The 144179-nt window shown below is 36.4% G+C and overlaps 3 protein-coding genes, 1 long non-coding RNA gene and 1 pseudogene across 5 annotated transcripts; 3 read left to right on the forward strand and 2 right to left on the reverse strand.

The window, feature by feature from the left end:
* Nucleotides 1-22820: 22820 nt before the first annotated feature.
* LOC121381825 lies at nt 22821-79859 on the forward strand. Its single transcript, XM_041511187.1, has 43 exons — nt 22821-23652; nt 29163-29630; nt 30915-31634; nt 32585-33052; nt 33283-33741; nt 35293-36012; nt 36963-37430; nt 38341-39030; nt 40034-40501; nt 40720-41190; nt 41354-41494; nt 41930-42388; nt 43484-43603; nt 44254-44373; nt 45757-45876; nt 46516-46641; nt 48370-48492; nt 49754-49882; nt 50424-50624; nt 51470-51625; nt 53078-53210; nt 54114-54216; nt 55084-55216; nt 57098-57172; nt 57734-57853; nt 58930-59136; nt 59700-59861; nt 61400-61645; nt 62769-62961; nt 63337-63482; nt 64325-64441; nt 64650-64777; nt 65400-65588; nt 66165-66285; nt 67442-67543; nt 68177-68331; nt 69767-69940; nt 70379-70511; nt 71428-71986; nt 73537-73673; nt 74556-74774; nt 75840-75975; nt 76555-79859. The coding sequence occupies exons 1-43, from the start codon at nt 22947-22949 to the stop codon at nt 76589-76591; spliced, it is 11058 nt and encodes a 3685-aa protein (XP_041367121.1). The 5' UTR covers nt 22821-22946; the 3' UTR covers nt 76592-79859.
* LOC121381826 lies at nt 63359-81167 on the reverse strand. Of its 2 annotated transcripts, XR_005959084.1 has the most exons (4): nt 80976-81167; nt 75849-75931; nt 72973-73213; nt 63359-63475 (listed from the first exon to the last, which is right to left on the reverse strand). It is a non-coding gene; the product is annotated as an uncharacterized LOC121381826 (long non-coding RNA). The 2 variants fall into 2 exon arrangements; XR_005959083.1 differs by lacking the exon at nt 63359-63475 and having other exon boundaries at nt 71995-73213; nt 80976-81165.
* On the forward strand, nt 72963-73194 carry LOC121382395 (annotated as a pseudogene).
* Nucleotides 81168-87978: 6811 nt separating the features above from the next.
* LOC121381058 (nurim homolog) lies at nt 87979-93727 on the reverse strand. The gene is made up of 4 exons (XM_041510143.1): nt 93393-93727; nt 91759-91925; nt 91220-91390; nt 87979-89557 (listed from the first exon to the last, which is right to left on the reverse strand). The coding sequence occupies exons 1-4, from the start codon at nt 93511-93513 to the stop codon at nt 89285-89287; spliced, it is 732 nt and encodes a 243-aa protein (XP_041366077.1). The 5' UTR covers nt 93514-93727; the 3' UTR covers nt 87979-89284.
* Nucleotides 93728-93782: 55 nt separating this feature from the next.
* On the forward strand, nt 93783-113605 carry LOC121381434 (prostaglandin reductase-3-like). Its single transcript, XM_041510748.1, has 13 exons — nt 93783-93828; nt 98601-98769; nt 99436-99523; nt 99997-100092; nt 101479-101577; nt 102102-102141; nt 104943-104971; nt 105251-105325; nt 107738-107809; nt 108692-108753; nt 110402-110501; nt 111847-112032; nt 112815-113605. Exons 2-13 carry the CDS (start codon nt 98633-98635, stop codon nt 112881-112883), a joined length of 1053 nt encoding a protein of 350 aa, XP_041366682.1. The 5' UTR covers nt 93783-93828; nt 98601-98632; the 3' UTR covers nt 112884-113605.
* The last annotated feature ends 30574 nt before the right edge of the window (nt 113606-144179 follow it).

The following is a 144179-nucleotide window of genomic DNA, read 5'->3' on the forward strand; positions in this document are numbered from 1 at the left end:
TAACGTTATTTGGGAGCATACAAATTCTAAAAATATCGGGCGAGTCTATTTTAGTGGCCGCAGTACAGCGAACCATACCAATACGTACGGGGTGGGTTATCAGTCTTCAATTTTACATTAAAAATTATTTATTTATTTATAAAATTTAAAAAAACTAAATCAGTCTTCAGTTTTACATTACAAATTATTTATTTTATACAATAAAACATGTTTTAAGGCATTCGTAATTCACACGAAACATGTCGTATACCCTCAGGATAATTCGGAATGTTTTCAAATTATTTTAAATCACTGGCAGGATTCTGCAAGTAAGGTTTTGATTGGTGGACATGAGCTCCAACTGGCTGTCTTTAGATCCACATGTAATAGTGGAGCTAATTTTAATTAGATTGTAACGAGGGCTGGCTATATTCACAGCAAACATTTATATAGGCGGTAAATAAGTACATGTACTGATTGATCCACATTACCGAACCATCTGGAACAGGAGGAATACATACTAAGTACAGTACGAACAGTGCATTTTCTGAACAGGGGAGGGGGTGGGGGAGTATATGAATTTAGCGGACCCTTTTGTGTACGTTTTCCATAGATATATGAATAGCGTCATATTGTCCCTACAGTACTAACAAAAAATTAATTATAATAAATAAATACTACTACTAGTTATGTAATGTTTTTGTAACAACCGCCCCCACCCACCCCACCTCGACGTGATTTTACCATTATAATACATTATTATTCCTACTACTATTACTACTACTACTACTACTACTACCACTACCACCACTACTACTACTACTACTACTACTACTACTACTACTACTACTACTACTACTACTACTACTACTACTACTACTACTATTATTATTATTATTAGCCTACTGCTACCTTTTTGGGGTGGAGGGGCGGTGTTTTATCTGAAGGAGTTTTGGCTATAAAAATGCAAGATAAACGTGCGTGTACACACACACAAACGGCAGGCTGAACTTGTCCCTGCACGTAGAACTGGATTCAACTGGGTTAAGTAATAATTAGCCAACCTTTGGACGACAAAACATGCAACAGTACACTGGGTTTTTTACGCTATACATTAAAACCGAAATACCACTTTGCGAACCAGTCAAACTAATTTGCACACGCGCCTAATAATAATAATAATAATAATAATAATAATAAATGGTGAGTTCATGTTCCGACTGTTTATTATTTTATATCAGCGTATTCGCGGTTATTTTCGTCATGAAATAATATATTTTTTATTATTTGCCATGTATATAACCGGCCCTCATTTGCCAAGTCTCTATACACGGCAATCGTTTATATAAAATCCAAAAATACATTATACGGTTGTCGTATATATAGTCTCATCACTACGAGTCTGTTTTTCCGTATTTTTCATGTCTCATCACAAGAAGAGTTCCACATTTTTAAAAATAAGCGTATCATGGAATTCCCTCGATCGTAGTTCAATTAAAATATTTTGGATCATACAATAACTAGGTTTGGTATTCCAAATGAATGTAACTTTCATTTATAATGCATATTTAGAGAAACAAGGCCCACTAAATCCGTGATTGAGCTCCTTTAATTAATTGGCATATAAATATAAAATGCATATAAAAACATATTAATTTATTAAATTGTAAACCCAAAAATATAAATATAAAACTGCATAGGTTAAATGTTGTAAGACAATTGATGAAACATCCAAGGTAATCTGAACGACAAAACCGTAATACGAAATCAGGGCCGTATATCTGCACAATGCAGAGACGAACGGGTATTTGAAAAAAATAGTGGATGATTCTATCAATCTTTATCTAGTGCCTTGTCTTATAGGAGGACAGCCACTCCAGAGAAAATCCTTTACTGAAAAGTTCATCCCTCTTGCATCGCCATAAAGAGGGCTGCTACTCCCAGACTAATTTACCAAAACACGGGCATATCAACCTTTTATGGCTTTAGTCTCTTTGTACTGCATTCTAGATTACTTCAGAGACAATGCAACGCTCGTCAGATACCAAAACACGCGCATATCTATCTTTTAAGGCTTTAGTCTCTTTGTACTGCATTCTAGATTACTTCAGAGACAATGCAACGCTCGTCAGATACCAAAACACGCGCATATCTATCTTTTAAGGCTTTAGTCTCTTTGTACTGCATTCTAGATTACTTCAGAGACAATGCAACGCTCGTCAGATACCAAAACACGCGCATATCTATCTTTTAAGGCTTTAGTCTCTTTGTACTGCATTCTAGATTACTTCAGAGACAATGCAACGCTCGTCAGATACCAAAACACGGGCATTTCAACCTTTTACGGCTTTAGTCTCTTTGTACTGCATTCTAGATTACTTCAGAGACAATGCAACGCTCGTCAGATACCAAAACACGCGCATATCTATCTTTTAAGGCTTTAGTCTCTTTGTACTGCATTCTAGATTACTTCAGAGGCAATGCAACGCTCGTCAGATACCAAAACACGCGCATATCTATCTTTTAAGGCTTTAGTCTCTTTGTACTGCATTCTAGATTACTTCAGAGACAATGCAACGCTCGTCAGATACCAAAACACGCGCATATCTATCTTTTAAGGCTTTAGTCTCTTTGTACTGCATTCTAGATTACTTCAGAGGCAATGCAACGCTCGTCAGATACCAAAACACGCGCATATCTATCTTTTAAGGCTTTAGTCTCTTTGTACTGCATTCTAGATTACTTCAGAGACAATGCAACGCTCGTCAGATACCAAAACACGCGCATATCTATCTTTTAAGGCTTTAGTCTCTTTGTACTGCATTCTAGATTACTTCAGAGACAATGCAACGCTCGTCAGATACCAAAACACGCGCATATCTATCTTTTAAGGCTTTAGTCTCTTTGTACTGCATTCTAGATTACTTCAGAGACAATGCAACACTCATAAGATACCAAAACTGTAAACTCATTTCATAAAAATGGTATGACAGGCAAGCTCGTTCAGTATTCTATATATAATGGATTTCTTTTTCAAAAAATGTTATTTGGGTTGGTATGGGTTTAAAACTCAATATGTTTTTTTTAAATATGAATTTGAACTTGATTCATTATGAAGATGCATGCCAAATCATCGTTTTCCTTTTGACGCAAACTGCCTCTATACATGGCAATTATAATACATGGTTATTATTCAACAAAGAAAATTCTAGTTTTGATTTTCGTTGTGCCATTAAATTGGAGGGCTAGTTGAATTTGAGAAGGGCCAGTAAGATTTTTCTTCAACTGGCCCTGCTGGCGACCATGGTATTCGTGTTAATTTTCAACCCTGGGATTCGGTATTTATATTATACTAAATTTTTAAGTACAGGGTTACACAATATAAATATGTGTAATAAATTTTAATGCAACAGTAAAACAACATACTGATAGCTGAAAAAGTAAAGATAACTTTGTAAATTGTAAAAACAGACACAGAGGCAAGTATGCGTGCCATGTTACTAGTGTGCCCCACTACCATACACATGATTCTGTATTCTTCACATTGAAAACAAGTCAAGTAGGCAAACCACTCATTAATAACCCTCTTGTAATAAACATATAAAAAGAAAGCTGTTCACAGCGGGGTGCGGAGACAATTGCATACCAGTAAATACCACACAAAAAAAATCCTTTTAGGTAAAAAGGTACAGGCGCGTGTGCAGAGGGGGCTTTCGGAGGTCGAACCCCGCTGCTCATAGCGAATGTTCTTTTTCAATATATTTTCCTCCGGAGCATGACCTAACCCTCCGTTAGAAACTTCGCTTACCACAGTCTAACCCTCTCCCTTCGCAAAATGTCCTGCACTCGTGCCTGAAGTACCTTTCTTATACGTGAAGATCCTCTATTAGTGTGTTCTGATTATTTTTGTACTGCCGCCGCACTTATTTTATGTTAAATACGGCCCTATAAATAGGCTGCGACAAACAAATAAACAAACAAAAATAAAAGACTGTAACAAACCCACACAAACCATTAGTTAAATCAACAACACATAAAATCCAATAACACGCGACTACATTCATTAGAAAAATGTAAATGAAAATTAAAAATTAATTTGAAAGTATTTGGTGCCCGCGCTACCATTATGAGATACATCCCGTGAGACCACTTCTGGGATACTATATTCTATAAGCATGACTTCGCTGTATCACTGAGATGTAACGCACGCGCTGTCATTGTGAGATCAATCCCATGAGATTAGTTTTGGAATTCTATATTACATAAGCATGACTTCGCTGAATCTTAAATAGAATAAGGAATAGTTGTAGGGTGAATGATCACTTTAACATTGTCAATTTTCTTTTGTTTTGTTTGGTATTACATGATACGCTGATTCCCCCCCTCCCCCGAAACAACAACACCCCCCCCCCAAAAAAAAAAAACACACAAAAAAACAACAAAAAAACTCCCCAAACAACAACAAACAAACAAAAAAACACACACAAAAAACCCACCCCAAAAACAAAACAAACATCCAAAACCCACCACAAAAAAACACAAGAAAAGTTGCCCCAATATAGGTTTTCTGTACCGAATAGTGTTTACAAGCTTATTATCCAAATATATATAAATGATGTCAGGGTTGATCACCTTAATGTTTTTCATCGTTTATCTTTCCAGTATGGGAAATTACACATATAAAAAGATTTTCCGTACAGACATTTTACAAGACAAACATGTAGTTATTCTATATAATTAGCTATTCTCACTCACGCCTGGCGTGCGCTACAACAGCTTGCTTTGAATGTGCACGTAAAGCCCTATGACCTGACCTGACCTCACGCCTAAAATACTTTGTAAAGTTCTTGTACTGTACACACATAAAGATAATATTGAAACATTTGCAAATGTTTAAAAATGCTATTAACCTGTTTTGAAAAAATTGTTGCATATTTTTACAATTTTCTTAATCAAGTCCATTTTTCTAAATTTATTAAAATAAGAACACCTTTCATTTTAGTATTTTATAGACAATTCTAGATATTCAATATTACCTTTTACATTACATTTATAAAGAAAGACTTTGGAATATAAGACTTAAAATCCAATTGTACGTCTATTTTAATGATTTGTTTGTAAACGTTCCTGAGATGAAATTAAGGTGCGTTTGGGCGCGTAGGCGCGATCGGGCACCTCAGATGTGAAGGACTGACACAAAATAATATTAATTCTGCATTTAAGGTGACATTGTCAGCATAAAGACAGTTCATTTTTATCTATTCATAATTTTTTTTACAAACAATTATATTCTATGTTTATATATATTCTATGCGTTTGTATTGAATGTATGCAGGTGGAAGTTTTCAAAATTATTATTATTTGTGCAACATGTTAAACAAATTATTTCATTATGCAAATGGTATTTTTAAACATTTGTTTGTGCATCGTGCGCGATACGAAGCGACAGGTTCAGTTTCAGTCGTTGTGTTCTTGGGCATGTTCTGTTAGTCGCTAACGCTTGCTACACCAGTTTTTACGCCACACATTAAACCGAATGACCATTTTGGGAACCAGTCAAAATCGTTAGCAAACGTTGAACGAAAACAAACTGGCTACTGAACGTAGACTTGGTCATCTTTAAATGGACTACGTGATCGAGATACCATTACCAACATTGATTTTTGTTTTGTTTATAGAATACGGTTAGAGGACATAGTATTCGAGCTACGTTTTGACAATCTAAATCCTACCGGACGTAACTAGACACAGTCGCGCCAATAACAATCACAATAAATCAAGAGGATGTCTGACTCGACTCCTTGTCCCTAGGCTAGTCAGATATTATCCGAGATAATTATAAAAGTTTGTTTTGTTTAACGACACCACTAAAACATATTGATTTATTAATCATCGGCTATTGGATGTCAAACATTTGGTAATTTTGACATATAGTTTATTCCTGATATATTCAGAATGTCCTAAAGTTAAAGTTTGTGTTGTTTAACGACACCACTAAAGCACATTGATTTATTAATAATCGGCTATTGGATGTTAAACATTTGGTAATTCTAGCATATAGTCTTTGAGAGGAAACCTACTACATTTTCCCATTAGTAACAAGGGATCTTTTATATGCACTTTGCCACATATCACGCAGGACAGCGCATACCACGGCCTTTGATATACTGATATATGTGCACTGTTTGGGAGGGTAAAAAACCCATTCAGAGAATGACTCAACTGAGGTGCTTCGATCAAACAACACAAGCCCGTAATTTCAGAATGTTCTAGAACGAATAGTTCAAATGGGATTTCGTATCTAGGTTAAGGTTGGTGGTTATTATCTAAACCAAACCTCGCCATTTAAGCGGAGACCGGCCTCGGCTGTGTCGTGGTTAAGTCATTGGGCATAAGGTTGGTAGGTACAGGGTTCGCAGCCCGGTACCGGCTCCCACGCAGAGCGAGGTTTAACGACTCAATGGGTAGGTGTAAGACCACTACATCCTCTTCTCTCTCACTAGCCACTGACAGCTAACCCACTGTCCTGGAGCCCAGCGTATTTGAACCTTAATTAGATATAAAGCACGAACATTAGTTTAAATGAATTAAATGAATTTAAGCGGAGCTACCACTCCCGTTCCCCGTGTCTCCTGTGAGATTAGTTCAAGGAGAGTAAGTTTTAGCGCCTCTTAGCGTGTGAATTTATATGATACAATATGGTAATATTTTAAATGACTCCCCGTGATCTAAGTTAGGGGAGAAATTAATCACTCATCTCAATTTTTTTTTTTTTTCACGAGAAGGTCTAATATACTCAACTTCAGCAAACTCATTTGAAGCACGTCTGAAGTACACACACTATTGCAGTTCTGGAAGTGGTCATAAATATAGACAGGGACGCGGGTAAAGTGCTCACTTGATACGCGGTCGGTCTTACCCCGTCGGTGGGCCCATTGGGTTATTTTTCTTTCCAACCTGTGTACCACGACTGGTATATCAAAGGTCCTGTGTTATGTGTTATTCTGTTTGTTGAATGGTGCATATAAAAGCTCCTCTGTTACTAATGAAAACAATTCGGCAGTTTTCCTCTCTAAGACTGTATGTCGAAATAGCCAAATGTTTGACTGCTCTAGTGGTGTCGTTAACCAAAACAAACTTTAACTTTTTGGTCATAAATAAGATGAGCTACACACGTGACCTGGTGAAAACAACATATATGACCTGAAACCGACAACGTGCGGAATATCGAGATTATCACGTGATGTTTGTGTTTCGAGAGAAATCTTTATCAATTATTAATCCAAGTCAGTCAGGTGAAGAAAGCTATTATAATAAGATAACAGTCGACTAACGCTGATGGGTTAACCAACTCTTTACAAGTATGATATATTGTTCTTCATGGAATATATATATATTATTGCACTAGTGTGAGTGTTATACGGGATTTATAAAACGAGTTTGTGAATTATTTTATTCCCCGAGCGAAAGCGACGGGTGTAAAATAATTCTCAAATGAGTTTCATAAATTTCGTACAGCACTCAATAATAATAATACATGGGTGGCCGTTAGATGTCATTTATCTCACAATGAATTGTTTTAAAATGTATCTAACGAGCGAATGCGAGTTTGATACGTTTTTAAACAACGAGTTGTGAGATAAATGATATTTAACGGACACGAATGTTTTATTCTATTTCTTAAATATCCTAAACAAAATCCAGGTTTTAATCAAATATTAACATATTTTTGGACTAAAAGTTATTTACAGCCGTTGCACTTGTAGCTGACTTACGCGTCACATGCACATGGTTGCCAGGCTAACTATACGTCACAGTGTACTCGATTTTTACCGTGCTGTTTTTTTATTGGACGTATGGCATTGGTGACCTGGTCATCACCTACAAGCAGCCAGTCTTATGTCTTAAAACAAGTATGTGTTACCAAAAATAACGCATGATCAACTTAAGTGCATAGGGTAGCTATGCGCCTAAAGTAATCTTAGGGCTAAGATCGCTTTGTGGAACGGGGCCCTGGAAAAATACGACATTTATATAACCGTTTATTAGAGAACATATGTTTACACACACACACACACACACAAACACACACACACACACGACACATATCCGACCATAAGGCCAGTATTTTTTAATTTTTAGGTTTACGAACAAGAACTTTTGTGCACAAAGGTAGGAGGAAGGAACCCCCCCCCCCCCAAAAAAAAAAAAAAAAAAAAAAATGTCACGGGGATTCTATAATACCCGTAACTGAATAAAACACGATTATCAAAATATCTCTCCTAACTGTATATCTATTAGATCTCTCTGTAACAGGCGGTTAAACCCTAGTATGGCTCGTCTAGGTATGATCAGAAATACGATCTTATATAAAGTATACATTATTATAGCACGTTTAGCTCACTAGAAACACAACAAAACACAATGCACTTTGGAATCTGTATTAATCTACGCTGACAAATGTACAGCCGTAGTAGTTAATTAATAACAGCAATAATAACAACCCAGAACTGATCACTTAATTAGTTAATCTCTAGGTGTCTAGTTACACAATATGCGAATCACTTCACCGTTACACCACACCCACACGTGTGATAATTGAGAAACGCTTCCAGGAGAAGTTAATTAATAAAGGAATTACAACACCACATGGGCGGATCCAAGGGGGGGGGGGGACCAGGGGGACGCGTCCCCCCAAAAAAATTGTTCAAGTGCCCTCAAAATGTCCAAGTGCCCTTTTTGTTTGTAGAATTTTTTTTTTTTTAAGTAAACAATAATTATATTGTAGATAAATGAAATCAAGATTTTCGTGTACATGCGCAAGCTTCCAGATATGTGTCTGTGTTATTGAGTCTCAATGGGGCCCCATTGAGGTTCTAACGCGAGTGACGCCAATTTACTTCATTATTGCTAGTATATTATGACGTAGAACTGTAGGAATTCATATTAATTGTAAATATCAAAACTTGTAGTAAGGTGCCCTTTTGACGAGTCAATGTGCCCTTCTTTTTTGGTCCCCCCCTAAAAATATTTCCTGGATCCGCCCATGCACCATTCCTAACTGGTTAATTTTTAATTAACCCTTACTACTCGTTCAGTAACGTGTGATAATTTAGGAACGCTTCCAGGGGAACTTAATTAATAAAGGAATTACAGCTCTATTCCTAACGGGTTAATTTTTAATTAACCCTAACTACTCATTCAGTAACCTTGTAACACAGATTTAATACTGGTACCTATCACAATAAAGACAATAACCTACAGTTTACCTAGGTCGTCTAGGATGACTGGCTAAGCTTTATATTACCAAATACTCGTATAATGTTAGAACAAAAAGTCTACGATTTACTTCGTCAGATGACCGAAGACACTGTCTAAAGAATATTGGTATAATACAGTATTAAAATATTTAAAGTCACATCAATCACATCAAGGTTATACACAGAGCAGAAATGATATTTACCAAAGTCCAAATGGACTAACGTTCCCGGGAAGCTTCCTTTTCCGTTCTCTCGATATCTCTAAAAACTAGCTATTTATTATAAAATCAGAATATGCCTGGGGGTACAAGGCGGTACCTCCCCCATCATCTGATATTTCACCTCTACTAGAGTCGGTATATTTCTCTCTGATCGTCAGACTTACTGACGCCTTGGTCGCCAAAATCACGGTCGTCGAAACCGCACTCGCAGAGGTATTACGTAACTACTCGCCACATGGCCTACACAGCTGGACTAAGTGCATATTGGAATACCCGATCGCGCGAAGTATTACGTAACAAGTTGCCCAGCTAGCTAAGTGCAATTAAACTGCACACGGCCCTCTAACACAATTAAAATCGCCACAGGCGAAAACAAATTAAGAGCATGTACCGTCACACACCCCCACCTCAAAAAGGATATTTCCTCTACTCTAGGAATAGGGAAATATACTACATTAAAACAAAAATGGTGCGTTAACCGACGCATACGGGTATTTATAACACATGTAATAATAAGGTGACTACCAGTAATCACACTGAGTCTCTGAGTCCCTGGTATACAAATAAAATATATATAAACAAAACAGAAATCAAGAATGTCAACACATTATCATATCATTCAACTTCGGGACAGGGCATCAGCGATTACATTGGATGTGCCCTTGATATGTTCAATGGTAATTGGGTATTCTTGCAGAAGAAGACTCCATCTCAAACTCTCTGGTTGGAGGCTTTCATTAGGATGGTCCAGTCCGTCTTCGTCTTCTTGGAACAGCACAGCTCCAGCACCCACGTCACTGGCACCCACAGCTAGCTTGAAAGGCACTCGGTAGTCTGGTGCTGCCATCACGGGAGACGAGTAGCGCCTCTGCTTGAGACGGTTGAATGACTTCTCGCATTCACCTGACCAATGGAACTTCGTTTCCTTCTTTTTCAGCGTCGCCCGTTTTCCAGGTTTTCTCCGATAGGCATGCTGTCGAATCTGTGTAGCGTTGGGTTCCAAGCGCACATCTTGGATTAAAGTATTGGTGACCGTTGGAAAGTCCTGACAAATGGAAACATTGTCTTGTATCAAAGTAGTCAGCTTTGCTCGCTGGGGGTTCAAGTCTGCTAGAATCTGGCTGTTGGCCAACTTGATCTCCGCAGTCTTGACGTCATTACAGGAAATTGAGTGTCTCTCAATTTGGACCGGTCTCTCTGGAACTATCGGCAGTCTGTCAAAATAACCTTTTAGCAAATTGATGTGACAATACCTACTTTTCCTAACCCTATCAGGAGTGTTTATCACATACCCTGTCTCATTAACTCGTTTGAGCACAACATAGGGCCCGAAATACCTGTTCTGCACAGAACCCCGTTTAATGGGAAGGTACAGCAGCACCTTATCCCCTGGTTTAAATTCCCGACTCTTAGCCTTCCTATCAAACACTGATTTTATTTTGCTCTGAGCATGGCTCAGTTGCTTCCTAGCTAGTTCGGTCGACGGCAACCTCCCATCTCTAACTCTCTTATTTATTAATACTCCCTTGTCCACAGTTAACAAGGTAGTGCGAGCTGCCAACAAATTTGGATCAGCCCCCTGCTCTAGAATTAACTCTTGTCTATTACAAGGTAAATCCCCTCTGTCAAAGACAACTGGTTCAATTCCCCTCTGCGGGAGATCAACAGGTTCCACCACATTTAATTTGTCAGTTGACTTATCTACCATTTTACTGATAACCTCATCCACTCCAATTTCATGGCTCACACACGTATCAGACAAATCACAAATATCTTCTAGATCCCGTGCTAACCTACTGGCCATAGCCCTAGTCTTTACACACGCAGGATATCTAATCTCATCAACCTCACTCTCTTCTACTGGTAAAGGGCTGTCTTTAATTAACAATTGGTCACATGTCGGCTGACAACACTGACTAGTCAAATCATTACCCAACAAAACTCCTATGTTTTCAACAGGCAAGTCCTTCACAACACCCATAACGACTGGTCCCGTCACTAACTTCGAACACAAGAAAACCTTATGTAACCGGACAACCATTTTTTCTCCAGTAACCGAGGTTAAAGCCAAACTACGTCCTATTTCTGAATTTTCAATACCAGCTAAACACTTTTGCGTTATCAGACTCTGACTACACCCGGTATCTCTATAGATTGATATTGCCTTAGGACACAACTCTTGTTTCACATCACAAACCATACCAGTGGACACATATGGGTTTACTTTCTCTGCCATGGGACTAACCATTAACTCTCTCGCTAACGGAGCTGACCTCACTAAACCGACCACTTGCGCATTATCGCGTTTCCTTTTAAAACAGTCCCCGATAAGATGGTTATCCTTTTTACAGTAACTGCAATGTGGACGAAAAGTTCGTGCATTGGCTGATAATGCAGGTCTATCCTTACTTTGCCCACCAGGTGCATTCCTTGCCTGACTAGCTGACCAGCTAGATGACTCTCCCCGATAGTTACTTTCCCGGGAAAAACCTGGCTGAAATTTCTTCTTATCACCCTGTTGTAAAGAGCTACCTGGTACTGCCTGAGCTTTGTGTATTAACACGTAATCATCTGCCACTATGCCTGCCTCCTCTATCTTTTTGACATCACGATCCTCTAAATGAATACGTAAGCTAACTGGTAATCCATTTTTAATGTTCTGTAAGATCAACAACTCCCGTAACTCGGTATATGACTCTACCTGATGCGAAACAACTCATTTATCAAACATTCCTGCCTTCTTAGCCACAAACTCACTATAAGACTGACCCTGCGTTTTTCTCAACTCGCTATACCGTAAACGATAATCCTCAGGACGTAATTCATACGCCCTCAACACTGCCGTCTTAACTAGGTCGTACTGACTTGCTCGCTCATCACTCATTGAATTATAAGCTACACTAGCCTTCCCCTTAAACTTAGACACGGCTAACAATGTCCACTTAGACTGCGGCCAATTTAGCTGCTTAGCGGCCCGTTCAAAAAGTTGGAAAAACATATCTACCTCCTGGTCATCAAATACCGGCACTGATCTATAAGCCTCCGACATGTTAAACCCATTACCGGCTTCTCGTCTAACTTCTTCAGTATTCAACTTTAACTCATGTTCCACTTTTAATTTTTCTAACTGGAATTCTCTATCCCTATGTCTATCTTCTCTATCCCTCTCTTCTCTTTTCTCTCTCTCTCTCTCTCTCTCTCTCTCTCTCTCTCTCTCTCTCTCTCTCTCTCTCTATCCCTCTCTCTATCTTCTCTATCTAATGCACGTTCTTCTCTTTCTCTCGCTTTCTCTTCTCTATCTAATGCACGTTCTTCTCTTTCTCTCTCTTTCTCTTCTCTTTCGTACTCAAGCTTTTTAAAAGCTAATTGTTGTTCCACACTTAACTCATTTATCTCTATCTCTGGAACAATCTCACTGTCTTCCATAACAGGCCTATCACCAAAAACGTCCTGGATAATAATTGTCTTTATATCACCTAAGGTTTTAGCTGATGTTAAATCAATTTCCCGCTCACTTGCGATTTCAACTAACTCGGCCTTACGTGCTCGCTTAATCTCCACTACACTGAGCGTAGGCCTATCCAGCAAATTCTTATCCATGTTTAGATATGACGCACTTATTATTAATTAATTTTCTAGTGAACAACGTGCTACTTCTGGTTAATTTGTAAAATTAATTTATAAAGCCCCCATTTACAAACAATACTTTTTTAAATATGCATGTCCCGTTTCAGATCCGGGACGAGCGCCCCAATTTTCTACTCCTGTCACGGGGATTCTATAATACCCGTAACTGAATAAAACACGATTATCAAAATATCTCTCCTAACTGTATATCTATTAGATCTCTCTGTAACAGGCGGTTAAACCCTAGTATGGCTCGTCTAGGTATGATCAGAAATACGAACTTATATAAAGTATACATTATTATAGCACGTTTAGCTCACTAGAAACACAACAAAACACAATGCACTTTGGAATCTGTATTAATCTACGCTGACAAATGTACAGCCGTAGTAGTTAATTAATAACAGCAATAATAACAACCCAGAACTGATCACTTAATTAGTTAATCTCTAGGTGTCTAGTTACACAATATGCGAATCACTTCACCGTTACACCACACCCACACGTGTGATAATTGAGAAACGCTTCCAGGAGAAGTTAATTAATAAAGGAATTACAACACCATTCCTAACTGGTTAATTTTTAATTAACCCTTACTACTCGTTCAGTAACGTGTGATAATTTAGGAACGCTTCCAGGGGAACTTAATTAATAAAGGAATTACAGCTCTATTCCTAACGGGTTAATTTTTAATTAACCCTAACTACTCATTCAGTAACCTTGTAACACAGATTTAATACTGGTTTATCACAATAAAGACAATAACCTACAGTTTACCTAGGTCGTCTAGGATGACTGGCTAAGCTTTATATTACCAAATACTCGTATAATGTTAGAACAAAAAGTCTACGATTTACTTCGTCAGATGACCGAAGACACTGTCTAAAGAATATTGGTATAATACAGTATTAAAATATTTAAAGTCACATCAATCACATCAAGGTTATACACAGAGCAGAAATGATATTTACCAAAGTCCAAATGGACTAACGTTCCCGGGAAGCTTCCTTTTCCGTTCTCTCGATATCTCTAAAAACTAGCTATTTATTAAAAAATCAGAATATGCCTGGGGGTACAAGGCGGTACCTCCCCCTATCATCTGATATTTCACCTCTACTAGAGTCGGTATATTTCTCTCTGATCGTCAGACTTACTGACGCCTTGGTCGCCAAAATCACGGCCGTCGAAACCGCACTCGCAGAGGTATTACGTAACTACTCGCCACATGGCCTCCACAGCTGGACTAAGTGCATATTGGAATGCCCGATCGCGCGAAGTATTACGTAACAAGTTGCCCAGCTAGCTAAGTGCAATTAAACTGCACACGGCCCTCTAACACAATTAAAATCGCCACAGGCGAAAACAAATTAAGAGCATGTACCGTCACAACAAACAACAAAAACAACTAAAAAACCCAACAACAACCCTGTCTTACGAAATGCGCAACAATAGACTAGAATGGTAACTTTTTTTCCTTTAGAGCTATTTGTGGAAGTCGGCGGCAAAAAAATAAAAAATAAAAGTGAAAAATACGATTTTTTTTTGATTTTTTTTAGCAAAATTTACGTCGGCGGGTTCGTAAACCGAATAATAAAAAAAATACTGGCCTAATTACTCGGGACCAAGCATACATCAATCTTATTCTGTTCGTTACACGGGTATTCACGCCTTCAACACAGACAGAGTATATTAGGAACAGACGTGAAAACACTTCTTTACAACGAGGCGTCTCTGTGTGTGCGTATGTGTGTGTGTGTGTGTGTGTGTGCGTGTGCGCGCGCGCGCGTGCGTGTGTGCGTGTGTGCGTGTTTACATCAACGCCAGTAACAATGCCTGTAGTTGGATGCAGCACTGGTCAAACAGTGTAGACAATAGAACTGATCTCCCATGGTCTTCTAATCTAATAGTAGAACTATCACTTGCCTTAGAAACAGAGGATCACCATGACTTGATTATGACATGAAGGAAACCCAGGGGGATGAAGCCACACATTCACATAATGGCATCTATCTTGTATACTTTTACTATTAAACTATCTGAATGAATACAGTGGTCTAGCTAGTAATAATTAGAAGGACGCTGTACCATGCCCCAGGTTGGTGCAGCCTTGCTGTTTGTTGCCTCCATGCCCCTGAGTTTCGCCGCTCTGTCCTACCTCTTTGCCGTACCAAAAAAAACAAAAACAAAAACAAACCCAATAACAAAATAAAATAATAATAATAGTAAAACTGGCTTTCCTCTCAAAGTGTATATTGCGTTATCACGGGTCTGAATTCTCAACTATGAAACGCTTGACAAGACATCGTATGCTTACAGGTGTGAAAGTCCACTAACGGTACTTTGACAAGACTACAGTTACAGTCATAATAAAAAAAGACAAGAACGAATTTACTTATAAAGTAATTTAAACAAAGTTGAAGACGAATATTTTTTTATTTATTAGAATGTCCTGCTTATGATCACATTAGAAGAAAATATATTAAAATGTATTATTGGAAGACCTTTGAATTAATAACATTATTAAGTGTAAAGAAGATTAAAGAACTAAATAAAGTAACGAAATACCTCTCTGAATGTTATAAACTAAGATCCACTTTTTTGATACGATAAAATAATTTGTTTGACAAATGTTTTGTATTTGCATATTTATGTATGCTATTTTAAATATGTCCATGTTCTCCTGCACTATAATGTACCGTTAAAATTGTGCATCCTTCTTACGTATCATATCCTATGTATATATGCTGCGCCGATTAGCTGTAAGGTTGAAGGCAAATAAAGAATTAAATTGAATTGGAGACTTCTTTTCTGTTGGCAGTCGTTACGACTGCAGACGGGCAGGCAGTCGATCGTATCAAACTTGATTTCATGGGCAGTCGTCCTAACACCATCATCGATACAACTACAAATCACTTAAAGGGACATTCCTAAGTTTGCTGCATTGTAAGTAGTTTTCGACTAATAAAATATTTCTACGATTAAACTTACATATTAAATATATTTTCTTGCTTAGAATATTAGTGTCTGTATATTCAATGTGTTTCTGATCGTCTTAATATTTGTAAGAAGCCCAAACTGGATTTTGTCTTCAAATAATTTTAGGAAATAAGATGAAATTTAACCTAGTACAAATATTAGAACAATCAGACACACGTTTAATATACAGCCACTAATATTTTATGCAGAAAGATATATTTGATATGTAATTACAATCGTTAAAACGTCTTTGTTAGTCGATAACATCTTAAAAAGTGCAGCAAACTCAGGAATGTCCCTTTAACTAATTAAGCAGTAGTCCATCAAGACAAACCTTTATTTATTTTGTTCTTAAAGTTGCTCAAAATATAAACTCTTTTTATAAGCGAAGTTTTATCAATTTTGGATATGTTCTACGAAACACGGCGCTTCTATAACGGTACCAACATTACTATAGCATTTGGTTTTTGGATGCGACCACTTATTCGCCTTCAACAATTAGACTAGCTCGACAATCTGTCATATCGAGGCTTATCTGGATGAAATAAATTGAAAGTGAAAGTGAAATACTAGATCCCGAATTTTAGTTCAGTTCGAACGTTAAGGTTAGTGTTAGTGTTAATGTATGTAGGTATAAAAGGTTAGTGTTAGATTTAGACTTGAATAAACATCTAGACGTACCGTATATTCTTGCATATATTGCGCACCTGCCAAGAACATCCGGGATATATTTTGGCACGCTCATTGTATGCCTATTTCAATCTGTGTGAGGAAGGAAATGTTTTATTTAACGACGCACTCAACACATTTTATTTACGGTTATATGGCGTCAGACATATGATTAAGGACCACACAGATATAGAGAGAGGAAACCCTCTTGTCGCCACGTCATGAGCTGCGCTTTTCGATTAGCAACAAAGGATATTTAATAAGCACCATCCCACAGACAGGATAGTACATACCACGGCCTTTGTTACACCAGTTGTAGAGCACTGGCTGGAACGAGAAATAGCCCAATGAGGCCACCGACGAGGATCGACCCTAAACCGACCGCGCATCATGCGAGCGCTTTACCACTGGGCTACGTCCCGCCCCAGTCTGTGTAATGCTCGAACAATCGTTTCATCAGTTCTGTGGCATTCAAGGACTCTGCGAGGCTTTCAAAACCTTTTATAGTAGATATTTAGAGGCTATTCCCGATATGACTTATCAGTGGCTGAAATGATGTCCGCTACTATATACTATTATATTCTATTTTTATAATATGTATAGTATTTCCTCTTGTAAGAAAACAAATCTAGTACGGACTTGAGAACTATAAGCTTTGATCATGGCTGGTGGCAACGATAGGGCAGATTATGCTCATCCCTTCGCGAACACTTCATGCCATGTCTTCACAACTGTCAAACTACCCACTGAACTCTGTCTTGTACCTGTTGAATTATATTAAAATAAAACAGACCGAGAGAGAGAGAGAGAGAGAGAGAGAAAGAGAGAGAGAGAGAGAGAGAGAGAGAGAGAGAGAGAGAGAGAGAGAGAGAGAGAGAGAGAGAGAGAGAGAGAGAGAGAGAGAGAGAACGAAGTAAGAAGAACGTGCCATCGTAGGAAGTCGCTCTCCTACTGAAGAAGCACCCAATAGTAATTCATGGTAGCAGACTATCAATACTGTCAAAGCTGCCATATGCAGTGATAGGAGTCTGAATATGTTAATGGTATTTTCTTTTGTTCAGATTCAATTTTGTTGTTATAATTCCTTTTTCATTGTGATACGTGATTCAAGGACATAGAATTAAAAAACCCGCCATCGACCTGTGACCTACTGTTTTAAACATGACTGTCTTGCTGCGCTTCGATTGGGGAAACGTTCGCTATATTGGTTTATGTGCTTCAATTGAACCAATTGATCATATCGGAAACCAGTCAAATAGTTCGTGAATGTTAGCGTCGCTCGCTGTCGCTAAACGCAGAACCTATGTGAACGACATGCTCGAATCGTATTCAAACATTAAAGCAGAAGTAATCTTAAAAACCTAAAAACTCTACACCATAAAATCTTCAGTCAACTGTTGTACAAATATTTTATTGAAAAAGGTGAATTCAGATTAAAAGCTCGTGATTGTATACATGGTCTATAATTTAATATATCAGTGGACGAAGGAACTATATGTATTAATTGTGGCGATAAACCATCACCACAACCACCACCAACAACATGGGTAGCAACACCATTACCAACAACAACAACAACACTACTACCACCACCACCACCACCAACAACAACAACAACAACAGGGGCAGCAACACCACTACCACCACCACCACCACCACTACCACCACCACCACCAACAACACAAACAACACCATCACCACCACCACTACTACCACTAGCACCACCACCACCAACAACAACAGCAGGGGCAGCAACACCACTACCAACACCACCACCACCACTACTACCACCACCAACACCAACAACAACAACACAAACGACACCATCACCACCACCACTACTACCACTAGCACCACAACCACCACCAACAACAACAGGGGCAGCAACACCATCACCACCACCACCACTACTACCACCACCACCACCACCAACAACAGCAGGGGCAGCAACACCACTACCACCACCACCACCACCATTACCACCACCACCACCACCAACAACAACAACAACACAAACAACACCATCACCACCACCACTACTACCACTAGCACCACCACCACCAACAACAACAGCAGGGGCATCAACACCACTGCCAACACCACCACCACCACCACCACCACTACCACCACCACCACCAACAACAACAACAACACAAACAACACCATCACCACCACCACTACTACCACTAGCACCACCACCACCACCAACAACAGCAGGGGCAGCAACACCACTACCAACACCACCACCACCACTACTACCACCACCAACACAAACAACAACAACACAAACAACACCATCACCACCACCACTACTACCACTAGCACCACAACCACCACCAACAACAACAGGGGCAGCAACACCATCACCACCACAACCACTACTACCACCACCACCACCACCACCAACAACAACAACAACAACACAAACAACACCACCACCACCGGCACCACTAACACCACCACCAACAACACCAGAACCACCACTATTATTACTACCACCACCAACAACACCACCACCACAGCCACCACCACCACCACCACAACAACCACCACCACTACTACCAGCACTACCACAACCACTACCACCACCGCCACCACCACCAACAACAGCCTCACCACCACCATCACCACGACCAACAACAAGAACACCACCACCACCACCATCACCACCAACACCACGACCAACAATAACAAGAACACCACCACCACCACCAACAACAACAACAACAGTAGCAGCAGCAGCAACAAAAACATTTAAAACTCATCCCGGCGCTCGCACCAAGTCCCAGAGGTTATCCCGTACACGTGCCTGAAACTAAATACGGTTTCACGGTCAGTGAATATGAAAGACACACTGCTATACACTCCCGAGTTCAAGAACAAAGATGCCATATTGAACAAATACTCACAAAACAATATTGATTTCGTGTTGTTTTTCATTCTCACAATCCAATCCTAACTGAATAAAAACAACTGTAACAGACAAATAAATAATAAAAAAGTAGGCGTGTTTACTTAAATGTTTATAATTTGTCACTTTGACAACATGTTGATTAAAGAGATCGATCAGTCAGTGGCCCGATAAGTTCAAAAGTGTCACTGACTAAACAAACGAAATCGATTTGACTTGATCTAATTATTACTTGAACCGTCTTAAACAAACAGCGTTCTAACACCGACTGATATACCAAAGGCAGTTGAAAGTACTGCCCTGTCTGTGGGAAAGTGCGTATAAAAGATATCTTTCTGTTTTTATCTAAAAACGTTCGTTTTAGCCAGTGTTTCACAATTGGTGTAACAAAGGCCATGGTATGTGTTATCCTGTTTGTGGGATGGTGCATATAAAAGATCCCTTGCTACTTATGGAAAATGTTGCGGGTTTCCTCTCTAGGAATATATGTTAAAATTACCAAATGTTTGACATCCAGTAGCCGATGATTAATACTTCAATGTGCTCTAGTGGTGTCGTTAAACAAAGCTAATTTTTCGTCAGAGCGTCCGATGAGCTGGTTGTAGATATGTAGAGAGCTAATCGAAAAAAGTAGCCCATGAAATGGCGACAGAGCGTCCGATGAGCTGGTTGTAGATATGTAGAGAGCTAATCGAAAAGAGTAGCCCATGAAATGGCGACAGAGCGTCCGATGAGCTGGTTGTAGATATGTAGAGAGCTAATCGAAAAGAGTAGCCCATGAAATGGCGACAGAGCGTCCGATGAGCTGGTTATAGATATGTAGAGAGCTAATCGAAAAGAGTAGCCCATGAAATGGCGACATAGCGTCCGATGAGCTGGTTGTAGATATGTAGAGAGCTAATCGAAAAGAGTAGCCCATGAAATGGCGACAGAGCGTCCGATGAGCTGGTTGTAGATATGTAGAGAGCTAATCGAAAAGAGTAGCCCATGAAATGGCAACAGAGCGTCCGATGAGCTGGTTGTAGATATGTAGAGAGATAATCGAAAAGAGTAGCCCATGAAATGGCGACAGAGCGTCCGATGAGCTGGTTGTAGATATGTAGAGAGCTAATCGAAAAGAGTAGCCCATGAAATGGCGGCAGAGCGTCCGGTGAGCTGGTTGTAGATATGTAGAGAGCTAATAGTAAATTTTCTATAACGACACAACTAGAAGACATTGATTAATTAATCATCGGCTGTTGGGGTCGGGACGTAGCTCAGTGGTACAGCGCTCGCCTGATGCGCGATCGATCTAGGATCTATGATCGACTAACGTCGGTGGGCCCATTGGGCTATTTCTCGTTCCAGCCAGTGCTCCACAACTGGTGAAACAAAGGCCGTGATATGTACTATCCTGTCTGTGCAAATAAAATATCCATTGCTGCTAATCGAAAAGAGTAGCCCATGAAATGGCGACAGCGGCTTTCCTCTCTTCATATCTGTGTGATCCTTAACCATACGTCCGACGCTATATAACCGTTAAAAAAATGTGTTGAGTGCATCGTTGAATAAAACATTTTCTTTCTTCCTCCATCGGCTATTGGGTGCCAAACAACTGGTGATTCTGACACAATGTCTCAGTCTTCAGAGGAAGGAAGGAAGGAATATTTTATTTAAATTCTCACTTAACACTTAACGGTTATATGGTTAAGGAGCACACAGATATTGAGAGAGATAACCCGCTGCCGCCACGCAATGGTCTACTCTTTCCGATTCGCAGCATGGGATATTTTATATGCAGCATCCCGCAGACAGTACAGTACACACCTCGGCCTATGTTACACCAATTGTATTCAGAGAAAAACGTCATGGGATTTTTTTATTCACTTTCCCACAGACAGAACATATATTGGGGGGGGGGGGGGGTGTGACAAATGACTACAATTGCATTAATATTACTTTAATGACATGGCCGCCTTTTGTAGAGATTCGGTTTAAGAAACGAAAACAAGATGTTTGTTTTGTTTAACACCACTAGAGCACACTGATTTATTTATCATCGGCTACTGGATTTCAAACATTTCGTAATTTTGATATTTAGTCTTAGTCTTAAGTAATCTGCTAAATTGTTCCATTAGTAGCAAGGGATCCTTTATATGCACCACCTCACAGACAGGATAGCACATACCACGTCCTTTGATATATCAGTCGTGGTGCACTGGCTCGAACGAGAAATGGTTCAAATGGGCTCACCTACGATCCTAGACCGACCGCGCATCAAGCGAGTGCTTTACCACTGGACTACGTCCTGCCTCTTTTGAGAAACAAGAACCGCTTTGTCGTTCAGATTCAGTAGCGTATGGCAGTGTTGAGGGGTGAAAGGTGGGGGTGGGGGGAGGTATCGAACATCGCTCGCCACATTTCATGCACATGCGTCTGCGTTAATAGACAAGATTCATCACCCAAAAATATCACAGAAAAGTATTTGAAAAAAAAATATGTGGGGACTCATATCCGTTGTGCCCCCGACTAAATCCGCGCCTTGTTCGAGACGTGACTGAAGAAAGGAAATGTTTTATTTAACGACGCACTCAACACATTTTATTTACGGTTATATGGCGTCGGACATATGGTTAAGGACAACATAGATATTGAGAAAGGAAACCCGCTGTCGCCACTTCATGGGCTACATTTTTCGATTAGCAGCAAGGGATCTTTTATATGCACCATAACATAGACAGGATAGTACATACCACGGCCTTTGTGGAGCACTGGCTGGAACGAGAAATAGGTCAATGGGCCCACCAACGGGAATCGATCCTAGATCGATCGTGCATCAGGCGAGCGTTGTACCACTGAGCTACGTCCCGCCCCGTGAGACGTGACTGTTTACTATCAAAATATATTAATTAACCAACTAGAGCGTAACATCTCAGGTTTGTTTTACAAACTGAAACTTAGTACTCTTTATGTTGATGTTTGTTGACAGTAGTCATGGTGATGCCCACAGTACAGGATGTTAGAATAATGGACTAACGGAATTATTCTTTCAGGTCTTGTGATGTTGCTGTAAAATTTATTAAGGCGCGTGACTGTCACATGCCGATCGTATGACATCAAGGTTATTGATTGGCTCTGGATCGATCGTTCTCTTCTGATAGGACACCGCAGAGTTCAGACAAATCGCAGCACACGAGGTTTCAATTTTGTGAAAGACGGACGACAAATATATAGTTTAGCAGTAGTCAATAATTAGAATTTAAAAAAAAAAAAAAAAATTGAAAGAATAAAAAAAAATCAGAGAAAAGTCTTCAGTAGAGCTTGATGACGATGGCAATGGACGCTCACCATTGGTGGGGTTCTTTGTTAATTTTGGTACTGGTGTTTTCATCTTACGATGGAACCAGTTCCTTCAGCGTACCCTTAACAGATATGGAAGAAATGGCCCTAGACAAATGCATGAGTGGACTAAACAGCGAATTAGACCAGCTTATATCCGACAACAAGGAGGTCCTCTGTGCTATATCAAGAAGAACTCAAACCAAGCTGCAAAAGATGCGCATGAATTTTTCTTCTCCTAACACGACAGCATCACACACTAGGTCCAAGACCGGTTCTGGCACCGGAAATGGTACCTACACAGGCCCCGGTAGTGGCACCTACACAGGCACCGGCAGTGGTACCTACACCGGCCCCGGAAGTGGTACCAACACAGGCACCGGGACAGGAACTAGCTCTGGGACGGGGTCTGAAAATGGGCATGGATCAAGTGATATGGAGACTGAACAGGACAGTCTGGGATGTTCGTCGACCCAAACATCGGCTCTGACAAATGAACAGCTTATAGAACGTGTCCAGGAGCTGGAAAAGCGACTAAGGAACATGACGTCAATTAGTGGTGTCTTTCAAGCATCTAAGGCGTGTGCCGCGAGCAGTGTACCAAAACCACAGAACATGTCGGAGATGGTGGATCACAAGTTCAGGGACGTTGCACATACTATGGTGAAGTTCGGATACGACGCGGTGGCTGGTAAGACTGAGTAGTGGGTTTGTTAACTGTTTCCACTTGGGTCTACAAGGTTAGAAAATGGAAATACATACACGTTGGGAAAGTGGGAGAAACACGAATTATGGAGATGGGGAGAGATATGAGGCTGGACGATAGGGAGCTGTACAAGGTGGGGAGGTGGGAGGTATAAGAGTTGGGAAGATGAGTAGACGTATTATATGACACTATGTGATGGGGGAGTCATACACAGTGGTGAGGTAGGAGGCATACGAGTCAGGGAAATGAGAAGATATATGAGACAATGAGATGGAGTCATATACAGTGGGGAGGTAGGAGGCATACGAGTCAAGGAGATGATCAGATACACGATACAATGGAATAGGGAGTCATATACAGTGGGGAGGTAGGAGGCATACGAGTCAATGAGGTGATCAGATACACGAGACAATGGGATAGGGAGTCATATACAGTGGGGAGGTAGGATGCATACGAGTCAGGAAGAGGAGCAGATACATGAGGCAATGAAATGGGGAGTCAGACACAGTGGGGAGGTAGGAGGCATACGATCCAGGGAGATGAAGAGATACATGAGACAATGCGATGGGAAGTCATACACAGTGGGGAGGTAGGGGGCATACTAGTCAGGCAGATGAGAAGATATACGAGACAATGCGATGGGAAGTCATACACAGTGGGAAGGTACGAGGCATACAAGTTAGGGAGATGAGAAGATATATAATAGTATGCGACGGGGAGTCATACACAGTGGAAATGCGGGAGGCATACGATTTGAGAACATGAAGCGATATATGAGACTGGGTTATGAGTTCCCATACACAGTGGGTGGTGAGAGACATATACGGTGGTGAAATGAGGAGACGCGTGAGGCTGGGAGATAGGTGGCGATGTGGGAGGCATGCAAGGTGGGTAGGAGGTGGGACGATAGGCACGTATACAAGATGGGTAGGTGGTGTAGAAGTGGGACTATATACACGAGGCGCACGGTGAGTTGGGCAGCAATACGCAGTAGTGAAATAGGGGTTGGAATGTAACAGCGGAGGTTAAACTCGAGCAAAATGACAACCATGCGTCGTATGTATTCTCATATATATATATATATATATATATATATATATATATATATATATATATATATATACACATTCCCTTGCTTTTCCACCTACAGCCATTCAGACTCTTGTAAATTGGGTGGGGGTGGGGCACTCATATTGGGGAAGGTCACCAACACTATTATTATGTTAATTCCGGCTTTTACACGTGTTATGATGGGAAAGGCAAACATAAAATGTTTGTTTTATTTAATGACACCACTGGAGCACATTGATTAATTAATCATCGGATAGTTGATGTCAAATATTTGGTAATTATGACTCGTAGTCATCAGAGGAAACCCGCTACATTTTTCCTAAAGCAGCCAGGGATCCTTTATATGCATTTTCCCACAGACAGGAAAGCACATACCACCGCCTTTGTCCAGTTGTGATGCACTGGTTGTAACGAGAAAAACAAAATCAGCTGAATGGATCCACCAATGTGGTTTGATCCTGCGACGCAAGCACCTCGAGCGAGAGCTCAACCGACTGAGCTAAATGCCGCCCCAATATAACAGGTGGTTGTGAAAAAGAGGTATGATTAACGTGGAGATTAACACGGCATTCTGACCCCGCCTCGTCTATGCCAGTGATTCTAGCTACCATTTATTACTGTTTCTCTCTGGGATCAGTTGAATACCACCAAACCAAATTTGTCATATTTTGTCATAAAATTGTTGATCAATGGACTTTTGAAATTTTCAGATATACTGACTTCATGCGCCGTTTTGCAATAAACCGCCCTTTTCAACAGAAAACGACTTTCTTCTCATCTCAAAATCACTGAATGTGTTTATCTAGACATGGAAAACAATATTCCATTTCAACTCTTATCAATAATAGCATACAATTTTTTTTATTTGAGTTTATTGCAAAACGACACGCTAATGCATTTTTTAAAGTATCGTTTTGCAATAAAATGCCGAATTGCAAAAAACAACAACAAATTCCCATTTCAACTTACTCTAACATGATCTCTGGGCTCAAATGAATACCCCAAACCAAATTTCTCATATCTTTTCATAAAACTGTTGATCAATGGACTTTTGAAAATTTCAGATATACTGCATTTCCACTAAAGTGCCGTTTTGCAATAAACTGCCCTTTTCAACAGAATGCCACTTTCTTATTATCTCAAAATCACTGTATGTCTTTAACTGGACGTGGCGAACAATTTCCCATTCCAACTTACTCTAACATGATCTCTGGGCTCATTTGAATACCCCCAAACTAAATTTGTCATATATTTTCATAAAATTGTTGGTCAATGGACGTTTGAAATTTGTAGATATACTGCATTTCCATTAAAGTGCCTTTTTGCAATAAACTGCCTTTTTCAACAGAATGCCACTTTCTTATCATCTCAAAATCACTGTATGAGTAAGTAAGTAAGATCATGTTAGAGTAAGTTGGAATGGGAAATTGTTTGCCACGTCCAGTTAAAGACATACAGTGATTTTGAAATGATAAGAAAGACGCTTTCTGTTGAAAAGGGCAGTTTATTGCAAAACGGCACTTTAACGGAAATACATTATGTCTGAAAATTTCAAAAGTCCATTGATCAACAATTTTATGAAAAAATATGTGAAATTTGGTTTGGGGGTATTTAGTTGAGCCCAGAGATCACGTTAGAATAGGTTGGAATCGGAATTTTTATTATTTGTTTTATTATTATTGCAATTCGGCACTTTATTGCAAAACGACACTCTACAGTATGTAACCTAAGCAACATTTGATACTTCAGCAGGTGTTAAAGGGAGTTTGCTTACATTGATAAGATATTTTTGTGTTCAGGTCCAGTCAGATGAACATTGTGTACAAAAATGAATTCCATAAATACAACTTCTATGTCACTTAACATAGCAGTGTATATATAGCCTCGGCTAATGAGGGACAGCTATCTACACGGTGGTCGTATTATTATTATTTTTTTTTTGTGGGTTTGTTTTGGGATGGGGGTGCGGTGAAGGTGGGGCTAGGGGCGGTGTAAGGCCACTACACCCTATCTTAACTTTGCCATGCTGAGCACGGATTATATCTAGTTAAACAAAAATATGTGTAAAATAGTACTCGCTGTATTTTAAATACGTTTCTGATCGTCCTAGTGTTTGTACTAGGCCAAACCTTTGATTTTCTAATATATATTTGTTTATACGTATTCAGCTATTTGGATATTTTAGTGGTCGGAAACATCTTACAAGGCAGCAAATCCAGGACGGTTTCTTTAAAATACGTTAGTTTGTTGTCCTACATACATTTACTTTGATACTTGGTCTAGAGTACAACAAGTCAGAAACAAAAATTTTGCCAATTGGTACCACCTGGGGGGACGAAGGTAATGTTTTATTTAACCATGCACTGAACACATTTTATTTACGGTTATATGGCGTCGGGCATATGGTTAAGGACCACACAGACATTGAAAGGAAACCAGCTGTCGCCACTTCATGGGCTACTTACTCTTTTTCGATTAGCAGCAAGGGATCTTTTATATGCACCATCCCACAGAAATGATAGCACATACCACGGCCTTTGATATACCAGTCGTGGTACACTGGCTGGAACGGGAAATAGCCCAATTGGCCCACCGACGAGAATCGATCCCAGACCGACCGCTCACCAAGCGAACGCTGTACCACTGAGCTACGCCCCGGCCCCTGAGGTGATTTGTGTCAAGGCCTACATCTCAAGGGAATTTATGATAACATTGCAGGACTCACAGCTTTCTGTGTGTATCTACCTGTTCTGTGACCCTACCCCCATTTCCACAATAGTTATATTATTACAGAATTACTAAATTAAAAACATTGTAAACTATTTGTCAGGACATTTAGGAAGACAAAACGTGGAGGATTTGGAGTTAATTCAGATATGTGACCAATATTCAAATCCTACCGAACAGCAAAAAGGCATATTTTATATGTTTTCCTACATACAGGATAGTACATACCACACAAACTTGGTGCACTTGTTAGGGGCGGTAAAACGTCCACCGATGACTGATAGATCCTACACATTTGCAGGGCTTCTAGAATTTTTGTAAAATCCACTAGCCATGGGATCAGTGATTAAAAAATTTTACTACCCACGATTAAAACTTCACTAGCCCTACTTTACTTTAAGTTAATATAATTTTACTAATTAATAGTAATAATCAGATTTGACGCCTAAACAGGGAGATAGAGCTTAAAAACACTAACACTTGGTGGTGGTAGCAGGATATATATATTTACAAAATAGACCTAACTGCAGCATTTGACTCCTTTTTTTCACTAGCCGTCGAGCATGGCAATAATAGTTATTCATTAGCCCAACATTTAATATCACTAGCCATGGGAGTGGGGCTACCATAATCTAAAAGCCCTGACATTTGTGTATAATCAGTACAAAGTGGGGGAATGCCACCCCACCTCAATCATATATTTTCCTCTCTACCTTATATATTGATCTGACGTACAACCATAACAGGACTTACTAAGGTGGGATGAGGGTTGTTACCGTGTCCCTGCCCCCTACCTAATACAAAATCCTAGACACCCCAGTGAACCTGCACGCTATCACACCGTAGACGAGAGCCTTGGATGCAACACCACCATCTATCGTGTCATAGCAGCATGATATAGTCCGGGGTGGAACGTAGCTCAGTGGTAAAGCGCTTGCTCGATGCGCGGTCGGTCTGGGATCATTCCCCGTCGGTGGGCCCATTGGGCTATTTCTCGTTCTAGCCAGTGCACCACGACTGGTATATCAAAGGCCGTGGTATGTACTACCCTGTCTATGGTATGGTGCATATAAAAGAACCCTTGCTGCTAAATGAAAAGAGTAGCCCATGAAATGGCAACAGCGGGTTTCTCTCTCAATATCTGTGTGGTTCTTAACCATATGTCTGACGCCATATAACCGTAAACAAAATGTGTTGAGTGCGTCGTTAAATAAAACATTTCTTTCTTTGATATAGTCCAGTTTAACAAATAGTTTTTCATTAAACAAATAAGATCAAAATTATTAAAATGCAGTTTCAAATGTTTCTTTAATGATTACAAATAGGTTGACCTCTGTAGTATTTAAATAGCTCATTGGTTTGAAGTTACTTACGTCAATTCTAGTATTAAATGGTGACAACTGTGGTATGTTGCCACTTATATCGAGTGATTAAAAAACAGCCCCACTTTATAAAGTTGAATAGCGACGAACATGTGTAATGCAGAACGGTGAAGTTTTGCATAAAACTATTTTATTGTGTTCCGTTTTGATGGTATTATTTCCATTTTGATGTATGTTTAAATTTTAAAATGACGCGTGATATAAAACGTGATGTACAAAAATGCTATTCCAATGAAAACTTAACTGTAATGCATATTGGTAACATGTTTAACTTTAGAAAGACTACAAATGTGTCTGATAATTAATTATTTTCAGCTTTGGCAAAGAATATGTCGATCAGCTGGGAGGATCGAACCACCCTGAAAGCTTGTTACCAGCCACTGATTAACGTCATGATGTCAGTATTCCGACCCGAGATCACGAACAAACTGACGTGTGCTGCCAGAGTGCTGCAGATTTCATCAAACTTCAGTCTGCCTGACGTAGACAGCGTTTTCCCTGCTACTCCACAAACAACGCCAACCTCGCTCAACTGCAGTCAGTTTCAGTTTGAGGGAAAGTCTCGTGAAGACGTCGTACAGGCCATCTCTGGAGACGTATCGGTCCTGATGAATAAGTTCTCTCGTCCAGCGACCCAGCAGGCCATGGAGGCAGCTAGGAATTGTGTCATGTCCAGCTCCGTTTCCAATAGGGCTGCCTCGTTAGCTCTCAACTCTTACTTGGAACAACACGGTCAACGCTTTGAAGGCTTTTTCCGAGCTGTATACCCCAACTCACACTCGGGTGAGTTCATCAAAACTTGCATAACTCTTTTATAATTGTCTGCAGAATTTTGTAGATTTGTATAATTCAGTTATTTAACATAATTTAGTTACAGCTAACATTATAAAAATCTGTAAAACTGTAATCTCGCCTACCAAGCTAATGACATCAAATGCAAATGTAATATATCAAGACAATACAACTACATATTTGTGGGAGATGGAATGGGTGAAAATGGGGGTGTTCATGTGAACGTATGTAGTAAATTGCCGCGAACCAATTGAAAACTCTCCAAGTATTTCATAATATAAAAGTGACAACAAAAACGCAAAAGAAAAGAAAAACAGGAATACAATATACTGATCCTTACCATTATTTATTTATTTATTTATTACCCTGGGCCTTGTTCCACGAAGCGATCTTAGCCATAATTCACTTAATTCGCCTTATTCACTTAAGGTGATATTAGCACTAAGATCGCTTCGTGGCATGGGCCCCAGAATAGAAATGAATGCATGCCACATTTTGAGAGTTAATGGTGAAATAGAAGGGTTTTATTATGTGACCTGGAAACACAGATACACCTAAGCTATATATATATCAATCAAAGAATGGTTTGTCTCAAAAAGGAAAATGTGTATAATATGAAGAAAAAACCCCCTATGCTTGAGCTTTAATCGCTTCTCTTGGTTTCTAGAATTATAGTGCAACAGAGTTTTCCTTTGTTTTGCTGGTTTTCAAAATGGCTGCATTCACATGACTGCATTCATTTGGTAGCCATGTATTACTGTTTAATGCTGTCTTGTATAAAGATACGACTTGAATACATGCTAATGGTTTTGTCGTTATAATCAGATACTATATTATCTACAATTAGTGTTACGTGACAGATTTCTATAACGCTAGTTTGAGGTAAATTATTTACGTGTCTTGTTTAACTTATCAAGGGCGGGACGTAGCCCAGTGGTAAAGCGCTCGCTCGATGCATGGTCGGTCTGGGATCGATCCCCGTCGGTGGGCCCATTGGGCTATTTCTCGTTCCAGCCAGTGCACCACTACTGGTATATCAAAGGCTGTGGTATGTATTACCCTGTCTATGGGATGGTGCATATAAAATATACCTTGCTGCTAATCGAAAAGAGTAGCCCATGAAATGGCGACAGCGGGTTTCCTCTCTCAATAAATGTGTGGTCCTTAACCATATGACTGACGCCATATAACTGTAAATAAAATGTGTTATGTGCGTCGTTAAATAAAACATTTTTTATTTTTTGTTTAACTTATCAGCTGAGTGGTTACTTACAGGGGCAGTGGATGGGGAACCTAGTGGAGGACACGAGCGGTGTTCTGCTGGCAGTTGTAACAACGGTGGAACATGTGACCAACAATCTGGTTACTGTCGCTGCATGAACAACTACTTGGGAGACTCTTGTCAATTCAAACCTAATTCCACGAGCACTCCCTTAACAGACTCGGAACAAATGGCACTGGACAACTGCACGGCTGGACTCAATAGTGAACTAGACCAGTTTATGTCCGACAACAAAGAGGTGCTGTGCGCTATATCAAGAAGAACACAAACCAAGCTGGAGAAAACACGTATGAAGTTTTTTGGAATTGGATCCAAAAGTCATACAAACACAGGAACTGGCAATGATACCAACACTGGCACTGGAAGTGGTACCAACAGAGACACTGGAAGTGGTACCAACACAGGCACTGGAACTAGCTCTGGTACGGGGTCTCAAAATGGACATGGGTCAGGTGATATGGAGACTGAACAGGACCATCTAGGGTGTTCTTCGAGCCAAACATCATCTCTGACAGATGCACAACTTATAGAACGTGTCCACGAGATTGGAAATCGGCTTAGGGGCATGACGCCTTTCAATGGTGCCTTTCAAAGATCCATGTCATGTGCAGCGAGCAGTATACCCAGTCGTCCAGACATATCACGGATCGTGGAAGATAAAATGCGGGAGGTCAGGCAGAAAGTGCTGAAGTTTGGATACGACACAGTGTCTGGTAAGTGTGTGTATTCACCATGTTCACAGATGCGTACCAGGCACCTTATTCTTGTAATAGTAAGTAGTATCTTTTAAATATGCATGCAATTAAGTCCTCTTGGTTGTTAGAAAATACAGTAACCTTTAATTAGTGATTGTTACAAAATGTGACCTGTTGTGGGATACAAGGATCATCTTTAAGAGATGAATGCACATTTGCAGTATATTGTTGACAAATGGTATCCATCTAAAGTCCGAACCAAATTGTTAGCAACTATGATAAATTACTTCCCTACCTTTAATTACTGTTAAATCTTCTGCACGTTTTGTTCAAACATAAATAGTGAAGAAACCCAAAACATTACAGTGACACAGATTCCACGTACGAGAATGTAATGAAGTCACCAATATCGACTTCGCTGAGATTGCATAAGGTAAAATACATGCAGTGTTTCACTGCCTGCTATTTTTGCTCTGTTTTCTGGAATACTCGTCAAGAGGGGTGGGAGTCTCCTAAGTATGTGACGTAATTAATCTGACATCATGATGAGTGCGTTATACTTTAGAGCATGTCGTGACGTTGTTAGATTACGTCACATCGATCCACCCCTCTTGTAGTGTACTCCATAAACAAGCAAAATGGCAGACAGCAGTAAATTGTGCATGTATTTTGCCCTATCCGATCTCAGCGAAGTTGATATTGGTGACATCGTAACAGTATCGTATGTGGAATGTTTTTCACTGTAATATTTATCTTTTTTTCACGATTTGTGTGTGGACAAATTGTTTGGGAAATATAATGGTAATAATTTAACATAGTTGTTTAGAATTTGGTTCAGACTTCAGGTCATGATATCAGATGTATTAGATTTCATTTGTGAAGACAATGCTACAAATCGATACTCTTCTAAACATGCGTTTGGTCCACTTCGTAAAAATAATGACTTAAATGTGGGTGATTATTTTCAGCTTTGGCAAAGAACGTGCAGATCAGCTCGGCAGACCGGACAGCCTTGAACGCTTGTTACAAGCCATTGGTTAACGTCTTGACGTCAGTAGTTCCACCCGAAATGATCAACAAATTGACGTGTGCTGCCAGAGTGCTGCAGATTCCATCAAACTTCAGTCTGCCTGACGTAGACAGTGTCTTCCCTACTACTCCACAAACAACGCCAACCTCGCTCAACTGCAGTCAGTTTCAGTTTGAGGGAAAGTCTCGTGAAGATGTCGTACAGGCCATCTCTGGAGACGTATTGGTCCTGATGAATAACTTCTCTCGTCCAGAGATCCGGCAGGCCATGGAAGCAGCCAAGAATTGTGTCATGTCCAGCTCAGTTTCCAATAGGGCTGCCGCGTTCGCTCTCAACTCTCACTTGGAACAACAAGGTCAACGCTTTGAAGGCTTGTTCCGCGCTGTACACCCCAACTCAACCTCGGGTGAGTGCACTAGAATCTATGTTTTCTGTAAATATATGTAGGTTTGTTTAAATTATATAAAAGATAAAGAAACAACATTTCAGATAACTTTATATTTTCTTCATTCAGACTGTGTTCGACACACATTATATTGATTTGTATTTGTATTTTTGTAGGTTTTATGAATTTTTTTTTAATGAAATTTTTAATGTTTTTTTTTTTTTTTTTTTTTTTTTTTTTATATATTACAGATGAAAATACTGGAAATCATCGAGGTATTTCTGAAAGCGACCGGATGAAATTCAAGAAATGCTTTACCGAGTTCAAGTCAGTGATAAATTCGAAATTACAAAATAACCAGTTGTCAAAGGTGATGTGTGCAGCACAAAAATTAAACATGCCACTTGACCTAAATGTTGCCGACGTGGATAAGAGATTTGCATCGAATGACCAAGCTTCAGGAATACGACAAAAGGGTAACTGCGATGCACATCGGTTTGATGACATGGATGATGACGAGGTGATCCAGTCTCTTCAGGATTCTGTGGGTAATATATCTTCAGATTTTGGAGAAGAGTTATCTCAAAAGTTTAACTCGGGGATGCAGTGTTTAAGAACCAACAAATTCGAAAACGACGAGGTGGCCAATGCATTTAGAAATGAGTATGGTGAACAAGCAGAGCAATTTGAAAAGTTCTTCAGGCGTGTTTGTAAGTGTTTTATTGTCGTCTATAGTGTTGATGGTACAGTATATTTGTGCTTATGTCTAAGTTGATGTATATTATCTTGAACATCTGATTCTGCAATCTGTGCATCACAGACTTTAATCTATGAATATGACTGAACACAGAGCTCATCGTTCTTGAACTGTGATATAAGTAGAACTGGTATTTATTTAGTTGTTAAAATTTCCCTTTAATTCCAGGTGAAAAGACAATGTTTAAAAAAATTATTATTGCAGTAATAGTTTTGTCGTTCATACAATTTATACATTTTTATAAGTAATGAGTCTTTCTCTAAGTGTAAATTGTACCATAACAGTCTTGTTTCAGCCAGTCAAGGCATTTATTATTATTAAAATTACAGTGTATCTACATGTTTTACTGCTTAGAATGTCTCTATAGTCAGTTCATTACTGGTCATCGTTATATTTTTAATGTCTCAGTGTAGAAACGTTTTCCTTTTGTTTCTAACAACTTTCTTTTCATCCATCAATCAAACAAAATTTGGAGTATTTACTGATATAGTAATACTTTATATTTCAAATCATTTATATATGTCATTGCCAAGATATATTATGCGTGAGGAGATCAGACAGCTATCTATGTTAATAGGTACAAACTCAAGACAGTTTCTTTAAAATCATTAAACTAATTTTTTTTTCGCTTCACCTAATAGTTATTTTAAACCTGACACCACGTTTATAAAGTACAATCCATAAGCATATGAGTCGAAGGGGGTTGCAGGCAGTCAGACTTGCCCTAGTGAAAACATTTCACCATGTACTCACAATATTCGTTGTCAGTTGTAACCCATGAAAAAATGCATAGTGATTCCATACAGTTGTTTCGTAGTAATACAAATTGCCACGAACCAATTGAAAACTCCCCAAGTATTTCATCATAGCAAAATGAACAAAAAAAATGAAAAAAAAACAACAAAAAAAACATGATCCCTACCATTATTTATTTATTTATTACCCTGGGCCTTGTTCCACGAAGCGATCTTAGTCCTAAGATCACCTTAAGTGCATATCTACCTTATTGACTTAAGGTGATATTAGCACTAAAATCGCTTCGTGGAATGGGCCCCAAAATAGAAACGAATGCATGCCACATTTTGAGTTAATGGTGAAATAGAATGATTTTATTATGTGACCTGGAAACACAGCCACACCTAAACCATACCGAAGAATGGCATGTCTCGAAAAGGAAAATGTGTATAATATTGAAAAAAAGCTGTTCTTGACCTTTAATCACTTCTCGTGATTTCTCCAATTATAGTGCAACAGAGTTTTCCTGTTTTGCTGATTTACAAAATGGCTGTATTCACATGACTGCATTCATTTGGTAGCCATGTATCACTGTTTAATGCTATCTTGTATAAAGATATGACTTCGAATACATGTTCATGGTTTTGTCGTTATAATCAGATGCCATATTATCTACAATTAGTGTTACATGACAGCTTTCTATAATTCTAGTTTGAGGTAAATTATTTACGTGTCTTGTTTAACTTATCAGCTGAGTGGTTACTTACAGGGGCAGTGGATGGGAAACCTGGTGCAGGACATGAGCGGTGTTCTGCTGGCAGTTGTAACAACGGTGGAACATGTGACCAACAATCTGGTTACTGTCGCTGCATGGACAACTATTTGGGAGACTCTTGTCAATTCAAACCTAATTCCACGATCACTCCCTTAACAGACTCAGAACAAATGGCACTGGACAACTGCACGGCTGGACTCAATAATGAACTAGACCAGTTTATGTCCGACAACAAAGAGGTGCTGTGCGCTATATCAAGAAGAACACAAACCAAGCTGGAGAAAACACGTATGAAGTTTTTTGAAAATGGATCCAAAAGTCATACAAACACAGGAACTGGCAATGATACCAACACTGGCACTGGAAGTGGTACCAACAGAGACACTGGAAGTGGTACCAACACAGGCACTGGAACTAGCTCTGGTACGGGGTCTCAAAATGGACAAGGGTCAGGTGATATGGAGACTGAACAGGACCATCTGGGGTGTTCTTCGAGCCAAACATCATCTCTGACAGATGCACAACTTATAGAACGTGTCCATGAGGTTGGAAATCGTCTTAGTGGCATGACACCTTTCAATGGTGCCTTTCAAAGATCCATGTCATGTGCAGCAAGCAGCATACCCAGTCGTCCAGACATATCACGGATCGTGGAAGATAAAATGCGGGAGGTCAGGCAAAAAGTGCTGAAGTTTGGATACGACGCAGTGTCTGGTAAGTGTGTGTATTCACCATGTTCACAGATGTGTACCAGGCACCTTATTATTGTAATAGTAAGTAGTATCTTTTAAATATGCATGCAATTAAGTCCTCTTGGTTGTTATAAAATACAGTAACCTTTAATTAGTGATTGTTACAAAATGTGACCTGTTGTGGGATAAAAGGATCATCTTTAAGAGATGAATGCACATTTGCAGTATATTGTTGACAAATGGTATCCATCTAAAGTCCGAACCAAATTGTTAGCAACTATGATAAATTACTTCCCTACCTTTAATTACTGTTAAATTTTCTGTACGTTTTGTCCAAACATAAATAGTGAAAAAACCCAAAACATTACAGTGACACAGATTCCACGTACGAGACTGTAATGATGTCACCAATATCGACTTCGCTGAGATTGCATAAGGTAAAATACATGCAGTGTTTCACTGCCTGCCATTTTTGCTCTGTTTTCTGGAATACTCGTCAAGAGGGGTGGGAGTCTCCTAAGTATGTGACGTAATTAATCTGACATCATGATGAGTGCGTTATACTTTAGAGCATGTCGTGACGTTGTTAGATTACGTCACATCGATCCACCCCTCTTGTAGTGTACTCCATAAACAAGCAAAATGGCAGACAGCCGTAAATTGTGCATGCATTTTGCCCTATGCGATCTCAGCGAAGTTGATATTGGTGACATCGTAACAGTATCGTATGTGGAATGTTTTTCACTGTAATATTTATCTTTTTTTCACGATTTGTGTGTGGACAAAAATTTTGGGAAATATAATGGTAATAATTTAACATAGTTGTTAAGAATTTGGTTCAGACTTCAGGTCATGATATCAGATGTATTAGATTTCATTTGTGAAGACAATGCTACAAATCGATACTCTTCTAAACATGCGTTTGGTCCACTTCGTAAAAATAATGACTTAAATGTGGGTGATTATTTTCAGCTTTGGCAAAGAACATGCAGATCACATCGGCGGACCGGACTGCCTTGAAAGCTTGTTACCAGCCATTGATTAACATCTTGACGTCAGTAGTTTCACCCGAAATGATCAACAAACTGACTTGTGCTGCCAGAGTGCTGCAGATTCCATCAAACTTCAGTCTGCCTGACGTAGACAGCGTCTTCCCTGCTACTCCACAAACAACGCCAAACTCGCCCGACTGCAGTCAGTTTCAGTTTGAGGGAAAGTCTCGTGAAGATGTCGTACAGGCCATCTCTGGAGATGTATCGGTCCTGATCAGTAACTTCTCTCGTCCAGAGATCCGTCAGGCCATGGAGGCAGCCAGGAATTGTGTCATGTCCAGCTCCGTTTCCAATAGGGCTGCCTCGTTCGCTCTCAACTCTCACTTGGAACAACGAGGTCAAAACCTTGAAGACTTGTTCCGAGCTGTATACTCCAACTCAAACTCGGGTGAGTTCATCAGAACTTGCATAACTCTTTTATAATTGTATGCAGAATTTTGTAGATTTGACATAATGTCAGTTATTTAACATAATTTAGTGGCAGCTAACATTATAAAGATCTGTAAAACTGCAGTCTCGCCTAGGAAGCTAATGACATCAAATGCAAATGTAATATACCAACACAATACAACTACATATTTGTGACAGATGGAATGGGTGAAGATGGCGGTGTTCTTGTGAACGTATGTAGTAGTAAATTGCCACGAACCAATTGAAAACTCCCCAAGTATTTCATCATAACAAAATGGCAACAACACTGCAAAAAAACAACAACAAAAAACCTGATCCCTACCATTATTTATTTATTTATTACCCTGGGCCTTGTTCCACGAAGCGATCTTAGCCCTAAGATCACCTTATTGACTTAAGGTGATATTAGCACTAAAATCGCTTCATGGAATGGGCCCCAAAATAGAAACGAATGAATGCCACATTTTGAGTTAATGGTGAATTAGAATGATTTTATTATGTGACCTGGAAACACAGCTACACCTAAACCATACCGAAGAATGACATGTCTCGAAAAGGAAAATGTGTATAATATTGAAAAAAAGCTATTCTTGACCTTTAATCACTTCTCGTGATTTCTCCAATTATAGTGCAACAGAGTTTTCCTGTTTTGCTGATTTACAGAATGGCTGTATTCACATGACTGCATTCATTTGGTAGCCATGTATCACTGTTTAATGCTATCTTGTATAAAGATATGACTTCGAATACATGTTCATGGTTATGTCGTTATAATCAGATGCCATATTATCTACAATTAGTGTTACATGACAGCTTTCTATAATTCTAGTTTGAGGTAAATTATTTACGTGTCTTGTTTAACTTATCAGCTGAGTGGTTACTTACAGGGGCAGTGGATGGGAAACCTGGTGGAGGACATGCGCGGTGTTCTGCTGGCAGTTGTAACAACGGTGGAACATGTGACCAACAATCTGGTTACTGTCGCTGCATGGACAACTACTTGGGAGACTCTTGTCAATTCAAACCTAATTCCACGATCACTCCCTTAACAGACTGGGAACAAATGGCACTGGACAACTGCACGGCTGGACTCAATAGTGAACTAGACCAGTTTATGTCCGACAACAAAGAGGTGCTGTGCGCTATATCAAGAAGAACACAAACCAAGCTGGAGAAAACACGTATGAAGTTTTTTGGAACTGGCAAATATACCAACACTGGCACTGGAAGTGGTACCAACAGAGACACTGGAAGTGGTACCAACACAGGCACTGGAACTAGGTCTGGTACGGGGTCTCAAAATGGACATGGGTCCGGTGATATGGAGACTGAACAGGACCATCTAGGGTGTTCTTCGAGCCAAACATCATCTCTGACAGATGCACAACTCATAGACCGTGTCCATGAGGTTGGAAATCGGCTTAGTGGCATGACACCTTTCAATGGTGCCTTTCAAAGATCCATGTCATGTGCAGCAAGCAGTATACCCAGTCGTCCAGACATATCACGGATCGTGGAAGATAAAATGCGGGAGGTCAGGCAGAAAGTGCTGAAGTTTGGATACGACGCAGTGTCTGGTAAGTGTGTTTATTCACCATGTTCACAGATGCGTACCAGGCACCTTATTCTTGTAATAGTAAGTAGTATCTTTTAAATATGCATGCAATTAAGTCCTATTGGTAGTTATAAAATACAGTAACCTTTAATTAGTGATTGTTACAAAATGTGACCTGTTGTGGGATACAAGGATCATCTTTAAGAAAAGAATGCACGTTTGCAGTATATTGTTGACACTGTTATCCACCTAAAGGCCGAACCAAATTGTTAGCAACTATGATAAATTACTTTCCTACATTTATCCGACGCCATATAATCGTAAATAAAATGTGTTGAGTGCGTTGTTAAATAAAACATTTCCTTCCCAGTTTTAATTACTGTTAGATTTTCTGTACGTTGTATCGAAATATAAATAGTGAAAACAAAAACATTACAGTGCCACAGATTCCCCTTCGCTGAGATTGCATAGGGCAAAATACATGCAGTGTTTCACTGCCTGCCGTGTTTACGTTTTTGTGGAATACTCGTCAAGAGGGGTGGAAGCCTCCTAAGTATGTGATGTAATTAATCTGACGCCATGCTGAGTACCATGATGAGTGCGTTGTACTTTAGCGCATGTCGTGACCTTGTTATATTACGTCATATCGATCCATCCCTCTTCAGTATGCCATGAACAAGCAAAATGGCAGACAGCAGAAAATTGTGCATGTATTTTGCCCTATGCGAGCTCAGCGAAGTTGATATTGGTGACATCGTAACAGGAGTATTGTATGTGGAATTTTTTGTCACTGTAATATTTCTGTTTTTCACGATTTGTGTGTGGACAAAATTTGGTAAAAATATAATTAAAGATAGGAGAGTAATTTATCGTAGTTGTTAAGAATTTGGTTCAGACTTTAGGTTGTGATCTCAGATGTATTATATTTCATTTGTGAAGACAATGCTACAAATCTATACTCCTCTAAAACGGCGTTTGGTCCACTTCGTAAAAATAATGACTTAAATGTGGTTGATTATTTTCAGCATTGGCAAAGAACGTGCAGATCAGCTCGGCAGACCGGACAGCCTTGAACGCTTGTTACAAGCCATTGGTTAACGTCTTGACGTCAGTAGTTCCACCCGAAATGATCAACAAATTGACATGTGCTGCCAGAGTGCTGCAGATTCCATCAAACTTCAGTCTGCCTGACGTAGACAGTGTCTTCCCTACTACTCCACAAACAACGCCAACCTCGCTCAACTGCAGTCAGTTTCAGTTTGAGGGAAAGTCTCGTGAAGATGTCGTACAGGCCATCTCTGGAGACGTATTGGTCCTGATGAATAACTTCTCTCGTCCAGAGATCCGGCAGGCCATGGAAGCAGCCAAGAATTGTGTCATGTCCAGCTCAGTTTCCAATAGGGCTGCCGCGTTCGCTCTCAACTCTCACTTGGAACAACAAGGTCAACGCTTTGAAGGCTTGTTCCGCGCTGTACACCCCAACTCAACCTCGGGTGAGTGCACTAGAATCTATGTTTTCTGTAAATATATGTAGGTTTGTTTAAATTATATAAAAGATAAAGAAACAACATTTCAGATAACTTTATATTTTCTTCATTCAGACTGTGTTCGACACACATTATATTGATTTGTATTTGTATTTTTGTAGGTTTTATGAAAAAAAATTTAATGAAATTTTTAATGGTGTTTTTTTTTTTTTTTTTTATTACAGATGAAAATACTGGAAATCATCAAGGTATTTCTGAAAGCGACCGGATGAAATTCAAGAAATGCTTTACCGAGTTCAAGTCAGTGATAAATTCGAAATTACAAAATAACCAGTTGTCAAAGGTGATGTGTGCAGCACAAAAACTAAACATATCACTTGACCTAAATGTTGCTGATATGGATAAGAAATTTCCATCGAATGGTCAAGCATCAGAAATGCGAGAACATAATTGTGACGAATATGCTTTTGATAGTATGGATGAAGATGAGGTGATCCAGTCTGTTGAGGATTCTGTTGGTGATATATCTTCAGATTTTGGAAAAGAATTATCTCAGAAATTTAACTCAGGGATGCAGTGTTTAAGAGCCAACAATTTCGAAAACGACGAAGCGTTCAATGCATTTAGAAATCAGTATGGTGAAAGGGGAGAGGAATTTGAAACATTTTTCAGCCATATCAGACGAAATAAAACTTGTAAGTACCCTCTGATCATATTTTAATACAGATTATTTGAGATTTATGAACAACTGTAAATGTCTTATTGAAAAGTGAAAGTTAAATCCGGCATATAAAATTAGTACCCAAAGAAACACAACATATATAATATACCCTTTATATATATATATATTTGTTTTAGCTAAACCAGGAATGTGTCCACAGCTTTCATCAGACAGTGTAGGAACATGCCAAAAGACATGTAGAAATGATACCAGCTGCGATGGTGCAAAGAAATGTTGTTCCAACAATTGTGGCAGAGTGTGCATGAATCCAGTTACAGGTATGAGATCTGGTATCAGATGGAGATAGCCTTATAGTATAAATAGGCTAACTCGTCTATGTCAATCTCAGGTCAACCCTTATGTTCTGTGGAACTGAAATCAATTCAACGGGTCCATGATGAACTCTGAATAGAGATTAAAAATGTACATTACTTCATTTCGACAATACAAGCTCAATATAACATTCAATCTGCCACATATGTGCCATGTGCGAAATGTTTCTTGCAACTTCTTTTGATGTTGGAAGCCATTAATTTGGGAAAAAATTAACAGATGGTTCAAATTGTGTTTCTGTATATGCTAATAGCATTCAGTATTGATTTTGTTCACTATAGAGAACTTTGTGTTAAGTAATGCTCTGTATTTAAAATACATTTACTTGAGCTTTTAAACAATGTTTTGATGTGTTATTTTCATTTCATTTCATTTGATAGACCAGAATCCAAATAGACAGGATGTCCTTTCTGCTGGTGACCGGATGAAATTCAAAAATTGCTTTACTGACTTCAATTCGATGATACATTCAAGATTACAAAATGACCAGTTGTCAAAAGTGATGTGTGCAGCACAAAAATTAAACATGCCACTTGACCTAAATATTGCCGACGTGGATAAGAGATTTGCATCGAATGACCAAGCTTCAGGAATACGACAAAAGGGTAACTGCGATGCACATCGGTTTGATGACATGAATGATGACGAGGTGATCCAGTCTCTTCAGGATTCTGTGGGTAATATATCTTCAGATTTTGGAGAAGAGTTATCTCAAAAGTTTAACTCGGGGATGCAGTGTTTAAGAACCAACAAATTCGAAAACGACGAGGTGGCCAATGCATTTAGAAATGAGTATGGTGAACAAGCAGAGCAATTTGAAAAGTTCTTCAGGCGTGTTTGTAAGTGTTTTATTGTGGTCTATAGTGATGGTACAGTATATTTGTGCTTATGTCTAAGTTGATGTATATTATCTTGAACATCTGATTCTGCTATCTATGCATCACAGACTTTAATCTATGAATATGACTGAATACAGAGCTCATCGTTCTTGAACTGTGATATAAGTAGAACTGGTATTTATTTAAGTGTTAAAATTTCCCTTTAATTCCAGGTGGAAAGACAATGTTTAAACAAATTATTATTGCAGTAATAGTTTTGTCGTTCATACAATTTATACATTTTTATAAGTAATGAGTCTTTCTCTAAGTGTAAATTGTACCATAACAGTCTTGTTTTAGTCAGTCAAGGCATTTAGTATTATTAAAATTACAGTGTATCTACATGTTTTACTGCTTAGAATGTCTCTATAGTCAGTTCATTACTGGTCATCGTTATACTTTTTATGTCTCAATGTAGAAACGTTTTCCTTTTGTTTCTAACAACTTTCTTTTCATCCATCAATCAAAAACAATTTGGAGTATTTACTGATATAGTAATTATTTATATTTCAAATCATTTATATATGTCATTGCCAAGATATATTATGCGTGAGTAGATCAGACAGCCATCTATGTTAATGGGTACAAACTCAAGACAGTTTCTTTAAAATCAGTAAACTAATATTTATTTTTGCTTCACCTAATAGTTATTTTAAACCTGACACCACGTTTATAAAGTACAATCCATAAGCATATGAGTCGAAGGGGGTTGCAGACAGTTAGACTTGCCCTAATGAAAACATTTCACCATGTACTCACAATATTCGTTGTCACTTGTAACCCATGAAAAAATGCAAAGTGATTCCATACAGTTGTTTCGTAGTAATACAAATATGAATAAATGCTAGTTATCCAGATTCAAGCATTTTCATTCAATTCGAGCATTTTCGTTCAATTCGAGCATTTTCGTTCAATTTGGGCATTTCCGTTCAATTAGGGCAAAAATCACCCTAATCCCTCTCGACGAAAATAGTAGCCCGGACGCCTATCGATTTTACTTGAACAGTTATACTTCATGTATGTTGTGGTGTTACTGTTTGGTCCGTGTCGTTTCAGCTCCCGAGAACAGAATAGAGAAATGTCCGGCAGGCAAATGCGGTGACAGTGGGACCTGCAATCAGACTACTGGTGTCTGCGAGTGTCACAATAATTACACGGGAATGTTCTGCCAAAAAGGTGAGTGTATTAAAATGAAAAATAAAAACACGTTTAAAATTGCTGTACATCTGTCGATTAATATCCAACAGTATCCTATCTCATGGTCCATGCCTTGACATGGTGAGGTAGTTTGTATGTCTCAGTGACCTAGAGAGCTATACCAGGGGGAGCTTCAGCTCCTGTTAGGGTCATTTAAGATAGGTTGGTCAAAGGGCAAAGGCTAAACTAATATGGATCACTGCCGAAAACGGATGGGCTGGGCTAAACTACTAACTTGTAGGGAGACGCCTCACCGCAGCTCAACGCATATTTGCTCATGAGCGTTTGAATAATAATAATAATGTGCATTTAGTTATTTAACTGTTCACAACAATTTTTGTGTGTTTTATTGATAATTTTAGTATTGCTATTTATCATCCATGTTTTAATCCGTTTACCGTAAAGTTTTTTTGACACTCAGTAGCCGATATCATTGTTATGCAGGGCTGTAGTTAAAATGCATTCATTTTGTTATTGCTTAGCTACATCTGACATCTCATTCTATATGAGGACTCTGTAATAGAATGCTTGCCAGAGGTGTAGTGTTTCGTAGTATAATATTCAGTCTTATTTCTTTAGAAAGTTATTAATCGGACTTTATCATGTTTATAATTTATCATATTTTTAAGTGCCACAGATAAAAGTTGACCGATGTGCTCATGTCAGCTGTGGTTCAAATGGTCACTGTGCTTCAGAAACTGGCAACTGTGTTTGTAAAAACAGATTTACTGGAAAGTTCTGTGACATTGGTAAGCTTTGTTTTATTTTGCGTTTGAAAATGAACTATTTCAATCAGGGTCTGTCGAGTCAAATATTTAATGGTGTCATGTGTATACAAGTCTAGACTCTAAAACGTTTAATAAACACGAGCCCATGTTTCATTGATGATGTGAACTATCTATTACATTTAATCACTGTTTTACACACGATTACTGTTTGATGCAGTCTGTTGATAAAAGGTTAACATTTTATTTATTTGTTTTATTTTAAATGTACTTCGCCTTCAAAATAAAGAGATTTTTAAAGAGAAAATTAACGATAAAATACGTTAACCTACTTACCAGTAAAACACCAAAACAATATATGGATATGTAACAGAGCAATATGCCATAATATAGATATATGATGATTATTAATCTGCCATTAGCGTTCTGGATACTATATCGCTGCACAGTACTGATTCCAATAGCAGCCATGGTATAATAGTGACTATATGCAATCATGATTCACAGTCAGTTGCTTTTTTCTACAGATGGGAGGTGTTTATGACTATCAAATAATTAATTAACTGTCACTTTAATAGCGTGCCAGTATGGGTGCAATGGTGTTTTCTACAACGTTCATAAACAATATAGGACGTTTTAATGCAGACGCACACGCACACGCACACACACACACACACACACACACACACACACACACACACACACACAGAGATGTGCATGAAGTAAAGAAATGCATGTTACAGAAATATTACTCAGATTACTTTGAGGGTGAAGTAGCTTTAATTCACATCTCTTCAATTTATTGCAAAATATTCTGTGGAAATCAACTAAACCGCGAATTTCTACTGTTAGTTTTGACTTGGACCCATTCAGCGACAAAGCCAGACCCTGTACATGTGTACGTAATAATCGTGCCTGAACCATGATGAGATAGAAGCATGTAAATGAAGTACGTATCTGATCGTGTTACTCTAATTATCTGTAGATCTGGGCCTCGTTCCACAAAGCGATCTAGCACTAAGATCACCTTAATTGTATGACCATCTTATGCAATTACGGTGATCTTAGTGCCAGATCGCTTCTTGGAATGGGTGAATAAACTATTATGGCCAACACACACCTACCAACAAGACCGCCACGTAATTTTGGCGTTATCGCCAAGTCCAGGCTGATCAATCGGTAGATATGTGCTGGGCAAAGATGCGATTGTTGAAACTTATTTTTAGTTGTGTGATGCTTTCGTCCATCAAAACTTGCATAATGCCGACAAGACCGTCGCGTCGTTTGTTTGTTGGCGCACATTGACAGAATATTGCCGCCTCTACTGTTGAGTTGGAGTTAATCTGTAAGTGTGTGTTAAGCATTAGTGTGGAAATTAACTGCATTTAAAGTGATGCTGTTTTTCAGATGGTAATCCATGTGAACAGAAGCCATGTAAAAATGGAGGTTTCTGTTCTAGAGTGATGAAGTCACCAGGCTACAAATGTCTATGTAAATCAAGATACACTGGCAACACCTGTGATACACGTGAGTTAAACGAATTTTTTTCTAAAAGGTTAATTCTAAATTTAAGCATTTTGATATTTTAAATAATTACTACATGTAGTGGCTCTATATCAGACATTACTTGTATGTTAATAATGAATAGGAAGACTAATTAGAAACAAAATTCCAGGCAGTGTTAATACGTTACTTACTTTATATGTTTGCCCATACCACCCATTATTAAAGTTTAATGCATATGCTATTTTGTTTATGCTTCTATATTTGTTTGCTATCAGTAATACCTTATAAAGTGAGATAATGACAGTGCAGAATGTAATGTTAAGTATGTGTGTATACTTTTTAATATGTTCTACTTACAAGTGAAGAGACCTTGAACATGTGAATCTGGACAATATCATTAACATTTTCAAAATCATATACCTGCATAAGGCATAGTCTAAAGGATGTTTTGTCATGGTCAAATGTCATTACTTAGTAGCCAGAGCACTGTTATGTTTAAGAGCTAGATATACATTTGGACAGTTACAATGGCTGCAGAGAGTGATTATAATAGCCCAAATGTTCGTCCAGCATTGAAACGACTGAGTACTCTGGCTCTGGATTGTTAATGTGATGGGATATCCTTTTCAAACAAACATTCTTTTCCATTTTGTTTCACAGAGATTCCCTCGCGCCCATGTGACAGTCAACCATGCCTCAACTCTGGAGAATGCGTCGACAGTAACGATGGTCAATCGTTCACCTGTAGGTGCCCCAGAGAGTACACAGGTGCAACTTGTCAAACAGGTGTGTACCATACACAAATGCATATATTCCGTTAAATACACAGGCATTGTAATAGCAGTAAATCATCATTCTGTTTTAAATAGCTTGTAAGAAAAGTTACCCTATTGTACTAAGGAGCAGATGTAAGATCCCAACGTTTGTAATTATATTGTTCCTGTATTTGTTAATTTAATTATTGTAATTTACAAGTATTTTACATGTCTCCTTTTTTGCATATACATGAATGTGTGTATGTGTCTTTGTGTGTGCATGTGTGCGTGCACGAGTGTGTCAATACATACGTATATATGTACGTAGGTAAATTGGTAGGTATGAATGTAGATATGTGTAGTAGGTATGAGTGTAGATAGGACAGTATATAGGTAGGAACGTATGTATGTATGTACATGTATAGGTAGGTAGCTAGCTATGTATGTATATATATATATATATATATATATATATATATATATATATATATATATATATATATATATATATATATATATATACATATATATATATATATACATATAAATATATACATATATATATATATATACATATATACATATGTATATGTATATGTATATGTATATGTATATGTATATGTATATGTATATGTATATGTATATGTATATATATGTATATATATATGTATATGTATATGTATATATATGTATATATATATGTATATGTATATGTATATATATATATATATATATATATATATATATATATATATATATATATATATATACATACACACACCGTATTTACTGCATTTATCTAAATGTTCATTTAATTATAATGTGTATTTATTTAATTACTAGTATTTATTTATTTATATATATGTATGTATTTCTTTAATTTCCGAGGGTGATATTTATCTCAGTTCGTGGAGGTGCTTGTACCACATGCACGAACCTCTGGTTCAGGTTTTTGCCATCCTAACTAGTGCCCCATGACTGATAAATGGCTTTACATCTCACCAATATGAGCACAGTGTCTGTTCTCAGCACAACAAACTATTTTTAGTGCAGTAATGTCATTAACAGTTATTTTAATATAGCTTAATATTTTAGTGGTTTTGAGGTGACGTGTTTTGTTGTCAGGTGACATGTGTTGAGGTCAGGAGGCTTGTACTTAATTTGGGCTTAATTATTTTGGCCACATGTATTTTGGGCACAACATTTATTGCCTCGAGTTTGGTGCAATCTAAACCTCGGTGATAGACCAACATCTGTTCTGTCCTAATTGGGGAAACTACGCATAAAGGATCCCTAGCTGCCAATGGAAAAAGGTAGAAGCCCCACAACTGGTATATTAAAGGCCGTGGTATGTGCTGGCTTATATGTGGGAAAGTAAAAAACAAATATCCCATGCTGCTTGTGGAAAAAAACCACCCAGGTTTCCTCAAAGACTTCATGTCAAAAATGCCAAATGTTTGACATCCAATAACCGATGATTAATACATCACTGTGTTCTAGTGGTTTCGTTAAACAAAACGAAAATCTAAAATTAAAATTTGTGCGTTGATGAGTGCCAATAATGCGGCATGATTATATGATCAGAAGTTTACATACACCTGATATCATCACTGTTTTTACAGATTTATAAGCGCAGAAATTTCATAAATGTGTCAAAACATACATTGAACTCTGTTGTATCCCCAAACTGACCATGATACATGTAACTAGTTGGATTTAAAATGTTATACATAACCTACATGTTTAATTTGTATTACAGAGGTTCCGAAACCGTGTGCATCATCCCCATGCAAGAATGGAGGAGTGTGTGTGAACAAGATGGGGACGAACTCCTATCACTGCCAGTGCGTGAAAGGATGGCAAGGACAGAACTGCACTGAAAGTAATGTATTTAGCTCTAACTGTACTGAAAGTAATGTATTTATGCTCTAACTGTACTAAAAGTAATGTATTTATGCTCTAACTATACGGATTTTGTTTTCGGCTATTCTTAAAAAAAGATTACTTTTATGGCTATTTAAAATATCCGAGATATATACCCTATGGAATCTACGATTAATGTATTTAAGTATTATACTTTAATATATTGATAGTTTGAATTTTCCTTTTAATGCATACCCGTAAAACGATTTCATTTTAAATCTTTTTAAAATGTCCCCAAATCCACATTTGAGAATCTATGATCAATACAGAACCAGTGCATGGACACATACCCTCAGTACATATTACTTAAAGAGCCGTTCAGTAATTAAGTAGCACCTAAATTAAGTTTTAAAATAATAACCACCTTACTTGTAATGTTTTGCATTATGGCACAATTTGACCGATATTATTAAAATTTCCGTTCGTATTTACCATTTGGTATGTTAGTTTGGATTGGTAATAAATGCTAGATAGGCACGTAGGAAGCAAGTAGACATTGGGGAATGAGGGGTGATGGTTGGAGGGGGATCTGACTGAGATCGAGGTGCAAGGCACAATTTCTATGGGGTTTAGGGGGTATGCTCCCCAGTAAAATGTTGAAAAGTAGATGTCCTGAAATACAATTTCCTGCATTCTACATGTAAACTCGCTCGATGCGTGGTCGGTGTGGGATCGATCCCCATTGGGCTATTTCTTGTTCCAGCCAGTACACCACGACTGGTATATCAAAGGATGTGGTATGTACTACCCTGTCTGTGGGATGGTACATATAAAAGATCCCTTGCTGCTAATCGAAAAGAGTAGCCCATGAAGTGGCGACAGCGGGTTTCCTCTCTCATTATCTGTGTGGTCCTTAACCGTATGTTTGACGCCATATAACCATAAATAAGATGTGTTGAATGCGTCGTTAAATAAAACACTTCTTTCTTTTCTTAAACATGTAAAATTCATCTCGGCCTTATAAGATCTACTACCAATAATTGTTTTTATTCAGAATTATTCAGACCGTGCTCCGCCGTGCCTGCTAGATAGAAAATAATTTGTTAAAGAACAAAATAGCAATGACTTAGACTGCATAAATAAAAATATTACATGACTTCATAAACACCTCTTCCTCTTTCCATATAACGTATGCAACGCATACCGCGATATCCCTACCACAAAGAGTATTATGTAATTGTTGAACAGCCCAAATGTGTATTGTTTTCTTTTTTTTAAAGGTTCTGGGTGTCGGAGTGAAGTGGATTGTAATGACGTTTGTGGTGGAACAGCAAAGTTCCACAAGAAATGTGGAGCGTGTTACGGAGGCAATACCGGTAAAACGAAGGATGACGTTGTTGGATGTGATGGTAAGTGTTTGTCTTTACTGTGTTAATCTCAGTTACTTATAAATATACTGTCTTTTTATTTTAATCAATCTTATTATAATAATTTATACTTTATTTACACCTTGTATTTTTTATTTCTCTTTAAAGTGACAAATCCTAGTTTTTAAGAAGTATGGCTATTTTTGATAACTGAAATCAGACATGAGTTAGATTTTCTGGTTTGGATTAACCATTTCTGTATATCCAAAGTATCTCAGTTCATTTTGATACTTCTAATAACACAAAATGCATTTTTCATATTTTAACAAAATAACATACCTCTGAGAAATAACGGCTATGGATACGAGCTCAAGTCTATGTTTACGGATATTTCCCGATTTCAACATCAAAAACTCTTGTTTCAGTCTTTTGTAACTTTATGCAAATGTGTTACAGTTTGTTGATTAACCAAACGTAATATCCATTTTCATTGGTTGAAACTGGCGTCTGCGACCCTAACAGTGTATGTGTTGCTCTGTGTGTTTATTTTATTATTTTATTTATTTATTTATTATTTGTGCAGGACAATGTGATCGGCTTGCTCAAAGAAACAAATGTGGAGTGTGTTATGGAGGGAAAACAGGAAGAAGCAGTAACCACGGCATTGATGCTTGTGGTGACTGTACAGTCAGAATTGTGTCATCATCCACGAGGAGACGCGTTGACTGCAATGGAGACTGCGATGGGACGGCTTACTTTGATCGCTGCTCAGGAAAATGCGTCGGTAAGTTCAGACAGGGCAGAATAAGGACTGGGTATTATGAGAAATGCCTATCACAATATGCCAACCCTTATCACATTGTGTATCATAATATATTATTAGCCCCTACCAGTTGAACTAGAAGGGACTGTAAATATTTATTCATCTGTTTGTCTGTCCATTTATCTCTATGTCTGTCTCACAAACTTAGTTTTCCTGACTTTGTTTCGCAGTGCCTCAATATATTCAACTGATTTTTTGTGTATATAGAGTTATAGAGGTTTCACCTTCATGGGGATTTTTGACAAGTTCAAGTTCAGTATACCCAGAGAATATGGTCCAGAGACATTCTTGGAAATTACCAAGTATATAATCTGTGTCTATCATTCACCTGTTGGATCATAATATCATTATATTATATACTGGTACCCAATGTAGTGAAGAAATTAATTATCTCTTGAAAAGCCATCTGAACAAATATGTTACCATCTGTGATCAGAACTTGCTAGCACTGGCAAAAACTGACCAAAGAGTGTACTGGGTCTTAATGTTGCATTAATAAATGATGTTATGGTGAGGTTATGAAGACTGCCGGTTTTGTTTCTTCTTTATAATTACAATTTCTTATTATTGTTGTTGAATAAGGATATTTTAAGTAGAAGGGTTCAGTTTGTAAACATGAATTCCTGTGACAATAGTTATGACATTATAAATGTACTTAAGTTATGATTATCTAACTAAAGATTTTGCGAAAACGTTGTTATTGATGTTCATTCATGGTGTAACGTTTACCTTTAAAATAATCCAGTTTTGTTTTGAAAATTGTATGACCTACCAGATATTTATGATATTTTTGTGTGATATTGTAGGTGGCAACACAGGTTTGGATAAAAGCCAGTGGTACGACTGTGAAGGTGTGTGTAATGGAAAGATGGTTGTCGACAGCTGTGGCAAGTGTGTTCCTCCCTATACACTAGGCACCACAGGAAGCCAGTTCAAAGACTGCAGTGGAAAATGTTGGACCAGTAAGTAAAAAATTAGCATTCCATTTCTCATTACACTCGGTGCCTTTCATTTATCTGGCCAGCCTCCTTATGCAATATCCTCTGTAGGGTATCATTTTACATTCTCTCAAATCTTCTAATTAATACAGTACTGGTTTCTATGTATTAAACCGTCATCTGTTTTAACGCTTAATATTATAATAATACGTACCATAACCTTTTGACATTACCAGTGAAAACAAAATAAGGACCTTACAGCATCCACCCAACCATCGTGGAATAAAACTGACATGTATTGCAAAACTTGTCAGTCAAATTGAAATTTTTATTTTAATTACTCTTCCTTAACATTTATTAAACCTGAAACATGGAGAAGCTTGGTAGTTGATATGCTGTGTGCAGAGTCACAATGAATACACCTGATTCAAATACAGTGAACAAAACTTAGCTCAGTAGAGTGCAAACCCAATGTGCTTTGGTCGTAGATACTCAATTTCTAATTGGGTTTTCCTATTCCAATCAGTGCTACACGACTGATATATCAAAGGATGTAATATATCCTATCCTAGCTGTCTGTGAAAAGCGAATATAAAAGAACCTTTCCTTCTAATGAAAAATGTAGCAGACATCATCTAAAATTACATGTCAGAATTCTGAAATGTTTGACATCCAACAACTAATGATGAATAAATCAGTGTGCTCTATAAGAAAACAAACTTTAACTTTATGCGCTGTGTAATTTTCCTTTTACTAGCACTTACTACCATAAACATTGTTTAGCAAAAATGTTTAAATACTAATATTAGCTAGAAATGAATGGAATTATATTTCTGCCATTTTTTGACTAAACAGCCATAATTAAAATTACATCTATATGCCAAAATATAGACACCAAATGAGATATATGATTATGTAGCTGGTTAATTAAAGTACTTTTTCGGAACAAATTTAAAATTTCCATTCCATTCATTACAATTTAAAGGTATCCTATTAATCTAGCCCTAGTAGTGCAATTTTGTTATATAAAATATAAAAATTAAATCATCAGGGAACTTTACAGCGGATGATGTCTTTTTTATAATGGTATTTTCCTGTTACTAAGAATTATCGTTGAAAAAACAAACAAACAATTCGAACTAAAATTAGAACTTGCTTGCAAACTATTTTAATTATAAGGATTATCTATTATTTCTTTATGTGTATGTGGGTATGAATAAAAACAAAAGCATGGCAAAGTTTTGTGTTTTTGCCGATTCTCACAACACGTCTTTGTGGTTTTATGTTTGTTTTTATTTTTTCTATTTTTGTTGTTGTTGTTGTTGTTTTTAAATTCTAAATGTTTTGTTTTGATTGTGTTTTACCATCTATAGTAAATAATTTGTCATGTGACCATACTCCTAAGATATTACCCAGTGTACTTTATTCTCATCAGATGTAGTTTATATTTAAAATATTACTAAATCTACTTTGTAGCTCTGTCTAAAAAGATGGCAGTAATCAATGAATGTGGTCAGTGTGTGAACGACGGATCCACGGGTAAAGATGCTTGTGGTGTTTGTGGTGGCAATGGAGCTTCATGTCGTGACTGCCGAGGTGTTATTAATGGGTAAAGCATTATTTATATTAATACATGTTAATATACACTCAATAAAATTAAGTAAAAGTCGCAGAACCTAGTTTCAACCCGTGTAAAAATGAACAGTAAGTTTAGATTAATATATTAATCTGTAACACATTTGGATAAAGTTATAATCGAATGAAACAAAAGTCTGTGTCGTTGAAACGGGAAAATACCATTGGGAAATAGACTACAGCTCGTCTCCACGGTCATTATTTCTCAGAAGTACACGTGTGTTTTTAGAAATATGAAACATATATTTCATGGATATTTATTTGTCAAATAATTATACACAGATGAACAGTGAATGATAAATCATGACAAAAATTCTAAAAGTATTAATGAAATCGTGTAAATTACAGTTGTGAAAATAAACAACAATAGATCACTGAACTATCAATACAGTTTATCACTGAAAAAAACAAAAACCCAACCCCCCCCCCCAAAAAAAAACAAAAAAAAAAAACAACACCCAACCCCCAAACATTTCCAAGACATAAAAGGACTGGAATACAAAATCTGTATTTGCATCATTGAGAGTGCATTAAATGGTTTGAGAGCTTTTACATAAAGTGTCTGATATTAAAAATGCAGTTTATAGATACCGTACATGTGTATTTCTAACTCATGTTATTCAATATAAAAGTATAATGATTTTCATTATGGTTGTAATTTAAAAACTGGAATAATACTAATTTATTCACACATACATATGCACATGTACATATGTACACATGTACGTACATAAACACACACGCACGCACACACACACAAGCGCGCGTGCGCGCGCACAAGTTTCAAAGGTCATTGATTGAAAACGGAAGAGATTGATTGATGCATAATATTGTTTTTGTATGAAGTGTTAACCTTGCTATATCAATTTTTCCTCAGACCAACACATTTTGATCCATGTGGTCAGTGTGGAGGAGATGGGAGTTCATGTAACTCCATATCGGGAGTTAAACCAGATATCATTCCTTCAGGAGTAGATAAGGTATGGATAATTATATTTAATTAATTTATTTAATTACCTATGTTAATACATATATGTATTTGTGGGTAATGTTTGTAAATATTAACAATGTATTTGTATGTAATGAATTTATTTATAATAATAATATTTAGTATTTACAGACACTCATTTATAGATAATGTGTATTTGTATGTAATGAATTTATTTATAATAATAATATTTAGTATTTACAGACACTCATTTATAGATAATGTGTATTTGTATGTAATTTATTAATTACACTTGTAATGATTTGTAGAGGGGCGGGACGTAGCTCAGTGGTAAAGTGCTCGATTAATGCACGGTCGGTTCGGGATCAGCCAGTGCACCATGACTGGTATATCAAAGGCCATGGTATGTGCTGTCCTGTCTGTGGGATTGTGCATATATTAGATCCCTTGCAACTAATGGAAAAATGTAGCGGGTTTCCTGTCAAAATTACCAAATGTTTGACAGCCGATGATTAATAAATCAATGTGCTCTAGTGGTGTCGTTAAACAAAACAAACTTTAACTTTAATAATTTGTAGATGCATTATTTACTTATACTATATTAAATTTGTTTTTAAAAAATGTATTTATAAATATAAAATTATTTTTAGATGTGTTAAATTTTATGTATATGTATTTACAAAGATATTCAAATGTAAATTCTGTATTTATAAATTTAATATATATGTTGTATTTATTTATAAATAATGTATTTATAAATGCTAAATAGACTTGTAGAGAGTGTATTTATAACTACTATATTTATATGTAGATTAGGTATTTGTAGATAGAGTGTTTGTAGATAATGTATTTATAAGTAATGTTAATGTATTTATCAATATAATACATTTGTTTGTAGACATTAGTTATCTCTGGAGCTGGGCTTGCAGCTGGAACTGTGTGTAAAATCAACAACCGTGACCTAACTGCTCAACGACAGAAAGTTGATTTGACAAAGTTACCAGTTTCAACTGGAACTAACATTTTACCAGGTGAAATTATTATATAGTATTAATTGTGTTCTTAGGTGAATCTATTACCATAGTTGTGTTCAAAACTTTTGTTACATTACATTTTATTTTTAGAATGAAGAATGATGACAAAATATGGGATTATATATATATATATATATATATATATATATATATATCGTTATGTATGTTTTTCTCTACATGACAGGCTTGTTTTCCTCCATTCCTTACGCTTCCCATTTGCTTATATCCGTTTTCGTGAGAGAGTTTGAATTATTGCTCTCACTCATCAGATGTAGATTTAATTACCCAAACACGGAAAGCATGACGTAAACATACGTCACTGCAGGTTTAGGTGACCGAGAACACATTATTTGACGTCTGATGTCGACTGCGCATACGAGCAGTTTTCTTGGAGTTTAGTGTGCTGGTTTTCAGGTTTACATTATGAACGCAACAGGCAGAGGTTACATCTTTTGCTCGCTGGAGAGTACATTTGGACACTGAATTCGATAACAACAAGCAAGAAACATACCCGAGAACACCATTAATAACTGGAAAATTTTCAAAACGCAACCAAACGCAACAAAAGTCAGTACATTTGGACACTGAAGGATAGATTCACCCCATACACCATTAAGTGGAAAAAATTTATCCAAAGCAAAATCTCTCTCCAGCGAGCAAAAGATGTAACCTCTGCCTGAAGGAAAAACTGTTCATAATGTATAAACCTGAAACCAGCACACTAAACTCCAAGAATGAACTCGTATCAGCATGTCGACACAGACGCAAATACCTTCTGTGCGCATACCACACATCACCTATTATAGACCTGCATAGTGACGTAACCTCGACGTCACAGAGTCCATTACGTCATCAGCTTTCCGTTGACGGTGTAATTAAATCTACATCTGATGAGTGAGAGCAATAATTCAACTCTCTCACGAAACAAGCCTGTCATGTAGAGAAAAACATACACTTTTTAACGATATATCTGGCTCCCACACGGTTGAGCACTCTATAAAATAGCGTCTTTCAACTCGAAAACGACTACTATATATATATATATATATATATATATATATATATATATATATATATATATGTATTATTTATTTACTTTTTAGGGGGAGGGGGTATCTGGCTCAAGAAATTTTTAATATTATAGAATAATGTATCAATTACATAATTTTTACAAAAGTATAACATCTCTGCATTTTTAAACTGGATTAGACATTATCTGTAACTGGAAGTGGACTAATTAAGTGGATTTTATCATATTTACAACTGAATTAGATGGTGTTTACAAATGACCTTTATACTTCTATTAGATGATACTTGTAAAACAGAAGATGTATTTGTATTGTGTGGATTAATTAGATGGTATTTATATGTAGATTAGATGATATTAAGTGCTGGATTAAATATACATAGATGGATTTTGTGTTAAATTTTGAATTAGGAGTTCAACTTCTTAGCTGTCCAGTTTTTACAGGTTTAATGCAAAATATTCATCCAGTTTCCAGAATGGCCAGGTTCCGGTTTATTCAGAGATTTAATACAATGAATACATAGGGAGAAAACAATCGAGGAATCTAGATTTGATGGTTTGTGTAGGTTCTGCGGTTTATAGATGAATCAGTTGATATTTGTGTGGATCAGTTGATATTTACTGGCTTAGTCGGATCAATTGATACTTACGCGCAGATTAGATGGGGTTTTTTGTAAATTGATTAACTACTGTTTATAAGTGAATTTAACAATTTAGATGATCTTTAAAATTCAGATATGCTAATGTATACTGTAGAGGATAGGTTTCATATTTTCTACAGGATTGTTTACATATATCAGGTGATATTTGCTAGACGATTGTGTTATGTTTTATATTTTTGTTGACTACAGGACAACACACTGTAACATGCACGTCTCCTGGACAAACAGCTAGGACCACGGAATTCACCGTCTATGATCCTAATGGTAGGCACTTTATTCTCACTGTTAATTAATAGTAGACATTCAATATTCTGTTGACATAACATTTAAGGGGATTGAACTTGTATACAAATGGGTGACAACGTACTAGTCAGGATTTCGACAGGACATGACGCTACATTAATTGTAAGGAATTTTAACACAAACATCATGTTTTAGGTTATTAATATTAGCTAATTAATATTTAACTAGTTTTAAAAAGTATACATATATTCACTTGATATTTGATACTTGATAACACTGACATAATCATAATGTTATATTGGGGTGGGCTGGGGAACAAATAAACCACTACCATAGCAAGTATTTTAATATTTTGTAAGATAGGCCAAGATAAAAGATCGAGGGAAGGCATGATGGCCTAAATGACCCTCTTCTGGCTACACAAAAGCCTAATAATTGTGGTACTTGCAACCATTCTTTGTCTTTTCTAAAAGCCATTGATTAAAAACAATTTGCATGTCTACATAAAATTCATTCTTTCATTGTTTCTATGTTGTTTTTAATGATATAATAATAAAAATAATAAGTCTGACTTTTTTTCAGTATTCAAAGGGCTACAGATATCGAAGACGGAATTTGAGATCAGTGGTGGGACAGAATCACTGACAATAACAGGAGCTGGTGCAGACTTCATTGTGGGGAAGACCAAGTGCATTATCACAGGCAGAAGCTTAATGTTTTCTTATTAGTAATTGTCCGTGGTGGTATGTGTTACAAAGATGACATGTGTCACAAATGTGCATGTGGAGGTTTTTGTCTGAAGAATTAATGTGCTGGTTCAATTGGAAAGGGAAGCAGCTGGCCAATTGACCTAGGTCTAAAGCTGAAATATGGTGTCAAAGCTAAACAATACCACACATGTTAGTAATTTGTTTGAACATCTGGGAGTCTATACATACATTACTTTCAAAGTGCAAAGGTCATAGCTGTACAACATATCAAAGAGACAAAGTCTTTATGCAGCATTCTTATACTGTAACTATTATTATAACAAGTAACTCGACTGCCACTAGCAGAGTTGGAACTAAAGTTTATTTGCTCCAGGAAGGAAACATACAACGAATTGACATATAACTCTACAGTGAATAATGTATATTTACTCAGTTTAAATCCATAACAACTCTAATAATATTTAGTTTTGCAAACAAATATCAGATAAGTTAAAGATGTTTCTTAATAAATTACCATCAAATTGCATAGGATATATCTCCTTTTTTGGTACAGGGATGACGGCAACTGCTACAAAAGCCAAATTAAAGCAATTGCATTAATAATTGCTCTTTTAGTCTCCGTGTACTGCATTCTCAATTACAAAAAAAACCAAAACAGTTCAGGTGATACTGCCTACCTTGGCTATTTCAGCAATTTATTTTCACTCCTATATTAAAAAATTAGATTTTATATATATAATTTAGTTCTAATTTGTTAAGAAACTTTATTTACGTAGAGTGGGTGTGGGTTTAAAAAACATGCATTTTAATCTGAGTTTTAGCATTATTTAATATAGAGTTAATCCCAATTGATCTGTTTTATTTTGACATAAATAGACTTCTGTTACTACCTGATGGAGTTACTGTTAACTCTGAGCTGGATGTCAATCAGCATTGTAATAGGCTAATATGATTACTGTATATTACTAGTTGACTATAGTGTTATCTTATTCCCTTTGCATGTTTAAAGTATCTTAAGGAGCATTCTGTAATTAACACCATTTGTCTTTCTCTGCTATTGTTTTCTAGATACAACAACAAAGGACGTAGTGGTTGTACCAGCTACTGTGTCTGATGACAACTTAAGAACAGCTGTCTGCCCCGTGGCTCACCCAAAACGTCCTACACAGTTACAGTTAGGCTTGACTTTCAACGATGGAGTTGACCTGCTAAAACAATTCTCAGTAGAAGCAAAAGTGCCACCACCTACTGTGAACGCTAATTTCTATGACAAAAGTATGCATGTTGTTCAGATTTGGTTTCATAAATGACCCCTTTCCTAGATGTAGTTTAACAGCACAATGCCTTGCATGGCAATACAATTTGAAACTAACTACAAGTATGTGCTAGAGACATGTGATATCAGATGCATGTATAACAGCTTCAGAACACTGGTGCTGAAAGTGATGGATGGCCATTATGAGGTCATGATGTGAAGAAGATTGATGACTGCTGGATGTTGCATTGATAGCATTATACTCTTGGCAGAATAAGTAAAGATGTACGATTATTATATAATCTGAAAAAGGAAAGAGAAACCGTAACAAAACACAGGCTGGCTGATTTAGAATATACAATTAACAGACCACAATAAAAACACACATACACACACATGTACGCACACATATATACACACACTAACAACTGATAGAAATAGTTTCTTTCAAATAGATGTCCATTGTTCATCTTCAGAAAATAAGTCACTGAATTGTTAAGGTTTTGACCACATCCGTAATTTAAAACAGCTGGCCAACTCAAAACATGTTTGATACATCTGAAGTAATATTTTCACATTGCAGTGTATGGCATTGAGGTGACATTCAAACCTGGAATAGGACTTTTGGTAAAGAGATGCAGTGACATATTTGATGCCACCACCGTCTCAGCACTCGGACCAAAAGCCAAGTGTACGTCCTTGTCCAGACAGCTGCTAATGATAACGAGGATCACAGGCACTACAAGTAAGGGTCTCTTGTCTAATTCCTGTAAATAACAGCTACATGTTTCATCAATAGATTCAATACAATATTGCATATTAATAATGAAATATAACAGAAAGTAAGGGTGCCCTGTCTAATCCCTCTAAATAACACTTAAATATATCATCAATACAATATTACATATTAATAATAAAATATAACAGATAGTAAGGGTATCGTGTCTAACCTCTCTAAATAACACTTAAATATTTCATCAATACAATATTACATATTAATAATGAAATATAACAAAAAGTAAGGGTGCCCTGTTTAATCCCTCTAAATAGCAGCTAAATCTTTCATCAATACAATATTACATATTAATAATGAAATATAACAAAAAGTAAGGGTCTCTTGACTAACTCATCTAAATAATACGTAAATATTTCATCAATACAATATTACATATTAATAATGAAATATAACAGAAAGTAAGGGTGCCCTGTTTAATCCCTCTAAATAGCAGCTAAATATTTCATCAATACAATATTACATATTAATAATAAAATATAACAGATAGTAAGGGTATCATGTCTAACCTCTCTAAATAACACGTAAATATTTCTTCAATAAAATATTACATATTAATAATGAAATATAAATGGAATTAAGGATCTCTTGTCTAAATCAATCCAAATAAAGGTAAATGTTTCATCAGTATAAAATTTGTATTAACTATAATAATTAGATATGACGGGAATTTAGGGTATCTTGTCATATTCCATCTAAATTAATGCTACGTTTCATCAATACATATGTTAGGCTATGAAAATGGAAGTTCATGTTTTGCATCTGCTACCCCATGCTGTCAAACCTACAGTCAAAACAATTAATTATTTCTAGAAACAAACGTAGATCTGAAAGTAAAATACTTTGGAAGACAGGTTGAATTGTAAAATATCTGTGAAATGTCTCATATCCTGTTAACATGAAAATCGAATAAATTCCAGGTTGTTTTTGTGGTCAGTTTTGGTTAGAGCTAATGATACACTACAATATTAGATATTGGTGTTACGTGCTATGTACATATTTTGTAAATAAGAAACTGAGTAAATAAGAAAATTTAAAAAAACCTAATAATTTTTCATAATGTCTTGCTCTCATCTGGGAGTATATCTAAATTGGTCTTCTTATATAATAGCCGATATGTATTTTTGTGCTGGGGTGTCGTTAAACAAACATTCAATCAATCTTATATAATTCAACAATAAATTGTATTTAATAAATCTTAACAACAAATCAAGTCTATTTTTACATATTGCAGACAATGTCTTCATTGCATATGCACACACAGTTAAATCACTGAAAACAGTGATAATACTAGGTGTTAGTAAAACCATCAAGTAAATTCACTGTTCACATCTGAAGTTTTCATACACAGAACAATACAAAATCACTAAACATATTGAGATATGGGCGTGGCTGAAAGAACTTTTTTCGCAAATCATTGAGAATGTCGTTGAAGAACGAGTCTGCATGTGTACTTATTAGTAATTAATTTACTAATTTTACCTATACAGTTTCCAGTCTGCAACTAAAGAGTGGAGTTGCCAAGAAAGCAGGTGAATCTCGAGCTGTCGCTGCCTCTGGAACTATTCCCGTTCAGGCCCCGTCCAACCCTGTACCTCCAGTTGCCGTGATACGTGGACCGTCATTTGTTTCCTCCTGTCGAAATATTCAAGTGTCTGGACTCACCAGTAAAGGCGGACTTGGACGAGCTCTCACTTACAGCTGGACTGTGACCCCAAGTGCTGGTTTAACTCTAGGTAATGCAGTTTCATACGTTTTGCGTAATTCTAGGTAACAGTCTTATACCTATAGCTGGTATGACTCTAGATAACAGTCTTATACTCATAGCTGATATAACTACCTGTAGGTAATATTGTCATGCCATTAGATGGAAAACCCAAATGCTGGTATAAATTAAGTATGATAGTGTTATAGGCCTAATATAGTTAGACTATCACCCTCAATGCTGGTATAATTCTAGTAATCTTATAGTTGATACAACTGTAGATAACGTACACTTATAGCTGTTACAATTATAGGTAAAATGGTCTTTCAATTAGACTGTCAGACTCATTACTGATATAACTATAGTTTAGGATAAAAGTAACTGAAAGAATACAAGTATATGTCCATGTATGTATAAGCTATTAATTGTCTTCTGTAATTACTTCAGTCATGATACTTGCAGATATTCATTTATTAAAACATAGAAAAGTGTGAGTAATGCAGGCCCGTAGCCAGGATTTTGATGGGGGGTGGGGGGGGGGGTCGTTTAGGTTTATGGTGAAGCACGAAGCCACACGAGGGCGCGAAGCACCTGAGTTACTTGGGGGTGGGGTGGGGTGGGGGGTCCGGGGGCATATTGAAAAAAAACGTTACCGGTAAGGGGGGGGGGGGGGGGGTCGACCGACCTTCCATTAGCTACAGCCTGTAATTGGAAGGCCAGTAATATATAAATTAAATTGCCATTCATCAGAGGTAATGTCGTATCTTCAGAGTTGTCAGATGCCTTTGTTAAAACATATTGTTTTCTGTAATAACTTCAGATGGTCAGTATACAAGTATATGTTCACGTATGTATAAACTACTATTGTTTTCTGTAAAAACTTAAGAGAGTCAGGATATTGGTACTTGTATACATTCATGTATTAGAACTATTGTTTTCTGTAAAAACTTCAGAGGGTCAGGATATTGGTACTTGTATACATTCATGTATTGGAACTATTGTTTTCTGTAATAACTTCAGAGGGTCAGGATATTGGTACTTGTATACATTCATGTATTAGAACTATTGTTTTCTGTAATAACTTCAGAGGGTCAGGATATTGGTACTTGTATACATTCATGTATTAGAACTATTGTTTTCTGTAATAACTTCAGAGGGTCAGGATAAAGGCAAATTGGAAGTCGTGAATGCCCCGGCTGGTCAGACGTTCACCATCTCTCTCACAGTGTGCAATGTGTATAATCTGTGTGACCAGACAACCCACTCTGTTCAGAAGTCATCCAGTGGAATTCCAGACGTGAAAATCAGAACTCCGGTCGATCCAGCCAACGTGAAGATCAATAAGAGGTATTCTCTAGAGTAATAAATATAAATATATTAACATGTTCGTGTCTGTGCTGGAATGACGTCACCATGATATGTACTGCCTTTTCATAATGTCAAATTAATCTGAACTACAAAACAGTAAAACAAGGTCATAACCGTATCTCTGCACAATGCAAAGTCAAATGGGCATTTGACAAAATAATGTTTGATTCCATGACGGTCGATCTAATACATCGTCTAAAGGAGAACAGCTACTCCATAGGAGATCCACCCCTTCTGTAACGTCAAAAGAGGACTGCCACTCCCAGACTAGTTTACTAAATCCAAACTAGCACCTGATAGTTGAACTATGACACAAGGTTTTGTTTAATATTTCAATTATTTTATTTCTTTCAGAGTTATTCTAATAGCTGATGTGCAGCTTTCCTCTTGTGCCAACGATTACGTGGACATCACTTGGTCCTTCCAAGGTACAAACGTCCAGGTGGACGATTCACAGATTAACAACAGAAAGTACATCTTCAAACCTGGACAACTGCAACGTAAGAGAATAATAGACAATTGACCAGTTATTATTAAATATATGTACCAAGAAAATCAAACATATATATATATATATATATATATATATATATATATATATATATATATATATATATATATATATATATATATATATATATATATATGTACCACGCTTTGGTGTCGGTCCCTTTGATTTTACCTGTGGTGTATCCCATAGTTAGACCACGGGCGTGTCTGACCTAAATTTTAGCGATAAAATTACGCCTACAGGTCACATATAGTTCAGCAGGAAGTAAATTAGAACATTGTTTTAAAACGTAACACTTTCACTAACATTATTAATAAAGCTACAATATAAATCTGTAATGGGGGCGTTGTACAAGCTCGTTGACGGGTGTAATAGATCTCGGGCTACGCCCTCGATCATTACACCAGTCACTCAACGGCCGCGAAAACCGTGGTCTAACTAGACAAATCTCTCGGAAAAGGATGATGTAACTATAACATATATATATATATAATCTATATCTATATATATATATATATATGTTTGATTTTTAAAAATATTTTTTAACAAGAGACATCATTTTAACAAATAAAAAAGTGTTTCATTAGGGGCATATCCTTGTTAGCTCATATTAGCAAATTTATTATTCTATTAAAAATAGTGTACTATTATTTGACCAGTTTAGTTTATGATGTTGGCAAAACGGAATTTTCTATTAAACTTAATCAGTTGTGATACATCTGATTATTTCCCAATATATCACTGTTATTATTGATGTTATTTATTATTTTATTATTATCATTATCATTATCATTATTATTATTATTATTATTATTATTATTATTATTAAAGCAAATGATGAAGTGGTTGCAACTGTTGAAGTTGCTCTGAGGAGTGACCCATCAAAGAGCAACACAGCTGACATAACACTGCATACCACCACCACTCCTCTCAAAGCTGTAGTCAAAGGTATGTGTATCACAATCCTTACGTCTCTCTCTCTCTCTCTCTCTCTCTCTCTCTCTCTCTCTCTCTCTCTCTCTCTCTCTTCAAGTGAAACATATGGTTGCACTAATGATAACGAGTTATGTGGGAAGTAGCACCATTTTGTGTCTTGAGTCAATGTACAGCTAGTAAAACATATTAACATCCATTAAACCCCAGTCCAATGTTTCAGGTGGTAAGGAAAGAACTGTGGGAATAGACTATGGAAATGTTGCTTTTGATGGAAGTCTTTCTTACGATCCTGATGAAAGAAGCGCTGCATTAACTTACGAATGGTCTTGTCAGAAAATCACTGATCAGGTAGATCTAGGTTTAGTCATTACCATATACCTTCTGTCAATCTACCCATCAATCATCCATCTATCAGTTTATCCATCCATCCTTTCATATGTCAATCCGTATGTCCACCCAACCATCCATCTATCCATTTTCCTTCCATCCATCTATTCTTCTATTCATTCATTCATTCATTCATTCATACATACATACATACATACATACATGCATACATACATACATGTATACATACATACATACATGCATACATACATACATGTATACATACATACATACATACATACATACATACATTCTTCCATCCATCCGTGCATCCATATATCCATGCATCATCCATCCACCAATTCTTCCAAGCTATCCACCCATCATGTTCCTTTTATACTTCAGTTATGGTTATGACTTCTAAGTGGCTTAGAATGAGAAATTAGTATTTTTTAAAGAAATCTGTTTGAGAATTACTTTTCTGAAATTCCAAGTTAATAATTTCTCTGTGTTGAAGGCATATAAGAAAAATTCATGAATGCTTTCCAAAACAAGAAAATGTTTTATATGAGATACTTACAACTCTAACTCCAGTTAAAGTAACAAAATGTGTTGGAATGCAACTATTTTTGTGTTTCTGTAGGGTGAAGCCGGTTCCTGTTTGACAGGAAGTGATACCAAAGACAGATCAAAGCTACAGATCTCAATGTCTCAGTTAGAGTCCAATGCGCAGTATGATTTTAGTCTGCGAATCAGTCGAGATTTGGGAATGACCATCAAGACAGCTTCAACCATGGTCACTCTAAAGACACTGCCTGGAGCACCCCCTAAAGTAAGTAGCTGTTACAGTAACTGAACAAAAGCCTGGAATGTATTTGGTGTACTACGTTTATAAACATGTCATGACTGTGTTAAAATATCGTTTGTACAAAACCGAAAACAACAGTTTGATAAACAAATGTTTAGTAAGTTTAATTTCCTTTAATTTAGATCAATATATACATATGTATTTGCATGATGCAATTATTTAGATGATAATCAGAATTGTCCTTTACCAATACTATTGCTTTCTTTAACAACTTCAGGGAGTCAGGATATCAATCGTTAAAGATCTTAGTGTCAAAATTATACAGATCACTGTCTTGACCAGAGTTGTCTAAATAGCATGTTAAAACTTTACCTTGAACCTGAACTTATCTTACCTGGGCTAAAAATTATGTTTTCCCATCTATTATTGTAATGTGACAAAAACTGGTTCTGTGTAATAATGTTGTCATTATTCGTACAAAGCAAACTTGTTAGAAGGGTATTCCCCTATTTAAAATACACCAAAAAGGAATGCTATTTCATGTAATGGGTTGATTTTCAGTGGTTTCAACTTAAAATATGTTATTAATTTGCTTGACAGATTACAATGCGTGACTTGACTGAAGATGAAACACTTGATATATTTAAACCACCGATGATTTCCGCACAGATTGAAGCAAGCGAAGCTGTCACAGTAGCTTGGGAAGCAGAGGACAAAGCTGGTGAGTTTATACTAGAAACAATACAGAAAATAGTATGCTGTTTTCAGACGTATTTAAAAAAAAAAAACTTGGGAAAAGCTGCACTCTTGTAGATGAAATAGGAAGGATATATTAATAGGCTCAAAGAGTGGCAGTACTCCTAAAGATTAAACACTGGATAGTGGTTCATGCAGAATGTCAATCCTTCACATCTGAGGTGCTCAATTGCATTTTCAGGCCTAAAAACATAATGCACACCTCCCACTTGATGTTTGAAACGAATCTCCTTTTAACACCAGCTGGCCCGTGATTGAATATCATTATACTGATTCAAGGACTCTTCAGTGTGTGCTATTTATATGTGCAAGCTTTACTCCAGATTTATTATTCACCTGATATTTTCAAATGTGAAGGACTGGTATGCTGTCACAACGTTGTTAAAACTTCCTTTGGACTTTGTCTTGTACAGAAATATCAGCTTCAGTGTATCATTGATTTTGTTATTCAGATTTGTTAACTGTGTTGATAATAACTGAATTCTCAAACAAAATTATATATTCTATATTAATTTTGCCATTCTATTATCTTTTACATTTAAAATTTTGCAATCATAAGAATAAATAGATATCACTTAGTTCTGTGATATCTGTAACCCTTTTTGAAAAAGACCTTTAACCCTTTTTGAAAAAGGCCTTGAGGCTGAAAATTTAAATTACAGTGAGTTTATTTTAAAATTTAAATAATTGCAAAATCAGTCAGGTGACGTAAATAACAATAAGAGGTAACTCTCTTTTTTCTTGTATATTTTTTTGCACTCATTAATAAATCTGAATGATTAAAAATATCATCTATGCACAAAACATAATGTGAAGCATATGTTCACCACTAAAGTGCATATGCATCCCATTGGCGGCAGTCGTGAGCAGGGCCAGTAGCTATCCGATATTCACCAAAATAATACAGTTGTATGTAGGTCTAAATGTTCTTCAATAAAATGATGAAAACGTATACACAAGTACATCATATATATATATGTTTACATTGTTTTAACCTGAACATAATTAAATTTAGATATGTAACATCATCCATATATTGTGATGTCATATGTAATGTGATGTCACAAATACATCATATATGGTTACATTCTTTTAACATTGGTTTTTTTTTTTACTTACAGGTTATGCATATATAGACCTGTCTGCCTCAGAAAATGTGCTGAAGACGATTTTTGAAAAAACAGAAACCAACAACTACTTTGCTGCAATAAAACTTCAGCCAGGTGAATCTTTGTGAATTTACATGTCTCCTCTCTCATGTATTGTGAGTTGTAACAAACCAATCAATGATAACACATCTGATGGCTCTATGATGATTTACAATTGTATTTTAAAAAAACTAATCTGCAATCACACATGTATATATATTTAAAATATTTAAACATTTAAAATATATTATCTAGTTTACAATTAAATAGCTCTGAAGCTGGATGTTGTCAAGTATTTTAATAGCTAACAATGCACTTTTATGTGATTAGACTGGAGATAACAGTCAGGTCAAATTGCAGAAAGGCATGTCGTGATAAGAAATATAAACTGTAGGTACATACTAGCAGTTGTGCAGTCTGTATTCAGTTGCCTTTAAAGGTCAAGGTCATACAATATAAACAGAAAGGCAGACTCAAAATGTAGCCAAATATCAAGATATTTGATGTTATATATAAATTCCTTTTTAATAATGGATATTTCATTTATATAAAAATCTTAATATCCTGCAATTCCTGCAATTCTGTGATTGTTAGTGATTTACCGTTTGGCAATCAGCTGTAGTTACATCATAAAAACACTTAATAACATAACATGAATAACCATTAAGTGGTTCTAATCACCATCAATATAACACTTCTATTCTTCAGATGTGCTCAAAGCTGGTCAGGCCTATATGATCTGGTGTAGAGTACTGGATTCATCTGGTAAATTACTGTCCAGAAGTTCGGTAGACTTCAAAATGGCTCCCGGTGTTAGTGGCTGTGAAATGGTACAACCAGAACCATACACTGAACTATCACAGGTATGCTGTTAGTTTGTCAGTTAACAGCGATTTTGTCAGTTGATAAAACACATAAACAAACAATTCTGAATAGTCAATATGTAAATTGCAAATTTCTGTCGATGAAGCAACAGAATCTTATTACAATTAATGGAATGGACAGTAAGGGATTCTTACAGTTTGGTCAAGTCATCCTTGCAACTGGAATATTTGAGGTATTATCATAGATATTCAATGTTTTTTTTATGAGATTACTCCTGATGATACGATTAAATATCGTAGGCTTCATAAGTGGTGTGGATGCACAGGAGGGCACAGCCCCACATCAACTCTGAACCTATTATATTGCTCCACCCCCACCACTGTCGAAGGGCGAGTTTAATATATTACTGATCCCAATCTGTAGGTGGTGACTTCAAATGCCTAGGAATATTGTACATCGGAAAGAAAGGAAGGTTTTTAACGACTGCTTAGCTTAGTAACTGGTTTAACGTGTCCATATACCACTAGGGTTTCGAACATGCCTATCCCGAGTCTGGCCTCCAATAGGATCGGGAGTCTGACTCGGGACAGGGATAACCTTAGAAATAGGGGAAATTTTGAATATTAACGCCAAAAGTATAAAAAGGGGAGAGTTGGAGTTAAAAATTTTGGCTGCGCCCTTAAAGAAAAATATTAACATTCCTAACCTATATAAATGATTAATATAGTATATTTTCGGCGCAAATTTAGATGGGCTGGTCTAAAATTAATAATAATTATTAACCAATATTCATTAAGCCCATGGGAGGTTAAGAGGAAAGGGGCTGCCAATCATATTTTAAACATTGGTTTGACCAGGTGAGGGTCGGGAGGGAGGGGAGGCCGGCCCTACACAAAACCTAAGGCCGAACCGCCTACGCATATAGCCCCAAAGAATGCCCTAACTCCCGGCATCCCATCACCCCCACCCCCCACTGTGTCCAACCGCAGTTCAGTCCAATCCTGGCAGTCTACTAGTTGTTTAGGAAGTTATTATAACTTCCCAAACCGGCGTCACTTGAAGAGTGACGCCAAAGGGTTATAAGAGTTTAATCGCTGGTGCCACTAGGAGAGTGGCGCAAAACATCCAGCGATGATTAATTTAATCTTTCATTTTTTTAACGACTGCCGTCACTTCATGGGCGACTCATTTCAAGCAAAAGCAAGGAATCTTTAATAAGCATCATTCTACAGACAGGATAGTACATTCAATGGCCTATGTTACACTAGTTGTGGAGAGCTGGCTAGAAAAACAAATAGACCATTGGTGCCACCAACAAGGATCAGTTCTTGACTGACTGCACGTCATGTGACAACTTTGTCACTAAGTTATGTTCCACCCATTTATACGTTAGTGACATATTTAAGCAAAATGATTATAAGACATTCTTTAACCTAATAAAACACCTACAACACGTATTGTACATTATTTCAGACCACAGTGTCTGTGAAGAACTGCCAATCAGATACTGCCATGAGTTACCATCTGTCTACAGAGAACGAGGATAACGAGGAAGAGAGGGTTGGATCTAAGCAAGAAACAGGAGATTTTGAGTTGCCTCTGGGACCAAAACCCTCCAAAGACAATGGCAATATATTTGTTGTTTTGGTGAGCAATATATGATGTTGGAATGTTTATATACCTCAATTTTGGAATGAAAGAGTATGTAATTTTGTTTTTGTATTTCTAAGCAGTTTTCAATTTGAAGATGTATATCATTGTTAAACCAGTTTACATCATGAATTTCTCCTTCTCATTTCTGTAGTTTCGACTTTTGTTATCACTATAAACAATGATACTGGTTTAGTCAGAGGACCTAGCTTGTTTCAATACATTTCCAAACATTTATAAATTGATGCAACATTATGTAACAATAACATCATAACAAATCTAAAGTAGGTCTAATGTTATATATCTTGAATAGAAAAAGCTTGAATCAGCTATCACTCGGCACCATTTATAACATATTGTGCATTACACGAGAAGTGACTGATTTTGTTTTGACACTGTATTAATTGATTATTGTAATTGATTATTTACAAACAGGTGTGTCCAGCATTTGGAGGAGCTTGCCAGAGTGTGCGTAGTGCAATCGTGGCTGTCACAAAATTAGATGCATCTGCTCTAGAAAATAAGGCTACAGACGTTTTAAACAGTGTCGAACAGGACCTTAAAGAAGGTAGTGTTAGTGATTCTGCATTCCACAATTGTTCACGGTATTCATTGGGGAGGATGAGTAGTAACTTCTTTTATTAAGCTGTTTGAAGTAGGTTGATACAGCAGATGTGTATTGATTGTTCTAATATTTAGGAATTTTGGTAAAATAAAATATAACTGCTGAAAACAAGGTTACAATAATAAGATGATGAACCATCATTTACATTTCCTGTAGGTAAAAGGAACGAAATATTGCACAAAAAGGTTCCTGTTTAATATGTAACACAACATAATAATTGTTTACGAATATATCTATGTATAGCAATCACAAATTGTATAACATCGCGAAGCGGAGTAATTTTATACTAAATTTGTGACTGTTATACACTAATAAATTCATCACACAATGACAAACAATTCTTATAATTACAAACAACACATGTAAAATATATACTTAAATAAGTTTTTAACATCATCTTTTTTACCTGTTTTACGCAACGTCGTCGCATTTTACGTAATTAATAAAATTAAGGTTTTTTTGGCAGCGTCGTCCAATCATAATATAGTAAATCTTATAATGGTGGACAGTTTATAATTATATTATCATAAAAAGGCAAAATATGATTTTGACACAGTATTTCATGTTATATATTTTTAAAATGTATGATTGTGTTTTTGCTATTTCCTTTATATATTTGTCTACAACTAACAATAAAACCTCAGTTTATGCTTTGCAATATGTTATTGACATTTAGAACAATATTAAAACTGAAATTAGATGCAGAGATTTTAAATCGCTGAAAGAAAAAAAATATATATGTATTGCCTATTTATACAGTGGATTTAATCCTCTGTTTAATCCCACCGCAAGTTCTGTAACTACAGTAAATCTTTGTTTGACGCCTACATCTTCTGCCATTGTATCCTAAATTCCACAGATAACCCCATGAAGGGTCTTTTCCGACTGAAGATCTTCTTCCTCAGGCTGAGTTCGCAGGTGAACCAGCAGGGCCAGCGGAAACGAAGGGCAGCGTCCACAACGTTTCGAAACATAGCGAAGAGAATGATCGACTTGGCAGCAAAATCCCTGGAAACCGAATTGGACGAGGATAAAGGCAAGGACATCTTGGACACTCTCCGACCCATCCCGCCAGAAGACACAAGCGATGATGATTTTGAAAAAGTCGTCTGCCAGATGAGCTCAGTGGTCGATTTCAACCTCAACAAAACCGTCAAGATGCAGCCAAATGATATCAAAAACCTTCACAAGTGGATCAAGTCTGCTGGTGTGAGAAAGATCGCAGCCAGTAAGCTGTGTGGTTTGGAGGAAAAACTTCGCAAAGCTCAGAGGATAGGAATGCAGTTTGGAGAACGTCAGGATCTGAACTTAACTGATCGTCACACCAGGATTCTGAACTCGATCCCCACAGACAACCTGCCAACAAAGGATGGTGCTGATGCAGCTGTAGTTAGCTTTGGAAGAGCTGTGAGGAACATGTGAGTTCTTTTGTTGTGAGGCAGTTTGGAGAAAGAAAGGAGCATTTGTTTCTTAAAAGACAGCATATTTAAATTCACAGCTGTTAGATGTCTAACAAGTTATTATTTTAACAACTTGGTCTAAATAAAGAGAGGAAACCTGCTGCCACCACATAGGTTACTCTTACCATTTTAATATGCTCTTTCCCATAGACAAGAACACACCCATTACAGCATTTGATACACACGTTAGTTCCACCAAGAGCAGTCGACCCAATTAAAACAAAGGTACCATATCTTTTTCACATATAGTTTACACAAACTCGAACATAAAAAATCAAATGTTTATACTAAATGAGAATACAGTTGATAAATTTGAAGATTTCATGACCTTGGATTCTTGGTAGATTTTGGTTCACACTTAAGTGTCCAAACAATGGCTGAAAGATCGATATGGTATTATAAAAATTATAAAGCTGTGGTCTAGCTATAATGCTGTGGTCTAGATCAGAAGAACAAATTCAGGAACAAATTCAGGCCCATATATCTGTACAAAGCACTGTGCGTTAGTGGTTAGTCGTTAGTGAGAGAGAAGTCGGTGTAGTGGCCTACCAGTCATAAGTTCGATGGCTTAACCACTTGGAGGCTACACCACCGAGGCCTCAGGCGGGTAAAATATGTTATACCTGTTCAAGTTTATGTCCAAGGGCGACTTAGGTCAAGCAGTTCATTTGCGATGGTTACTTTAGTTGTTCTTTCTCTTTGTACATTTAGTTGTATTAAATAAATAAATGAACTGACAATGATATGTTTTGAAAAAAAAAAATTGCAAAAGAATCACTTAATGCTGTAATTGCAATTGAAAGTTTTATATTTATTGCAATAAAAAGATACTACATAAATCAAAATCAATTGGTATAAATATGCAAAAGATCACTACCACTTGAGAAGTATTACTGAATTGTTACATATAAGATTTTTCACTGGTTTGTTATTTAAGATCATACTTTTAGGGATCATTTCTATAGTATGCATTGCCAAGACGTCAAGTAACACTGACGAACGATCGAGACCACGAGGACGAGACACAGTCTTCCCTTCTGAGTGTGAAGCGGGTGAAGCGGGCTGGGAGTGTCGGCATTTTCTCGTTGACTCACTCCCGGTCATTGATGACCGTTCCTCTCTACCTTTTATGGGGAGTTGGATGAAGGGGAGGCATTCTGAGTGGCTCATCACCTTTTTAATAATCTAAAATAGAAGAATCCTGCACTGTACGGCATACAGTTCGTGACCACAAAGCAATTGTATATGGTAATGCTGACAAAAACACACAAAGACGTATTATGTAGGCCCCTAATTTAAAATAGTTCAAATGATGTTGTGACAATATTGTTACCAATTCATGTTGGTTTTGTTTGGGGTTTTTTGTTGGGTTGTTTGTTGTTGTTGGGGGTTGTTTTGTTTTGTTTTTTGGGGGTGGGGGGGGGGGGGGGGGTACATGTTCCATTCTTTGTCTGTGACAGACACAATTCTACTACTTCAACAGTGATATATTTGTCTGATTATTTCAGGTTTTCGAATGGTTCGCCTGTTACCATAGAGATGGAGAGTTTCAATGCTGATCAAAACCCGTACAGCACGCCTGCAGACAAGGAGAAGGAGAGAGGTAGTCCAGTCATCGCCATCACACTGGCTGATCCCACAACAGGTGACTTCTCTATCTCATCATTTTCATACTTACCTTTCTGTGACACATAATAGCAGACATGTTTTCTTATAACATCGTTGGTAACATTATTTTAATAGTTACCTTTCTTCGACTCCGTCATTGATTGTGTATGACTTCATATATCACTTCATTTCTCTGATCCCTCATTAGCTAATGATTATTGTAGGTAACTTCGTCTATTGCATCATATTTATGGACTTACGTTTCTTTGACACCGAACACCTCATGCATTTTATGTAACTTCATCTATCACATAATTTTCATTTATGTACCTTTCTTTGACCCTCATCAGCTGTTCTTTTTGTGACATCGTCTATCACATCATTCTGATCTACTTACCTTTCTTTGACATCAAATACCGTATAAATTTCTTGTGGTTTCATCTGTCACATCATTTTCAAATACTTACCTTTCTTTGACACAATGTCTATTTGTTTGTTTGTTTTGTTTGGCGACACCACCGGAGCACATTGATTAATTAATCATCGACTATTGGATGTCAAACATATTGTTATTCTGACTCGTAGTCATCGTAGGAAATCCGCTTCATTTTTCCTAATGCAGCCAGGAATCTTTTATAAGCACTTTCCCACATACAGGAAAACACATACCACGGCCTTTGTCCAGTTGTGATGCACTGGTTGGAACGAGAAAAAACAATCAGTTGACTGGGTCCACCGAGGTGGTTCGATCCTGCGACGCAAGCACCTCAAACAAGCACTCAACAGACTGAGCTAAATCCCGCCCACAAAATGTCTAAAGCATGTTGTCATTTATATGTATACTGTTATTATTGTTTATAGAGGAAATATATGTCTTAACCATGCTCTCTCTCTATATATATTTTATCATTGTTTATAGGTGAACCTTTGACCTCTATCAAAGATCTTACTGAACCAATCACGATCGAGATGCCAGTGACAAAGACACTACCTAACAAGGTGCTGGTGTGTCACTACTTCGACGAGGTCACCCAGCAGTGGTTGAAGGAAGGTTTGGTCACTGACTTGCAGACAGCAGACAAAGTGATCTGTAAGACAACTCATCTGACAGCCTTCGCTGCCTTCGCTAGTGATTCTGGTGAGTTCTTAGCTTGCTTACAAATCGGAGGACTAATCCACAAAGCTCTCTTAGGAAGTATTGCATCGTATTTGCAGTCGTTTTGCCTTGCACTGCGAAATCACAGAGTTCCGAGAATGTATCTATCACTAAGCTACATCTCACCACTAAAATAAGGGAAACCCATCTTATAGGCTATGAGATGGAACACAATCTTTATAAACTAGGGTCTGCGCCTTTAAGAAAGTTATCTATCACTAAGCTACATCTCATCACTAAAATAAGGGAAAACCCATCTTATAGGCTATGAGATAGAACACAATCTTTATAAACTAGGGTCTGCGCCTTTAAGAAAGTTATCTATCACTAAGCTACATCTCACCACTAAAATAAGGGAAAACCCATCTTATAGGCTATGAGATGGAACACAATCTTTATAAACTAGGGTCTGCGCCTTTAAGAAAGTTATCTATCACTAAGCTACATCTCACCACTAAAATAAGGGGAAACCCATCTTATAGGCTATGAGATGGAACACAATCTTTATAAACTACAACAGAACAAAATGGACATAAAACATGTCTAAAATATTTAGATTAAGGTATTTTTCAAGTATTCATTATATAAAAAAAAAACCAGGTTGGCATCCTGAACAAAATTGCAGAAACTAATTTGGTGACATTGGGTTGTGGTGGATAAGTGTGCATTATGATGTAACCGCTGCATTGGTACACTGTTTTCATGACCTCTTATATGCAAGCTTGCCCGAGGTGTGATTGGTCTTAAGGTTGATCACTCTTGGTGGCAGGGTTGAGTTTGTTCTATCCGAACCAATTTTCCATAAGTGGTACACCAAATGCTGTGGTATATGTTGTCCTGGCAGTGGGAATGTGTATATGAAAGATCCCTCTCTGATTTTTGGTAGGTATAGTCTATGTGGAAGAAACAGCATTTCATATTCCACTCATTAGCTAGACCAAGTGTCCTGAACTAAACATTGGCCATAGTTTAAACAAAAAGGCAATATTATGACTTGACGGTATTGTAACGGATGATGTATTTTAAATGCTCAATATTTTCTTGTAGAAAACTCACCTGAAGATCAAAACATGATGCCAATGATTGCTGGAGCAGTGGCTGGTGTTGGTCTTGTGGTCATCATCGTCCTCGCAGTCATTCTTTACAAGAGAAGTAAACGAAGAAGGAACCTTAAATCCTCGAGGTAATTTATTATACACGGAAGCATCATGAAATATGTCGGGTATTACGGCTCATTTACTGCACATTACAGCTTCTTGCTGACATTGTCAATACTGCCGAATCCAGGGTGTTTCTGGTCATCCTCATAGTTGTATTAGTCTTAGGAGTCCAGGATATATACTGAACCACGAAATAATGCTAATTATAATTTAGTTTCCTTTAAAATCATTCACTTGGAATTTCATTAGTTTTATGTCTCTTAAAATTATCAGTGACTTGTGAACATTTTAGGCCAATTTTGTCAGTCTCTTTACCAAATTAATTGTATCATGAAAAAATATCGAATTTGTAAATGTATTGTATTTGAAACAGTAAAGGTACCTAGGTTCAATAACTTTAATAACAGCATCAGTTCATATTAAAAGTATTTTATTACAACTGGGTGTTTTTCGGGGAAGGAGGGATGTGTTGAACTTTTAAACATAAAACATGTTGTTGTTGTTTTTTTCTTGCTAAAGGTTTCTGCTTAATTCTAGCTGTTTTGTCGGCGAATCCAGCTGATTTTATTAGTAATTTCACAGTAAGTATTTTCTCTTTTTAGAACATCCGTGGTGACTCCAATCGGCCACAACATCTAGTCAAATGAATGCCGACATCGAGATTTTCTCATATGCAACATTGTGATTCTGCTTTTAACCAATGGACATTTTAATTTAATTTATTATATTTAAAATCTATATTTCACTTGCCACAAATGTATAACAGTTGTATTCCACAAGTCACATATATTTAATTACTACAAGTGATACTATTGTTATATACTGGAATTTCATTTGTTAGATACATGTTGATCCCATTATAACATACAGTACCAAACAGTGTTTTTTGTGTTTGCACCCCTCCCAGGTAACTTTCTTGATCCTTCCATGCATCATCTTCATTCTGCATGAAGTAGGTAAAAAAGATATATTTTTAAATAATGGCAGTCATATTTGCAGCATGGTTACCATGGACACAAATGTTTAAAATGGTTATCAGATAATTCAATACCTCTCATTTAATTACACCTCATAAACTGACAACAAGCTTTGTGATAAGCTTGGCCATTATTTTGTTTTCGTGAAGTCTGTATGAAAATGAGAGGTCATAGTTTTTATTACATGTTAAATTATTGTTGAATTGCAATTTATTTATTATGAGGTTAACAATATGTGTAATATATAGTAAGAAACTACACTAGCAATTTCAAAATTGTTAAATCTATAAAGATTTTGAAGATATGCATTTATGTCCTCTAACTTCTGTGATATATTTTGTCCATTTTATTACCCTGTAGAGAATGCCAATGTTGTAATGGTAAATCTGTCCATTGTTTTACCCCTAGCCAGCATCAGTACTGGGGTATGAATCCGTCCATATTAATAAACTATGATCTTGTTTCTGTGAACTGTTCTGTAGTTTCTGTATTTTGTTTAGATGTGCAATACTATGACTATTATTTATTGTGTTACTCGTAAGTTACTAAAAACAGTACTTAATTTTTAAACATTAACAATATTGATGTTAATCGTTTTAAGTGTTGTTAAAATCAGGAACTCTTTTTCAGAAACTATTAATACTTGCAATGACTTAAAGCAGTAACACATTAAATAAGTAAATATCGTATAATTAAAACTATATAGTAATTTTGTAGGTTTTTTAAATAGTAATTATGATATATATGTTGTTTCATAAATACAGGGTGGTTTATTGATATTGTGTTTGTAATGTGATTGTAAATTGCAAGAAGTGATAAAATTACAACTTGTATTACCAGTAATTTGTTATAATTTGGCCAGGTGAATATACCCAATACTCAAGGAAGGAAGGAAGGAAGGAAGGAAGGAAGGAAGTGTTTTATTTAACGACGCACAAATGACACATTTTTACATTGGTGATAACATACAAATCGTACAAGAAATTATTAATGTATTTTTGTCAATATTAGCAATAGAAAAGGTTTTATGATATAATATGCCCGGTATATATACTACAAGTCACAACGGTATTTTAATCAACCTTATAGACATGTTATATATTTTAGTTTTGGTAAATTGCTTTAAATGTGTTGTTGTAGACTTTAGATACAAGGGCTTTTCCAATAGTAAAATATCTGATATTAAATGAAAAGTAGTTTCAGTAACTAAAAAGGCTATAATACAGTTTTAAAAAGATGTTTACGACGTGACATAATACTACATGTAGAAGTAACAAAAAATATTTTTAGTATGTATTAAAATATTTTAAAGAAATTAATAGAGCATCTCAAACAATTATAAACAAATCATGAGTTGCATATTTAATAATCACCTCAATGAAAGGCTCTAGAGAAGCCATTGTTGTTATTTAAAATAAATGTATTTTATTTATATATATGTTACTATGCATATATTAGTTATAATAACGGTTCACCTGAAATGCTAAATGTTAGATGTATTTTAGTTTTCTATTTCAATGACCTTCAATGACAGTGATTCTGAATGAAGAATGAAGCACACTACCATATCCATCTGCATGGAAAGAATGAATGGATGTTTAACCACACGCCAGAACAAATTATACACTGGCTATCTGGTGTCACAGAATGGTAAACATCTGCTTTTATTATGAAAACGTGTTACAGACCACACCTATATAACTCTGATCGGGATTCTAAACAGGATTAAAATATATACATTTTCCAATTGTTGGGGATGTTCCAGAATTGAATTACTAGTAATGCAGCTGGAAACAATTTTTAACATTGACAAAAACAATAAATATATTTGAAAAAGATCTTTCAACCCCAGATTGGCAAGCTAAAACATTTGGAAATCTATCATCACATGTAGCCCATAATTAATCGGTGAAAGGTTTTCTGTTTTGTTATACATTTCAATAATAATAATAAAAAAAACAAAAACAAAAACAATGGTCTTATCTTCAAAAATACATTCTATGCAGATGGGATGAATAGTGTACTGACCTCTGATTGATCTAGTTTTTGTATTTACAATAGACTTTTGTGTTCAAATGCTACCTTCAAATGCAGTATGACAGTGTATTACCCCAATGGTCACTATCATTACAGAATTAGTGTTATGCCATTTGAATGGTTACTAACTGTTACAACACTGTCCAAAACTCATGTTGCTAGTAAATATTGTTAGTACATGTACATGTGTATATAGTTTTGCAAAAATGCAGTATTTTGACATACAAACTATAGATCTATTATCACCGTATTTCCAGTGCCAGAAGGCAACTGAGCCGTCAATAAATTGCAAAAGTGGGGATGAAATCACACGATAGTACAAACTTTAACAAATATCATATATCCACTGCTGGAATGCTTATATCCTTAATTAACTGAATTGTTAATCACATGATAATGTAAAACTAGTTACTACACTTTATTGTCAATAATAAATTCCTTCTTAACAAAACAAACTCCAGGCAATTAAGTTTACAATACAATTGCACAATACTAGATTATTTAGAAGATTCAGTTCCTTGTGTTTTGGTTCCAGTATATCCTTGTTTTTAACAAGACAAAGAACATTTTAGTATGTAAACTGTCATTTAAAAAAGTCGTATTTTCTAATACTTCCACTCCTATACTCCATGGCAGTGTTTGTCATTTTGGTTTGTTGATCAAAATAATTATTGAGTCACATAACAGAAGGAGAGCATTACATACATAACGACCTTGGAAGTAAAAACTAGAGTCACCATTTAGCAATTGTATTGTTTCACCAGACCGTGAAATAACAAATGTATGCATACAAATGTGGTCTATTTTTATATCAAGCTTACCTGATGGCTCCTTCTTTACATATTGTTGTTTTGTTTCATTCTTTATCTTTAATAAAATGTTTATTTCTGAAACATGTGTTGTTTTTTCTTCAATTATTTGTATCAGAAAAGCTTTATTTGATATACGTGTATATAGAATACAGGGCCTTAGCTAGCGGGAGGGGGGGGGGGGGGCAGTCTTACATATCAAAAACTGGTATGTAATAAACATGCATATTGATTTTAAAAATATGTAATGGATTGAACTTTGATATAGTTTATAACTCTCAACAAGATGGGAGTATCTGAATTATCTTTACATTTACACCAATAAAGATGATAATCCATAAGATATTTATGCAGTCATATCTCTGTACAATACAGTCCTTGAGACGTACGTTGTGTAAACAACCATGTGTTATAAAAAAATAACGCATGGTGTTCTCACCAACGGGTGTGTAAGAAATACATTTTATACAGAGGGTTATCTCTCAGTGGCGGATCCAGCGTCAAATCGAGCAGGGGTCACAATGAGACAGTGATGCTGGCGATGGAGAAGTGGGTGATAAGTTTGCAATTTTTAAAAATATAAAACTGGCAGGGACGGATGCAGTTTTTTTTGTTTTTAATGCAGTCGGTGGAACGCTTAAGAGGCATCTACAGTATTCAAAAGTAAGCCATAACATGTAATCATTCACAGAAATATTAAGGTGAGCATTGTAGAGATGTTCCCCGCTGAAAACCAATAAATGCATTATTTTTATCAGGACACTTCGAATTTGGGGGTGGGGTGATGCGCCTCCAACACACTGCTTGCAGTCCTTCGGGGGCAGTTCTTATGCTTAAACTGATGCAACAAACTGAACTGAACTGAACAAACCTAGCGAATATTTCTTCTATTCTTTATTAAAATGTGTAGGCGTAGCCGGTGTGTGTGTGTGTGGGGGGGGGGGGGGGGGGGGTGAGCATGGGGGGCAATATCTGTCACGCCATAAAACGATTCGTTGATAGTGTGGATTCCTTCCAATGTGGATGCCCCTCCACAATATAAAATATTACTGACTACACCAATGTCTACGCACCGCACCTTCTAATTCATCGGCCCTTATAAAGAAGAAATTAAACAATCAACCACTTAGCCTACCTTTATTGGTATATCCGCCCAACATTTGCAGGGAATATTGGAACAGAACAGCACACTAAGCTTACCTAGATATCATCATTAGGTAGTATTCTCTATTCCCAGATATTTTATATTTATACACATTTAAATTAAATATAATTATAAATGGCAAACAGCGATCTTTTTAAATTAAATTATATTCAGACGAATGTGCGTATTTACCGTTTTGACAACAATAAATATATTAAAACGGCAAAGCATTGTTGACGTCACGTCAAAGGAATGTTCACGTTTTTAATGATAACGGCTTCGTAACTTAACGGGAAATGTTAAAAATGCCATTGAAATGTCACCTCTTGCACCTTCCGACTGGATTCGCGTCTGACCGGGAATAAAAGTAGCGCAGAACTATATGTACAGTAATAATCCATTGTCCATCACCGGCAGTGCATACAAAATATTCGTGCACGAAATAGCAGCCAGTCCTTTGTCAAGGAAGGAAATGTTTTATTTAACGACGCACTCAACACATTTTATTTACGGTTATATGGCGTCAGACATATGGTTAAGGACCACACAGATATTGAGAGAGGAAACCCGCTGTCGCCACTTCATGGGCTATCGATTAGCAGCAAGGGATATTTTATATGCACCATCCCATAGACAGGATAGCACATACCACGGCCTTTGATATACCAGTCGTGGTGCACTGGCTGGAACGAGAAATAGCCCAATGGGCCCACCGACGGGGATCGATCTCACACCGAGCGCGCATCGAGCGAGCGCTGTATCACTGGGCTACGTCCCGCCCCCTTCCTTTGTCAAATTCAAAATGCAAGAATTTTTTATTTTTTTGTGGTCATTATGCAGCTCTAAATCAATGTATCTCAAAGGAGGCGGGATGTAGGCCAGTGGTAAAGCGCTCGCTTGATGCGCGGTCGGTTTGGGATTGATCCCCGTCAGTGGGCTTATTGGGCTATTTCTCATTTGGTATATCAAAGGTGGTGGTATGTGCTATCCTGTCTGTGGGATATAAAAGTGCATATAAAAGATCCATTTGCTGCATTAGACAAAATGTAACGTATTTCCTCCGATGACTATGTCAAAATTACCAAATGGTTGACATCCAATAACCGATGAATGATGAATCAGTGCTCTAGTGGTGTCGTTAAACAAACCAAACTTTATGTATCTCAAAGCTGCAATCTTAGAGTTTATATATTTTATTTAACCATTTATAAAATAAACCATGCCGTTTCGTTTACATAGGCGAGAGTCCATTATTTGTTATGAAAAGTAAAGTAAAGTTTGTTTTATTTAACGACGCCACAAGAGCACATTGATTTTTAATCTTATCATCGGCTATTGGACGTCAAACATATCGTCACCATCATAACCAAAATGACTAACTCAGAGTGGGTCATTTACTATAAATAAAATTGACGTAGTTTGGAATTGGTCAAAAGCAGGTGGAGATATCCCAAGCGAAAACTATTTGCCCAAGTCATCTTTTTAGATAGGCGTTTCGCTTCGGCAAACGACATACTGCCTAAGTCATTTTTGAACTACGTTTAGAAATCAAAATGTCTGTCTGGAGAAACAAACTGTAGAAGGATGGAAACTGCCTAATGCATTAAACTTGTTTGTGTGACACCTTTTCGTTCATATATCTAACTTGAATGGATATACAGACATTTACATAAGTGATGTTAAGTTAATACGTGACAATTTTTTTCAAAGTATTTTTGTTTACATTGCCTAAATGATATGATCCATAAAACATTAAAACGAGTTAGGCATTTTTTCTTTGCGGCCCCTACCTTTTTGACACACGTTGTAGGCCTAATGTATTTAGGCGCGTGTGCAGACATTTATGCCGGGGGAGTGGCCTAGACAATCATTGCTTAGTGAAGGTTTTTTTGTGTGTGTGGGTTGTTTTTTGTTGTTTTTGTTTTTGTTTTTTTTGGGGGGGGGGGGGGGGGGGGGGGGGTCATATTTTTTGTCATCTATAACTGTTGCAATAATGAATCATGAAACAATCATATACCACTTTTAGCAACACCAGTTGATGCATTTGGAGTCCCAATGTCTGTGTCACCTTTACCTGTTACAATAATATTCACAGGCTTCAAAAACTACAATACAAACCCTTGCAGATTCACCCACAATGACATAACATGTGAGCAACTGTTTAAAAAACAAATACCAATTGCAAATAGAAAGTTTGAAGACCTTCAGTACATCAAAAAAGTGTTGCCACCTATTGTACACACATTTTACGATAAACTACCTCATCTGTAATAAATCCATTTCATTGATAATGCCTATAGTCCTGCAAACAGAGCCATAACAGTGGCTTAGTTTTTGAGTAGGTGGTAACGAAAAGATAACATTTGTCCTCATGGCTAGAAATTACCATTGGGGTGTTGTGAATATGAAACCACTTGATGACAGCGTCAAAAATGTGTGCAAAAAACAAAATAGGGGTAATTTTTCAAGATGACGTATGTTTCAGAATTTAACATCCATAACTCGGTGGCTGTTCCAGACAGGAATGAGTTTTTTGTGTGTGTCAAACCCTATGTTTTTATGGTCATGGAACATGAATATAATATTTGTAAGATGTTTTGGTGTAAATTTTACCCACATTAAAAAAAACCACATAAATAATTCCCAACAAATAATGGGTTATTTCCTATGTAAAAATGTAGAAAAATGGCCCTCCCTTGTTTTTCACGAGCTATATATTCAGTCCCATTTCCATCCTGTCTGCATTAGTTACCAAACCAAGGAACTCTACTTAAACATAAGCCCATACAGAATGACAAAAAAACCCACCCCGCAACCATGTGTTTTGTAAGTAAGTCTCCTGATCCATCAACGTGATGTTTGCCGCATCCGTTCCTTGATGGACCTGAACATCCATCCCCCTCCCACCTCACGCGATCATCCAACCTAAGAAGGTATGAAATATTTTCCGACATACTGACATGTGCTAAACACCACTCTTTACCAATCCAACTGTTTGAGAGACTAACTGGCCAACATTCAGTACCACACGTTTGCTACTGATGTTGACCACACATATCGTCGCTCGATCCCCCGCAGCATGAAATATGTGTGGCATAGCAGGATCACTAACAACAACATGTTTTCCACGACAGGCTCCATCATGAACTCAATCATTGGCAAACTCACAATGCACCGAAACCGAACAGTCGAATACGGCAGATACCCAACCTCTTCTGCCACTGTTACTTTTTCCAATCAAAGTATTGAGATAACTTGCTCTTCTGTGGTCAACATACCCTTGTACAAGTCTAATGTCGCTCCACAAGCACTAAAATTGAGATCCCACAGTATATTGTTCTTGATGGGTATCATGTACAACCAATTCTCAGAGCCCCTCCCTACCAAGGTCAACCGGACAAGGTCTACAATGGTCTCCTCCATTCATGATCGGCCATATTAACCAAATCATCTTTGGTTTTACTTTCAGTGCCATATTGTATCCGCTGTCTACTCTGGACTCAACCTAGCACCCAGTGCATGCACCGAAGACCTGTGGCCAATACTCATCAATAGTTTAGGCCTGATGATTGGTGCACACAGTTGAATCCGTAGAACTGTCGACCTCTGAACATCCAGTTTCTCCATCCCCTCTCTCCTGGACAAACCTCAGTGAGTCCTACAACCTGTAGACTGGGATGTGCAACCGCCTCTGTCCTTACATTTACCGTCTGTAGCTATCACATCACGGACACCGCCCACCACAGAGCTGTCCCTAATATCCCCTTGCCCCCAACAGAGGCTTCCCATGGTCCCGCGGCTCTATATCTACAATGAACCACCCCTGTTAAAAATAGTCTTTCTTCAGCCAAATCACTCGAGGAAAGCTGTCGACCACGCCTCTAGTGATTCACGAACATGTACCAGCTCATACGACGACACGGTTTGTAAAGGCGGCTCTGCGAAACTGGATTCGAGTTGTTGTACCCAGCCTACCCCGGCTATGTTCTCCCAAGACTATACAGGTTTGGACAGTCTGATCCATATCTTATCCCTGGAGACATGGCATGATGTTAAATGGGGCATGTCTTGTAAGGCTTAATCATACTGATATACTTAATCATACTGGCAGTTACTCTGAATGCATACACGCATTAACAAAAGAATTGATATGAGGTTCATTAATTACAGGAAATATCAAAATTGAAATTAGGTGTGAGGAAAACACCAGAGGTTCTGATAGAACAGTCTCGGAAAACATGGCTGAATTTAGCTGTATAATATACCAGATTACGGTCATTAGGTTTGAACCCTACCAGATCACTCTAACACACGTGTTTTAATTATACCTATTGTTTTCAAATTATATAGAAGAATTGTTTAATTTTGTAAATAGCAAATTTTAATGAAATCAATCACGTTCCAGGGAAATCTGAATATAGCATTGTTAGTATCATATTAGTATATCAAGAATACAGTGATAAGTGCTTATTTTTTGTGTGAAATCATCTTGAAAAGTGGTTCAGAATACATCTAATTGTTCTGAAAGCATGCTTTTCATATTCCCCACCCCTCAAAACATGTCTTGATATAAAAATCACATCAATATGTAAAACAATTGGCAAAAATATGACTTTGTTTTAATACGGTGGCAGCCATCTTGAAACATGGCCGCCATGCGAAACGCACGCAGGTTTGAATGTGTCTTCATGTGGTTTCATGATCCCCACATCGTAATAAATAAGTTTAGCCATGTGAACTAACGTTACATTGCCGGTACCGGTACGCCACTATTTAGGTGGCCCTGTTTGCAGGACTACTACTGTACTAGATCAGGGAGGGGTTTTAAATCGCACTTTATTTGGCAAGAATAATGGGTGGGATTTAACTCAGTTGGTAGAGCGCTCGCCTGAGGTGCATGCGTTGCAGGATCGGACTTCTTTGGTAGACCTGACTACATTGGACGTTTTGCGTTCCAACCCATGACCCATGGCTGGTATACCAAATTTCATGGTATGCACTGTCCTGTCTACTTTTGGTGTGACGGCAGCTGGTTTCCTCTCTTGTTTTCTTTATGGCCCCATAATAACCGTAATACAATGCGCTGAGTGCGCCATAAATAAATAAATATTATTTTTCTTCTTCCCAAGAATAATGTTAAAATAAAAACAGTGTAAACGGAGTACACTGTACAATATAAAAGTATTTTAGTTGAAACTTTTGCAGTTTCATAGAAGATTAAATGTGCCTAACTCAACATTGAATAAAATCACATTGCCTAAGCCACTGATTGCAAAATACCTAAGTCAAAATATTTGATCTCAAAATGCTCAAGTCACATAGGGATCAGCGCATGGAAGTGTTTAAAAATATCACTATACTCTGACCAAAAGATGTGAAATTTGTTGTAGTTCAGCTCATTCAAATGTTTCAAATGAGTTGATTTTGTTAATAAAAATGTTTTTTATCTCTCCTGTGAAATTGTTAAAAATGAGTTAGGCGATCTGGTTATGAGTGACGATATGGTCCTTCTGACACTGTTTTTAGAGGAAACCCGCTGTCGCCACATAGGCTACTCTTTTTTACGACAGGCAGCAAGGGATCTTTTATTTGCGCTTCCCACAGGCAGGATAGCACAAACCATGGCCTTTGTTGAACCAGTTATGGATCACTGGTCGGTGCAAGTGGTTTACACCTACCCATTGAGCCTTGCGGAGCACTCACTCAGGGTTTGGAGTCGGTATCTGGATTAAAAATCCCATGCCTCGACTGGGATCCGAACCCAGTACCTACCAGCCTGTAGACCGATGGCCTGCCACGACGCCACCGAGGCCGGTATATTTGTTATGAAATACACAAGAAAACAAAAGTAGATTTAACATAATTTTAAGGGGATTCCAACTGCAATATAATATTATGTACCCTCTTGGATCCGCACCTGGTCTCTATAAGATTGTACAGGTGATATTTGTAGTCTTGTGTTATACAACTACTACAAGACGGTACAGGTGATCAGTGGCGGAACGAGGGGGGGGGGGGGGGGAGGCGCCCGCCCCCCAAATTATGCGATAGTTATAATTTTATTATATATTAATTTTCTTTTTCTTTTTTAACAATCCCCCCCAAAGTTCCTTTGGCATTCCACCTCATGGCACTAAATGGAGTTTCTGGATCCGCCAATGGTGATATTTATACAGTATTAATTATCTCTGTACACGACAGGGTAGAGGTGAAATTTATACAAAGTCGTATATATCTGGACATGACTGTCCATGTGATATTTATACAAAATACATAAATATTTGTTCAAAGTTACATCTCTGTACTAGCTAGAGGATACAGGTGAAATTTATACAAATTTAGTTAAATTCACATATGAAATGCAGTGTATACATAACAATTGTATTGCATGAATTTCGTGTTGTTTGTTTTTTCTGTATGTGTATTAGCTATATTTTCCCAAACAAAATTATTCAGTTTGTCAAAACAAGCACTGGAATTGTAAAATACATTGATTTTAAATGTATTTATATTTATTGTTTATTTATCATTATTATTATTATATTATTTATTTTTTTTTGGGGGGGGGGGGGGGGTTGTGTTTTATATCAATTGGTTTTAACTTTACAAAATCTTTCACACATTTAATATTCTTGTTTTCATTCATATTGTTCAGACACCTTATTTATTATCAAAAGTCATTGTAAATTTCAATTATTACTAATTGTGATGGGGTTTAATTAACATGTCTTTAAAAAGGTAGGCCTATTTATATCAAAATTGTTTCAGTAAGAAAGAAAGCGTGAACACATCCAACATGTTACAGTTTACACATGTAACAAAACAAAATGAGCGATTTACACCCTATCTCCTCACCCACCTGAAGAATGAACGTTTATTACCACTCTGGTTTAAAACAACATATATACAGGTTGTTTTTAGGTGTCTTTTTTAACCAGAACATTTTTCATTTAATACCTCTATTTATCAAAAGCGCATGTCCCAGCACAGTGTATACAATTAGTGAAAATAAAAATAGCATCACTAGACACCCGTTATCAAATAAAAACACAACATAAATACTATTAAATTTCTTTATTCAGTTATAAAGATTAAAAATTACCATGGTTTTGCCTAAAATATATGATATATCTACTAAAGAATAAAATAACATTTAATATACACTAAAAAGTTAAATATTGCTGCAGATAAAAATAAACATATTTCTGTACACAGTACTGCACACAATTTGAAAACCTGTAGTGTATAATAATATCAATAATACATTTTGCATTAGAAGAAAGATAAATGTGAACATCAGCGTTATAAAGTTGTGTAAAAATACACAAGTATAAAAGAGAATTACATACACAAAAATGTGTGAATGACATAAAACATGGTTTACATTATGTATGTGTAATAAAACTTAAAACAACAATTATAACAAATAAAGAAACAAATCTTCAGGTAAATTACATGTCATAAATATCAAGTCAATTCTTTTTCAATTAGAATAAATGTAGTCAAAAGACGTTATTAAAAAATGTGATATCTGACATAATTTTTTACTTCTATGTTTAGTCATCGACACTGCATATAGTTCCCAAGGTACATACCTTTTTTCTTTCACTAGATGCACTTTGAGCTATTACAAATGCCAAGATGACCAGAAATACACTGGTTTTGACAAAACTGAAATTAGACAAAAAGTTGCAAGTTCTAAAAAAAAGCTGTGATGACCACAAATTTACTACTCTACCTAATATCTAAGTAGGCATGGGTATTATGCAAATTTTCATATTGCGATAATAATAATAATATCATGATACGGGTTCTCTGTATTGTGATACATATCATAATATACTATTTGCAACAGCTTCAACACCATTCAAACAAAATAAAGAAAATTCATGATACAACTTTCAAACATACATTATGTTAACTCAGTGTAATAATGTATTTTTAAAAATGTTAGTCCATTCCTCTTAGCAAAACTGTTTACACACATCTGCCATGGTATATTTTAGCTGTAATCGTAATGATAGATCTCTATTTAATGGTTGAAATCCACAACTTGATATTTCCAACATTTATGAATTTGTTTTGTTTAACAATAAGTACTAATAGCACACACATTGATCGGATATAAATGTCAACATTAAAATTATGATATTCTCAAATTAATTAAATCCAAATATTGTGTGCAAAATAAATAAATAAATATGGCACTTGTAACAATGACATCGGACCTTTAAATATATATTTTCCCATCCATATAACCACTGTATTTTAGTCTGTCCATTAGTAAACATTTGCTTTCTTTCTGAAATTCAAAACATACCCTGTAGCACCAAATAGAGAATCAGAGAAAGAGCACCAAATGAATTTACTCTACTTTTTCAAATTGATATGACACCTTCTTAACAATAAATTCAGTTCTGGCAAATTTGTAATCAAGCTCAGTAACCGAAAAGCCACAATGTAGGAATATATTGAGGAAAAAGGCGAGAATAAATCGGTCGAGGGTCATGTGAGGGTGGAACCAGAGAATGACGAATAGACAGGTAGCTCCTGGATGTCGCATGTGCAGATAAAGTCGCTTCAGTCGGTTGGACAGGTACACTAACGGAGACTCGAGTCCTTTGTGATAATAGTAGATCTAGATGAAAACAAAATTAAAGAAAAAAATATACACACTGTAATCAACATGTATAATGTTATTAAAAATGCAGTCTCGGATATAAAATATTTATTATTGAACCATTTAGCAGGCCTGTAGGGACCGGCGGGGGGGGGGGGGGGGGGGGGGGGGGGGGGGGGGAGGGGGCTGGATGATGGAAGAGAGGGGCTGAAGGGGGGAGGGGGGTCATGTGCCCTCCAATTTGAGGATGAAAATGTTTGTTATTTTTTTGTCATACTCAGGGTTTCTGCCAGAGGGTAAAACACAAATTTGTTGGCAGAATGTTTTTTTAAAATTAACCTTTTGACAAAATTAAATACTCTTATCATTACTATATGTTTTTCTTCACCCTAATCCTAAACGTAACCCATTTGTTTTCTGGGGGAGGTCCCCCATACCCCCTTTTTGACAGTGGTTGCATTCAATTCCAAAATTTTCTTTCTGGCAGAAACACTGATACTGGTACTCTACATAAATAAAGATAAAAATCTAGCTTGTATCCCCCCCACTGAAGACTGTGGCCCCTGCACTGGAGACTGTGCCCTCCCCCCACTCCATATAATTCCTATGAGCATGTTTAGGCTAGACCATGAACATTAATACTTTAACAGGTGGATGCAGTTCATCAGTATCGTAACTTTGGCAACACCTGCTGTCAACTTCACATAACGAAATATATTAATCTCCATTTTAACAGAAAGAAAGAAATGTTTTATTTAATGACGCACTCAACACATTTTATTTACGGTTATATGGCATCAGACATATGGCTAAGGACCACACAGATTTTTAGAGGAAACCCGCTGTCGCCACTACATGGGCTTCTCTTCTGATTAGCAGCAAGGGATCTTTTATTTGCACTTCCCACAGGCAGGATAGCACAAACCATGGCCTTTGTTGAACCAGTTATGGATCACTGGTTGGTGCAAGTGGTTTACACCTACCCATTGAGCCTTGCGGAGCACTCGCTCAGGGTTTGGAGTCGGTATCTGGATTAAAAATCCCATGCCTCGACTGGGATCCGAACCCAGTACCTACCAGCCTGTAGACCGATGACCTACCACGACGCCACTGAGGCCGGTTCCATTTTAACAGAGACATGCAGTGCCTTGTGTTACAAAGTATTTATACAAAACATGGTCAAGGCTTTAGATTGTACCAAAGTTGAGGCGATAAACACTGTGCCCAAAATACATGTCCAAATTAATTACAAACATGCTGATCTCAAAACATTTAGCCTTAAAACCACTGAAATATTAAGCTGTCATTAGATTATTTAAGACATTGCTGTGCTCTGAAAATAAAACAAATCTATTTTGCCCATATTACTGAGATCTAAAACTCCTGTATGTTGTAAAGTTCACCCATTGTTGAACTTTTGCTTAGAAGCTGAATTTTGTTTTCAAAAATAAACTTTAGCTTCGTGGAAAAAGAATATTAATAATTTAGTAAAGATGGCCGAAAATTTGCACCACAACAATATACTTTGTTGGAAGGACCACTTTTGGGAGTACCCAGTCCTCAGTTACAACTTTTATATGTAAATGACTGCATTCATACATACTGTATGTAAACATTAATCTACACAAAATAACCATTATTTATTTGGATTCTACAGAAGGGATAGCTAGATGTTTATACCTGTTTTATTCCAATCAGTTCCAGTGGATTCATCACTAGCACTTGCAAGAAGAGGATAAACCATGCGAGGACATGAAGCAGAGTGAAGAATAACCACAAAGCAATGCTGTCACTCGTGTCTATGAACCATAGTGGATAGCTCTCAATGGGTATCCATAGCACCATCATGGTCTGAAATAGGCACAGAACAAATACACAATGATTAACATGAAAGAAACATCATGGGACAATATTTGAAGATATCACTGGTGTAGGAAGTGTGTGTGTGTGTGGGGGGGGGGCATGTACTCCCTACTTTTCTTGATCCAGTAGCTGTAGCAATAGTTTATATATATATATATATATATATATATATGTGTGTGTGGGGGGGGGGGGGGATGTACTCCCTACTTTTATGTTGTAATTATAACCATATTTTATGTGTGTGCAGTATATGTAAATTTAATAACTATATGAATGTAAGAATACTAATATCAAATAAAAAAGAAAAAAAAAGAAAAAAAAGAAAAATGGGTTGTTTTTGTCTTTCAGCAACTTACGAGTAAAGCAACTGATGTGGCAGCAACATACAGGAGCCTCTCTATAACCACTATATTACAGTACGCCAGCGCTGACTTGAACCATGATGTTGCCATCATCGTGTGTTGTAGTATGAACAACAGCACCAGAAATATATCAAACACAACCAGGCTCAGTTCAAAAACATCTGCAAATAAAACGTTGCATCAGTGGATGGTCATCTCAATGCATTTAAAAAAAAAAAAAAAAAACCCATTATTTATTATTAAATTTAAAAAAAGAAAAAAAAAAAGTCACATGCATTGTGTTGAACATTCAGGGAAACTAATATGCAACTATAAACCAGATTTCAATGATCTAGTCCTTATAGTTTCTAAGAAATGAAGCTAATGTGAAAAGATAGCCATCTACGACCTCCCCAATTGTATTGATCTAAAGAGGAAATCTCACCCTAAGTCTAATGCCCGCTATCCATTAATGCGATAATATGCATGATTTCTAATGTGTGATTCCATGTACAGCAATGAGCATTTTCATATAGATCTGTGTATTTCGCAAATGGATTCCTATACACATTATTTTGTTACATTTTGAAACATTGAAACATGTAATAATTGTTTAAGATTCTGTATTAAATCAGTTACTTTCAACTTAGATCCTCCATGTGCCTTTCCGTGGACATTTCCTTACAATGTAACTAATTATATTACATGTGTTGGCAATTATAATTGTATTTCAGTGATCCGCATAATACACAGCTGGTGATGAATAAATCAAGGTGCTCTAGTTGTGTAATTAAACAAAACAAACGTTCAATACACATATAATTATAAAGTAGACAATTCTCCTCTATGTCCCCTGTGGGAAAGACTATAAGTACAATCTAGAATTTACTACAAGTTATTTATTTCTGAGCCAATTCAGAATTGTTTTCTAAATTGCACACAAAAATGTAGGATTTTTTGTTAATTCTAAAACACTTTTACTGTTTTTTTCTTAGGTCAAACTAAACTACAATGTATACAGAAGAATGGGATGGACTATACGGGAAGTTTATTGACATGTCTTGTATTGTTGTAAGCTTCATGACTCTCTTTCCAATATTGTGTCCATGTAACATCAAAGAGCAGAAAACTCATGCACCAAAAAATGGCTCATTGAACAACTTTTTTTCTGCACGCTGAATCTTCATATAAAATGTTTTGAAAATAGTGCAAAGATAAGAGCCTTAAGTTAGTTTAAGATGTAAAACCCCTGCAATTGCCCATGGAAATCGATCCACTAAGCACCTCACCACCAACTGAGCTAGATCCTGCCCCCCACAGCAATCAGCAATGCCACGATGATTGCTGCAGAGTTTTTAATTCTCTACAGCAATATTTTGCCTTGGAGTCGGACCATATTCACTGGCAATTATAATTATTCAGGTGGGTTTTTTCAATGGCATGATTTGTCTTTGCCATGGACATAATTTTAATTCACTTATTAATTGCAGGGGATTGCATATAAGGAGTCTATTTTGATGGATAGACTTTTGAAAATTCCCTATCCCCACCAAAAGCAGGCAAAAAAACAAATGACAATATGATAAAGTTGAATATGACATGAATGGATTGGCTAGGTTCAGCCTCAGGTAGACGTCACGCGAACTTACCTTCTTCTGGACGTTTCCGGATATGCTGACTTGACAAAAAAGGTACCAACATGCCGAGGGAAGTCCATAGTAGAAGACAACACACAGGCGCAGTGAGCAAATGACTAAACAAAACTAACATCGTTTACGTTATTTGACGTCCTATTTGCACGCTATCTGCTCAGACTCAGAGTTGTTTACTTTTTTAATTCCGTCGCTTACGGTGTCGCTCTAAAATATTATTTTCCTGTTCTCTTTTTAATGTTTTTAACAAAAATGTAATGATTCGTAAATTGTCTTCTGCTTAAATGTTTGAAGGACTGCAAACAGTTGAAATGTTTACATTATTTTCTAAATCAAACACAAAATAATTTGTGTTAAATCATGAGCGGCGTTAAAAGTGGGATAACTCTTGGACAGAGTAGAGATAACTCTGACGACTTGTGATAATATTTTGGTTGGTTTCTTAATTAATAATGTTATAAGTTACAATTACACCAGTGTAAGGGTTGAGAGCACATGTTTACTGTGATACAAGAATGAATGGTGTCTTGTCACCAAAACCAATTAAGCTTCAGGTCAATTTGCACCGTATCACACCCCCCCCCCCCCCCCCCACCCCCCAAGGCAATATTTCAAATGTCGGTGTCACGAGTGTCATATGATAATGATAATTAGGAAAAATATCCGCCCGGTCCCCCCTTCCCCTAACCCTAACCCTAACCTTAACTCCAACCCTAGCCCCAACCCTAGCCCTAACCTTAACCCTAACCCTAACCCTAACCCTAACCCTAACCCTAACCCTCAACCCTAACTAAAAATAATAATGGAGGGGACCGGGCGGATATTATACCGATAATTATAACATATCTTACCTTAATTTCACTTAACATTATTAGATCAATTTTTGTCGTAAATCATATGGTAAAATTTGTATTCAAAAGCAGCAAGATGATTCCGCAATTTTCAAAGCAATGATACTTTCACATTGAACTCTTTTTCTAGCATTCTGAAAATGGAAGTCATTCACCCAATTTATTGTTAAATTTGCAGAGAGTAGTCAGAAACGGAGGTGGAAGGAAAATATTCACTTATGACTTTATGTTAGTCTGAGTACTCTGACTGATGCGTGATTGGTCTAGGATCGATACCGTCGGTGGACCCATTGGGCTTTTTCTTGTCCCAGCCAGTGCTCCACAACTGGTGCAACAAAGGCAGTGGTATGTACTATCCTGTCTGTGGGATGGTGCATATAAAAGATCCCTTGCTGCTAATCGAAAAGAGTAGCCCATGAAGTGGTGACAACAGGTTTTCTCTCTCAATATCTGTGTGGTCCTTAACCATATGTCTGACGCCATATAACTGTAAATAAAATGTGTTGTGTGAGTCGTTAAAACATTCCTTCCTTCCTTCCTTTGTGACTGTAAGAGAGCTAGACGGACATTTGGAAGGTTATGATGCTGTAATGTAAATGTCCATGTAGCTCTCTTACAATCAAAGTACTCGGGCAACTTAATGTTTGCCTTGCACTATGCAGACAGATGAAAAGTGACAGCATTAAAACATTGACCCCATGTTACAACTGTATAGGACTACCATACCTCCATCACAGTATACTCTACCATCACAATATACATTCCTCCATCACAGTATACTCTACCATCACAATATACACTCCTCCATCACAGTATACTCTACCATCACAATATACACTCCTCCATCACAGTATACTCCACCATCACAATATACACTCCTCCATCACAATATATACTCCTCCATCACAGTGTACTCTACCATCACAATATACATTCCTCCATCACAGTATACTCTACCAGTACAATATACACTTCTCCATCACAGTATACTCCACCATCATAATATATACTCCTCCATCACAGTATACTGTACCAGTACAATATACACTCCTCCATCACAGTATACTCCACCATCACAATATACACTCCTCCATCACAGTGTACTCTACCATCACAATATACACTCCTCCATCACAGTATACTCCACCATCACAATATACACTCCTCCATCACAGTATACTCTACCAGTACAATATACACTCCTCCATCACAGTATACTCTACCATCACAATATACACTCCTCCATCACAGTATACTCTACCATCACAGTATACGCCACCATCACAATATACACTCCACCATCACAATATACACTCCTCCATCACAGTATACTCTACCAGTACAATATACACTCCTCCATCACAGTATACTCCACCATCACAATATACACTCCTCCATTACAATATACTCTACCATCACAATATACATTCCTCCATCACAGTATATTCTACCATCACAATATACACTCCTCCATTACTGTATACTCTACCATCACAATATATGCTCCTCCATCACAGTATATTCTACCAGTACAATATACACTCCTCCATCACAGTATACTCTAGCATCACAATATACATTCCTCCATCACAGTATATTCTACCATCACAATATACACTCCTCCATCACAATATACACTCCTCCATCACAATATACACTCCTCCATCACAGTATACTCTACCATCACAATATACATCCCTCCATCACAGTATACTCCACCATCACAATATACATCCCTCCATTACACTATACACTCCACCATCACAATATACACTTCTCCATCACAGTATACTCTACCAGTACAATATACACTCCTCCATACAGTATACTCCACCATCACAATATACACTCCTCCATCACAGTATACTCTACCAGTACAATATACACTCCTCCATCACAGTATATTCTACCATCACAATATACACTCCTCCATTACAGTATACTCTACCAGTACAATATACATTCCTCCATCACAGTATATTCTACCATCACAATATACACTCCTCCATCACAGTATACTCTACCAGTACAATATACATCCCTCCATCACAGTATACTCTACCATCACAATATACATTCCTCCATCACAGTATACTCCACCATCACAATATACACTCCTCCATTACAGTATACTCTACCATCACAATATACATTCCTCCATCACAGTATACTCTACCAGTACAATATACACTCCTCCATCACAGTATATTCTACCATCACAATATACACTCCTCCATTACTGTATACTCTACCATCACAATATATGCTCCTCCATCACAGTATATTCTACCATTACAATATATGCTCCTCCATTACAGTATACTCTACCATCACAATATACACTCCTCCATCACAGTATACTCTACCATCACAGTATACTCCACCATCACAATATACACAATATACACTCCACCATCACAATATACACTCCTCCATCACAGTATACTCTACCAGTACAATATACACTCCTCCATCACAGTATACTCCACCATCACAATATACACTCCTCCATTACAGTATACTCCACCATCACAATATACACTCCTCCATCACAGTATACTCCACCATCACAATATACACTCCACCATCACAATATACACTCCTCCATCACAGTATACTCTACCAGTACAATATACACTCCTCCATCACAGTATACTCCACCATCACAATATACACTCCTCCATCACAGTATACTCCACCATCACAATATACACTCCATTACAGTATACTCTACCATCACAATATACATTCCTCCATCACAGTATACTCTACCAGTACAATATACACTCCTCCATCACAGTATATAATACCATCACAATATACACTCCTCCATTACTGTATACTCTACCATCACAATATATGCTCCTCCATCACAGTATATTCTACCATTACAATATATGCTCCTCCATTACAGTATACTCTACCATCACAATATATGCTCCTCCATCACAGTATATTCTACCATTACAATATATGCTCCTCCATTACAGTATACTCTACCATCACAATATACACTCCTCCATTACAGTATATTCTACCATCACAATATATGCTCCTCCATCACGGTATATTCTACCATTACAATATATGCTCCTCCATCACAATATATATATACTTTAAAATCACAATATACACTGCCATCACGGTATAGACTCCTCCATCACAGATGTAAGAATATGTGGTGCGGTGTATTTTTGAATGGAAATGACATCAAACTCGAATGACGTCATTTTGGATGTCCTTACATCAAAACAAACTAGGGCTTAACGTTTTTTGTTTTCTGAATGCTGGACAGCTTTCAGTGTCAAATTGCCATTGAAATGTTTTTATTCGATGACTATGAATGCATACATCAATTATGGAGTGTCACACAAGTACATTTGCTTAAATGTCAATAAACCTAGTGCCGTGACCTTGATTAATTTACATCTAATTTGCAAAGTTATCAAATTCTTAAAGTATGTGATCTTAAAAATATCACATACTTTGATTGCACTGGAAATGTAAGATATTATATGATAAATATATATATAAATATATATATATATATATATATATATATATATATATATATATATATATATATATATATACAGGGCTCGAAACTCCAAAAAGATATGGTGGCCCAAAAAATAATAATGGATATTGGCAAATTATAATAAGCGAACCACGAACCACAAGCAACATTTTAGTATGGAATAAATATATGCAATTCAAATATTAATAGTGGCTCATATGGTATAGCGCTAAAGAAGATATTATTTGGGCGACTAACGCCATTATTTTTAAATATTTAAGTGGCCCAAACGGGACATTGGTCGCATTTGGCAATCTGGCCACAGACCGTTTCGAGCCCTGATATATATATATATATATATATATATATATATATATATATATATATATATATATGGTTTCTGTGGAAAGTGCTTATAAAACGTACCATACTACTAATTGAGATGAGATCCTTATGTGGTAACTACATGTATTTTTGTGTTTTTTTCAAGATGTGTTTAAATATATGCTAGTCTTAGACACCAAAACATATATATGTTAGACATCTAAATTATGTGCTGGGGTGTTGTTAAACATTCCTTTTGATTCCTGTCATTTCTCCTAAATATTGTCATTTATCAAATACAGTAAAACCACTGTAAACCGGACACTCATGGGACCAACTAATATGTCCAGTATTAAGGGATGTCTGAACTAGAGAGGTTCTGTTATGTACTTGTATTTGGAAAGGGACTGAAAAAACATCCAGTTTACAGAGGGTCCAGTATTGAGGTGTTTCACTGTATAGTGTAGATATATACATGCTGGTAATAATAAGAGATTCTTTTTGTCATTACAGAAAATTTCTGTTTTAAAAAGTACAATTTACAAATGGCTGCTAGACATATTCCACACACTATGAGGAAGCTTATTGGCACTAAGCTGAGTCCAAACTTCAGAGAGGCGACGGCGATTGTTGAAGCTCCTGTACCTCAGCCAGGACCCAGTGAAGTTCTTGTCCACAACAGGTACGTAGGTATGTAGTTCTAATCATTAATAAATTAAAATTGGCATTTTCTTAATGATCATATTTTTGTTTTGGATGTTTCTTTTCATACATGTAACAATATCTAACTGAATAGTATTAAAAGGTGTCAAAAGACTGGATGTTTGGTTTGGTTTTATTTTCTTTAAAATCATAATTTTTGGTTTGTCTTGGATGTTTATTTTTATACTATGTAGTACATCAACTAAATGATATAAACAGTGTTTCTGCCAGAAAGAAATTTTTGGGTATGGCTCTATGGAATTGAATGCAACCACAGTCAAAAGGGAGATTTGGGGGGGGGGGGGGGGGGGGCTTCCCCAGAAAGATCATACAGTAATAATAAGAGTCAATAATTTTTTTCAAAAGGTTAACTCAAAAAAATTAAATCTGCAAACATATTTGGGTATGGTGCTATACCTGTTTACCCTCTGGCAGAAACCCCGATAAAAAGTGTCAAAAGGCTGACCATTTGATTTTGTTTAATTTTCCAGTTTACAATTGTAGCTCTGTTGTCACATATCCTGGCTTAGACAGCTTGCAGCATTAGACAGTGTTTCGGAACTGATTTGGTAATGGTACAGACAACATCAAGATTATATGCATATATGGATTATAATAATTATGTGATCTTTGACATAAATTTCAGATTTGTCGGGATAAATGCATCTGACATCAACTTCACTGCTGGGAGATATTTACCCTCTTTGGAGGCACCTTATGATGTTGGATTTGAGGTATGCATTTATATGATCTCATTACCTTCGATTATTTGTGATCTTACACATTACAAGTACAAGAAATATTCTCAATTCTGAATATGAATGAGTTTGGCTAATGTGTATAGTCAGATTTCATACTTCACCGATTTTGTGAAAAGGAATCAAAAGCCCTAGGTTGCATTATTTTAATTGAAATAATTTAGTGATATTATGTAGCCATGTCATAAAATTTGTAATGCTTATAAATAAGCCAAGTAGAATTCAGTTGTATATGGCTACCCAGAATATAGTTTTAATTACATTATCAAGGTACCGATATTTACTATTTATTATCTATGATTTACAGTTTCTGTTAGCATTGATTAGAATTCTTTTGCATGCTTTGACCACAATTTACAGTATATTTGCTTGTTTTGATTATGATTCTCAGTATGTTTGCTTGTTTTAACTACAATTTACACTAAATTAGCATGTTTTACCATGTCCAGGGACTGGGCGAAGTTGTGTCTGTAGGAGCAGACAGCAAGCTGAAGATTGGTCAACCGGTCATTTATGCAAAGTTTGGGGCTTTTGCCGACTATAAGGTGAAAACATTGATGTACTTTTGAAATTAGCCATTAACCAATTTAGCGGGGCCATACATGTAGCTAACCATGGTATAGGCTGAGTAATAAATTTAGTCTAATATATTAAATGAATTATTTTGAGCTGAATTTACAAAGCCTGTTAATATCATACATTTACAATGCTTAAACACTTGCTTTTAAGAAAACCAGGCTTTGTAACTTTGGCCATTTTATTTTTGTGATGAAGGACTATTTGTATGAAAGTTCATGGTTTCTAGATTATGGTAGCCCCACTCCCATGGCTAGTGATATTCAATGTTGGGCTAATCAGTAACTACTATTGCCGTGCTAGACGGCTAGTGGAATTTGTTTTTTTTAAGTCTATTAAGTCTATTTTGTAAATATGAATATCCTGCCCCCAACCCAACCCTCAATGTTAGTGTTTCTAAGCTCTATCTCCCTCTTTAGGTGACATATCTCATTATTGCTGTTATTTAGTAAAATTGTATTAACTTAAAGAAAAGTAGGGCTAGTGAATTTTTAATCATGGCTACATTTTTAAAATCACTGATCCCATGGCTAGTGGATTTTACAAAATTCTAGAAGTCCTGAAAGTTATTGCAGAGGAGTGATTTCCTGATTTTTCTGGAATTATTTAATCATGTATAATACATCTATGCAGGGTGGCCATGTCAGTAAGTTGGTTATTGTATTCATTACTGTTTACTGACATCCCAGTAGAAATAAAAACCAGCCATGTGGTGTTGGGTACAAATATATAATTTAATAGCTTAGTTTCTCAAAGTGACATTGTTGTGGAAGTAAGTAAATGTTTCAATGGCGTAGATAGCATGAGGCAGATGAGGCGCTTGCCTCGTCTGGAATTTCCTCAGATTTATTTTATTTTTCCCATGACACTGATATTTATTTTACAGGTCTGGGTTTGTTTCGGCGTTTTTTCCTCTCTGGCTACGCCCTAGTGTTTCATATGTTTCTGATGTGAGGAGCGGGTACAGGATGGCACTACCCCCCCCCCCCCCCCCCCCCCCCCCCCCCCCCCCCACACTTTACCCTTTATTTTATACAGCCGGCTCTGCTAATAGCTGAAATCTTCTGTTGCCTATGTTTATTGATTTGACATCATTAGAAATTAAATAATAATATGAATATCTGTGTATTACTTATTTTTAGGTGTATAATCAGCTGATCAGATTACCTTAATAGAGATGGATTAATAGTATATTGGATTCTTGGGAGGAAAATAAGGATTCTATGACACCATAATCTGACTTACACTGACTTGTTTGTGGACCACATTGATTGCGCGAGTCTCTTGGACCATTCCACATTTAGTGACTGATTAGCTTACCCATGTATCTAAATTACGTATTTACTCTTTTGCAGGTTGTATCCTCGAAATCGGTTATACCAGTACCATCTGCTAAACCAGAGTTCTTGTCACTCATTGTTAGTGGATTGACAGCTGCACTCAGTCTTGACAAGGTCAGTAATTTCTAAGAGTTAAAAGTTTGATTTGTTTAACAACGCCACTAGAGCACATTGATTTATTGACAATTGGTTATTTTTCACTCATAATCTTAGAGGAGACCCACAAGATTTTCCCATTAGTAGCAGAAGATTTGTTGTATGCACTTTCCCACAGACAGGACAGCACATTGGATCCTAAGATGCAAGCACTGCAGGTGAGGTCTCTGCAGGACTTAATTGACCCCTCGCCCCCCCCCCCCCCCCCCCCCCCTTTTTTGACCATAACCTTTAAGGGGAAATGTGATTATATTAACTGTCCTGTGTAAAAGGAGAGATCAGTCCTCACATTTGGACCCCCCCTTTCAGAAATCCTGCATCCGCGTCTAAGATCCCGCTCCCAGTAAACTGTAGATGAAAAAACATTGTTATAATATACCTGTTTAATATGTTTAGTTTTTTCACTATACACTATATTTAAAAAAAATATTTGTCGTTTATTTGACATTACTACATTTATATCTTCTTTTCTTTGATTCCAGATAGGTGAAATAAAAAAAGGAGAAAATGTCCTTGTCACAGGTATTTTAAATTACATTATTCAAATCACAGTGCAGTTATTTACTTTTATTGAATCGCTGTTATGAATTAAGCAAATATTGAGTTACAAATTGCAAACAAAAATTCGAGATGTGGCATTTTTGTTTTGTGTAATGACACCAATAGAAAAGAATGATATATTAATCATCGGCTATTGGAATGTACAGCATTTGGTAATTCTAACAAGTAGTCTTCAGAGGAAACCTGCTACATTTTTCACATTGGCAGCAATGGATCTCTTGTATGCATTTTCCCCACTGACAGGACAGCATAGTTGGTACAGTAAGAAACACAATCAGAGAATGAGTCCGCTGAGGGAGTTTGATCCTGTGACTAAAGCGCCTCGTACAAGTGCTCTACTGAGCTCTATCCAACCCTTGCTGTATTTTAACAAAACATGTAGAAAAACGTTCACACCCTGTCATAGTAGTCAATGGGTTCAGAGAAAAAGACAACCACTCTCCTTTCTGGGAAAATTGAAGTGACCATTCCCACATTACAGGTATATCAGGGTTCACACTCATCCGGGAAAGTGCTTTAAATAAACATTTTCACCATGGAAAGTGCTTAAAACTCCTGGAAAAATGAATTAATCTTGTGCAAAGTCATGGAATTTCTTTCTTTTTTATATTATTTTTAGGTAATGTATTACTCTTGGCAAAAGGTAAAAAAAAGTGCTGGAAAATGATCCAAAATAGTGCTTAAAAGTGTTGGAAAATGAAAATATTTGAAGTGTATGAACCCAGTTATAATATACTGAACCAAAAAAGAAACTTCCGATTTGTACATATAATATTTGTTGTGTTAAAGAATTCATTGTGTAATGAAATTATATAGGTAGTATTAGCCTTGAGCTGTATTATCAGGATTCATGAATTTTATCGATTATTTTTGCACTGTTAATCGTCGACAACGTGAAATTTAATTTGCACGTGCATGCATGGTCCGACATGTAGCGTGTAGTATTCGGTCAATTTGTTTTACTTCTCTTACTGACATTGTTGTCAAGTGAACGAAAACGCTTCAAAATTTAGAAAAAAATTTATGTTTTTTACATTGTAGCATTTTTAGTATGCCAAGAATACCCAATAATTTACGCGAACGGGCGATTGGCATGCTTGATGCTGGCATGTCGACAGAAGACATTGCAAGGCATGTTGGGAGTTCTAGTCGAGCGATACGAAATCTTCGCGTAAGATTTAGAACGACAGGAAGCACCAACGACTTTCCACGTCGTGGACATCCGCGTGTTACAACGCGTGGTCAAGACCGCTATATCATGAACACGCATTTGCGCAATCGATTCCAAACTGCCACTGCTACTGCTGCTAAATCACCTGGGCTTCATAATAACCGAATCAGTGGGCAAACTTTTCGTAATCATTTGCGGGAGAACGGTTTACATGCACGACGTCTTTACCTCGGATGCGTTTCAACGCAACGTCATCGTCCAAATCGTCTTAATTGGGCACATGTACACACTCGTTGGATACGGCGATGCTGTGATACCGTTCTTTTTTCAGATGAATCCAGATTTTCTTTACAACGTGGTGATGGCAGGGTGCGCGTCTACCGTAGGAGAAATGAACGCTATACTGACTGTTGTGTTCTTGAACGAGATCGTTTCGGGGGTGGGGGTTGTGTCATGGTCTGCGCAGCCATTGCCCATGGTTGTTGTTCACCACTAGTCGTCAATGATGGCAATTTAAATGCTCAACGTTACCACGATGACATTCTTGCTCATCACGTCATTCTTCTGTTCCATAACAACGCCAACATCTCGATTTTTCAACATGATAATGCCACCTCTCATACAGCTAGAGACACTGTAAATTTTCTTAGGACAAATAACATTGATTTCATTGATGACTGGCCTGCTAAAAGTCTTGATCTCAACCCCATCGAGCATGTCTGGATAGTCTGAACAGACGATTGAGGCGTCGTCCCAATCCGCTAACGTCAACGAACTTCGTCAAGCGCTTATTCAGGAATGGAACAATATTCCACAGGCAGAAATCAACACTTTAGTCAATTCTATGCGCCTGCGATGCACTGCAGTGGTCAATTCAAGAGGTGGTCATACCCACACTTGGTCAAAATTTCTCCCAGTTTCTGTTAACCTATGGCCATGATTTTTGCACCAAACGATGCATCATGGAACACTCTTTAAACGCATATATAACAATTATTCCCCCGGTTTGTTTTCATCAAGTTATGATCAAGCAAAGTTAGCGGAAGTTTCTTATTTTGTTCAGTATATATGAATGGTTTCTTCAACAGACTTTCATTTTTTTTAAAACACCAGCAGCTTGAATAATTGCAGTTTTTAAGGTGAGGAAAATCACACAGTTAAAGTGGAAGTGCTATATGTTTAAAGCGATATGTCTCACTCATTAGATTAAATTTAGGGGCACACAGAGGTGTGACCACACTTGTGGTCCTCACAAATGAAAGTATACTCCACCCCAAATACCAATGAGATCATAATTAGCAGGGCATTGACTAAATCTAATTCTTTAAAGACTAAGACTTTATGGACAGAACTGAGATCATTTGAACCATACATGTAGTTCTGATATCTGTTAAGCACAAAACCCCAATGCTTGTTGTGTCATAAACCCTTAATGTTATAATTGGTTGTTAGGTTGCCATTTCATGTTCCTTGCCAATAACTTTATCACTATTTGAAAGATAATTTTTCCCAGTGTAAAATGTTACTCATGTTAACTTTGAAGAATGAAACATCAATCAAATGTTGTTTTCTCTTTTCCACTCCCTAACAGCTGCAGCTGGTGGCACAGGACAATTTGCAGTAAGTAAGAGTTAAACAGTTCTATTAATTTCTAGATTATTCATTTTAAGCTTTTTACAGCTTATTTATTTTTTAAATTAAATTAATTAAAGAAACTTGTTGCAGTCAGCCCATCTTGGTTAATTCAGTGGTATTATGATCAGTTGAGCTATCATATTATTTTTGTATAACTCTTAAAAGTATGTTTTATGATTGTTCTTATTGAACAAACAACATGATGCCAAATGCTTTAAGTTACATAAAGATATTTTGTGATGTTTACTTTGTGTATTTGACTAGGTTCAGATAGCTAAAGAAGCTGGCTGTCATGTGATCGGAACATGCTCATCAGATGATAAAGTCAAGTTTTTACAGGTATCACGCTTTTCAAATTTACAAACATCACATTTTAAAATGAAATACATGTATTTGCACAGCTTAGTCTTAAACCTGTCTTAAAATTTGTACATGGTTATACGTAGTGGACCAGCCAGACACATGAAATAAATGTGATGGCATTTTAATGTTAAAGGCAGTCTCCCAAGCTAAATGTATTCCAGTTAAGCTTAATGATCAACATACGGGTGGATGACATTCGCAAAGATGTTTTAAATAAAACTTATTGGGTATTTAAAAAGTACACCCAAACAGAAATTTGTAAACCTAGTATGATCTGTTTTGTCTATGATAATTATTAGGCAGTGTAAAATATTTTTGGCTATTACATCTTTTTTACAATTAACAGACATTACCTATAACATTTTGCTAACATTATTAATTTGGGAAAATCTAATAGGTTTTTTGTTGTCAGAAATGGATATTTTGTGAAACTGAAGAGGTACATACCTCGCAAACTGTAGTCAGAGACTTTAAGGCTTAAAATTCTTCATTTGCTTGCAGCATGTAGAGTATTGGTCTGGATAAGTAGAATTTATAAATGATTGTTCAATTTGTATCTAGATTTAATTCAAATAAATTTCCATCTATTCACTTCATGGTGATTTGCAACATGTAGAGTATTGGTCTGGATAAGTAGAATTTATAAATGATTGTTCAATTTGTATCTAGATTTAATTCAAATAAATTTCCATCTATTCACTTCATGGTGATATGCAACATGTAGAGTATTGGTCTGGATAAGTAGAATTTATAAATGATTGTTCAATTTGTATCTAGATTTAATTCAAATAAATTTCCATCTATTCACTTCATGGTGATTTGCAACATGTAGAGTATTGGTCTGGATAAGTAGAATTTATAAATGATTGTTCAATTTGTATCTAGATTTAATTCAAATACATTTCCATCTATTCACTTCATGGTGATTTGCAACATGTAGAGTATTGGTCTGTATCAGTAGAATTTATAAATGATTGTTCAATTTGTATCTAGATTTAATTCAAATAAATGTCCATCTATTCACTTCATGGTGATTTGCAACATGTAGAGTATTGGTCTAGATAAGTAGAATTTATAAATGATTGTTCAATTTGTATCTAGATTTAAATAAAATAAATTTCCATCTATTCACTTCATGGTGATATGCAACATGTAGAGTATTGGTCTGGATAAGTAGAATTTATAAATGATTGTTCAATCTGTATATAGATTAAATAAAATAAATTTCCATCTATTCACTTCATGGTGATTTGCAACATGTAGAGTATTGGTCTGTGAAACTGAATAGGTACATACCTAGCAAACTTTGGTCAGAGGCTTTATTATGTAGAGTATTGGTCTGGATAAGTAGAATTTATAAATGATTGTTCAATTTGTATCTAGATTTAATTCAAATAAATTTCCATCTATTCACTTCATGGTGATTTGCAACATGTAGAGTATTGGTCTGTGAAACTGAATAGGTACATACCTAGCAAACTTTGGTCAGAAGCTTTATCATGTAGAGTATTGGTCTGGATAAGTAGAATTTATAAATGATTATTCAATTTGTATCTAGATTTAATTCAAATAAATTTTATTCTATTCAATTTATGGTGATCTGATTGGTTGAACAGTGAAATTAGTTTTTTTCATTTTTTATTTGTATGAATGAAAAAATACTTATGAATTCCTTTAGAAGAATGAGATATCTGCTAAATAATATTAGTAATGCATGTGTATTGTTTTACACCACACCAATCAAGTGCCACAAATGTAATACAAAACACAATGATATGATTGTAATAAATGATTTTGTTGTGATATGTATAAAGATTTGGATTTCCCTCCCAGATAACTATTGTACACCAATGTTGTCAATTTCACCAACAAGTAGGAATGTCTTACAGTAGCATGATTTTACAGAGCTGAGTGTAAAACAATATATTTAACACAGGTTATTTTTAACCATATTGATAAGAAAAGTAAAAAATTTGTTTTGTTTAATGACACCAGTAGAGCACATTGTTAAATTAATCACCGGCTATGGGATGTCAAACATTTGGTACTTCTGACACGTAGTCATCAGAGGAAACCTACTACATGTTTCCACTAGCAGCAAGGGATCTTTTTAATGTGCAATTTCCCATTTTCTTTTATGTTGTGCACTGGTTGTCCGAGAAAAACCCTAATCAGTTGAATGGATCCATCGAGATGGTTCGATCTTGCGACGCAAGCACCTCAGGCAAGCACTCAACTGACTGAGCTAAATCCCGCCCCCATATTGATAAGAATGATTGTAACTGTTGTAACATGGGAGAAAAAATATGAATATGAACAGCATAATTTATTGTAAACCATAGTGAATAATAATCTGCAGTCATAATAACCACTGTTTTGTAATTACAGACTATAGGCTGTGATCGGCCTGTCAATTATAACAAGGAGAGTCTTAAAGAAGTTCTTAAAATGGAATATCCAGTAAGTATTACACAAATTTGTCTATTTGTATTAACACTGCATTGTCTTTTATATTGATGAATATTATTACGTTTTCATTTAATTTCATTTATTTTTATTCTTAAATTAAGAAACAAAAATCTTAAAAGAAAAATGTTACTCTGTTGTTAAGTCTGTAATACCACTGTTATATTAATTATCAAAGAACTATTGTTGACTATAATTACTTGGCGCAAAAATTATTCATATAAGACAAAAAATTCTTTTGTCCAGTTTTTTAAGTGTTAAAGGGACAGACCTTAGTTTCAGCCTGTGAATATCGACACTAAGTTTAGTTAATCTACAAACCTGTAACACATTTGGATAAAGTTACAATTGAGAGAAACATGAGTCTGTAACTTTAAAATGGTGAAATACCCTCTAAAATAAACTAAAACTCGTCTACATAACTGTTACTTCTCAGACGCACGTGCATTTTTAAAAATATGAGAAATGCATTTTGTGATATTAAAAACACCAGGATGACTAAAAACACTAAATGTACACAAATTGATAATCTAAACCATAAAATCTAAGTAAAGTATGATTTCAGTTATCAAAAATGGCTTTAATAGTCAAAAATATTGCTTAGTGTTTAAAAACTAGGGTATGTCCCTTTAAATTTGAAGTACTCTGACAATTACAAACAAATGTGTTGTCTAACAACATAGGCCGTCTACATTGATGGTGGTTATTTATAAACATTCAATTCAAACTGTCCAGTAGACAAACTCCATTTGAGTATCATGTAGATGGAGGAAATTCCAGTCACTACCATTAGTCCTGACTTACTTTTTCACCTTTTTTTGTTTTTAGATTAAAATAAAATATTACTAAAAGAATTGTATGTCTTTTATTTTCCAGGATGGTGTGGATGTTGTGTATGAATCAGTGGGAGGAGAAATGTTTGATCTTTGTGTTAACAAGTAATGTCATATATTTGTGTTTCTACCTACCATAAAGTATTGGTGTAAAATGTCCTTTTTGATGCTACAAAACATAATGTAAAACAAAATTTTGGGCCAAGCCCATTTGTTACAAATCTCACAGAAGTAAGTGATAACCGTTTTTGCTGATACATTGTATATGCAAATAGAGGATACTCCTCGAATGTCTTGTGATATCATAATTTATCAGCACGAGTTGATAAAAGTATGAAATCCGGGGCTTGCCAAGGATTTTTATACTTTTATCAACGAGTGCTGATAAATTATGATATTACAAGACACGAGGGGAGTATTCTTTCATCATCCATTATCATTCTTTTCATTTGTGACAGTTGTAAACAATGTCAGTAATGTGGGTTGAATATCACTATATTTGGCTGCGGTAGACTTGTTAACTAGCAGAACGACAGTGGCGTGACATCACTAATGATAGGTGTAGCGCTGTAACATACACAGTGACGTAACAAAAAAAAGTGATATCTCCTAGGAGAATATCGCAGGAGATATCGCAAATTATAGTTCCATTGATATCTCCTACACAAGCCTTTAATAGATGATAAAAATAGATATAATTCAATGTTTTGCATGCATTAAGAAAGATGTTGTTAGTGAGGGAGAAATCAGTGCAGTGGCCTTACACCTCCTCATTGAGCCATTATAACAAGGTCTGGGTAGGAGCTGGTATTAGAGTGTGAAACGAGTATCTATTAGCCAAAAGACTAGTGATGTTCCAATAATCGATTATAATTATCAAAAATCGATTGGTTTGGCTCTACTGATGTTATGATCGATTTAAAAAATCCATAATCTATGGTGTGGGAAAATGTTAACTAATTGCACCTCCAGTTTAGATGATAGAACGGATGTAAATAGGTTGAGGTTGGGGTTTGCTTCCATGTGTCGATAAAGAATTTTTTTTTAAATAGTTAAATTATTAAACTAACTTATTAAAAAAGCCATTTATAATTTGTAGGGTCTAAATCCCAGTGAACCTCACAACGGGTGTATAGTCATTACTATTGAAATCCTTCTACACCATGTTCATATAATTATAACCGATGATCAGCAATGAAATTCCAACTGATTCCCAACACTACTTAAGACCGATGGCTTAGCCAATATGCCTCCTGTCCTGGACAAAGAAGCCGACAGACGTTGACACCTGCACCCATGACAGGCGTGCACTACAACAGCTTGTTATGAATATGTACGTAGAACCCTCTGACTTGACCTGATATGTCACTGTATGTCACTAAGGCCAGCATTTGATGGTGCACCTCGAAATATGATATGGAAGACAACAATTATCATTTAGAGCAAGGCAACCCATTCAGCTGTATGGCTGTATCTGATGTCAACAGGTTTAATGACTGACTGCTTCAACATATTATGCCATCAATGTGGGTGCTATTAAATGGTCATTGTTTTATTTAGTGTAATACATTTTTTATTATTATAGTGTTTCCAGAACTTTTGCAGATATTATATTATATACCTTCATTTAATACATGATTAAATATGTTCTGTTTTATTTTTCCATTGAAATGTAATACATCTGTTTTAATCTATTGGAATATCATTCAGACATTAGTTTCGTAATATGTATTCTTGTGTTCTTTTTGTGTAGTCTTGCAGTAAAAGGTAGACTGATTGTGATTGGGTTTATATCTGGGTACGAGAGTGCAACTGGATTCAAGCCTTCACGTACAGCAACATTACCAACAAAGGTATTTAATAATTTACCAAGAGTGTCTTTATTATTTAGATTTTAATGATGAAAATCACAGATAAACCCATTTATCAAAGCACCAAGTTAAAGGTACTTAGTCCGTTAAAAATAATTGACACCTACATGTATAGTCCGTCCCATCCTTTTATAAAAATGTTTTTTGTAAATAATTTCAGTTTGGTTTGTCGTAAGAAAAAAAGTAAAGGTTTTTTGGAAATAACAAAAAAAGACAGTTTTTGTGAGCAATTTAAAAAATAATCTGTTTAGAAATAAAGAAAAGTGTAATACATAGTAAAAAAACAGACACTTACAGCATAATGGCCACCATTTTTTTTATGGAATGGTATAGTCTTGCTTTATTGAGATAACTGACTATTTCTCTGTTGTGAAATGAGCCTATTGTGGGAAGACATTTAATTTCAGAGAATTCTTGTGTTATGTACCTGTTAAAATTACATCTTATTAAAATGTCAAGAGTTTTTACAGTTCAGAACACTTCGACTGATCACGAATATACATTTGTAACCTTTTATTTTCCTCCAAATAGTATTTGAATGTTTAATGCTGGAAATTGCTGGATTAATTAATGATTATTGACACAGAAGAAATAAATTTTGAATCACTAGATGTGAAGAAATTACTATTTCAAGTACTGCACATTGTTGTAAGAGAACCTAATATCTTTAAAGGCATATCACATTAGATTTCTGTAGAATTGTCCATATTTAATGTTTGCAGAGTTGACCATATTTGATTTTAATAGCATTGTCACTATTTGATTTTTGCAGTGTGTCCATATTCAGTTTGTTTTCAGAATTTGATTTGTAATAAAAACAACTAAACTTGTTTTGTTGTGGGGAGGGAAGATGGAGAATGTAACTATTTTTCCTAACCAAAATCAAGATGACTTTATTTTGCAATCAAAATGTTAAAGTTTGTTTTGTTTAACGATACCGCTAGAGCACATTGAATTATTAATCATCGGCTATTGTACGTCAAACATCTGGTAATTTTGACACAGTCATAGAGATGAAACCCGCTACATTTTTCCATTAGTAGCAAGGGATCTTTTATATGCACCATCCCACAGACAGGATAGCACATACCATGGCTTTTAATATACCAGTCGTGATGCACTGGCTAAAGCGAGAAATAGCCCAATAGGCCCACTGACGGGGATCGATCCTACACAGACCGTGTATCAAGCGAGTGTTTTACCACTGGGCTATGTCCTGCCCTCTCAATTAAAATGTGACAATTAAAAGACGGCTAGTTGCAAGATAACATGTTCAATCCTTTATCTCTGTATATCACTAACGACATACATTTATTCTTTACTTTAGCTTCTTTCAAAGTCGGCCAGTGTCCGTGGTTTCTTTCTCAATCATTTCTGGAATGACGCAGGTCCGGTCATGGCCAAACTTGTCCAGCAGGTTTTAGATGGTAAACTCCGAGTCAGCATTGACAAGGGTGAAAATACTAACCACGGACCCTTTACTGGACTGGATAAGATCCAGGATGCTGTGGATGTAAGATTTTGTTTCCAGAACTCTACCTGCTTGCAGATTATTGTTTTTGATAAATCCAGAAGTGTGAAAAATTGTTCTCTTCAAAAGGATGGGAAATTGCATTTTTAAAAATAATCAATATTTCACACCTTATGATATAATTTTATTTTAAAAACTAAAGACTGGGTTCATCCAGACTTCACTCACTAGATCCTCACATGTTCATATGGTTCTTAAGGTTGACAAATCTGTAACAGGCTACATAATGAACCATATTGCATTGGGTGTTTCATCAAAACTATAGTGACAAGAAATCTCAAAATAAGTAAAGTTGATAATGTGAAACATACCTAGAACTGTATATAAATGTGTTAAGGCTCATATGGCCTGGACGCGGTGAGTCTCGCTAAAAACATTGATATACATTAGTTTCAATGAGAGCATCTACTTGATGCATGCAATGCGAATATTTGAAAAATGCAATGAAATAATCATATATATGGTGTACATGTACAAAACGCAAGCCGCAGATGCATCAACGCAAAAAGTGAGAACACACCTATCCAGTCTATATTAGCCTTTAGTTAACAAGTGATTTGACCCTTTAACTTAACTATACATTTTTTTATGCTGTTTATTAAATAAATATCTTAACACATTTAACTCTTCTCTTTTTTTTCAAAGTAAAATTTATGTCAACAGCTTTTTTTCAATTAAAACTGGCCGTTCCAATTATGTTTTATATCTAATAGTGTTTATTGTGACATCATCAAAATATTCCTATGGTTGTTCTTTCTTTTCAGTACATGTATTCAAAACAAAACAAGGGCAAGGTCATTGTGGAACTGATATCAGAACAGAGCAAGTTGTGATAGAGAAATATTTAGCATTACAAGCTTGTATCAACTTGTAATCAGGAAGACGTAATTGTCTGGTGATTGTAACAATGAATATGTTGCAGTTGAATCTGCTACCTTGCTGTGATCAAGACAATGAAGAAATGTATGACCAGGAAATTGTCATAAATATATATAACAAATCACTTGATGAACAATGGGAACTGTAAATCTGAACACATGTAACTCGAACAAATGAGTGAAACATTGACAGCTAATCTGTGTTGTAATGTGCAGATTGTAATTAGCAAACATAATTATTGTTTAATTTCACCTCGGTACATTTTAAACTACGGCCATTTGGTGTCCAATGTAGTTGTTTCAACATTTGGTCAATAGAGAGAGAAAACCTGTTGCTACTACATCAGCTATTCTTACCAAAAAAATACAGGAATGGATCATTTATATGCACATTCTATCTAGACATCCTATAATTTAAACAAAAAGAGTGACGTTTTATTTTTCAAAGTAAAAACCTGAATTTGGGACTTTTATCTGATAATGATCAGGACTTCAGATTGTATCAAATTTAAGACAGTAAACATTGTGCCCAAAATACAAATTCTCCAAATAACCATGCACAAATTAAGTACAAATATGATGACTTTAGAAGATTTCACCTCAAAACCTGTGAAATGTTAAACTTTAATTAAATTAAAATACATGTAGCTTGAAATGCATTTCTGAATATCAACAACCTTTCTACAGCTTTTAATATACTACTCAAAAGAATTTAAGGGTCAAAAATTTATAACCAAATAAGTTTCAGAGTGTATTACATTGATGATGTAAACTACACCAAAAATTTAATTTATTGTTCCATATTTACAAAAAAACACAAATAAACGTCACTGCATACAAGAAAGTCACATGACATGCTGTCAAAGTTGAAGGTTGTCAAACATGGATTTTACACATTAGAACATTTGTTTAATAGTGTGTGAATCAACCCCTGGCGCGAATACACTCGACACATCGTTGCCTCATGCTGTTGATCAGACGTCTGAAGAACTCTTGGGGAATGGCCTGCCACTCTGCCATAAGAAGTTGACCCAGATCATGAAGGTTGGCCGGAGGGGCATGGTTATCCCGAACTCTCCTGCCTAATTCGTCCTAGGCGTGCTCTATTGGGGCCAAGTCAGGCGAATATGCTGGCCAATCCATCCTGGCGATACCTTGTTGTCTGAGAAAGTCAGTTACCACCCTGGCGCGGTGGGGTCTGGCATTGTCATCCTGCAGAACTGCCCCGCCGCCAATCTGCTGAAGGTCTGGGAGAACCAACGGCCGGATAATCTCATTCAGATAGCGGATTCCATTCAGATTGCCATCCACCACATAGAGGGGGGGGAGGGGGGGGGGTCCTGTGGTGGATAGAGATGCCGCACCACACCATGATGCTGCCACCACCGAACCGGTGACGTTGTCTAACGTTAACGTCAGCGAAGTGCTCCCCAGGACGTCTGTAGACACGAACCCGACCGTCGTTGAACTGGAGACTAAACCTGGACTCATCAGTGAACATCACTCGACCCCACTGAATACGTTGCCACCGCAGATGAAGTGTGCACCAGTGACGTCTGGCCGTTCTGTGACATGGTAGGAGTGGTGGTCGAACAGCCTGGCGATGGCAGCGTAGATTATTGGCTCTCAGACGATTGCGTATGGTTTGATCAGACACTCGAGTTCCAGTCGCAGTCCGCAGATTGTCACGTAATCGGCGTGCAGTGGTTGTGCGTTGACGTAGAGCCATATTGGTGATGTAGCGGTCCTCTCTATTTGTAGTGCTTCGGGGTCTTCCCGAACGTGGATGATTTCGAACAGAATTCGTTGCTTGGTACCGTTGCCACAGTCGGCCAACGACACTCTGACTGACACCAAGTCTCAGAGCAACATTTCTTTGGTATTGCCATCCTGAAGCCAAGCAATAGCCCTTCCTCGATCTTCGATAGTCAGTTGACGTCGTACCATTGTCAAATTTCGAGTGTGCACCGTACACGAACGCAAGCTCCAATTATACGGAAATTCAGCATTGGGAACATGGAATACACATGCAAAGCGTGCAAATGAAGCGCTTTGTGAAAAAGCAAGTTATGGGCACTTAGCAGACCTTTCGCTTTCGCCCTAATTTACGTGCAAATGTAAGCATGTTTTCGCCATTAGAACTAGTCGACAGTGTCAATGACAGTGGATTTTAATTCATTTATGGGTTGCTTAGACCCACTTTCGTCAAAATGGAACAATGCCATGCGTGGCATTATGGTCTAGCTAATATAATTGACATTCAGAAAATAATGTCGAAAATATCGTCTGACCCTTAAATTCTTTTGAGTAGTATATATAACCATTACTGTACTATAAAAACCTTGCCTCGCTGTTGTTTTGCTCAACCGGCCTTGGTTGCATCGTGGTTAAGCCATCAGACATAAGGCTGGTAGGTACAGGGTTCGCAGCCCGGTACCGTCTCCCACCCAGAGTTAGGTTTAACGACTCAATGGGTAGGTGTAAAACCACAACACCCTCTTTTCTCTCACTAACCATTAACAATTAACAACTAACCCACTGTCCTGGACAGGCAGCCCAAATAGCTGAGGTATGTGCCCAGGACAGCGTGCTTGAACCTTAATTGGATATAAGCATGAAAATAAGTTGAAATAAAATGTTGTGCCCAAATTAGAGAGATCTAAAGCCCTGACTGTTTTTGATCCAGTGATGCCAGTGTCGGTTCTAGAGAGAACAAGTGGAATAGGGAATTGCAGGGATTATATAAAGGATATATAGATTATATAGAGGATACGAGTTGATAAAAGTATGAAATCCGAGGCTTTATACTTTTATCAACAAGTGCTGATAAATTATGGTATCACAAGACACGGGGGGGGGGGGGGGGGGGGGGGGGGGGGGTATTCTTTTTATCATCCATTATGATTTTTTTCATTTGCGACAATTGTAAACAATGTCAGTAATGTTTGTGGTTTGAACCACTATCTAAATAACTGTAACAGTGGCCAGTAATATTTATTAAACTGAAATAGGTTTTACTTATGGATTGTCTGTTATTTCTTTTACGTTCATCGGGGTATGAACAAAAAAAATCATCCGCAAACTGTGAATCGGCGAAGCCGTTCTCACATAAGTTTGCGGATGATTTTTTTTGTTCATACCCAGATGAACGTAAAAGAAATAACAGACAATACTTATAATTAAATTTGAATCATACATGCTAATAATAACACTAAAACGTCATACTTTATTTTGAATTATTTTTTATCCATAAACAATAACGCTCATTAAGACAACTTGCCCATATAAAATGACGTCATCACATATGACGTTCCCTGACAACGTAATTTTTACGTTCATCGAAAAATGAACAAACTCCCGTTGCTACGTCTGGACCAATCGGATGACGTTACGTTGTAATGAATGTAACAGAAATTTAATTATAGATACATGAATATTTAACCTGAATGTGTACATGTATGAGTGGATATAGGAAAGTTGTGGCTAGTATAGTGTGAGTAATTAATTACTGTTAATTTTGTATACTACATCTATATTTATATAAAATCCATTTTTATTTCAAACTGTATTTTAAGATTTGTAATAAAAATTCATCAATCAAATGTCTTGTTTTTGGTTAAGAGACTAAATGGGGCTGGTATTATTGCATTTAATATCAGTAGGATAATGGATATCACCACCATACATAATACTGGATATAGTATTGAAAATTATATACATTATATAACATAATTATAGCACTCTCAGTTTTGTTGGTTCGATGTACCAGTGATCTTGGCTCAGAAAATTGTGCAAGCACCTAAATTAGGATCCCCATTAAAATTACGCTACATCTACTCTCATGTACTACCATTTGAAAAATAAAATAAAATTGAAACATCCACCGACATATAATTAAGATGTGACGCTACATGTTGAAGTTGACATAGAAACTGCATAACGCACGCACATTGTTTCTGCACTTCCTTGTCTCTCTTTTTGTTTACTTCATCCATCTTGCAGTTGCCGGACAAAGGAGTGTTACTGTACTATAATTATTCCCAGTCGGATCAAGGCAAGCCCGTATGAACGACATCTGAAGTAAGGGAGACGAAGTTTTTAGTGTGAGGGTGAGGGTGTGTGGGGCACAAACCAGATTTCTATCTTTATTTATATAGAGTAGGAAAAAAAGCCCACCGTGTATTTTTGTCCCCCCCCCCCCCCCCCCCACACACACACATACAGTGATATACCGGTTCCTACGGGCCTGCAAAAAGAGGGTGCTGGGAGGCGTATTTCAATGGTATTTTATATATGGACTTTTTCCGTAAAGTAACGAAACTAGCTGGAAACGTTACCATAAAAATTATGATAACAGTCCTTGGCGTGACCTCCAGCCCGCTATCGACCCTGGTGGCGCTGCTGGTGCTCTTTTGCACTAGCCAGCGCGGGCGGTTCCTCCTCCTACCCATCCGAAACCCTTTTCCTGTCCTGGACGAAGGAGCCTGCGCAAGTCGACATCTGCACCCATGACAGGCGTGCACTACAACAGCTTGCTCTCAATGTGCACGTAACGCCCTATGATCAGACCTGACCTGTCGTGACGTCAACAATAATTTGTCGTTTTAATAGGCTTATTGATGTCAAAGCGATACAACGTACATTCTTCTGGATATAGAAATTTGCGAACAGAATCGTCTTTTGACAAATATAAGCATATGTATTTTAAATGTGTATTAATGTAAAATATCTATGCATGGAATACTACTGGATCTAATGACGACAGTTAACTACTGCGCTGTTTGTAAAACAGTTTTTAGCAAGTGCTGAGTGGATAAATTGTATATTACACGAATAGGGGTAAGTGTTCAATAATTGTTTATCAGGACCGTTGAAGTCAGATGGGGGTGCGTAGGATTTTATATTGAGGGGTCACCGCATTGGACGGGAGAAGTGGAGGGGGGGGTGGGTGTGTGTGTGTGTGTGTGTGGGGGGGGGGTGACAAAGGAATGAATGGATATTTCACGACACCCCAACACGAACAATAGATTATAATACTTTGAAAGAATTCGTGTGCGTCAAAGGTCATGGTTACTTACCAATTATAAAGTATTATGTCAGATCTAGTGACTTCATTTATCATGGGGCGGGACGTGGCCCAGTGGTAAAGCACTCGCTTGATGCGCGGTCGGTTTAGGGTCGATCCCCGTCGGTGGCCCCATCGGGCTATTTCTCGTTCCAGTCAGTGCACCACGACTGGTGTAACAAAGGCCGTGGTATGTACTATTCTGTCTGTGGGATGGTACCTAGGGTATGGCAGTTATGGCACGTGCCCTGGCCGCCACTTGAAGGGACGCGCCACTGAGCAGTTTCCATTAAACTCGTTATCTAAAAGATGGGTGTCAGATGTTTGGACGGGCGCAATTTTAGTGCTTGCCATAGGCTCTATTTTCCATAGATGCGCCACTGTACGTGTCACAGATAAATGATTATCAGGTTAACTATACGTCACAGTGTAATCGATTTTTCATTGAATATATGGCATTGGTGACCTGGTCATCACCTAGGAGCTGCCAGTCGTATGTCTTGAAATTGTTAACACACATACATGTGTAAACAAGTATGTTATCAAAAATAACGAGTGATGTTCTCACCAACGAGTGTGTAAGAAAATGCATTTACATGCTTCATTATTTCATTAGTCTTGCAGAAGAGGCCAGGAAAAGTGGAGTGTATCTGGGCCTGAAGTATAACATGTGTCACTATAACAGAAATTAATATCTTGGGTGTCAGACCCGTACGCAGGGTGGGGGTGGGGGTGCGAGGGCTGCGTACGCACCCCCCATAGTCTGCCGAGGTCCGTCCGTGGATGTGTAAAAAAATAAAAATAGTCCGACGATGTGACAAATTTACTTCCCAGAATGCAGGAAAATGCATTTCCTGCATTCGAGATTTAAAAAACTTTCGGGGGGGGGGGGGGGGGGGGGGGGACATGCCCCCGGACCTCCTAGCAACTGCGGCCCCTTGGGCCGTCGATTACGCACCCACCCCCATATAAATTTCTGCGTACGGGCCTGAGTGTAGAGTTCATGAAAATATAAGATAACATTTTCTAAAGTTGGTGCGAACAAGATGGCGACCATCTTTCAATATGGCTGCCAGCCCATCATTAAAATCAAAAATATTTGTAATATTGTCAGACAATGGGTTGCCGAAAATTCAAAATGGCTGACTACAATAGCGGGGTTTTTTGGGTTTTTTTTTTTTGGGGGGGGGGGGGGGGGTTGGGGGGGGGGGGTGGTTGTATAAGAAAATCTCTTAATTTGTGTTGAAAGACACCTTTTATGTTAAATATTAAGTTGTTGATACGTTTAGTTAAAATATTTTGATGAAATACTAAAATAAAATATAATCCAAATATTTTAAATGTTTGTCTAAAATGATAAATCAAGATGAAGTACATATATAATCGTTGCTCATTGAGTAAGTATTGTTGTTGTTATACAACTATTAGCACTCGCATATTACCATGGTTAATTAATGAATGGAACATTAAATAAATCCATAGCACAAATCCTCCTGAGGGTAATGTATATAAAGTGATATACGGTACTGTACATATTACCGTCTTCCTATTATTTACATGCTAGTTATCTTCTGGTATCAGTTTCTTCTTACTATCAAATAGCTTCACGTATGTCAACGGATCTGAACACACATTATTTTGTCTCTTGCTGTGCATGGCTGTTTATTGTCAAGGCATGATCACTTTGAAGCACAAGAAATGGGCCGGCACTTCCATGCCAAGTTGTTCGGCAATTTTGGGGAGGATGGAACCTGGTTTACCACATACCCATAATGTTTTTTTTTACATTGTTTTTAAAGCCAAATTTGATCGAACCACCTGTATGAATTCATTCAACTGATTGAGTTTTTTCTCGTTCAGATCTATGCACCACAACTGGTCAAAGGCCGTGGTGTGTGATTTCCTGTCTGTGGGAAAGTGCATATAAAAGATCCCTTGCTGCATTGGGAAAAGTGTAGCGGGTTTCCTCTGATGACTACGAGTCAGAATTACCAAATGTTTGACATCCAATAGCCGATGATTAATAAATCAATGTCCTCTAGTGGTGTCGTTAAACCAAACAAACTTGAAAAATCGGAATGGCACGAAGACACTGTATCTCAGTGGTGATATTGGACAAGACAAGTAAAGATTACAATAGATGGCAGTAGTGAAGTCAGTATAGACAGTGTATATTGAAATTACCAATTAGGCTCACACTAGAATGGCACGAAGACACTGTATCTCAGTGGTGATATTGGACAAGACAAGTAAAGATTACAATAGATGGCAGTAGTGAAGTCAGTATAGACAGTGTATATTGAAATTACCAATTAGGCTCACACTAGAATTGTGCTACATGCTATATGCTGCAAGAAAATGGAGATAACACATTGTTATAAGCAGTCGTGACAGTGGCATTCTTGTATTGCTACTGTATCCTAGTGCAGTTGGAGTAAAATAAATATGTGTTTCTCCTCACATGCAATGAAGTACAATATACCAGTCATACCCGATATACACAAGTACATGCTATATATGAACAGCTAAATAAAACCAAGCGGCACTGTATCTTGATTTCTATATCGTCTAACTAGCTGTGACACTGAGTTCTTTCTAGTGTCATGGACAATGCTCGATTTACAGCATACTGATGAAGAAAGTTAAACAGTTTCAGTCATTCCCAACGTGAGAAAACCAAGACATATTGTTTTAAGAATAAAAAATGACAGCCAGGAGATTTGTTGGGCATTATACAAAAATGCTGACTATGTCTTGTTGAATAATCTTCAGTGTGACATTGTCAATAGGAAGAATGTGCTTCCCAAAAAGACGACCGACTGAAGACACCTACCCATGCAGACTGCACCGCTACCTCTACTTGTTGATATAGCGATAATTCACCACGCTCATGCATGAGGATCCCATCAAGTTTGATTTGTAAACAAATGTTGATGTGATAAAACGGGCACTATTTGCTTCAATTGATCCAGAATTGCTGAAGATCCTGATGTGCACCAGTCTGCCCATTTCGTGTATTACAAGGTGTTCATGTCTTGCCAATGGACAACCTCATAAGGGATGCACCAAATGATTGTATTGTGTGTACAGATCCACCAACACACGTTATGTCAACTGATAGTGAATTTGAGAGTGTATGGAAGATAAATAGTTTGTATGCTATATATTATAAGTAAAGTAGTGTGTAACACACATTGTAATAATGATATGTACTGCCCTCGTTTTTCGCTCTGAATTTGTGCTAAACATTCATTCATTCATACATTCATTCACTAATTCATTCATTTATTCATTCAGAACTTAGTAGTTTGGTTTTTACGAGTGCCAATAGCTATATAATGACAACAATACTTACTTACTGGCCAAATATTTGATAAATGTTATTACATATGTCTGCCATCTTGATTTAATATTGTAGACAATCTTTTATAATTTGCAATTATATTTTATTTTGGTAATTTTCAATATATGCTAATTAAACTTATCAACAATCTAAGACTACCATTTGACGTGAAATGTGCTTTCATAAGTCAGATTACAAAATATTAGATTTTCATAGCAAAAATACAGCCATTTTAGTCTTGTTTTTTAAATGTTTGTTAACCCTATATCTAATAGTATTACAAACGGTTTTAATGAACTCAGTGACTCCATAAACATCAGTTTTGACAATAAGATCACATTTCTAAGATGGGCTGGCGGCCATTCTGAAAAGGGACGCCATCGTGTTAGCACCACTTTTAGAAAATGCCATCTTATATCCACAACCCAGAGATTAATTTCAGCCATAGTGACAAATGTTATACTTTGGGCCCCAGTTACCTAAAACAAATAAGGCTTTTTTTTCAGCCTCTGCTGTAGGACTATGTATCTTTTCTACATACGCGATACCGCGCGCCGTGGATGTGGAACAGCCTAATATGGGGAACAGCCGGGCTTAAGATTTTCCATTTTAAATGTCAATTTTAGCCCAGTGGTAAAACAGTCGCCTGATGCTCGGTCAGTCTGGGATCAATGCCCATTGGTGGGCCCATTGGGCTATTTACGCTTTCATCAGCCATTATATCATGTTTTTGGGATGGTGCATATAAAAGATCCCATGGTGCTAATGGAAAAAATATAGCGGGTTTCCTCTCTAAGACATCCAATAGCCAATGATTAATAAATCAATGTGCTCTATTGGAGTCGTTAAACAAACAAACAAAAAACTGTATCAAAGGATCCCTGTACCAAGTTTCAGATAAATAGAATCAAATTCTTGGAAGCTTTGCAAAAAAAGAAAGAAGAAGCATGATTATCTTATATATATATTTTTATTATGTTGTAAAATTGTATGTTCGAAATAATGCTGTCATACTCTTAACGTATATTATACAAAATGAATTACAACAATAATGTAAAATTCATGACATGGGTACATAAAATGAAATATAAAAAAGTATACCATCTGTATAATGTTATATATTTATAATAAAGTGAAAATATATGTATTAACAAATATATTAAAATAAATCTCAATAGTGGACGGACCAACATGCTATGAAAACTAACATGTCTATTAACAGAAAAAAAGAAAGCACAGTTTGAATGATTAAGTTAAAACAAATGTTAAATTATTATACAATATATACAAAAAGGTACATATCTAATATATGACGTATAGGTATAAACATGTTTTGTTATTATAATATACATTGCATACACAGATATGTAGGTTCTTAAATACTATTAAATGACAAGGTACACGTACATATATTTTCAAAGACAACACTGCATTTATAATACACAGCATGTTTAATGAAATGAGAAAATAGCAATTGCTAAGGAAATGCAGTATAATTAAAACAAGACTGATCTCTAGAACTAAATATTGTTGAGCTGATTTTTACTCTTAGTTAAATAATACCTCAATATTAAATTTCAAGGTAGGGCCAGATTAAAAATAACAAAATGTCTAGTAATGAATTGCTGATTTACAAATGTGGTCCTAAACAATTTAGAAACTGCATTTCCATCATTTCAGGTAAATACAGTACTTAATATGTAAATAACAAAATCAATTTCTTCTAACATTTTAAGAAGGAAAAAGTTGTTTTATTTATTATTTTTATGAGATAAAATATCAAATGTCTTCTATATGAAAACAATTGTTCTACACATTATAGACTATAAAACTGTCAAATACACAAATGTATGTTACAAATGCCAGTAAATATCACAGAATTGCTAATATTTGACGATACCAATATAACAAGAGGAGTAGATCCAAGAAATATTGGTCGGAGGTTACTAAAGGAAAAAAGGCACAAGGACCAACTCGTGAAAAGGACAACTCAGTGATTTCTGTTTTAATCCAGAAAAAAGGGACGCTTGAATATGTTTAGCAGTGTGTGTGAGGGGGTACCTGCCGCCACCTGCATGCACCTCTGAACAAAATAAAAGTAAAGTTTATGAGCAATTATTCACTTGTTAGGTAATTGACCCATGATCACTTACTGCGGCACGTAAATTGTGTTTGATCATGTGTTACACATTTTGCAATACATTATTAATTTACCAAAACAACCACAGCACAATACACTAGCATTAAACTGTTGGCCAAGGCTTCCTGTTGCAATAAATAACAGACTTCTCAATCCATCTATCTTACGTACATGCCATTCGTGTTTGATTCACAGGAGTTAGCTGGTGAAACTATAATTGACCTGGAATGAAAAACAATATATATATATTAGAAAAATTGCTTCATATTGTTATTATTTTCTTACATAGCTATTGTCACAAACATGTCTTAAACATCTGTAAACAACATACAATGTCATTATGAATCCAAAAACCACGGGATGAAATAAAACGTTTGGTTTTAAGGGTAATCTGGTTTAGAAAGGTTCTGTTCTGTACTGATATTAAGAAAGGGACCATGAAAAACATTTGGTGTTGAGGAAGTTCTGGTTTATAGAGGGTCCAGGTTTGAGGGGGTCACTGTATATATAAAACTATACATATTTCAGTTATACCTCCACAAGGCAATTAAAGACATTTTCAACAAAATATTTGTTAGCCCAGTTTACACACAGTATATAATGCCACATATGGATACATACATGTATTAAAATGGTGACCCTAATTATGATCACCAGTTACATTTTAAATTAATAATTGTTTTTATCATTATTGTGTGAGGCTTGTTACTACAAGCAGCTCTGCAAAACATCTATGTCCATAATAGGAGTTGCAAAATCCTCTTTAACTAATAAGGTATATAATATATCTGTAATTAATGATGTTTTTAAAAACATTTATAATTATATGTGCTTAAAATGAAGTATTGTTGAACACTATTCAGTTATAATATGTCTTCTCATGAATCTGCATCACATTTGTGTTGTAAATGGTCAGTGGTGAATCTAAGATGGGGGCGCTCAGTGGCCCACTCCCCTCCCCAATTCTTTTTGCAACAGTTATATTTTTATTTAATTTTTTACGTTGGAGAATACAATGAATCCTAAATTGATTTTTCTAGATCCGCCACTGATGGTGTAGGTTGTTTGTGCTTGAGTTGTTCTGTACTCTACCTTGTTGATACATGAATTCGGTTTGGTGGTTTTGTCTTCTTTGTATACACCAATATTCCAACAACTGCAAACACCAAAAGGCCAGCAACACAGGTGGTTACCACAATGATGATGATGTTTGTAGTGGCTACTGATGCCAATGCTGCTGCTGTTGGTTCTAAAAGGATATTAATAATTAATAAAATGTGTAACAAAGAATATGTTGAAAGCAAACTTATTGCAAATACCAATTTAAAAATCTACTAAAACAGTATTAATAAAGTATTATGTAACAACTGAAACGCAACAGATGAATTAAAGTTCATACTCAGAATGGACAGGAATACCAAATTCCTCAGATAAAAGTAATGCATTTGGAACAATAAACAAAGAGATAGAAACCAAATACTGATCTCGTGTTATATTCATATTTGAATTAAAAGCCGACAGTTCACAAAATTATTTTATGCTAGAACACACTCTGCAATGATTAATAAGAATTCCATACAATTAAATGTTTCGCCTAACATTTATAAATCAATTTGACGTCACTTATAATTTCACCTATGACTATGTACATCCAATGAACATCCATAGTTTCATTGATCTATGACTTATAGTTTGTGAGAAACGAATCTAAATGCGAAACTAACACAAATGTTGACGCCATTGCCACCACCGGTGCCGCCACCATCAGACAAGTAATACCTATATCTCATATTTTTACTTCTTAAAGGTGAGACAAAAACTATAAATGCCAAATTTACAAAGGCTGTTTTTTTTCTTACACATGTGAAGCAATATATATTGACAATGCTTAAACATCAGCGTTTAAGAAAAACGGGCTTTGTAAATTGGGTCATAAAATATTTCATATGCACTAACCTGAAAACACTGAAAAGGACGTCAGATGAGTTGTCTTGCACACAACCTTGTTCTGTGCCTGCAGATCCTCCGTGGTGATGCCTGATGTTGACCAAGATTGAGTGGTGACGTTGAAGTAATGGCAGACCATCAACACATTGCTCTGTGCATTGGTTATCGGCATCTCTATGACGATCGGCTCGACCAAATCCGTCACAGATGTCAGAGTGGCACCTTTAAATAACAATACATGTCAGGTGCTGATCCAGGGGGAGGGTGTTAGGGATGAACATAATGGATTTATTTCTTTTTAGTGGGGACGATGTAATATCTTGGTTGACTGGGTGTAGTGTTTCTGTAGGAAGATTTGATTAATACAATTTATTTTAATGTGGTTTGGAATGCTGTAGGTACCTTTTATAAATGTGCATATCTGGAACGCTGAACATATCACATTTAACAGACAAAGTATATTTATATCTGAACAAATAACCCACAAAAAACCCCTACAAAAAGCAGTCTTATCTCTACACAGTACAGATGAAGGAGCTGAATGAATTTGTGAATTGCTGGAATTTCCAAGTATTCATAAATATAGGAGCATAATCATGCTCCACCAGTGGTACCCATGGTGAGCACATCTTACAGTTGTCAAATGTGTTGTTTTCATGAATGAAATAGCTTAAAACAACTTTAGATTCTTGGCAAGTAGATACCACGTACCATATGCATCAAGTTCTAACCTTTAAAGGCATATTGTCACAGATTACTGACCTATTACATGGCCTAACAAAATATTACTTAAATATATATATATATATATATTTGATTTGTCCTTAAATGTACTTTAGTCAACCATCTACGTAACTACCATACTCCACTTATTAATGATATTTTGTAAATATAATCGAATTATGGTAATTCAAAAACTAACATTGCTGAGAGGGTTGACATGGATTTCACTCCATCATGGTGTAGTTAAAGTGATGCAATAGCTAGATTTGGTCTGTAAAAATTAATGTAATTTTGATTTATTATTAATTTTTAGAGAAATAAGGTCCTTAAATCTGTGACAGTATGCCTTTAATTCAATATTTGAGAATATATCATAACACTTCTATGGATTCGACTTACGTTGTTAATGAGTAAAACTTTAACTATATAACTTTGTTGGCCAGATAGAGATAAGTTCAAAATTAAGTTTAAAGTCCAATTGTTATTATAGCCATGGAGGTCAAACATTTAATGTATACAAGAATGAAAATTAAACGAAAATGGATCGTTGATGACGTTACCTGTGGTTGGATCAGCAAGAGTAAAGTCGTAGACATTACATGCACGCCTACTCTCCTGCACTACTGTTGTAGCATGTGGATTTTGACCCACATTATAATTCTGCATTTCAATGGAAACACTCGACCCAGATGCAAACCTGAAATTAGTTTAGATATGTTATTCTTGCTTTTCTGTGAACAGCAAAGACATTTTCCCATCACATATTCTAATTAGTTAATGTTTCAGCTTCAAGTGTATTTATTATTATGTGACCATTTAGAACTGATCAAGCAGATACTTTTCCTTACCATTGCACACAATTCTTTGATATTCTTTTGATGTCATCACTTATTTAGGTCACATAAAAATGTATTAACTCACTACTGACACTCAAAATGTGGCTTGTCAACCATAATTATAATGGTGACTTACCCACAATAATTTATTTAAAACATTATATGTTAGCCATAATAACGTATTTAAGACAAAATGACTTGCCTATAATAATAATAATAATAATAATAATTAATATATATATATTATGAGATGAGCTCAGTCCTTTTGTTGAGATTATTTTTGTCTTTTGTTTGTAGGATGGCGAGCTTTTCCTCAATGCACAGATTGCATTGGCCGGAGTTTCGTTTGTACGTGTTCGATTGTTTGATGATTTGCCAGCTTATTTCATAATCTATTCGCTGTTATTTTAGTTCCTAGACATGTTTTGATAGCTCGGTTTCTTTCGAGTATTTTTCGTGTTTGAACGATTTCGTGTGATTGTTATATCGTTTTAGCTCGCCATCCTACAAACAAAAGACAAAAATAATCTCAACAAAAGGACTGAGCTCATCTCAAAATGCCGTCATACCAGCAAGCGTAAACCACGCAACCGCAGTACATAAAAACCCTGCAATCTATTCACCAGTGTCAGCTATCTGAAGATCGTCGAAGGGCGGAAACTCTGAGTAATAGCGTAGGACCAAAGTGCAATATATATATTTATTACATGCTCTACTCTCTTTTAAAGTATTGAGCACCTTTCAAGCCTCTAACGATAACCACCAGTATTCTATATATATATATATATATATATATATATATATATATATATATATTGCACTTTTGTCCTACGCTATTACTCAGAGTTTCCTACGTTATTTCACGCCCTTCGACGATCGTCAGATAGCTGACACTGGTGAAAAGATTGCAGGGTTTTTATTTTTATGTAGTGCGGTTGCGTGGTTTGAGCTTACTGGTGTGACGGCATTTTGAGATGAGCTCAGTCCTTTTGTTGAGATTGTTTTTGTCTTTTGTTTGTAGGATGGCGAGCTTTTCCTCAATGCACAGGTTACATTGGCCGGAGTTTCGTTTGTACGTGTTCGACTGTTTGATAATTTGCCAGCTTATTTCATAATTTGTTCGCTGTTTTTTTAGTTCCCAGACATGTTTAGATAGCTCGGTTTCTTTCGAGTATTTTTCGTGTTTGAACGATTTCGTGTGATTGTTGTATCGTTGTTTGAAATTATCGCCAGATAGACCGATGTATGTTTTTGACGTTGCGCCAGTTGTTACGCTTGCTTTGTATAATCACAACCTTATATATATATGTATATAGATATATTGATTACATTTTTGATAAGGTTGTGATTATTTCCCGTGAATCACTGTCAGGTGCTTAATATTTAATATATATCATATTTAAAGTCAACTATCTCAAATAGACAATCCTAACATGAAATTCTATGACATTTTAAACAAAACAAAACTAATATACTCGGTATACTTACATGTCTCGTACAGAGTTTCCAAAACTTATGACTGCCGGATTGGACCCACTTCCAGAAGACAAGCTGTCGGTTGGAATGGAGTTCATAATCCTCGTCTGCCTGTCTGTGAACGCCAAGTCCTGAGACTGGCCGAACATGAGACCGATCCTCTGGGCCTTCTCCAGACTGCTGGAGAGGTAACACAGATCGGCTGCAGATACAGCTCTGGTCACAGCCGCCTCGACCCAGGCGCGAATATTCAGAATATCCGTATTCTTCATCTTGATGGTATTGTTCAGCATGTATTCCACGACAGAGTTCATCTGACAGGCCACGGTCGCCATGTCGACGTCACTCGTACTGTCTGCCTGGATGGGACTGAGCGTGTCCAGGATGTCTCTGCCTTTGTCCTCATCCATGGGCGTCGCTAGGGACTTGTTCACTAGTTCTATCATTCTCAGTGCTATGTCTTGTGACGATACCGACGGAGCACTTCTACGTCGACGTCCAACATTCAGCAGTGCACTGACCATCCGCAGGAAATAGGCTTTAAGTCGGAAAAGGCCTTTCAGTGGATTGCCTAGTTATAAACAGAAGGTCATAATAAATATAAAGATACCAATTTTATTTTCCTCAACTGTTTAATAAAAAGAAACAAAACTGTGGTACTTCATTTATTTCTTAAAAATACTTTTATGCATTGTAAACTGTACCTTTTATTCACTATATTATTAAGGAGAAAGTTACAGATATAAAAAGTGAAAATAAATGAGAAATTTTCAAAACAGAAATATTTGGGTTATGGGTGAGGGTCATGTTCCATAACCAGTGTTATTATCATCCAAATATAGTATTAATAGTTCTAATTGTTTGCCAACAGTATTTGTTCATGATCTGAAGTCTGTATTTCCATCACAATGATTCAGTTTTATTCATTGTGTCATTTTAAAATAATAATGTCATTATCATCATTTGTTTTGTTTTGATTAACTTCTTTTATTGATTATAAACACACAACAGGATTTAGCATGTTTCAAACTTATACGGTTCTGTACCGTACATCTGTTTAATATATCTACAAATTTATTTCACTGTGTTAAACTGTTATTACTTTGCAGATGCAGTTTGTGGAGGGTGCACACCTTCAATGCCCACTAAAAGAGCTGCAATATGTTCATACCTTCTTTGAGATCATCTTCCACACCTGCTAACACATTTACTGCCTTGGCTGCAATATCCAGCGCACTGACACTTGTTACAACCACCGAACTACTGCGAACTGTTTGACAGGCCCCTCCAAATACAGGACAAACCTACAGAGAAAGGCAACAACTTTCAGTAAATCCTTTTGTGGAAAACCAATAACACAAAATCAACTGTTTCATATAGTACCCTTCAGAATTGTCAGACATGTTTTACAAATGTAATGTTAATGAAGGAGAAGAAGAAGGATATGTTTTATTTAACGACGCACTCAACGCATTTTATGTACGGTTATATGGCGTCAGACATGGTTAAGGACCACACAGATATTGAGAGAGGAAATCCGCTGTCGCCGCTTCATGGGCTACTCTTTTCGATTAGCAGCAAGGGATCTCTTATATGCACCATCCCACAGACAGGGTAGTACATACCACGGTCTTTGATATACCAGTCATGGTGTACTAGGTGGAACGATAAATAGCCCAATGGGCCCACCGACAGAGATCGATCCCAGACCGACCGTGCATCGAGCGAGTGCTTTACCACTGGACTACGTCTCGCTCCGTAATGTTAATGATGCGTATATAGTTAGAATATATGCGAAATCAACCTTTGTATAATTTCTGCATTTATAATATTACCACTTCAAAAATATATTCCTTTGTTAAACAGAGAAAGGTCATATGTCAAAGATGTAGCATGAGGCAAGTGTGTGAGCATGCCCGCCTTCTATTTATTTTGAATACCATTTAGCTATTGTCACTCATAATTTGCTAATGTGGAACGTATTTCACAAAGACTAAGTCTACTTTGTACATTTGTTTCTCATAGTTTTTCTCATATAATTATTAATGATAAATGCTTAGACTATTGTCCCATACAGAGAAAACAAATGTCATTACAATAATTAAAGTAAAGACTCCTGGAAGTTTCCTTCCCTATATATATGTATGACACCACACAAGCCTATCCTTCACCTTTCATTTTAAAATATTATTTAAGATAATTATTTAAACAACTCACTGACAATGCACATGCATAAACTAAACACTGCAGTGAGAATTTGATGATTCTAATAAGAACAAAAAAAAAGTAATTATTTTCTCTAAAATGTCTAAGAGTAGTGAACTCTGCTGATTGGTAATCCTTACCGTGGCTACAAATATATTCTAAAATGTCTAAGAGTAGTGAACTCTGCTGATTGGTAATCCTTACCGTGGCTACAAATATGTTTCCACTGCTCCTTGCTGCCTTTGGTCCCATTGGCAAGTCAAATTCACCAGTTTCTTGTTTGGAACCTGTTCTTTCTAGTGTACCGTCGCTGTTCTCAATGTACAGATAGTAGCTCATAGCAGAATCTGACTCACAGTTTTCTACTGATATGATAATCTAAAAAATAGTGCCATGCATACACATAAAAGATATGCAGAATGAAATATTGTGCCTACCATAAACTGATTTGGTGAATAAAGAAATAAGTTGTGATATACAGTAACATTCAAAATTTGGTTCTTTAAAGATTTATTTTCAATTATTAATGTTTTAATTTTAAAAAAGTGATTCATAAATTTAACATTGTTTTAACATGCATTGAGATGAACATAAATATAAAACTATAAACCACGTTTCATTGTGTGAGAAATGGAGCAAAATGAGAACACTTAATGTTGGAGCTATAGACAAAAGCAATTGCAAGAAATGTCCATCCCAGACTAAAGACGTACTTGTTCCATCTCAGTATAAGGTTGTGGTTGTGTCATTTCACATCCTGATACTCCTGGTGCCATCGCAAAATCAACTGAACTTCTTGAAAGTACAGTACCAGACACATCCATCACGTTACACCAGATCATGTATGCCATACCAGCTTCCAGCACACCTATAATCAGAATCATGTTATTACCTCTCTGTATATGACACCACAAGTCATATAATATATTACATACCGGCTTCCAGCGCACTTGCAGTCAGAATCATGTTATGATATCCCGGAATATGATACCATAATCCATATAATATATAATATATTGGGCTCCAAAACACCTGAAATCAGAATCATGTTATCACATCATGACACCATAAGCCATATAATATATGTCATATCAGCCTCTTGCAAACCTGAACTCAGAATCACGTTGTCACACCTGTGTATACGACTCCACAAGCCATATAATATATGACATACCGGCCTACAACACACCTGGAATCTGAATCATGTTATGACGTCCTTTTACATGACACCAGAAACCATATATGACATATCGGCATCCAACACACCTAAAATCAGAATCTTGTTATCACATCTCTGAATATGACACCACAAGCCATATAATATATGACATATTGACCTCCAGCACACTTGCAATCACAATCATATTATCAACTCTGTATCTGACACCACAAGTCGTATAATATATGATATATTGGCCTCTAGCACACCTCAAATCAGAATAATGTTTTCACATCTTTGTGTAGACGTTAAAACAACATAAGCCTATAATATATGTCATATCGGCCTCAAGCACACCTGACATCAGAATCATTTTACCAGATCTCTGTACATAATAATATATTAAATACCAACTTTCAACATACCTGAAGTCACCAGTTCATTATTAAAAACCCCCAGATATTTAAATTAATTTCCAAAAAATTAAAACTATCAAATGGAATGAATATTTCTGAGCTTACCTGGTGCAATTCTCAGAGAAGCAAAATACTTGTGGGTTCCAATCAAATCCAAGGACTGTTGTTGTACATTTGCTGTGACAGACAGGTCAATGAAAGCATAACCTAAAAACAATAGTAATACTGATTAGTACTTGCTAGTGCTATAATATCGCTTGATTACTAGTACAAATATACCACTACTATGTTACAGTAACTAGTACTACCACTATAATTATTACAACTACAGCTATTACAACTGCTACTACTATTATTGTCACAACTATTATTACTTTTACAACTACTACTACAAATACTGCTACAACTATTACTATTACTATCACTACTGCCATTGCTATTACTATTACAATCACTACTACTGTTACTACCACTACCACTGCTACTATTACTATAAACACACACTACACACATACTACTACTTCTACCATTACTACTACTACTACTACTACTACTACTACTACTATTTCTACGACTACTGCCATTGTTTATCCTATTACTATCACTACTATTGCTACAACTACTACTACTACTACTATTTCTACGACTACTGCCATTGTTTATCCTATTACTATCACTACTATTGCTATTACTACCACTGCTACTATTACTATAATTACTACTACACATATAATACTACGTCTACAACTACTACTGCTACCACAACAACAACAACAACAACTACTACTACTACTACTACTACTACAACTACTGTGACAATGTCATTAAATCTAAACTCACCATCTGTTTCCTCTGCTTCCCACGCCACAGTGACAGTCTGTGTTGCTGTGATCTGAGTAGTAAGCACTGGAGGGATGTCCACATCTAGTACTTCAGCCTCTGTCAAATCCCGCATGGTAATCTGAAGAAGGAAAATTACATCTAATATTCATTTATCAACATAAAACAACATTCCTGTTTATAGGCATTGGAAAATGACACAATCTAGGGCCCAGCAATATACATTAATTTGTTTGTTTTTTGTACCTGGGGGAGGTGGGGGGGGGGGGGGAGGCAATGCATCAGCTTCTGAATTTGGTAAGCCAGTGTCCTCCTCCCTGGATCCCACACTGTCGACGTCTTTGCTTTTAATTAAACAAGACAAATGTCTAAGACCTCTTCATTACACATATTTAACAATATTTAACATGGCACGAGTACTATAGTACAGCACAACACAACACTTGTTTTACATTATATTATATTTTTGTTGTACTAATTTGTTACATAAGGCATGTTAGAAAACCAACACTTCTAGTTCCCAATGTAGCCATCTCCAGTGTGGATAAAAATGTCAACAAAAAGTGTACAATGTAGAAAACTTACTGCTACATATAATTATAGAACTGGGCCTGATTTAAAAATATATATATTTTGAGTGTGAAGTGAACCAACTGATCAGGCCAAAACACAAGTATTGCTAGTCTCTGGTGGATTTTGACCATCCCACGTTGACATTAATAAACAAAATGTTTTCAAATTTCATGTAATAGATACAATATTGTCATCTATATCAGAAATAATGTTGTGCCAACTCAAATAACAATATTTTAATTCTTCATGACATCTTAAGTCCAAATAGGTCATTTGAGGACAAAGTCGAATTCATAACAGTTGCCTTGGTTATATGGAAAATGTGAGGGAAAGTATTTAGGTTCCAAAGCAAATTAGAGGGCACCATGACCAAAAAGAAGGGATCAGGGCAAATGAGAACGAAATAAAAATAAAAATAATATATACAGTGTATATACCCACCTTTTCTGTGTGCAATCCGTGCTTTAAAAACAAAACAAAAACATCACTGTATCAATTCTGGGACTTTGGTCTGATCAGAAACAAACTACATTTTGGGATGTTAAACACTACACATGATTCGCTAGACTAGTTTTGTATGTACATATTGTACTAACAAAGTCAGACAAAAATTATTATTACCAGAGGAGGTGCCCCAGGCAATGTCTTCAGAGTGACAACAGTTGATGCTGTCTTGATGGTCAGTCCTAAATCTCGACTGATTCGCAGACTAAAATCATACTGAGCATTTGATTCCATCTGCAACGTTGACATCTGTAGCTTTGATCTGTCTGTGACATCACTTCCTGTCAAACAGGATCCTGCTGCACCCTGGAGTAGAAAGAAAGTGGATGCTACAATATAATACATGCAGTCTCAAATTAAATTTAATCTAAAGAAATAAAGTCTGACTGGTGAAGGTTTTCTACTGTATTCATGCTTGGGTTTTTCAATTTATTTTGCCCCAAAAAGTAATTACCTTAACTGATTCAAACTATCACTTTAATGACTCCTGTACACGTATGAGCCTATCGAGTACATTAGTATGTACAAATTAATTAAAGTTCATACCATATCATATACACTCTTGAGTTTTGAAGGAGAGGACTATACCTAGTCTAAAGTAACTGGCAGTAGTGAAAAAAGAATCAATATGGTGTCTTCTTCAGGGCACTTTTAGATTAAAACTTATAGAAGTACACTTTGTCACTTTTCTACAGGATTCCATTGGTATTCCCCCCCCCCCCCCCCAACCCCACTTGCTCATTATGATACTGAAGACCTACTGATATAACCATTTGTATTTTAGCATTGCAAGAAATGAGTATCATTACTCAGAACCAAACCCACCATAATTAATGCACATCAACATATGCAAAATTATATTAACCTATCTTGTATGTCAGTGTAAAGAATAACACAGCTTACTGAATATAGATGTAATAAGAACACACCAGCCCATACACATATTAGTTTAGAAGACCTACCTGAATGGTAATTTTCTGACACGACCATTTATACATTAATACAGCATTTGCATCATCTGGGTCATAAGACGGAGTTCCATCAAAAGTTAAATTTCCATGATTCACTCCGACACTTACTTCTTTGCCACCTGAAAACATATTTAATATTATATGTAAGTTCATTTAAAAACTAATCAAGTTTTAGGAACACAGTTGAATTATTGAAGAAAAGATATGAATGTAACTCACGTTCAATTAATCATTACACAGAGATAACATTTTAAATATTTCAGTGGATTCATAATTTTGATTTCAAGACTGAGCATGGCCCATCATTATAGATAAAATATTGTAACCAGAGTATAGAGATATCACTAATCAGAAATTTTAGCAAAAAAGAAACATCGTCTTCTTTGTATTTCATACCAGTTAAATCATGAATCTGTTATTCTGATTAAAAGATAAATCTGTAATTTTGATCAGAAAATAAATCTATTAGTTTGTTACACAAATAAACTATAAAGTACATGGAAGTGTACATTACATTCTTACAAATTTATACATGGCCATAATTGTTTACTCATTTACTTTGTCTTAAGTATTAGTCACTGTGGTCCAGCATTAATTTGCAGTAATGACTCCATCACACGGTTTAATAATACATTGGTAATATGTGTATAATGTATATCACTCTACTGGATGCCGTTTAACTATAATATGAATATACTGACGACAGCAATTACCATATGTGAAGACTGTGTTGTGTTTTTACCTTTGATTTTTGGCTTCAGAGCACTGGCAGTTGTATGTAGGATTACACCAGCAGAGCTGTATCGGTTTGCATCACTCCTCAGGGCAACAAACACTGTCACGTAAACTTTATCATTTGCTGTATAAAATTAGTAAACAATAATTAATGTATAAACAGACCGAGTTGTCACATTGTATGCGATAGTTAAAAATAAAGTGCTGACAAACAAAAATAATAATCAGATGTAATGTTGCAGAACAACACAAATGACTCTTTAGTACAGATATACAATAAGGGTACTTCTGAATTAAAATGGCAATGTTTTGTATTTAATAGACCTTTTTTGCTGTATTGTGATAAACTAAAAAAAACAATCATTCTTCTTCTTCTGTTTTTTAAACCAAAACAATCAATACAATTGGCCAAAGTAAATAATAATCTAATACTGGTTCACATTCTTGAAACCAATATATGACAATACACAGTGTCTGCGCTTAACTTTTTTGTTGAGTTGCCATCCGGGCAAGTGGTGACAGCACTTTCACTTGCCCAAATCTATTTTCACTTGCCCGAATAATATTTTAAAAAACCCCAACAATATTGCAACAGATTATAAGAGAAAACACGAAAAAAAAAAAATCGGTCGCCAGGCGGGCAACCTTACTGTGGGTTTCATTCGCCCGTCGTCGTTTTCAGTCGCCAGGGGCGATCGGGTAACCATTAAGTTCGAACCCTGACAATACATCTTGTTCTGCAAAATCTGATCTTAAAATTAATTCTTTCTTTCTTTTCGTTTTTCCTTCTTTTCTCCTTATACGCTTTTCTCGCTTTACTTCTAGCTTCACTGTTAACTCTTTATATTACATATGTTTTATGTATCTATCTTTATTTATATTGTATTACACCATATATATATATATATATATATATATATATATAGAGAGAGAGAGAGAGAGAGAGAGAGAGAGAGAGAGAGAGAGAGAGAGAGAGAGAGAGAGAGAGAGAGAGAGGATATTATATGAGTGCCTATATTATCGCATTATATTATATGAGTGCCTAAATTATCGCATTTCCCTCGCTCTCGCTCGGGAAATATCATAATTTAGGCACTCGTGTCGTAAACGTCGTCTGTCATGGACACGAATGTAATATTCTGTTTATTACTGACACGATTTAATTTTCGTTGCAAATGAGGTTAGTGAGTGCCCCGTGTTTATCTTTTGTGACGCGGGAGCAATTGTTTATATTTTTAATGTTCTTGTGTCCTGATATCTGCATAATTTCAGTGGGTGGCACATTTGTACTGATTAACTTTTGTATAAATAATTAATAATGTTCAAACAAACAAAAATTCAATAGCAATTTTGCATTGGCATTTTCCCAGCGCCCTGAAAACGGGAACGTCATGTACCCAGTTTCGTGTTACTGTAATGAGATGTAAAGTGACGTCATTGGAATATTGACGTCATTCAAATTCAAAATTAGCTGGAATGTCGTGTCAGCCAACCAGAAAGAAATGTACTCTTACAACAGCCAATCGTTAAACGACAATGCCAGGAGGACATACGATTTAGTTATGACATACGAGGGAAATCGTACGATAAATATGACCCTCGTTATGCTGTACCTCGTAGGTAATATATATATATATATATATATATATATATATATATATATATAGATACACATATATATATATATAGATACACACATATATATATATATATATATATATATATATATATATATATATATATATATATATACATATATGTATATATATTCATATTATTTTTAAATTAACTTATCACACAACTGTAAGGTAGTAATATCAGGGCCCCAAACCTGGCATTACTACATTTGTTTTCTGGGGTTAATAAAATTTAAGAAAAAAAGAGAATAAAGGAGATAATAATCTCATGGTATGTTTCAAATGTTCAGAGTAACAGAAATTCAATTATTCTTACGTTGCAGTTGTCCAGCTTTGAAGATGTACTTCCTGTTGTTAATCTGTGATTCGTCCACTTGCACACTGGTGCCCTGGAAGGACCAGGTGATATCGATGTAGTCGTTGGCACAAGAGGAAATCTTCACATGTGCCACCAGTACAATTCTGAAACAAAAACAAAAATATTAACATTTACGGAAATATGTGTAGTATTTTCTATGATTAACACTAAAATGACTCTACAGATGCAACACCTCTACCACTAGACTACTGAAACAAGGTTCACTTTTTGGAATTACCATTACGTCTGACAGTTGTTATGAACAAATCTTTTGGAAACGGACTTGCATACCCTTTGCAATTGGCTTAATGTCTAAACTCATCACTTGCAAAAGCCTATTATCAGAAATAATGAACAACTTCATGCCAAATGTTGTGTTAACCACTATTAGAGATGGAAATTACACTGAACAAAAATCTGGAAAATGTCGCAGGGCCTTGAAAAGTAAGGCGTTAATTACAGCAAACGTTTTGTCAAAGAACAATCAAGGGAATGTTTTTTGGATGGTACTAGTTAAAAGCTGAAGTTCTGAGGGAAATGTGTTTTTGTTTTGTTGTTTGTTTTCGTTTCTGCACTATAGTGATCAGATGATATTATTTTATCAAGGAAACGACAACATCCTCGGACCAGACATAAAACCTATTAATAAATTTTAAAATTCATTCATTATCTTTTCTAAGGGGGATAAGGGAGAAAACCTAACACAAAAATACAATAATTATCTTTCGTGGGAGACAATGATAAACATATCATCATGGTTTTTAAAAATTATTATTGTTTCTTTTTAGAGGTTTATATAAGAAGTGAAATGAATGTACCTCTTATTGATCTTGACACTAGCAATATCAACATTAGTCTTGATGGTGACACCAGGGATGCCAGAGGATGACTTCTGAACAGAGTGGGTCGCTTGATGACACGAACCAAACACATTGCACACAGTCAGAGATATGATGAAAGACTGTCCAGCACTGGTGCCCACTAGTTTCAATTTCCTTGTACCTTGACCAACTGAAATTATTATAGGGAGACTTTAAACATTAGCACTAGTAACCAGAGTTGTACTGATCTTAATATAATTAAGATGAATGGATCAATGTTAATGACACCGCAGTACGATTGATGATAACATCAATATAAAAATTCAAAAGTTAAAATAAAACAGTGTCAGGAAATGTGCAAAACAAACCAAATATCACATGTAAGTAAAAGTAGTATTTAGAATAATATTTTGTATCTTGGAGAAATTTGTTTTCTGTTTCACTTAAGATAATGTTAAAATAAAACAGTGTCAGGAAATGTGCAAAAAACATACAAATATCACATGTATGTAAAAGTAGAATTTAGAATTAAATTTGGATCTTGGAGAAATTTCTTTTCTGTTTTACTTAAAGGTCAACATTTATCAAAAACGTAATTCACTATTGTTTGGTATCTACGTATACCTTTTACAATATATATGAAGTATCAATAAAATAAGTTTAATTTTTTTTACCCGTTTTTAATATATTCGCAATAAAAAGTCGCGTTTTCCCCATCGCTTGCCAAAAAGCCTCTGAACTCCAAGAGTCAAGTCACGTGACCTCGTGACGCGCTAACCGGCATAACATGAACGCGTGATTCGCAGCCTTTCGGTCATTTTACATGGAAGTGGAACACGTGTATTTTTAAAATGCGAAAACGTTATTCTATTGAATTGAATTGTATGTTTGGAATATTATTTTGAAGATATCTTTCAAATGTGAAACATGGTGAACCATTATTCGATGTATGGATGTACAAAAGCTGCAGTTAAAGGCAAAAGAAGTTTGCATATTTTTCCGAAAGACAAACAGACATTGTTTCAACGGAAGTAGTTCTTAAACCGAACACGTGCGTATTGGAAAGGACAGTCAAGATGGGATTCGATTTGCAGCGACCACTTCACATCTGGGGATTACGACAATTATCTAAGATAATCGATGGGAATGGCATCGAAACTTTTGTTAAAGAACTTGTCTGTTCCAAGACTGTATCCCCCCTGTTCAGTTTATTTGCAGCCCGGAGCCTGAACGTCGCCCGGAGACAAAAACAAAGCCCGAATGTTACATTATACACATATGATTTTGAATGGGACAGAGATTTTAATTTTAATTACCTAGAGTTATGCCACTACTAGGGGTGACAGTCCAGGTATATGTGAGAGCCTTTCCTAGACCTCCCTTGCTCTTGAGTCCAGACACAAAAATATCATTGCAAGATGAGACAAACGAAGGCCCAGCTATGACTGCCTGAGGAGTTACAGGGTTCGACGGTGGTTCGATGGTAACATTGCCAGCGGCAGCAATAGCAAAGTCTTCTCTGGCTTTCTTTACTACTCCTTCCTTCAGAGACAGAACTGTACCTGGAAATGTAAAATTCACAGGTCAAACATTTACAATAGAAACTGTAACAACAATAATGATGATAAAAACTACATGGTTGCTTAGCTTAGAAAACCCTTTAAATTATATGTACCAATAGTTTTAATAATCGAAAACAATTTCTTTTAGAAAACGTCAAAACTAAAAAAACTACATAACTAGTGTATAAGGAAGGAAGGAAGGAAATCATTTATTTAGCAACGCACTCAACACATTTTATTTCCGATTATATGGCGTCACACATGGTTAAGGACCATATATATATATATATATATATATATATATAGGGAGGAAACCCGCTGTCGCCACTTCAATCATGGGCTACTCGTTTCGATTAGCAGCAAGGGATCGTTTATATGCACCACCCCTGTATACCAATAAATGCACATTTATAAAAAATATACTCTGTATATTACTAAATACATACAAAATACATTTTTAAATTGTATTAATTATCATATCTACTTACTTGTGCTTGCTGTTGTGTCCATAATGTTCATAACACGTCTGGACATTGATCGACATTTGGCTTTGGGCCCGAGTGCTGCAACTGTGGCATCATCGAATATATCAGTGCATCTTTTCACTATCAATCCAATTGCTGGTGTAAAGGTAACCTTTATCCTGTAAACTGTAATAACAAAGCTAGCCTTACTAATTTGTATTATTTATTTATCAGAGGCGTATCTGGGGGGGGGGGGGGGAGGTGCAGGGGTCCAGGGCCCCCCTAAATTTTGCGACAGTTATAATCTTATTATATGTTATTTTATTTTTTTTACGATCTCCTCCAAACCTCCACCAAGGTTCCATTGGCATTCCGCCTCATGTCACCCCCACAAATGGATTTTTTTTGGATCCGCCACTGTGCATATCACAATAAAGATTTTTTTTTTTTTTTTTTAAAAGAAGATAATAAATATGCTTCAAAGCATTTAGACCAATGCTCTATTGTAAGGAATAAATTTAAGAAAATGAAATGAAATGACTTGTTTCTCTAATCAGTGGTTAGTAGTTGTCTTTGTACTAGTAAGAATAAGAGAAGAAACCAACTATTGTTATATGAATTATGTTTATGTTTTAAAAGCATATACACTATTATAATAAGTGGAGGGGTTCGGTACATATTATGACTGACTCAGTCCATTATTAGTCACAAATATCGTTCTCGTTGAGTTTGACCGTAGACAACAGTAAACATTCTTGCTAAGAAGAAAAAAACAAACATTTTTAAGAAGAGGTCACCACACTGATTATACCTACTGTATGTTTCAAAGTTTAAATACACCTCAGCTTGTATCATGAATTGTCCTTTTTGTTTGAAGTCTTCTTTAAAATTTTGAAGCTGTTGTATTTAATATATTATGATATGTATCACCATATATCACAACAGGAAAAAATCGGGGCCGTAGCTAGGATCTTTTGTTTGGTGTGTGTGTGTGGGAAACTGAACAGTTAAGTCTAAAACTCCTTAAACGGTTAAGAAGAGAATGTTCTTTAAGTTTCTATAATTGCTGCCCCCACCCCCACCCCCACCCCCCGCTAGCTACGACCCTACATATACCCATATTTACAGTATTACATATGAATGAGAGACAATAGGTACTACGTAGGTAGAATGTAGTTGACAGTCAATGGTGCGTGGCTGCTAAGTCAGAACTCCATTAAATCTGTCCTTTACATTGTTAGAATCTGAATCTGGTGCACTTAATCACATAGACCATCGACCTCTAGCACTAGACATATAGGTCATAGGTTTATTTAAAGGTGGCCTTTTTGCATTTGTCTGGGTCATCTTATGTTTTTCTGGTTAGTCGTAGAGGTGAGAGTTTCATTTATTGGTGGCCATTTCCATGGTACCACCCAGGGCGACTGGTATTGTCGCGGTAGAGAGGAGTAAAGCCACTACACCAACTTCTACTTTAATCTTAATTGGATATAACCACAAAAATAAATTGAAAGGAAACACTAATCCCATGGAATTAAATGTCTAGTCTACCATAAGCAGTAATAGATTCATTTTAATACATGCTAAAGAAATGTTTTTTTTTTCTTTTTTTCAATTCAATTAAAATTTTAATTTAATTTTCTTTTCTTTTACATAACTAATTATTGTGATAAACATTCATAGGTGCAACTATAAACTAAGTTTCACTGATCTGGTATGTGAATAAAGGAGATAAACACCAAAATGTAAGGTCGAGCTGAACACAAAAGTTGACCCCATGCCAGCGGCTTAAAGTATGCCCAATGTCTCAGCTTTTTACTTCATAAAGACCAGACAGTAGGCTCTAAACAATGCCTACCTTTGTCTTTGAAGCGGGCTGTCACTGTTGGTGCAGGCGCTTTGGCTCCCAGCGTAAACTGTTTTAAAATATCAATTCCTCCATTAAAGGTGAGGCCAACCTGAAACTGTCTTGACCTTTTTGGATGAGTGATGGTGCATTCAGCAATTGTTAAGTTGTTTTCACTTAATGTAGCTACAGTGGTGGCAATAGAATTTGTTTTTAGATCTGAAAAAAAGAAAGAAATTAACACATATAAACGGAAATAATGTTTTGCAAAAAACTAATGTGTAAAATAAAACAACACACCTGAAAAATTAGTACAAGTCTCTCCCAAATGATTAAATATTTTTTACCTTATTTAAGAAGATTATAATAATTTTTAACACACAATTGATCAAAGAAATGAAAATGTAATACATTTTACTGGAAAGGAAATTTCAAATGAATACTTTTTAAAATAATACCTGTAATAATGCATTTTGTTTTGTTTATAATAAAATCTGCTCTTCCACCAGAAATAGTCAAATATTCTGATCCACCATTTAACTGAAAGTCTGTATGTGATATCTGTAGACCAGTGAAATCTGAAATAATAATTGAAACTTTAACATGAAATGGACTATGAAGAAACATTTTCTAGATATATTTTGTGTAATATTAAGCTGAAAAAGAACATAGTTATCACAATAACGCCACTATGCATCAAAAACAATAATTTAATTTTGAAAAAAAAAACTAATGTGGTCTCACATGGTGAAGTGACCATTAAAAATCTCCAATAAATCACTGTGAAACACATTCTGCAATTCTGACCCCTCTACGGTGCAGCCAGGATAAAGCACTGGAGAAACGGAACAACACTGGCTGTCAAGCTTTGTGGTTCCAAAGAAGACTTGACAGAGACAGCGTTTTTTTATCACCACAACCGGACTCCAAATCTAAAACATGATCAACTATAGCTTGAACACAGAAGAAGAAAAACTGTGACATTTTAAAACAATTATCAAATTAATCAATTATGACTTTTGCAGTAGATATGATTTCTTGAAATTTACCCTTTTTTGATAAATTCTGCAATTTATTCAGAGTATAAATAGTATGTGATAATCTAAAGAAATTAAGAAAATAATATTTAAACCCATCATGTAATAATAAGTTGGTGTGAACAAGTGAGGATAGGAAAATGAAAAAATAATCATACCATTGGGGTCATAGACGAGAAGATCAGTATTTTTTGGAGTATGTCCTGGTGAGGTACATGTCAAGTTCTGTAATCCTGTAATGTCAAAACAAAAGCCCTACTTGTAAATTACCTCAAATAATTTATATCAATGTAACGGTTTTAGAATGCAATAATTAGCTGCATTAAAACATTAACAGAATTAAGTCTGTTCTTAATATATCCTAGAACAAAACATAATTTGAGTAAGCTTAGAAATACTGGTTTTTAGAAAAAAAATCCAGATGCCTGAGAAAGGCTTTAGTGTTAACCAATTGTAATTATTACTGTGGCAATAAGAAATCTTGTTTAAACCATTGCTTAGTATTATTAAAGTATCAAAGAGAACTGACTGGTTTTCATTACTGCAATAACTTAATTCTACATATCTCAACAGTCAAATATTACCTGGTGAAA

This window comes from Gigantopelta aegis, chromosome 9 (assembly GCF_016097555.1).
Source record: "Gigantopelta aegis isolate Gae_Host chromosome 9, Gae_host_genome, whole genome shotgun sequence".
NCBI lineage: Eukaryota > Metazoa > Mollusca > Gastropoda > Neomphalida > Peltospiridae > Gigantopelta > Gigantopelta aegis.

Coding starts and splice junctions, on each gene's coding strand:
- LOC121381825 (XM_041511187.1), top strand. CDS start 22,947: ATGACGATGGCAATGGACGCTCACCATTGGTGGGGTTCTTTGTTAATT. Junction 40,502..40,719: donor ACACCCCAACTCAACCTCGG/GTGAGTGCACTA, acceptor TTTTTATTACAG/ATGAAAATACTGGAAATCAT. Junction 63,483..64,324: donor CAAACCTGGACAACTGCAAC/GTAAGAGAATAA, acceptor TTATTATTAAAG/CAAATGATGAAGTGGTTGCA.
- LOC121381058 (XM_041510143.1), bottom strand. CDS start 93,513: ATGTTAGTTTTGTTTAGTCATTTGCTCACTGCGCCTGTGTGTTGTCTT. Junction 91,926..93,392: donor CCGGAAACGTCCAGAAGAAG/GTAAGTTCGCGT, acceptor TTTTATTTGCAG/ATGTTTTTGAACTGAGCCTG. Junction 89,558..91,219: donor AACTGATTGGAATAAAACAG/GTATAAACATCT, acceptor GTTTTCATCTAG/ATCTACTATTATCACAAAGG.
- LOC121381434 (XM_041510748.1), top strand. CDS start 98,633: ATGGCTGCTAGACATATTCCACACACTATGAGGAAGCTTATTGGCACT. Junction 104,972..105,250: donor GTGGCACAGGACAATTTGCA/GTAAGTAAGAGT, acceptor GTATTTGACTAG/GTTCAGATAGCTAAAGAAGC. Junction 112,033..112,814: donor AGATCCAGGATGCTGTGGAT/GTAAGATTTTGT, acceptor CTTTCTTTTCAG/TACATGTATTCAAAACAAAA.